The 144,179-nt window shown below is 39.3% G+C and overlaps 1 protein-coding gene across 4 annotated transcripts; it reads left to right on the top strand.

Moving 5' to 3' along the window:
* Positions 1–36,601: 36,601 nt before the first annotated feature.
* LOC114561771 (regulator of G-protein signaling 21) lies at positions 36,602–136,885 on the top strand. Of its 4 annotated transcripts, none has more exons than XM_028587874.1 (8): positions 36,602–36,954; positions 121,663–121,730; positions 121,875–122,061; positions 130,193–130,313; positions 131,520–131,586; positions 131,833–131,894; positions 135,712–135,878; positions 136,134–136,885. In XM_028587874.1, the coding sequence occupies exons 3-8, from the start codon at positions 121,954–121,956 to the stop codon at positions 136,329–136,331; spliced, it is 723 nt and encodes a 240-aa protein (XP_028443675.1). In that variant the 5' UTR covers positions 36,602–36,954; positions 121,663–121,730; positions 121,875–121,953; the 3' UTR covers positions 136,332–136,885. The 4 variants fall into 4 exon arrangements, with proteins under 4 accessions (XP_028443675.1, XP_028443674.1, XP_028443673.1 ...); XM_028587873.1 differs by lacking the exon at positions 36,602–36,954 and adding an exon at positions 121,403–121,558; XM_028587872.1 differs by lacking the exon at positions 36,602–36,954 and having other exon boundaries at positions 121,403–121,730.
* Positions 136,886–144,179: the final 7,294 nt, after the last annotated feature.

Raw genomic sequence — 144,179 nt, 5'->3', positions numbered from 1 at the left:
CCCACTTAAGTGGAAGTACTAAAGTATTCAACATAATACTTAAGTATTGCAAGTAGTTTATTTTAAAATGTACTACTCAAGTACTAAAAGTACAAGTATTGTGTTATGTAGTTATTATAGAAAGCAGTCAAAAGTTTGAATATCATATTGTTGAGTTGAACTTTTTACTTGGTATTAAGGCAGTCACAAGTTGTACATTGCTGGATATGAAGGACGTTTCTGAAATAAACCCTAAAAGGTACATTAATGTCACAGCTGTTATAACTACTATTATCTGATATAACAGTGGGTTATTAATCACGTATTAACAAATACTGAAATAAAATGTGCGATGTAGTGGAAAGTTAGCAAGCTAGCAAAATACAGATATACCAGCAGCTTCACATCACAGGGTCAAACAGTTAAGATTCAGTACTCATTGCAGACTGAAACAACTCCGGAATAGCTTCATCTGCTGCAATAACAGCTAAATAGAAAGAGTACAAACTTACATCCTCTCTGACTTCTGAACAGGCAATCTCCGTAATGAAAAGAAACAATTTCTTACGTAACTTATGTAATTATCGTACGTAACTAACTGTAACCTACACAGTCTCCGTAGCGTGAGGAAGTCACAACAGTAACCAGTAACAATGCAGCACATAAAAAAATTAGTAAAAGTATTAAACTCATCAAAAATATGTACTCAAGTAAAAGTGGAGTACAGATACAGCCTTTTAGTAGGCTATTAAGTACAGTAGTGAAGTAGTTCTACTTCGTTACTATACAGCTCTGTTAACTACAAATTCAGAGTTTCCCGCAGTATAGATTAACTTTCAATTTAGTTAATCAGCTCCCAAAATGACATTTTATTTCTTTTTCTTGCAGAGGTAATTAGCGCAATGAGGCCACACAACTGTGCTTGGGCAGACAACTGCTGCAATGAAATGTTTTGATGGCTGAATTGTAAGCGCTGGACTGGCAAGCAAGCAGAGGAATTTTAAGAAAAGCAAAGACAGACCGAAAGAGAAGGAGGAGGGGGTGTTGAGAGAAATAATCATTGGGAGAGAAATGTGCTATCCACAGGGGCTCCTGCTAATTGCCTCGCTCACGAGTTTGGGGGACGTGTTAGTCGGCTACTGGATCTGGATCCAGCTCTGCCGCCTCAGGGGTGTTGGCATCTCAGCTCACCAGACGACAGCTCAGTTTGACATGGATTTTTTTTTTTTCCCCCTTCCTCCCAGCTATTGCAGCTTGCATTCTCTAGAGGTTTCCCCCCATCAAAAGTGGCCTAGCTGTGATGGATTGGCATCCTGTGAGTGTCAAACTGCTTTATGGCTCTTTAATGAGGCGATCAGGCAGAGGGAGCCTCCACCGCCACTGCCACTATTGGTGCCTAAATAAGAAATCAAAACAGGTAAAGTTTCATTATGGCTGCTGCTGTTAGCCATTGCCTTCAGTGGACAAACTATTTCAAACTAAAAACACACATATTCAGTGAGAGTGAAAACTAAAGTATTGGAATATTTCAGTTTGCCTCAGGTCATATATTTTTCCATTCATCCACTATGTAAGGGATCTGTGAGACTACATTTCCTTCACTGATGTAATGGAGTTTCTGGAATCAAATAAAGGCCCACACTGTAGGTTCATATGTATTGCATAAATTAAAGATAAGGCGATGGCATGCACATGCAGAAAACAGATGTCTTCCCGGCTTCAATATCACATTATCTTTGGAATTACATCATTAGTGAAACACCACAGAACTGCCAGATAGCTTCATTAAATTATGATTTTACATCTCACAACAATCTGTTGGTTTAATATAGTTTGCATTGACAGAGCACCAACCCACACATACTGTACATACATACCGTACGTGCAAAAACACACACACCTACACTTTCTCAAAAACATACATGTCTGCGCACAGCCAGACTACTCATAAAACTACCACCCACCCACACACACACACAAAACAGGAGCAATGTGAACCCTGTTGTCAAAGCAATACTCCAATTATGCATAAAAAAGAAGATACAGAAGCAAGCAATTATTCAAACTGTGCCAGCTGCCACAACAGTAACATGGCAGTGCATATGCTCTATTCAATCAATCAAGAAAGTGCCACATGTTTGGCTCGGCACAGAGCTGTAGTCTGGTGAAATGAATCTACCCTTACAAAATTAATCAAAATTAAAATGAACTTGAAAGCAAAAAAATAGGTCTCTGTAATTTAAACAAGAAATCCCACTAGAATGTATTGAGTGTATTCATGATTTTCAAAGCTGTACTGTGAGGGTTATTCGTTGCCACCAAGTTGGCTGCGAAAACAATCTACCATCATATAAACTTAAACTGAGCTGCATGAACTCTGAAATGCTCATTGTTGTTTTTGGACACATACTGCACACCGTATTACATTCCTCCTGCAAAACAACTAGTAACAATACATGATAAGGGCCATTACGAGTATAGGATGAATTCAACACTATATGGTATTGACATGAAACCTTCTGTGGATTCCTTTAACCCTAATGTATCACAACAGATTCAGCATCTCCCTCTGAGGCGAATCATTCGGATGGTTTTGCTCTCTTGTTTGAATCGTATAATTGCACCTCTGAGAATTCTCTTTAACTGTACAATGCTTCAAGTAAGGGATAATGTAGAGCGAGGCGGTTGTTATAGCGAATACAACCCCGACAGGGTGATCAGGTCTTGAATCAGCCTGAGTTGTATTTGCTATAACAACCGCCTCGCTCTACATTATCCCGCTTATTACATGGCTACTTACCAAATAAATCAATAATTTGACTAATAACTTGACAAAATATTGATTTAAATGGGAGTTTATTGATTTAAATACGATTGTATTGCTTCCACTAGAGAAAATAGTTTGTTCCGTCGCTACTGTTGGAATCCTGCGTCCATAGCAACGTAAAAACTCTGTAATGCAATCCTTCGTCTATTAGCTACTCAACACCACCTTACGGTCTGTGGTAGTAGCTGTATATTTTATGGGGTGCTGTCGTGGTGGACAAATGACCCAGCTGCTGTTTTAATCACTGCAGGAATTGACACAACATTAGCTGAAGCGTTGTAGTGAGCTAGCGGGCTATCGGCTGTTCTAATTTACATTAAACTGAACATTTCTGTTGACGGTGAAGTGAGACACGGTGAATGGCTTCTTTGGGAATATTTAAGTGGACGTTTATGTCCTCATTCATCTCATTTCCTTTTTGCAGAGCCGCTGCATGTTGACACACCTGTAAGTTAACGTTAAACAAGTTGCAATGTAAGCTAACTAATTAGCGTTGTTGTCCCTACGGCTGTTACTGCGTAGCTAGCGATCATAGACGGTATAGAAAGATACTAGTGATAGACGCTCATCAGATCTGCTGTCATTGCTTGAATTGGAGGACAGAAGTTGCTCCACGTTTCCCCACTTTTTGCCACAGCTGATAGGCTAAATTATCCGGACTTCTTTCAGCGGATTGATTGATAGCTGTCCTCCAGAGTGAACAGAACTGCGTCCATGGCAACGCTCTGCTTTTGCATGGCAACGGTGTGTTATCCTTGCGGTCTGTTATTTCTTGATAACAGACCGCATTCTACATTAGAATTCAACCAAGCCATGTAATAACAACTAGTAACAACACATGGTGAGGTAAGCTACAGTTAAAGTCAGTGAAGTTGTTTTGGTTGAGGGCGAACAAGTTAACTTCCACTTCTACAGGGAAACATCTTTACATGCTCGGAATTATCTATTATCTGTGCGCCCATGGGCGTGCTGTCTTACAGGGAGGTGTGTTCAGATGCATTCTTGGTGTATTGCTATCTTGAGGCAGCGGAAAGTGATCGCGCCCTTGATCAACAAAAACCTGGTCTAAAGTCAATAGCGCGTACATATTTTAGGCTTGTGCACAGCGCACGCACACTAAACTTGTTACACACACACAGGTTACGCGCAGTAGCACACAAACAAACAAAAACAAAAAAATTTAAATACAAATATTACAATGTGAAATAGCTTTGGTGGCATAGTGCTTGTGCCATTATGATCGGCCCGTGCCCTTTCACTTCACGCTCAAGCAGATCAGTTTCTTCTCCTGAAAATATCTCCAACCTGCTCAGCAAATCCGCCATCATAATAGCAACGCGCCAAGGTACGAACGCATTGAACGAACGAAAAGGGAATGGGAGATGACAGTCTGATTGGTTTATTGCATGTTACACCCAAAACACACCTATAATTAATTAAGACACTAAGTACATTCCTTTTGAACCATGCGCCTGGCGCACAGACCCTTTTTTCTGCCGTTAAACTAGAAAAAGTGGATTCGTACATGCCCTAAACGCACCTGCGCCAGGCGCTTAGATCGCGCTTAGATCGTTAAAATAGGACCCCAGATCTTAATGTGACTGGTAACTATAGCTGTATGTGCTGTATACTTGAAATACTCAAATTACCTCAACATTGTATTTACAGTAAGGCACCCTTTGGAGTTTTCTTGTAAACGATCAAAGTTACTGTTTACATTCAGCATGAATTACTAAAACATGTTGTGTGTATCCTTGAGATCTATGCATGTGTTTTCTATCCTCATTTGCAAAGAAAGAATAATTTAAATCCAGCCTTGTTGTCATCCATGTTTACTAGCTTGCAGCTTTGTTTCTCCCTGCCTTTTGGCGATGCATTTCTGCGTTTCTTGGACGTTAGCTCCAACTGTTGATCACTGGAATATCCCCACCAACCTCACCTTAGGACTTACAGATTTACCTAATGGTAGATGATGATTATTATTGAAAATGTATTGATCCTATGACTTGGAATCTTTGAAAATGTAATACTGAATATTGTGACTTGGAGGATTGTGTGTTGTGTCTTGGTTTCATCTAGTAATGCTTATGCATTTCAATACAGCAATATGTGGGAACCCCTTCCATATAAATCAGTGAAAGATGATCATTTTCATTGTATTTAGTATGTCCAGCAAAGGATTTTGCAGCGGGCTCTGAACAATACAATAAATTAAAAAACTACAAGTTCATAACCACCATGAGTTCTAGACGATATAAGATGTTAGAATTAGATCTAGTTTCTAGTCCACTTTATTTATCCAATATGGAGCAATTAAAACAGCATATACCATAAATAAATAGTTTGGGTCATTTCCATAAAGACTTTCAAAATGAAACGGATTGTCTTAATGTCACCAGCCAAGGACAGATTTTGTTTTGTCTTGCATCTCCATTGCTCCACAGAGGCTGAACATACAGAGTTTTCTGATTTTAAATATTTGGTGCTCCTCTTCGAAAGAAATATGTGTCCCAAGAATTGCTTCAAACAGAACCAATTTCATGCTGCTTTAACACTCAGAAAATCATTTTAATTCAGGAACGCAAAGCTGATCCCAGACTGCTTCAGTCAAATGAGGGCCATTATGAGTTTAGGATTAATTCAACACTATATGGTATTGACATGAAACCTTCTGTGGATTCCTTTAACCCAAACGTATCACAACAGATTCAGCATCTCCCTCTGAGGCGAATCATTCGGATGGTTTTGCTCTCATGTTTGAATCGTATAATTGCACCTCTGAGAATTCTCTTTAACTGTACGATGCTTCACTAATATTAGTATAGATATACCTTAACATTAAATAGTAACTTGACAGGGGAAAAGCAAGGCTTCATTAAATCATGACTACGGCCCTTGTCTCACATTTTTTGAAGTATTTTGTACATTGTGTAAGGGGGACAGGGGAAGCAATTATCTATGCTATGGCTTTATCCTTGTTGTTCATTTGGGAAAATGCATGGCCAAGTCTATAACACCAGTGACTGACAGCTGGGATGTGTTGTCAAGCAAACCCTTTTAATGTCTCAGTGAAGGGGATCATAGCTGCTCCCGGTGACTTATAAGGAGATCAGTGAGATCACTGCCTGGTCTAAGACTGCTTAAATCGCTGCCCACATCTCCATGCTCTGCTCTATCATGGCTGTTTCCTCAGTTTGAAAAGTAGCCAAGCCAATCTGAGTAAAGTAGGTAGAACGTACGGTTAAGAAGAACCTCTTACTGTGCCAGGGCTAGTATAAAAGCAAAAGAACAATTGACATAAGACACAAGCGTGGATGAGATTAACACAGCACACATACTGTACTTTGTCGTAAGACTACTTAGAGAAATAACCTATTCCTTCCACAGAAAGAAAAAACTGACCTGACAGGTCGAACATTCGTAAGGCCAGAATAACGCCCCCTTCCTGAACAATCTGACTCTGTGTGTAAGCCGTGTTCGAGTGATGAAGTAAAAGAAATAGCAATTCTGTTTTTATTACATTTGTCTGAGAATGAGTTATTTTTTTCTTTCCTTACCAAGTCACTCACTTAGTTTCCCATACCTTAACCATACCATTAGCTATAACTTACAACATATGGTGATCATGTGGGAAAAATGTATGCAAGTAAAACACTGAATTTAAGCATTTAAAGATGCTGTCATACAAAGTAATCAAACGTTTTGCAGAATCCACTATCAACATTCTGCCTGGCAATAAGACTGTATAATATTTCTCATGTATACGGTCCCAGCACACAAGTGTCAATGCAAACATTTAAAATAGTTTTCTGCAATCACTTCTCCCATTTAAACTAAGGTTTGGGCCACTTTCAGTCGAACACTGCTTAACTTGCAAAGCAAACCCATAACCTCTTTGCTTCGCAGCCATAGTGACTCTGACACTTACTCTGTCAGAGAATAGCCTTCCCTAAAAGCACAGCAAGTGGTGATTATGTAAGGTGGAAAGTTGGTTTGAAATGAATCATATGCCTCAGCCTGGTCCTATGGAACAAATTTAATCTCCCCAAAAGTGCAAGCACTGTCTGTCTAGCACGGCACCTATGCACTTAAAGTCATCTGAAGCATTTTGATTGCTCTTTGTCCATTCTTTAGATTCTAATCCCTCTGCATGGCCACCAGAGACTGATTGTCGAAGGCTGTGGGCAGCGTTAAAAAGGTCTCCAGGACAATGATTTATATCAACACAGTGCATTTGTAAAAGGCTAAGCTGAATTAACAAAACTCTCAATAGTGTCCCCAATAGGTCAAAATAAAGTGGTACACCATGTCTCCAACACATTGAATTTTTATCGGTTCACTTTACTCTATATTAGGCTTTAGGACTCATTATTGAGTCTTAAAGTCTTATTGATTGATTATCGGAAAGAAGACCAAAAAATAAAAAATAAATGGCAAAAGAATTCTTAGCACGAGGTCCACTCACTGACATATTTTTTTCTGGTGCTTTCAGTCACATCTTGTGGACTTCATCAGCAGACGGAGTTTGCTCAGTTGTTATGGAGATGATATTATATGATTATGTATGGCCACATTTTATTACATTATCCGCTGATAAGGGCTACAAAATGTGACTGAAAGCTCCAGAAAGCTCAGAGATTTTCAGCGGTGGACTTTGAGCAACACTTCAAACTCATAATACTTGATATTATTTGAAAGCCCTCAATGCTTTTGTTTGTTGTTTTGCTGATTTGATAGATTTATTGTCAATTGAAATTCAAAGGCAAGGCAAGGCAGCTTTATTTGATTAGCAACAAGGCAATTCAATGTGCTTCACATAACAACAACTAAACCCTAGCTCCAAATCTGTTGTTGATCACTAGTTGGTATAGAGTGGGCACAGCAATTGATCAAGAAACCTGCTGCTTCTTTCATTTTCAGAATCAGAGATTATTTACATAAGAATGATCTCATCAAATAATAATGAATGTTAATTTTCTGAACTAAATTTGGACTCTATTGAAATTGTTCATTTAGTACACTATTCACATTGCTAATGAGCGGTTTGGACTAATAATTTTCTAACATTATGTCTGATATAAAGCAATTATGGCTTCACTGCAATACTTTATGCCAGTGCAACTCTATATATTGCACAATGGTTTTGCAGTGCTCTGTTATTACAGAGATGAGCCCTCCAACTTAGCGTATTTCCATCCAAATGTCAGCTTTGATTAATCACCTCAGTGAGAGCCCTCCACCATCTCATGCATCTGCCAAGACCCAGCCCCACCACACAGCACACCAGCAGACTCTCAAATAGGGCCACGTCCACCGGCACATTCAGGTTTGAGAAATGACAGTACGGGCTACATTACAGTGAGAGGATATTGGAAGAATGTCACCAGAGTTTCATCAAATTAAATCATTTCTGCAAAGATATAAAAGGATCTGGAAGTCTCAATTGAATTAGTAAAAGTCATGGTATTTCCTCAAATTGATTGACATTTCCGTCGTATGTCGTGTCCCAATAAATGTTTATCGTTTTTCAAATCAAATTACAAATTGAAAATCTAAATAATCACAAGTTATTTTTCTCACTGCTCTGGTAAAAGTGCTTTGATTGAGGACGTCTTGACAGTTGAAAAGCTGAATCAATTTCATACCATATTTCACAGACCCAATATTAATAGAAATAAAGTGATAAACAATATAAGTGAGGAGTGAAGATCCTTAATCTGTCAAGCTTGTCTTTCAAAAATAATTTGTTTCTAAATGACCTTCCTTAATATGATTGCGTTTTATTACTGATGACTGATAGGGAAACAAACATTATTATCTCCTCATTAAACAGCAATTTGGCTGGTTTATGAAATATTATCTAATTGTGATGAATATAAAGTTATTAATAAACTTTGCAGAAAGTTTGGTGGGGGGAAACAAAGTTCTGATCTGGGGAGTGTACATTCTCAACTTTATGAAATACAATCTGTACTTCTGGGAAAACTTTCAAAGCTTTTTTGTTTTGTTTTTGGAAGTTGTGTATATTAGTATGATGTGTGATAGTTCAACCTGGATGCTGGTCTGATGGATGAAGCAATTGATTTTGTGAGTAGCATGAATAATACAGCCCGTTCAAATGAAGCATTCATTCAAAAAGCTCAGAAAAGTTAAGGGCTGTAATTTGTAACCATTCCATATATTCTTTGCTGTATTCACTACACTGACGGCTGCTGTATAAGAACGTGGCTGGCCCCACACAGGACTTTCAAGCCAGAGAGCTGAGTTCGCTTCCGGCTCATATTTTATGGACTTAATTTAAGTGTAATGTCTGGCAGCTTACTGTGCTTTGTACCCAGCTCAAAGTCACCTGTTTTTGGGTAACTGAACAAACAACTACCGCTGATACAACGGAGGTCTGCAGCCGGCGTCACAAAGCTCTGTAGCAGCTTAAACAACTAGAGACTGCCGCTCGGCATCATGAAGCTCGTAGCTAGCCGGCATCACGTGACTACCCGGCGTCGCGTGACCAGTCGGCAGTCTCCTAATTTCGTAGGATATCATACGTTTTGGTGTGCATACATTTTCGTACGATATCATACTGACCCGTTAATGCGAATGTGTTGAATGTTGTCAAATCTGATAATAAACAAAAAATGTATCAGTTCTAACAAGCTGTAATTATCCTTTAAAGAAGAGAACTCTGGAAACAACTGTTTGCATGTCCATCATCTAATGATCATCACTGTAACCTGGAAAAATAACACATAAGCTTAAAGCTTTACAACTTGACTTTTCAACTTCACCATTTTCTGCATTTGACTGCATCCATTCGCTGTATGTGGAGTTTCTGAATTTCACTTTGTGTTGTATCTGAACAATCCCTTTACACCCCTGCCTTTGTCCCGATTTCAACTCTGAGCCTCAAATCAGAACAACAGAAAACACATCAGTGTTCATTTTTGCAATTTGATTAAATCTCCAGCCTTTTAAGGCAGAGATTGGCCTCAAGTGAGGATCTGCAATTACTATGGGCATGAGTGTCTGTACACTTAGGGGGTTGTTTAAGGTAAATAACTGCACTCAACTGCAGGTTTGTAAAATAGCAATACATTTTATCTAAAACCGTTTGAGTCTAAATGAGATTCTGTCGTTTCTGAATGAAATCATGTACTCTCATCCACAGAAAAATCTCTGTGGAGGCGTCTGTTTTTTCCCTGGTCATTTGCCACAGATGCACTGGTAATGTTAAAGAATATAAATACAGTGTGGTGAACATGGCTACATGGAATGAAGACGGTCTTATACATTCACAGGTAATTGTAGAGCTAATTATTGTCAACTCTAACGGATGGTGCAATAGAGTAGAAGCTGATTAAGAAAATCCCCTGGCAAAGTTCCTGGATTGTTCATTTTGTTGAAATTACTGAATAACTCAGCCACCCAAGTTTTGATGATGTTCATTCACTTTCATGTTCATTCGCTTTGCAATAATAACCCGTGAATGATAAAGCCATTAAAATAGATGGAGTACACAAAATTGAAACACTAATGAAACTGTGTGGTAAACATCAGTACGGCGGAAACACTCAGAGTATAAATGCTTAAGTGCTGAATACTTTAGATCTACCTTAGTCCACATATATATATATATATATATATATATATATATATATATATATATATATATATATATATATATATATATATAGGAGCAGAGAATTAATCGGCTGTCTTTTTCTGCATTAACAAAAAACAATTCTTCCTTTAGCTTTATCGCTTATGATGAAAGACCATTGAACATGTGGTCCCTTTGAGTTAGCGGTCCATTTATTTCTCTGGTATATGGCCACCTTATATACTCTAGTATATAGCACTGAATATGGAAATATTTCACAGATATTTGAGCTGAGGTGTGTGTGTGTGTGTGTGTGTGTGTGTGTGTGTGTGTGTGTGTGTGTGTGTGTGTGTGTGTGTGTGTGTGTGTGCGTGTGCTGACATAGAGACCACCACAGTAACAATGAACAACAGCAGAACACATGAACTGGAACTACCGAGAATTATTTGTACATTTAGTGTTCCGTCATGAATGTCAAGAGTGTAATGTGAACACTTCATGAAGTGTTCACAAGTCAAGTCAAAGGGAAATTTAGTATTTGTCCATTATTTCAATCACTTGAAAACTTTCTTTAAGTATGACCACTAGAAAAATCTGAGCATTATTCATTCAACACTGAAAATGTATGTATTGTCTTCTTCCATAAAATGCTATCTTTCCCTTACTTTAACCACGTAGCTTTGGTTGCCTTATCTTAAACCTGCATTAATTGATTTCTTTAACCACTTGGGGCTGAACAACAAGTTAAAGTTGTTATGACAAACTTCACACATTTTGCAGATTACAGTATGTACAACTTTACCATTAATTTGAAATCATGTTTCTGCCCATGTGGCAGATTTAAGTCCACTATTCATTCTCCTTTTAGCTGTTTTTGTCCCCACCAAGTCCTGAGGGAAATATCTGGCTCTTTACAGTGGCTGCTAAATGCTCCATGTAGGGTGCTTGGCGCATAGTGTGCAGTGAGTTTATCAGAGCTTTTTCTCTGAAAACAGCTGCCTTTTGCCTCAGGGTGCAAACACTGATGAAAGTGCTGAAAGAAACTAAAATGCTTCGTACAGTTAAGGGGATCTGCAGAGGGTGATAATACTATGTTGGATCATCACTACGAGCAGCCCCTTTTACATCACACATAGTCATTTCATTATTACATTTTTTTACTACTAATAACTAACCAATTCTCATATTAGTTGTGTACTTGATTTTTATTCACTTGCTAAACTGTAGACATACAGGGCCATGGTGACACTGACAACACAGCTCTACATGGGGGCATCAGCACACAATTAATCAGTCAGATTTAAAAAAAATCCAGCTTTCAGAAAGCTTACCTTGAATGGAAAACAAAGGTACATTTCTGTTGTATTGCAGAGCAACTTCCTGGCTTAAATTTGACCTACATTTGCCTACATACCTGGTTTTGTGTGCATAGTATTTTAAAATTCAGTGGATGATTTGAAATGTAAAAAACATTTTGGAAATATTCTCCTTTGTTTTCACTTATAACAGTTATATAACTAGATTAAAACTTAATTATTAATATTTAAAAACACTTTTTGTTTCCAATGCCATACACTTGCAGCCCATGCATGCCCTGTGTAGTGGTCCCACTGCAGCCCTACATCTCTGCAATTAATCTGGTGATTAAAGTGTTATTGTGACACATAGGAACGATAGCAAAAAAGGACCCAGGCTATAAAACAACAGAACTTTCCTTTTCAATAAGCACTTGCTCAGGTGAACCTTTCAAACAGCTCCACAGAGCACTGGAAGTTACTTTTTAATTACTGCAAAACAATACACCCCCATGCCGCCTTTTTGCTTATCACTTCTTTGGGCTCTCTGATGTTGAAAATGTCTTCAAGAATTAATGGACTGTGGTGGTACAGAGCTTTAAAATGATCCATTAATGGAAACCAAAGATGTTTTGTCTCCTTTGTCAAACGTGACACTTCTAGCTGCAACATAATAATTCTTACAAAAAAGAAAAAACAATAAAAAAGAACACAACAAACTTCAGATTTCTCCTCTCTGACATGGTGAATATGAATGATTTTTTTGAATGTTCTGTTCTTGAATATTAAAGCATGCCTTTCAGAACATACTGAGCATTGTATGCAGATAAAAGAGGGGCATCGCTCTTCCAAATAAGAATACTGCTTCCATCAACTTGCTCTTGCACTAAAAGAACATCTGTTGATGCTGTGTGACTGTGCATTCATGTCACAGTCCTCTCTGCGCTAAAAGTCCCAAAATACATCAGAGACTCTCAGAGGCCCATATCAATCAAGCCCACCAAAGTGGCCAAATGTTTGACACATCCCCATCCAGTCCTGCTTTTCTAACTGTGTTTCAGCTGAGCGGCATGTAAATGTTTAAAGCCCTCACATCTTAAATATCTGCAGCACTTTACAATCTGAGGATGTTGTTAATCTTCTCAATTAGCTTCTAATTAAGACTCCTCTGAAGTGGCTGAGGCAGAACGGAGAAGTAGGTCAACCAAAAAGCATCACAGCCTGGTTAGACTCAGTGGATGCACCAATTAAAACATGTAGGTTAAGGAACCATTTCATTCTGAAAGACAACCTTATGGGTTGTGACAGTGTACTCGAATCATACCAAATGAAAAGCAGTGTTTGGTGTTTTTAGCCCCCAACGTTGTCTTCCAGGCACTAGGATTAGGCAATTAGGGTTAAGGTTAGGGTTAGGTGCATGCACACTATTGCACCAGTAGGCTATATACAGTCTGCTATGTTTTGCTTTTACATTGAGTCCTTTTGGTACAGTATATTGTGTTTTGCTATAGTGTAACTTTGCAGTTATTAGGTGCATACTCTAATAATCCTTTGCTACTTTGTAGTTGTATTTCCAGGGTTTCCCCCAGAAAAATTGTTAGGCCCAGTGACAAGTGTCTTTTTTGATGAGTGCCCGTCTGAGGCCAATCCCAGGCTGATTAGCAGCGTTAATGTAGAGCCCAATAGTTTCAGTGATAACAAATTGTCGACGGAAATTGGGAAATTAAGAATTTAAAAAAGCTATAACACAAACTCCATAGGGCCCTACATTAAGTCATTGCTAAAAGCAAACTTTTGAAAATATGACCACGCTTAAGTTTCCAACTGAATACCGAATACACTGGGGGAAACCCGGATTTCTGTATAGTTTCTTCTTGTTCCAAAGTTAATATTTCAGATAATTTAGTTTTTATTTGGTATTTGATAATAATTATAACAGAAGCTGCAGAGGAATTTCAGTGAGAGGCCACCACTTAGTGTAAAATGGATAGTGACATAGTGCTGGTAGTCAGCAACAATACACAATACAGTATGTGTGTTGTTGGAAAAGTCCCATGTATTAACATAATATTCCTGCAAGAAAACGAGTGTTGAGTTCCTCTCCATTATTTGTGAAGTCTTTAAATGTATTCTAATTATCCTTCATATTCAGCATTAATCAATTGTCAATGGAAATTAATGTTTTCTGTATTTTGTCTTACAAAGTCATAACATTTTAATATGTATTGATACAATAACAACATCAAAAATATTCTGGATCTGAAAAATACATGTCTAAGTTCTTTGGTTTTACAGTGCAAACACAGACCCAATAATGCAGCTTCAATCTTCTCAAATCTCAAGGAGAACACACACTATACAAATCTCTTGTCTCTCATTCTACGGGTTGACATATTTTCTCTTGTGCATTTTGACAGCTAAAAAAAAGAGAACATTTGAATGCTCTATGAAGCAGAAGTGCAGCCAGAATTCACAGTTACAAGCATTGTCTCTTTAAAAAACTAATAATTGTAATGGCGACATATGTACTGTCAGTGGCAGCCTGTGTATTGAGAACGAAAAAGCATCAATAATCATGTTTTCTATTTCTGTGTTGTGTGTTTGTGTGTCCTTTTTGTTTGTGATGACTCTCTTCTCAGAAGAAACCCCAGAGAGAGGGACCAGAGCTGTGGCATCTGCTATTGCACATTTTAGATCATACAATGTGACAGGGCAAACATCTCGCTGCAGCCTGCACACCAATATGCACAGCCTCGGATAACAGCCTAAGATAACAACAGAAGTGAAATGCCAAAAATGTAACAGAGAGATACATTGGAGGTCACGGTAAAGTATTGCCCTTTTTTTTTCAGAGTGGATTGCATATATCATGCTATGATATGTGTTCTGACTCTCATAAATCATTCGCTACAACATTATTCCCCTTGGAGACTGGCAGTGGGTGATTCTCTTTCACTAACACACACACACACACACAAACACACACACACACACACACACACACATACACACCGATCACAGCTGAAAGCTGAACTGAAATGCCAACACATTCTCACTTCCATTGCGTCGAAAAGCGGCACTTGGTCAGGTGCCTTTTGGTATTTATGATTGACGCAAAAAGTCTCCTTTAGCGTCACATTTAGACGCACTTGGTCGGGACTCTTGGCGCCACTTTTTGGCGTCACTGCTCAAGACTTGTGTCTAGCCCTTTGGCGTCATATTTAGATACGCTTGGCGGAGAATCTTGGTGTCACTCTTTGACGCTCTGGGTCGGAACTATTTCGTATCACTTTTTGTGTCACAAACACACCCCAACCAACCTCCCTACGCGGATTTTCGGTCTTTCATACTACTCGCTAACGTTGTCGATCTTAATACTACGTCATTTTACAGCGCCACGGTCAAGCTGCTACTATGCCAGGTTCGCTAAACGACACTGGTCACAACTGAAGCCACATGTGCAAAACTCTAACTACAGTCTGCACTACCTGCAGTCACCTGAGCTAAACAGTTCACATCACCTGCAAAACTCATTCCAAGCAACACAACTCTTCACACGTCTCGAAACAGGCTCGGTGCAGCCAAACACTATGCACAAGCCTCACTGAGATAACACACACTGTCACTCATAACACACTGAGAGTAAAAACACTAGCATCAAACACCAATACCGAAAATAACAACTTTTCATCTTTACAGTTTGTATAATTTAAGTGACTTTACACTAATCCATATTTTCTATAAGAAAAGAGTGAAATTATTTTCTTTCCTTTTTTATTTCATACACGTTTTGAGGTAAACAAGAATGAATGAAAATCCTTTGCTTACAGTAAATAGATATACAGTATATATATTATGATTTTGTCTGTACCAATTACTGGAAATTTTACAAACTAAAGGTACGAAATAGTCCAGAAGTTTTATATGTTTTTTTAATCAACAAATTGGATGTCTTCTCTTGCCATGAACCTACATCATCTCTAAATACAAATGACTGGGGTGTTCCCATTGCTTACACCTCCATTACTTTGTGAAAAACAGTAGGTGCGTAGTTTTACTATAGTAAAGGAAGTGTTTTTCACATTCTCACAACTATGTATGTAACCTCAGACATCTTACCTGGACATATTGGTATCTTTGCTCTTTTACCTGTTCAACGTTTCTCTCAAACGGTACAATGCATAACTGTTTCATTCTTATTAGGTGTTTCATTATTTCCAAAAAAGACTTTATGAGATTTCACCATATACTGTATATACAGTATGTGTTCACTAAAATGTCTAAAACCAGAAACCATTGCACCAGGTGGAAATCCGTAATGTTTTGAATGTGTGGTTAACAGTTTTGACAGCAGTGTGTTAGCGTTTGAACAAAGTACTGTAAATCCACAGTGTTGTGTAAGTTGTGATTAAAAACATGGGATACGTCTGTAGAGTTTTGAAAACTGTGTTCGAGCAATGAAAAACTAACTACAGTTTGGTCCCCAAGAACTGCTGCTGTGCAGACTGTAGTTAGAGTTTTGCACTGTTACTCCAGTTGTGCCCACTGTCGTCTAGCAATTGAAAAAAAAACTGTAAAACTAATAATGTTTCTGTGTGCTGTGAAAAAGAGCCCCGTGCCACATCCTCAGTCTAGATGACTTGTCGCAGCTATAAGACTGTGGGTTTAACTGAGAGTCTGAGGGTGTCATACCTGGTGGTGTCTTTACCTGCGTGTGTGGAGGTAAAACAGAGTGGTAGAGTTTGAGAATGATAGCAACTGGGTTTGTGCTGGTGTAGATGGATTCAGTGTACTGTATGTGACCAGCTTAAAAACCCAGATTTGCAATAAGATTTTTTCCATGTTTGGATTTTCCGTCTTGGCATAGTTTTGGTTATTCGTTATAACATTTCACTCACCAGTTCATGTCTGAGATCTGGGGATGAAGCAACATTAGATGATCATAGATATTGCAAACAAATCTCCATATTTACTCAATATATTGAGGGGAAGAAATGCAGGAAGACATTACTGTAAAAGTCTGCCACCTGTGTGTCCAGTCTAATTTCCCAGTTAAACTTAGACCGAATGTTCTTACTGTAGTTGTGCCCTCACATAATGTTTGTATGAATTTAGGCAGTGGCCAAAACTACAAAAAAGTGTCAATATAGGCTATCTCAAGTACAACTTTTAACATAATTAAGCTTAGCGTTAGTTCATGCAGGACACAGAAGTCATGCGCCCGCTGATTGAATTATCATTCCTATCAGACACAAACCAATCACAGCCATTCTCACATCAAGGTGGTCCTTTTGAATGTGACTCCCTCCTCACTGATCCCTGCTATACTAACGCTGCTTCACTCACAGCTGCTGTTGGTGAAACCGGCCTGGCCTCAGTACCGGTTACCTGCGTTGTGTCAACGTGTGAAGCAGACAACTGGAGACTCAGGCTTTGGCACAGGACATTTATTGCTGTTGAGTGTTTTAGAGAGGAGAAACACAGCGTTGGTAATATGCCCTCAACACACACCGCTCTCGGCCAGTTCGCCAGGTCATCGTCTGACAAATAATTTCGTTTCTCAATAAAATAAAATCCCAACATATGAAACAATGAATGCAAAAATACAACATGAGAATATAAAAATACTTTGTAATATATAGCCTATATAAAACTGCTCTCAGATGTCTCACACTCACACTTTAACTGCAACCTCACAGCATTACAAAATATACATTTTAAATCACCATAAACCCTGTGCAAATAACATACCTGTTGAGTGTTTTAGAGAGGAGAAACACAACGTTGGTAATATGCCCTCAACACACACCTAACAACATAAAGAGAACATACATATACTTATATGAGCGCAGTGCAGGACACAAAATGGAGAATGCCAACGCAGATACATGTGAAAACATAGCATGTAAGCTAGCTCACTAAAACACTCCGAACTGAATAATAAACAAAAATACACGGAAGAGAAGGAAGGAGTCTAACTGCTAAAAACCTATACTAACCACAATCAGTCTGTCTAATCACTTTAATACACATTAAACATTGTATTTTATATATCCATCTCGCGCTACACAAAGTACCTACCGCTCTCGGCCAGATCCAACATCGTCTGACAAGAGCCGGGAAAACAAACAGTACGTTCACAAAACGACCAGCAGGGGGCGCATTACCCATGCAACATACACAATCCCTTCATAGAATAAGCAGCAAATAAACAAAAATGAATGCACAGTAAAATGAGGGATATTTGGTGGAATACAAACACTTTTCCATACCTGCTACATTGGCAGCGTTTTGCCTCCACCACCCCAGCCTCCACCGTCCTAGTTCAGGGACCAAGCATGACTCAAATTTTGTTAACACTTTACTTGAAGGTATCTACATAATATGAGTGACATGACACTGTCATAACACATGAACCCTAAGCCTAACTCTAACCTAATCAAATCAATTCAATTTTATTTATAGTATCAAATCATAAAAAGAGTTATCTCAAGACACTTTATGACATTTATGACTTGTTTATAATGTTTATGACACGTTCATGACAGTGTCATGTCACTCTTATGTAGATACCTTCAAGTAAAGTGTAACCCAAAGTTTAAAATGGTATTCAATGTCTTTCTTTAGGCTTACTCTTTTTTTTCTGCGTGGTGCTCCCTGTTTCAGCTTAGCATGCTGTTGGCTGGCCCAGGGAGCATTATCAAGAGCAGAGCCATCAACGCCAAGCATAAATGTATTTCCGTTTGTAGCAATAAATGGTTAAATCTTTGACGAGAGTGTTCCTGACTAAAATAAGCACAAGTGGTCCACCAATGTTTCATAAGTTTCCTTGTCTTGTGAGACCAATCATTTCAGCTTTTTTCCCTTTCCTTTTAAAGCAACTGGCTGAAACCCACTAGATGTGGCAAATGAGATGAGGCCACCACCTTTCATTCATTTTCTACAATGAGAGCATTGCCGGCAGCAAGGGGCAGGCAATAACTCTAGAAGAATTAGTGAACTTTTGATCCAGAGGTGGTGGACAGTTGCTCTGTGGCAACCAATCACTTCTGACATGTGCTGTGTTTTTTTTTTTTCTTCTTCTTTATCAACAAATGATAATAATCATGTTGTTTCTTTCCATTCTCTTCTCTACTGTACCTTGTTGAGCAGAATGCATTATTTTATAGGCCCGATGAACACCCCAACAGGACTCTTTATTACAACCTAAATTAGAAAAATATGCAAATAATATAACAAAAAACTTGTAGTTAATTATGTTGATCATATTAATATGTTTTCAAAAACGGGTTCATAAAATCTTCAAAAAGCTTTTTTATGCTCCAGAGATGGCCCATTAAAACATGTATTACTCAATTAAAACAAACCTAAAACCAAGACTTTGATCTGGAAATTAGAGCGATACCATGATAGACAGATATAAGCAGAAATGTTCTGTTGCATTTTGTTTTATAAGCTAATAACTTTACACCACTTCAAGGCTGCAATCAGCAGCCGAATATTCCAATCAACTGTATGTATCATATTACATTTTTTTGTAAAATAACAAAAAAACTAAAAGATTGAAAAAAATAAACACTGCACAGCAGTGGTAGAAAAATGTCAAACTGCCATTGTAAATGTAAATGAATCAGTGTGTCTGGCCTTGAATTGAACTAGGGCCACCAATTTTAATAATTTCCAAAAACACAGACGTTAGATTGTTTCCCTTTCTTATGTATCGTCGAGCTCCAGGAAAAGGAAATGATCCGGCCGTTGTTTCCAGCAGGAAAAATATCCTCCCAGCTGAGCAGAGAACGGGTCAGAGCCCTGCGAGAGGGATTGCATCTAAATTGCTCCAATCTTGGCATTAGATTACAGCGGAGGCCCCCCCACCGCTTCCCAGCTGCATGTCTCCACATCTCCACACAATCACAGGTGCAGTAATGACAGGGCCACAGGTTTGCGCTTCATTATTTAGTCTTTTAAAATGTTGCCCTTTGGTATACCTTTTACCAGAAAAGTCGCCCCCCAAAACAGCAGCAGGGCCCTCCAGAGCCTCTTAATCAGCCGTGGGTGTTGTTGAGGTTAATCTGTATTGTTCATAGCGATGTGAGAAGAGGGGTGGGTCTCTCCTGATGCCCTCCATGTGCTGATAGCCGCTTCCTAACAGGCAACAAACATCCCATGGCACGTCTTGTGTACGTAGCCCTGCAGTGGGACTCCGTTGTTGTGCTTGTGTCATGGACGCAGAGATAACCTCCCTCCAACATGGAGTTTAATTGCTTGCCCTGTGTTGGCAGGATCAGAAGAAAGGAGGAGGAGGAGGATGAGGAGGAGGAGGAGGAGGAGGAGGAGGAAAGAGCTGTGCAATCTCACTCATGAGGCTAACTCCATCTGAAAGCCCGGCGATATGCACCAAATAGCTAAATATGTTCTAGCATTATTTTTGAGAGAAAATAATAGTAAATGATCTCTGTATGAACATGTGGAAGCTGATGGAGGATGTAAGGTTTAACGGTTCCTCCTCTGGTTGTACCAATTTTCCTGCCAGTGCTGTTCACTAAAACTTTTTAACAGCTTTTGAAGCTACACATGATTTGACATGATTTTTTAAATTTGTATTCCCTCCCACAGCAAGAAGAGGAGTCACCTTGTTTCAGAGAATGGGTCATGCGGTAAATCATGTGGATGGTGCTGATCCCTTACCACCTGCCCTAGTTGGAATCCCATTTTTATTATTTATATGTAATAATATATATCATATAATTATTCTAACCCTTTTGGAGTATCAGACACATATGGGAACTGTTATAACATGAGGGGCCAAGAGTGAGCACAACCACAGGGAAACTTTAATTTCTGCAATTAACAGGGTATTTAACCTTTACTGGTTTAGAGGTTTAACTAAATACCCAGTCCAGTTTAATCAGTCAAACATTTACATGTACAAAGTTGTGTCAAATGTGTCACATTAACTCTTCATTTCATCTACAAGTGGAAATTAGCAATTGTTGCTTTAACCTGGCCCAAGACATATTCTCTTGTTTAACAAGTTTATTGTTTATTTGTGCATTGTCCCTGTTTCAAATAAATCAAAATTTCATCAATAAGAAAAACATCATCAATACTCATTGCAGGAAGCACAAATAATAAATCCAAATCACACAATTATTATTATTATTATTAGTAGTAGTATTATTAGTAGTATTAGTATTCATTTTCTTGTTGCTGCAACAACCGTAAAATGCCTAATTTATTGTGTGCTTCATAGTCTATATCCACGACGTTCCACTTTCGGGATTCCTCCGTTGCCGACAGAAATTCTGCTGGATTTCACTCATTTAGGCTGGATGTCCGTTACCTTCCGCTTTCTTCGTGTTGACATTTTAAACTCTGTTCGATTTCTGAGGACTATGGTTAACTGCTCCTCAGATCTCTGCAAGGTAAATCCAGACAGCTAGCTAGACTATCTGTCCAATCTGAGCTTTGTTTTGCATGACTAAAACTACTTCTGAACGTACACGTTATACCAAAACAAGTTCCTTCCCGAGGCTATTTTATAGAGGCACCCTTGCCCCGTACGGCGTTTAGCACCGCCCAAGACGATTGTGATTGGTTTAAAGAAATGCCAATAAACCAGAGCACATTTTTCTCTCATAGGATGAGTCACCACTCTGTATAGAAGAAAAGATCACAAAAATGTATAGGAAAGTACTATAGTTTACCATTGTTTTTGTATACATTATTGTTATGAGATTCAGCTTTAATCAGCTTTATCACTGTAATTGGAATGAAACTGGAGAATACACACAGCATTCACATTTAATCAAACGTAATTATGTTTTTTTTTTAAAGAATAATCATCCAAACCAAAAATGAACTTACATGCATTTGTAAAGCATGTTTGCCTGTGCAAGTTCACTTTGAGCTCATTTGTTGAATGTCATTAGCTTACTATGTTCACCTCCCCATGCAAATAGAGTGCATTAATCATAGGCTGTATTTTGCATAAAGGAACAACCAAGTGCACACTGCCTTTAATAAGCAACATATAATATGGTGTGTTGGAGGATCTCACTGAAACTATTTAAGCCTCTTTTAATCACTGATTAAATTGATAGAGTGTCAGACATTTACAGTGGGCAACAAGGACTCCCTGTAGAAGAGTTTCCTGGAGATCAAAGCAACAAAGGTGCTGTATTCTGACTAATGTGTTCGGCTGTTTGATACTTTCTACATGCCCATTAATGTAAAGCTTGATGAATCTGAGCGTATACCATTATTAACATAATTATCTCATTGAAGATGGTAATTATACCTGTTTCAATATAGTCATTCCCATTATGATATAATGACTAATTAAAGCCATTACTTGTTAAATGAACAGCATGCATCCTATGGGACTTCTTCAAGGATAGATAGCAGGAAAGTGGATTTCCCTTCTAGTCTCTGTAGTTGCAATTAACATGTTGTCTTTGATAACATTACTACATCTGGTCTTCTTACTCCTCTTTTGCATAGAGTCTAACACCGTTTGATACAGTATGTTACCTGAGCATATGCCCAACATATTTGTTTAGCATCCAATGCTATAAGACATGGATGCCTCAAACTCAGAGAAAACCACACGTTACAGAAATGTTCTGTATTTGATGTGAAGGTTTAGCAGTTTCAGGTGGTAAAAAATAGATATTGTTTCATTATTTAGACAGAGTTGGGACTGTTTTAAATGTGAAAGGACATGTTAAGGCCCTATGAAGTTATTCATAATTTCCACCTTTATGATGTTAAAATGTCGAAGTCTAAAGACATTTCAGTGAAGGCTAAAGCCAAGGTGAGTATAATCTTGAGTCGTTATGAACCAGGTTTAATAGCTGCTATTGGCACTGCACAGCTATATTGCTGTCCCTGGTTGTCCTAGAGGATCTGATTGTCTGAAGCTTATAGTTATGAAGATTTTCATGAAATCAAATGCCATTTTTTTTATATTCATGGAGAGTATTTTTTTCTGCATTAGCCATTCAACATATGTAGATTCAGTAATTACTTCTCTATATAGCTATATAAATATTTAGTGCCATTCCCACTGGTTTTAAATTGCCTACCTACACAAGAGTCCTTAATAGGCTGATATCAATGAAATAAAATTACGAAACAGTTCACCCAAATTACAACAAACATTTGTCTAAAAACATGTTCTACTTCTGTTTATTATATATATATATATATATATATATATATATATATATATATATATATATATATATATATATATATATATATATAGGCAAGAGCCTACATTAGTTTATTGAATAGAAATTAGTCGTTCTTTCAACCACTTGATCAACCATAAAAAATGTAGTCGCTTCTCACTCTCGCCAGTATTATTTCAAAAGTAGTTTGTTGACTGACAAACCCTCCTCAGTGGATGAAAGGTCTGTGAGACTGACTTGATCCATCTCTCTTACCTTGAACTGTAAATGAAAACGGAGACAGTGCAGGTTGTTTGATGTAACTGCACTCTACTAGGGTGGTGAGGTAAACAAACACTCTTCCCAAGGCTTGTGAATGACTTAGCCAAACAGCAGACCAGAACTCAGTGTTGCCTGAAAGCATTCACCCATTAAAAAACTTGCTTTATTTCTATTTAGTCCATTTCCACTTTGGAAAATGACATGCTCTGAAGTGATTTAAACACAAGTGGGTAGAAGTAGTGGCTTTTACTGAGTTACTGCTTACCACCTGAATGGTCCAGAGGAGCTGTGGTAAATGAAAAAAAATAAAATCTCATCTCCTAAACGCTCTACAGAAACTCAATAAATCTCAAAAACTTGCTAATCTGGTTTGCCATCCCAGTGCTTCAATGTGCAAATATGGTGCTGTCCAATTGAAACTGCCATTATGACAGTCTCTGAAGTAGACAGGATTAGTTAACAACCATGCAGAGACAAATTTGGCTGAATGGCTCGCTCGATCCCCATTCAATAGAAAAAAAGAACTCTATTAACAGTCAATGGGAGTCGTCATTGGAATTGCTGTCTTCTGGTTTGCACAGATTGGCTGAGGTAATACCTAAACAGCATTGCTGTTTCCGGCAGGATGCATCTCACAACAACTGTGTTCAACAGATAATTAAAAGTCCAATACTCCAGCACCTGCATCATTACCTTTGCAATTGTGTAATCCTTGATTTAGTTCTTGTGAAAACTGATGGGTAAAATCATGTTTCTTTATTTCAAAGGGCAAAGTGATTTAATCCGAGAATTTACAATGAAACACATTAAGTACGTGTTTACTGTTTTTACTGTATTATGATTAGTATGTTTATAGTTTGAGCAGTTAGAACGTGCACGTAAAAGTCCTCTTTGTTTTTGTGCATTAAAAGCGTGTGTCTCTGTATGTAGTGGATGAGGTGGGGCATTTAATGCAGAATGGAAATGTAACATGGTTGCAAAACAATGAGGTCTTGCTGAATTGTGTAGCGAAATATATTCCGGCATATACCGTATCTTCTCCCCATTGATCGTCTTCTCAGCACCAATGGGTAGACTTGTTAGTTTTGTTGTTTGGCATGATTTTCTATTCCTACCTTCCCTGTATATCTAAGCTCTCCTTTTCTTTCTGTTTGACTTAGCAGACCCATCCTTAAGGATGTGGGGTATTGATCTGTTGTCTGATCTTTCATGGAGTGCACTCCATTCCCGACTGATAGACTCCTGTTGTATTCCCAAGAACCAAACCAACTAACTGAAAGCAAACAGGAAGGTGTTTGAGAAAATGCTCCAAACTGCAGAGGTCGGTAATAGTTAGATTAACTCCCCTTCTTACCTACACTAATTACTTACCTCCGCACCAGATTTTTTTCTCAGCCCAGTCCACCATGCGTCAATGTTTTTTAGTTTTTAGTTTTACGATTGTGCTTCCACTTTTTTGGGCCCTAAGCAAATAGCTCCAGCGAGGCTTCTGGAGGATCAATTGTACATAAATTGTTTCGGACAGGTGACATGAGAAGTTACCACAATTGTCACTGCATGACATACAGTAGATCCCACACAGTTATAGTTAGAGAGAGTGTGGGCTTTTTGAATTGTCAAAATGGAGAATGTTAAGAGCACTTGACTACTTTGCTTTGACGTACTGGTGTAATAAAGGATCCAGTGCAGTGATTATTACCTCGTCAGCAAATGCTTCTTATAGATTTCTAATACAAGAAGTGCAATTTTTCAGGGTTTGATGATTCATGTAATTTGTGTTAACTGCTGTCCTGCCCCTTGTTCTATGCTCAACCAGTTCTCAATACGTTGAGGGGGCGTAACCCTGTTGAAATGATAAGCACCCATCATCTGAGCACCACTTGCTTTTTAATGGCTTTTATCGCTCACAGTCAGTAACAAATTAAATATTTTTGATTGAAATATACAGACGAATCAAAAGTCCAGTTGTTTCCTAAATGTAGATGCCAACATTTAAAAATAATCACAATTTGATGTTGCTTTGCATATTGGCCAATACCTTCATATACAACCCAGTCTCACGGCAGTTCGTGAAATGGTCACGTTATTTAATCTATTCATTCGTGTACACGGACACTTTTATCTCGTTTTTATCTTTTTTTTTGTGGTGTTCAGCACGTTTGTTAAACTAATGTATTACAATTCATCCTGAAGGCGACATGAATGTGTTTACCAAATGTCATACAACTCAATCCAATAGGTTGAGACATTTCACTCGAAGCCACACATGTCAATTAGCGTAGTGGTGCTAGAGGAAAAGTCAGGCGATCACAAAACCAATCTGGGGACAATGAATTTTAGTACAAAAGTGTTGATGTTGAGATATTTCACTGGAGAAAAACGGTTACAGTTAGGACATGATCCTGTGAAATTCTTTTTACTACCCTACCAACTAATACTGACTGACGAAATCATTTGATTGTGAAGATATGCTTGTCCTACCCTTTATGCAACCCAAAGTACACAGGGACGGGATTTTCTTTTAGAATGAGGACTCTGATGAGAAAGATCAATGACTGCCCCTCATTAACTACTGTCCATTAGGCGGAGCATTCATTAAAGTATGTTTGATGTCATTTTAAAAGACATTTCTATATGGATTTGGCTGTTAGTCAAAGGGCTAGTTTCCGAACATGTTAAATTGCTATGGCACTGGTGCTAACAGTTCTTGGACTAAAATTAAATCCCATTTTCTACTTAAAAACAACAGACTTTCTTTGTGCAGTGCTGTTCTTGCACATTGAACTTGAAACTAATTTTAGAAGCAGTCATTGTGGGACATTCAGGTCCTTCTGTAGAGAGAAGTCTCAGCACTAAGTAAGGAGGAATGCATGGATTGGTTGATAGCTTTATAAGCCTCCTTAAAATGCCTTGCTTGTCCTTCTCGGCTGCCTCTGCAATTTTAAATGTTTAATGGCTCAGCGCTATTCTTATTAATGTTGGCTATTTTCCCATCTGAGTGGACTTGGATCCATCCATGCACCACGGTTCATATTCTCTTTCATGCTTGCTTTTTTTCTTATAACTGGTGCCACAGCATTGACCAGCATTATATCTTAAAATTCAAACCTCTGTTGTAGAACAGTGCACCATTTCTTCACGTTTGCTTTAAGCTGTATTACATTTTGCATCTTAATGGATCATAATGTTTTGTGAGTATTGTGTATCACTTATTATATTTTGTGGGGTGGGTGTCTGTTGCAAAAAGGCAGAGTTCTTTACAGTAATGTGATGAGTGTTTCAGCTGCCTTAAAAAGCCTCTCCAGAACTTCACAGTATGAGAAGAAAATTGCAACCAATGTGTTATCAGTCTCCTGTTATGACACCTGTTTTACATAATTAGCTGTTGGTACCTCATTAATGGGTATGTAGAGAGGCTAGTCGCTTAGCACCTAAATGCATGAGGCTCCTACAATCAAGGTCAGTTCAGAAATGAGTTTAATCTGTTACTGCCTGAGACATGACAGATACTAGGACGTCAGGTAATTGCTTCTTTGGAAAAACGGAAGTGTTCTGTGAAGTTAGTCATCCGCAAGGATGAATATTATAAATTGCACAGAGGAACAAATTAACTGGGTTGATATATTATATCTCAGAGCGCTGCACTGTGTTTTGGCTCATGTTTAGTGTATCTGATGTGAGTCCATTACAGCTTCGATGATCAGTCAGGTTGATAGTTCAGAAAAAAACTCAGGATACACTGATGACGTTCCAAAGTGACAACTGTTGGTAAAAACGTCAACTCTGAACACTGGTCTATGTAATGAACAACTATAAAGAGAGGCTTTTTTTTATAGTTTTGCATTTGTATGTTCCATAGCCAGAAAATAAAAACAATGTGAACTTTGGTACAGCTGTTTTACCCAAAGTTGAGCATACAAGGATTCAGAGGCCAGTAAAAATGTAGATGCAGGCAGTGTTGTGCAGTTTTGGCAGTTCTGCACTACTCACTAGTTGTGTAAGTGATTACAACTACAGTTACAGTTACTAACTTAAAGGACCAGTGTGTACAATTTAGTGACATCTTGCTGTGAGGTTGCAGATTGCAACCAACTGAATACCGCTTCCCTTACCCCTTCCTTTCCAAGTTTAAAGTGCTCATATTATGCTTTTTGGCTTTTTCCCTTTCCTTTATTGTGTTATATATCTAGTCCAAACTCCACCCAAAGGAACTTACCATGTCCAACAGAAAACACTGTTCACAAACTGCTCCAAACAGCTCTATTGTAGTCCAGCCTTTACTTCCATGACAAATGTGCGCCATTTTGGAACACATGGTTTAATGCTCGCCTAGCTGCTAGCATAGCATGCCCTCATACTCTGCAACTGACTAGCAAGCAGCCTAGTTACTGCGCATGTGTGACTCCCAACAAAGATGGAACAGAAGTGAGATGCCACACAGGGTGAAAAGAGGAGCTGCAGCAACGTGCAGAACAACAAAAATATAGTGTTTTTTGAAAATGAAACCATGTAAACCTTTTCTGATATAACCTCTAAATACAATTGAAAATTGAACATAATATGAGCACTTTAAAAGAAACTACAGTGGCCTTATGGTATTGTGAAAACGTGAAAGGGCCCTCTCAAGAGACAGTGTTTGGTTTGTCCTTTCTGGGCCATTGTAGAAACATGGCAGCGTAACATTGCGGGCTCTGTGGAAGAAGAACCTCTCCCTGTGTAGATATTAAGCAAATTCTCACTCCCAGCACTTCAAAAAGTGATGCTTGGTCATGTGCCTTTGGAGTTTATTAATGACGCAAATAGTCTCCTTTGGCATCTCAGTCAGACGCAGTGGGGCTTTTAACTAATTCACGCTTCGTCTGGACTCTTGGCGGCACTTTTTCGTTGGGACCGAATTGGCATCTTTTAACAAATGTACGTTTCAGTAACACGCGGGACGAGAACAGGACATGAACCCTGGTCTCCTGGGTGAAAGTCCTGTATGTTTGAGCCATCCATTTTTTGGTCTGACATAGCGTCAGTATTTGACAAGTTGGGAATGAGAACGGGATGAGATATGAAGGGCTCATCATAAGCTAACAAAAACAAGATTTTTAGTTTCAGGTGATTATACACAAATGGAAACATAATTATGAATATTACATTCCATTTCTGCCAATAGATCCCCCTAAATCCTACACACTGGTCCTTTAGTTAAGCTACTCTATGTGACTCCCAACATTTTGTAAGGGTTGTTTTGTTCGCTGCCTTAACGGCAATTAGACCAGAGGGCCAAGATCAATTTCTTACCTTTTTGGTCAATAAAGAAACTGCCAGAGCTTGTTAGCTTGGTGAGGGAGCTCAGTGCGAGAACAGGCAGCTAGCCTCTACCAATAAAGGAGGAATATGTATTTAAATAAATCCAAAGTTATTCATTTTCATTTCTTTTCAGTTGTATTCTTCTAGAAAGCCACTGGTACATTGAAAGTCACCTAGGTTTTGCTCAGAGGTGGATGGGTGGTTTTCATCATGGTAGCGGTATGGTAAGAAATGCTAAATAGTTATATGTATGAATGTATGTGTTATTTGTTTCTGTATTAAATGCTTGTTTAATTTATATTATTGTTTTTATGTATGCACCTTCAACCAAGGCAAATTACTAGTAAGTGCTATTCATACAATAAATTTATTTCTGATTCGGATGGCTGTCCCAAAAAATGTAGTCCACTGGACTTGTTATTAAAGAGAACAAGCAACAACACTGTAACACACTAAAATCAACTATATGCATATTCAATTTAACTAATTTACTGCTTGTAATGTTTATACGTTGATAGTACTGCTAATCCCATCCTATTTTCAGACACATGAGGTTTCAGTGATTCTGTCCCATTTCTGCTTCTTATTTTTCACAATCACACTTAGTCAGAGGGGATGAAAAAGAAAAAAAGATCTCTAGTTTCTGGGACAGTTCCCTGTTATTCAACGCTTTTAGATATTCTGTTGGTCCTAGCACGTCTGTGTCTTTTATAGACTGTCTCTATGGGTTGATGCTGGGCTGCAGCACTTCCTGTCCTCTCTAAACGAACGCTGATGTTTATTGAAGATCTTTTTGGCTCCAGCCGAAAAGTCATTATAAAAACTTCCAACATAACTCAGCAATATGTTGAGGTCTGGTAAGCGAGGTCCAGATCGATAGAGGGGAATCAATTCATGTCACTGTCTGTATTAGCCAACGGTAAATGTAAAGCATCCTTTCAAACATAGGAGGGCATAAACACATATCAGGAGGACAAGAATCCCTGTGTAGTAGGGGTGCTCTTCTCTTTTTGATTGCTTAGAAGTCAAAGAAGACCTCTTCACACCTAGTGTGACACAGGCAAGCGCAGGTTGTGGCTTGGACATAGAGAATTATCAAAGCAGCAGCAGAGCACCACATGCACTGGATGCTTTAATCTACACAACTCTTCGGTCTGACCTGTACCCGACCTGACATCTTGTTGATTGAAGTAGGGGAGTTTGTCTGCAGTAGATGAGCATGAGTCAAAACTCTTCTCACACTTTATTTTGTTGCCTTTCATATTGGAAAATCGACCTTTATGTTTCCAGAACGCCCTTGGTTGTTACCTCTCTATCTTATTAGTCCAATGGTTTAAGATACTAAAACATTTGGTTATGGTTATGAAATTGCCAGGCTTTTGACTGAATATTGAAAGCTAAGACGTAACATTTTCAATATGTAACTTGGACTGCAACCTCTTCCTAAGCGTTTTGAGCTTCCTAAACATAACCATAAGAAAATAAAGTCACTTTAGTTGCCAGGATTAGATATTGTATAATAACAAATGTAATAAATTGTTAGTGAATATTTTGCAGATATGTTCTGCATCAATATTTTGCATAGTTTGCAGACTCATGCAAAACAAAGTTTTTCCTCATTATCTTGCTAAAAAAACAATCTGGGTGGTTTTATGTTTCCTACAAAACAGATTATTTGCTAATAATCAAAGTTATAATCAAAGGGATTTGTTTATTCGGAGATGTTACTTTGGCAACAACTGAATGTCAACAACTCCCACTGTCCAAGCAGAACCCTCTATAGACCCAATGTGACGGTCCTATCCACCGCCAGCATGTAATGTGGGGTAATGGGTTTGATTTTCACAAATAACTACAAACATATTATTTTTAGATATGTTTATTCTTTTCATAAATTATGTTCGTTTCATAAATTGTTGATTTGTACCTGTTTTTGGTTTCTCCACATGCTGCTGCTGCTGCTGCCCCATTTGCCAGAGGGGGAGCTGGAGTTTGAAACTGTCCTTTATACTCCACCACACCCAATAACAATGTTTCTTTCCAATAACTTCCGGGTAGAAAGCTCCTGCATTATATACATACAATTTTACGGCGTTGAGCAAACGAGGAGAAGGAACAGCCGGATATACTCATCTCATTCATCTAAAATACACGTTTAATGCTTTCATATCTCAACACTTTCACGGACATTAGGTTTAAAGACCTGTTGGGACAGAGAAGAAAATGACAGTACCAGCGGTGAGATCTTGCTGTTCGTAATACTGGATTTGGTTTATCAAAGACTAGCAAAGCAACACAGTAGTTACATAAAAAATAAGCACAGCAGCAGCGTCCAATAAGTCAGTTACAGTTACCAATGAAAATGACAACAGAAATAAACAAGAATGCCGTTTTCCCTTATCTCCACAATTCAAATCAACAGCCAATTGTCTACCCGGAAGTTTCTTTTTTGCGCGACATTACAGTGATTCAGTATATTTTTCTCTATTCTATTCTCTTGCTAGGTAGAATATAACTGTCAGTGATGACAACCAGAATGTATCTGACAGCAGTCTCATATGAATAGGTCGCAGGTTGAATGCACATGTAGTAGAAGGGCATCATAGAGGTGTCTCCCGCATTAAGTGTTTTCTTTACCCCTTCCAACATTCACCCACAACAGGCGTGTGGCCACGTAAACTAAATCAGATTAGCCAATGAGCACACAGCTCATCTACTGCTACAGTGATTAAACCCTTTGGGTCACTTGGTGTGATAATGTATGTAAACTTGGGTTTCATGAGAAACACCTTATTCTAAACTAGGGTTGGGTATCGTTTGGGTTTTTTCCGATACCGGTGCTAAAGCGATGCTTTGAAAATGGTGCCGGTGCCTAAACGGTGTCTGAACTGATACTTTTTAATCAATAAAAAAAGAAGGGTACTAAACAACAGTCAGCAACATTAAAGAACAGCTTGTTTATTGCTAAGGCCATATGGTCAAAATTAAAGATTTAATTATAATGTAATAACTATAACTTATAACAACTTATTTCACCAGTAAATTGCTGTTGAAAGACAAAAAACAACCACCAGATGGGAAAAGGGTATTTTACAATAACTTTGAATGCACCACGAGGCTACCTGTGTACACTTTACACTGTTTAACGTTAGCTGTCAGCATTTTAACCATGTATAATCCAGCTGCTAGCTAAAGGTAGGCTAACGTTACCTGCTGTCGAGTGTAGTCTAAAGTCAGGCACCGAAATGAGGAACTGAAATTTTCATTCTTATTCGGTCTCGTTACTAACGTTTACGTCGGCACCAGTGCCCTATTGGCACCGCGTTTCGGTACTCAACCCTATTCTAAACCTATCATTTTTTTTTTTACTGCTTTGAGTGTGCATTGTTTAAAACACGAAAAACATTTTCATATATTAACCAATCGATAATTATTTAGGAGCAGCAAATCACTTTTTTAGGTGAAAGTATTAGACAGGAAATAATCAGCCTCCCTTCCATTATTTATAATTTGCAGCATCATAAATTGGCAGGCCTTAAAAACCAAAACACCAACACCCTTGCTTGGGGATAAAAGCAGGAGTAACTAATGCATGAATACAAAAAACATTTAGAGAATACTATCCTCTAATGACTATATCTGTGTATAACGGGGAGCGTACCTTCATTTTTTTTCCCTTCCCGTTTGACATATAAAAGGAACACTGATTAATTGGTCTCTCTGATGCTACTTCTAATGAACAGCTAGCTCTGACCGTTGGGGGCAAATTAGCTTGATCCTCTTTTTGCAGAACAGAATTAATGAAATCCCCGTGGATTAAACTGAAGTGTGCCGTGTATCATGCTCATGTGCAGTTAGAATACCTTGCATTGGCAACAACTATTCCAATATTTGCCCGAAAAGAGGATGCAAAGGTTCAGTAGTTAGCCCGTGTAACACTCCAATTAATGAGATTATCAGGCACTAATGAAACTTCAGCGTATCATTACATCTTCAACATCGGACTATAAAAGTCTGAAAAAGGAACTTAGAGATTTGAGGGTCTTTGTGTGATAAGCTTGAAATTAAAGCATATATTTAGTATATTTACTGTGCCTATAATTACACCTTATGTCAAAGCACACAGATTTTAAAATAAACTGAGTTGATTGTCGTGGAAGTTTCCTTTGCAGCAGGGGGGTAGAGTTTTCAAAGTTTAGTAAAGTGAAACAAATAAGACAGTCGGAGACTAAAACCAAGTTGGGTTTTTGTATTTTATTAAAAACATATATATATATTTGCAAATATAGGAGCAACATGATTTCACAAAAGGCCGCAGCCCAGTGTGGAGTCAGTTTCTCAAATGAGTGAACAGAACACCAGGCTTTTATGCATCTTCAGATGTGACAGCACACACACACTTAGATTATTATGATGCTACAATTCTTACAGGCAATCTGATACACAGGCAGACATCTCGGAGCCATTTCGCCTCCTCCTCCCTGTACGACTTTCACCCCCAGTTACATCTTAACTGGCATGGGAAAACTAGAGATAGTTTTAGGGTGACCTTGTAGCCCCTATCTGTTCAGACAAACTCACGTGCTCACATTATGTTCCAGACTGGACACCTCAGCAGTTTAAGCAGAAACTGAGATAAACTGTCTTTCAATAATGTGAGAGAATTAAAATAGAAATAAAAATATAAAATATAAAAAAAATATAAAAATATAAGGCATTATGCTTAAATGTAATTTTTCCCATTACAGGATCAGCAATCTATAAATAATAATTTTAACCACTAGGCCTGAGAGCTCCCACCTTTATAAAATCAGATGGTGAGAGATTAATGCTTCAGGACTTCAAGAACAGTGTTTTCACACCATGAGTGCCAGAAACAGTGTGACTGCAACGCTTAGTTGCTGAGAGTAGAGCACAGCGTGTCCCCCAAGAGCAGTTCACTGTAGCAGCTCTGGTGTGTCAAACGCTGCAGGAGAGGAGATGTTATGCAGAGGACAGTAACATAGAGAAACAGGGTATCAAAACTTTCACTGTCAACGTATTACATGCGTTTTTTCCAAACAACATCAGCTGGTGGCAACCAACGCATTATTAGCATGTCATGTGGTTATGTTTTTTAAATGTATTTTAACAATCTGCAAAACAAAACATTGACATAATATGACCTTATAAAATCTTTAATGGCAAATGTCTTAGCAAAACGTCGCCTCTTTACACATCCAGCTCACACTAAGCAACATTAGTATTCATCCAGAGTTGTGTTTCTGGCCTCCTGGTAAATATAAGTCTTTATTTTAGCTCTGTTTTGGTCCCCACTAACTACTGAGCAAAATATCTGGCTATCAAGGTACAAAATGCTGTACTGTGTTCACCATCTAGCCGCTAACACAGTTTGGTGCTGGGCATGTAGTGTAGAGTGTAGTTTTTTTGCTAAAACCAGGTGCCCCTGGCGATTAGAAACAAGGTTGAGAGCGATGAGACTTTGTGCGGCACAAGAACACTTGCTGGACTGGAAAAGGTCTTGCCAATGGACATAAACCAGGCATCAATATGCAAAGCCAATACCTAAACATAATGTTCAGAAGACAGGGTTGCACCAGAAGCACAATTGATTGTTCAAACGATCATTAACCTATATTTAGAACATGGCTTGTTTTATATTCTGTATGATAATTTGTCTCATTGTAGTACTGTATGTAAAAACATTATTGGATTTGTAAGTTCACACCACACCATAGGTCAAAAACCTTAAATGTTAAAGATATAAATAAAAAAAAATAAAAAAAAGGCCACAAACACAATTCGGTCTCTTTTTTTTGCAACTGCACATGCTCCTTGTGAGAATATGAGCAGGGATGTGGGTTACATAATCTGTGTGGTTCAGTAGAGCCAGATAGGGTCAGCTGGAAAGAAATGATGCACCCAAGGCCACAGCCGTGGTGTCATGTCTGCAAGATTTGTTTTCACAAACTGAGAGGAAAGCTGTTTTCTAACAAACACACTTAAAAAAAGGAGGGAATCATATGCTTTTCCTAAAAGCTGCAGTCCAGAATTCGTGTGACATTTGAGCTGGATTTGCCACAGCAAAATTGTATTTTTGGCACTTTAATGCTTAATGAATTTACACATTAATAATAATAATAAATAATAATAATAATTTTTAATATTTAGCACCTTTCAAGAAACCCAAGGACACTGTAACTGTACTGAGGCTAAGCTAAAGGAGGTTGTAGGCTGTGGTGGACAGGTGGTGTTTCAGAATATTTTTTTATAAATTCCAGGAATGTATCTGCAGGGAGGGTGTTCCAGAGGGGATGGGGCTGCAACACATTGACAGCACAAACTAGCAGCATGTTGAATCTGTATAAATAGAAATATTCCAGTGCCCACAAGTCATTATAAAAAATAAACTGTGGAGTGTCTTCTTTGTAGTAGCTACTGCTGTGTGGGTAGAGGTGCGGAAGAGGTTCAGCCATGTTTCCTTCTGCTTTGTAAGAAGATGCTGGATTTGCCTCTTAAGTTTTGATGTATCTCTTTGTGTAGGCAGAGACAGGCAGAGTTTCCTTGCAGTGACCATAACCCACCACATACATTGAATTCAGATCCATGTTTTGTCATCCGAGAATTATTATTTTTATAAAAAATGTATTGTATAAACCAGGTTAATAATGCATATCATTATGCAACCACAGCATATTCAGAACAGTTTGGATATTGGTAAAAACAACTCTGAATAAGAATGACATGACAATGCAACTTTTGGTTTTGGCAGTGCCTGTTTTTCTGCACATAATATCACTAATATCATATAGAATATAAAAGCAAATCCAACCAGGTGGTAGTTGTAACAGTGTGTCAGCAAAAAGCAGCAACATTTTCAAAGTTTGCAACGACAGCAGCAGTGCTAGATAGCCTGGATGTTCAAAGTTCAAATGGACTGAAATTTCTGCACAGTGGTCAGTATAATGTTAATGTAAAGTCAACTTTATTGTCAATTCTGCAATATATGCCAGACATACACAGCAATTAAAAATACGTTTCTCTCCGACCCAAGGTGCAATAAAGACACGTACAACAATTATAAAAAAAACAAGTGATTCTACTGTATCATTTTTATTTTCAGATTTCTTTTTTGTGTTAAGGTGGGAAGATAGTCCATACCATGCAGAGGATTCCTGTAACCTTGCAGAACAGCAGCCACTACTTCATACATTACATCCTGCAGTGTACACTGCCATAATTGCATGCAACCACCTGTCTCACAGCTGTGCGTAACAGACTATTTGCAGTCTTGACAGCACTAGCAGGCTATTCTGTGACGTCCATCGTTTGCGGCCTACTGGGAATACTCAGGAGCACTCTGCTGGATCAGACCAACGGACTGCAGCAAGCAAATGCCTCTTACATGAACTTACATAGCTCGTTGATGATGACATGTTTCATTTTGATGGTGCGAGTAAATCTTGAAGATGCCTTTACACTTATATTCAAAAACTGGGCCTCAGGTACAGAACACTGGCTCCTACTATAAAGCTCTGGCACATTTACAGATCCCAACAGCGAAGTTGCACTTTTATTTGTGTCTAGTCTTGCATCCTCCTGGCGGTTACCAGAACACTTTTTTTATCCGTGGGGTTATGTGTCTTAATATACAGTATCTGAGAGGGTATATCTATGTGCTTTTGTCATATTCTCCCCAGTATAGGTTTTATAGTTTGAAGAAGTTGAAAGAGGGGGGACCTCAGTACTCTCTAGCTACAGTATATAATAGCTGGGTGCAGCATGTGACATTGCAGAGGGGAAATTCGCACTGAGGGTTGTCATATGGTGTGTGGATATGCCATCCATAAACCCTGAAGGTGTGAGAGTGATAAAACCCTGTTTTGTTGTTTTGCAAGGGAGAATTCTCCTATTAACTTTGGTTTGATTGCACATAAACATGGCATGCAGGCGGCAGATTACTTGTTTCCAGAAATCCCTGGCTGAGCGCTGCTGTATCTGCTGCCAAAGGAGGTAGGTTACATGGCTGGGAGCATCGTAGCCTCAGCCATGGATGGCAGCCTGCAAAGACCAGTGTCTGGTGCCAGGGTTACGGGTATGTAAAGGGAGTCAAATTAGCCCATTACACTCAGACACTGTTTGTCACCAGCCGAGTGAGATCTGCTGCTCGCACTCTCTCTATCTCTGTCTTTCCTCCATTTGGATCGGGCTCCTTCCCCAAACGCCTTTCAACCGCTTTCTCTTTATCACATTGATACACTCGCTTACCAAGAATATAAACTCACTGACTCACTCACACACATACACAAATAGTCAGCCTTCAATCCATCCCATGCTGTCCAGACAAATCAACACTTGGAGCCAGAGGCTTGCCATCCATCTGGTCAGCCAGTTCCAGCGGGTCACAGCGTGCAGAAAGAGAGAGAGTGCCTTATAATCCTCATCCTGCCTGAGAACTAGAGGGTTCGGATAGTTCCCCCCTCCCAGTCAAAGTCAAGGACGGTGAGTACAACTCTGCCACATGGCAGCCAAGGTGACCAAACTCTGTAATCTCTCTTCCTCTCATTCTGTTTTGCTCTTTCTCACTCATTCTCTCTTTCTGACACTCAACCACACACCTCTCGCCTTTTTCTCTCTTAGTCACTCGGGTACATTTCCTGTTGAGGTTTGATTGTACCAAATCCAGTGGGAAAGGCACACTTTGCAGACACAGCAGCTGATGTACTGTACTCCACAGTGATTAGTGTGAGGCCAGCTCCCTAACATTTTCAAGCCAGGGGCAGAGAAACCTGGGAAGTGTGTAGGCCTACCCTCAAATGTTGGAGGAGATTGCAAAGTACACTTTAGACTGCGCTTTTTCACATGTGCTGGAGTTGGTCTGGCTCTAACCAGAAGTTGTTACTGCTGCCACACTTTTATACTGGCCTAGTTTGGGCGCGAGCAGACAAATGAATCATAAACAAAGCTGTGTTGTCAAGATGATAGGGCTTTTATTGCAGAATGGAAAATTGTGTTACGCAGATTCTCTCTGCCTTCTGGCCTATGCACACTGACAAAGAATGCGGTTAAATAATACTCACATTGGCTTGCTCCCTTATAATTCTGTTAAAGAAAAAGTATACGGCAAAAATGTCAGCAATTTTAGCAATCACTTTTATCGCAACATTTACTTATTGTACTGCAGAGTTCCTTGGTTGACTGTTTTGTTAATCTGTATTTATTCAGGGAAGGTTGGCTGGAGACGCACACTCATTTTCACCCTGCTACAGTATAAAGCACTGGGAGCAGAACACTATAGCCATTGTTTTCAGTAGCTGGACAATGAGCAGCTCCACTGGAGCAGTGGGAGGTTAAATGCTTAGCTCAAGGGCACCTCATTTTGGGTTGTCATGGGACCACAGACAGCTACCGGTTCTCTTTCCTGATCAAATTTTTGAGGAGGTCTGGGGGTTTGAAGCACTGACCTTCCACTCGTAGGCTGCCTACTTGTCTAACCCGCAGGCTATATACACCACACACAAAGTGACCTGAGATGACCTCCGCGCCAGACTGAGCATGGACGGTTTGAGTTAGATACAGATTTAAATGTCATGTTCTGGCCAGATGTACAGCTACCTAAGCCCATACTAAGCCTATACATTTCTGTATGTATTTAATGTGGAAAACAAAATGTTTATGTTTAATTCTGCACCATCTTGATTAACCCTCCTGGTGTCCTCGGGTCAAATTCGACCCATTTTAAAAAAAGTTTCTATATCAGAAATTTGGGTTTCTTTCAACCAAATTGTCAAAAACAAAAAAATAACGTGGATGGTTCCCTACAACGCTCTTCACAAGTAAAATATATGCTTAGTTCACTACTTACATTGAATTTGGGTGTTTAATTCAAGTTTATAGCATTTGAAAGAATATTTGATAAAAGAACATTAAAAAAAGTGACAAAAATTTCGGAAAGAAATTTCAAAAAAGGTGCATTGTTCACGGAAAGACAACAAGGGTTAAGGCTGGGCAGTATGGCTGAAATCAATATCACCATATTGATATGAATGTTTTTCTATACTATAAATATCAGTAGGTAAATCAGTGCATGCTAACTATTATGTAAAATAGTCAAATTTATGTTAGCATTGAATTCTATTCCGATTTAATGTGTTTCATCGGAAACAAATATAGTTTTATTGAGAATTTATTAAATGATCATTTTGATTTGGTCTGATTTACATAACTTTTGTTTCCAGCCAACCAACTGGATATGCAATGTGCTGAATGTGGCATTTGTATAGGTAGTTGTAGATATATTTTTGTCAAACATTGGTTAAAATAGTGTATCTACATTGTAAACCTACAGGCATTGGATAAGGTAAAGACAAGGTGAATGGAAAATAGGTTGGAAAAGACAGCAAATGAAGTTATTTTTGGTTGTTTTGCTGCAGCAATGTAATGTTAGCCACGCAATCATGAATATCCCTCGAGGACATAGTAGTCAGTCAGGTGAAGTGGAAACGCATAGTGACAATTGCCATTTCGACGAGCAGAGCCGACGGTATATGACTAGTCATGAAATGGATGAGGTAGAAATGCCTCCACATGTATCGCAAAACGCTCGCAGAGAACAATTCAATTTCGAACACTGGAAAACTGCAACTTTGAATAAGTAAGCATGAAGGACAAAACAACATTCACCTAAAATACACTGAGGGCCGCCTGACGATTAAATAAAAATTCCACACCACAGGGCTTATATGCTTGACATTGCTTTTAAACGCCTACTCCATGGCCTTTGGCTCCGAAGCTGTTGCCTTTTCAGGTGGCTTTTGGTTCCACATAACTAGACCTACGGGTGCACTATGGACCCTACTCTGGCTTACTGTGGTGTGAAATTGCATACGCAACCTTGAAATGATTTCCACAATAGCAGATGGTCTTAGCAATGGAGAAAAATACGTTTTGCCCGCCTGTCTGTAGAAGGGAAGGTGACAATAAATGAAAGTTTGATTAGAAAACGACACCTGGGGGGTTATGAAAGGTGACAGGAGAGTGAGCCTCTGCAAACTCCAAAGTGGAGAAAAATACATTTCATCTTTGACTGATTATGATGGAGCACACCGATGAGAGCTTTATTAATTACGAAACCATAATCCTTTTCCCAACTGGGCTTTAAAAGTGGCAAATCGGTGTTAGCAGAGAGGCTACACGTTCACACCAAAACAAAAACTCATTAGAAGAGAAAATTAAAATATTTCATAAGAAACCACTTCTCTCAGATGTGTAGTACATAGAATAAGTAGGTCTCACAGATATATTAATAGGAAAGTAAGAGCACTGCTGTAAATAGTCAGGATACAACATGTACTACAATTCAGATAATGCACACAACCTCAAGGGCTTCAATATTTTCCACTGCAAATGCAAAGCTGATAACAATCAAGAAATTACAATACAAGCTAGTTTCTGACATGCTTATTATGCCACAAAGTGCACTTTAAATAATGTGCCTCTGGAATCAGCTAAGTACATAGAAAATATGCTGAATCATAAAATACAGTCTGAAGGGACTGGTACTTTAAAAACAGAGTGTTTGGTGACTGTGGCAATGATTTATGAGGCAAATTCAGAAGGAACCATTTTCTCATTAGAGAGGAGAACATTGAACCAACCCCCTCTCTTACAGCTTAGTGAACTAAATGCTCAATGATTGATGCTGATGCTGATGTGCTTACTGCACATTCAGAGTCCCAATCTAAATTGCAGATGTCAGCCATCGCTGCACTCTTTTATATTCAAACAACATGGTCAAAGAATGAATCACTTTTAGGGGGTCAATATATCCACATTACTTATACTTGTTGATTTAGTGTCGTTTGCTATTTAATCACTGCAACTATATAAGATCGATGGACTTTAAATGGACGAGCAGCAACTGTTGCTTCATTCTTCATTCATTCATTCACTCATTTACTTCTAAAGTGGCAGAATCAATATTATAAGTGCGATGGTAAACTGGTGCAGAGCTCTTTTAAGCATTGAGGTGGACGGTTATAGTCAAGTCAAGTTATATACATCATTTTGATTTATAATTATTTATCTAAGTACTGTATGAGGACTTTATGCACTACTTGATTTGTCTGTTCAATACCTACAGACGTTTACTTAAATACAACCAGTAGGCGATAAGAGGGAGGATGCCATCCCCCTTGTTGGCTAAATGTTTATCGTTCATCTGACTGAGGTTTGTGTGGTTAGAATCTATGGCCCCAACTATGGCTCTGAGACATCAGTAGCCTGTCTGTGCTGTGTATTGATAAATCCATGACGCTGTCCATGGTGCTTAAGTAGCATACTTATGTGTAATTGCAACTCTTTCTCTGAGTCCCACCCTTTTGTCAGTTTTGTCTTGGATCTATATTCTTCTAATACGCGCCTACACTACTGCAACTCACTCCTGACTGGTGTGCCTGCATGTCATACGACCTCTGGAGCTCATGAATGCCCGTCGCCCAGCTGGACTTTAACCTAGCCAAGTTCCCCCACACTATGCCACTCTACTGCACCCTGCACTGGCTCCCGGTGGCAGCTTAAATCCGATTCAAGACACTGGTACTTTTTTGTAAATGGCTCAGGCCCATCCTACATCCAGGAGAGGGTAAAACTATACACCCCAGTCTGTCCATCACACTCTGCTACTTTCAATCGGCTTGCTACTCTCTCTCCACGAAGGTGGCCCTGCTAAGCTCAACTATATCACCACTGTTTGCTGTCCTGGCTCCACAATGGTGGAACAAACTCCCCATTGACATAAGGACATCTAAGGTGCATCTCACTTCCTTAAATTGCATCCCTCCACTTGCTTTCCTTCCTCACGTCTTAATCCATCCCACCGAGAACGCACATGCAGACGCGTAACTATCGGTAAGCAGGGTAAGCGGTACTGTATACATTTTAACATCAATGTACGCTGTAACGTTTTTTCACTGTAAAGTCACTGAAGCGGCTGCTGCTCCATTTCCCCCGCGACTGATGCGCTCGCACACACACAAACACACACAATCACACACGGTGGATGCAGGAAAAAACGCAGATGAGACGACACGATGACCTAAATTGAGGACAGCTACGCTCGCTATTGTAAGTGCAATGATAAGTTAAAGTCCAATAAGTACTTCATCAAACAGTATGAATGTGTGTGTGTGGCCAGGATAGGAAATTAACTAACAATGTAATGATCAACAAGCCACTGACAGTGACAGATATGTTCATATTTGATTCATTCAATAAATTCTTATTTTTTGTCTTAAATCCACCAGCCATTTTCATATTATACCAACATTTGCAGAATCCTGAGCCTTTTTGGTAAGGTTCCTAGGAAATTATTATTAATAATTAGAGTAATTAATTCATAGTAATAATTATTATTCTCCCCAAAACAAGTTTCCTTTTTATTTTTAAAGAACTATACAAACTCAAACCTTCAGCACTCACTGGATTGGTTTGCAGCCGAGTGTGAAGCGGTTGGGATGAGGATCAGCTCCTCTAAATCTGAGGCCATGGTTCTCAGCAGGAAACCGATGGAGTGCCTACTCCAGGTAGGGAATGAGTCCTTACCCCAAGTGAAGGAGTTCAAGTACCTTGGGGTTTTGTTTGCGAGTGAGGGGACAATGGAGCGGGAGATTGGTCGGAGTCGGTGCAGCGGGTGCGGTATTACATTCAATTTAACGCACCGTTGTGACGAAAAGAGAGCTGAGCCAGAAGGCAAAGCTCTCGATCTACCGGTCAGTTTTCGTTCCTACCCTCACCTATGGTCATGAAGGCTGGGTCATGACCGAAAGAACGAGATCCAGGGTACAAGCGGCCGAAATGGGTTTCCTCAGGAGGGTGGCTGGCGTCTCCCTTAGAGATAGGGTGAGAAGCTCAGTCATCCGTGAGGAGCTCGGAGTAGAGCCGCTGCTCCTTCGCGTCGAAAGGAGCCAGTTGAGGTGGTTCGGGCATCTGGTATGGATGCCCCCTGGGCGCCTCCCTAGGGAGGTGTTCCAGGCACGTCCAGCTGGGAGGAGGCCTTGGGGAAGACCCAGGACTAGCTGGAGGGATTATATCTCCAACCTGGCCTGGGAACGCCTCGGGATCCCCCAGTCGGAGCTGGTTAATGTTGCTCGGTAAAGGGAAGTTTGGGATCCCCTGCTGGAGCTGCTCCCCCCGCGACCCGACACCGGATAAGCGGACGAAGATGGATGGAAGGATATACAAAAAAATATATAAATACAAAAGACATCGCAAATTTTATCGCAATTCTTTACAAAAGCTCCCGTGAAATCAGGCATTTTGGGCCGCAACAATCTCAAAAAAAGGCCGCTAAATCCTGGAAGGGCTGCCCTTGTTTTTTCATGTATTATGGTGCACATTCACCAGTGTTTTTTGTTGTTGTTGTGGTGCGCGTAGGCTACTTCGGATTATCTCAGTCATCTCATCTCTTATATGCTGTGTCTCTATGATCCTATCCTGTCCTATGAGATGAAGAAAATCATGGGAGGAGAGACGAAACAAGGATGTTTTTAGAGGGATGAGATGTCCCTTCCTCTGTAGCGCAACGTGAATTTGTCAGCTGTATTGGCGGAGTTAGCAACGTTCAGCTGCACAGCTTTGGGGAAGGCTGCTCTCGTGTATCCTCGCTCACAGCTCCTCGGATCTTTGATCCTCGGGGCAGGAATAAGAGCTTTGAGACGGCTTTCACGAAGGAGGGACAGCACAACTTCCCGTTCAAACGAGGAGCTATCAACTAACAGAAGTGAGATGCTCCTCTAGACAGCAGAAACTCTCACACTTCCACATGCTCTCTAATGCTCCTTCCAGTAAGCTCGGCTGTGTTAGTGTCTGTGTAAAGTATGTTTGGACAGGTCAGATCTAATGATCATTAGTGGAGGAAAAAAGGTTACGCTTGGGGAAAGAGCCTCCACAAAGTCCTATTAATAGCAGACCTGGGCTGGAGGCATGGAGCCCCCAGGGAGAAAAAACAAAGTCATAGATCAGCCTGAGGGGAAGTAATTAGGACAGATATTTAAACTGAATAATGCAGGCTTGCTGAAATATTGAAACCACCTAAAGTTTATTAATTAAGCGCTAATCTGGTGAATAGGCTTGTTTCATGTCTCCCTTATTCTGTGCCAGCTGAATTATTCAGGGACACGAAGGCATACAGGACAGATAACAATCTGCTGTACATGTCATCAGTACTCTCGTTAAGAGATGATTAAAGGCACGCTCCACCTCGGTACTTGTGTGTCAGCAGTCTGCTATTACAGTCGATATGGTTCTGTAATACCCACCGTAGTGAGCCAGTCACTACAGCAGCAGTCTAACAAGGTCACTTTGAATTCGCAGCAGTGCACAGTCAGTGAAGATTTGTTAGGAGAGTTTTAAAAAGGAATTCAATTGCATAGGTCAGCCAGACATGCATGCTTTAACATAAAAAAGAGATACACAGACATGTGATCACATATAACTCAGTGATTGCACCATACTGTACACACAAGGGGGGGGTCAAATAAACAGTTCTGCTGGACTAGTATTTGGTTAACTAATACCACACTTAAGTTACTGTTTTGATGCCTGACACAGTCAAGTCCAAGGTTACTGCTGAAACTTGCCCTAATCCGTTCTCTAGTTATTTTATTTCTTTTTTTTCTCTTATCTGTCTTCTCTCTTGCATGCTCGTTCTCCCACTTTCTCATTTCAGTCTCTCCTTCTTACCCTCACCCAGCTCTCTTTTCGTCTTTTGTTCATGCTGCCTGAGTTTCACAGATGGAGTGACTTGAGGCGATGGTGGTTATGCAAAACACAGTTCAAATGAATGCAGGGCTGCCACAATAAAAATGGTACAAAAGGCATGCACACAAATACGCATCTAACTCTTTTATGGCATGAAAGTCTTGTGGTGGAGGCACTAAAGTACATTTAGGATTTTGTTATGTTAAAAGCAGGAAGAAAATGTTTCATGCCTAGAATGAATGCATTGTTCAACAAAAGAGATTAAAAAAATGTACACGCAGAAACACATTTACAAAAGAAATCCAGTTTAGAGCCTATACTTGTTCTGCGCAGGTTAAACTGTCAGTGATGGAATTATTCTCCCTGCAAAATCCATCAGGTATAATAAGGACCATTGTATTACATAATTCCCACAAGTTTCACAGTTTTCTTTTTCACAATTAAACATTGTGCATGATCTTGTAACACGATATACAGTACTGTTGAGACTTTGTATTGCATGGAATCATCAATTTCTCATTTAATATGAGTCTGTCCTCATGTTTATCTTTCATTATCGTCATATTTTTTAGGTTCAGTGTGTGTAGGTCTATCACCTTTCACATTGTCATATTGTTTTCACATTCTCATTTGATACATTGTTATAATCCAGGGCTCCCTTGTAAAAGAGATTTGACTATCTCAATGGGACATCACCTGGTAAAATAAAGGATAAATAAATAAAATAAAATAAAATAATAAAAATATTAATTATAGTTGCCTTTAACTAAAGTCCTTCGTTCGCCTAATTCTAACCACATACAGGAGTCTGGATGCCAAACTCTGCTCTCGGCTTTCGAAGTCCTGCACTTTGTGCGGCCTCAATCCGTCTTGCCACTTCCCTCGATGCAAATTGTGTGTGGTAGACCCCTAGAGCAATTGCGTAACCTTTGAAATGCATTTTCCAAAGCAAATTTGTAGTATATAAACGTAATTTCTTGGAGACAAGGTTGCATTACCCTGGGTGTGTAAAGAATACAAGTATGAGTTCTTGAGAGAGCCATTCAAGCCTCACCCTAGAACCTAAGTGTACCTGGTCTGTCAATGCATAAAGTGGGCGAATGTGTCAGATTGTCTGTTTTTGAAAGTTACAAAACTGTTGAACTCAACCACCCCAATTCCAACGTTGGAGGGTGTGGGAGGAGGGGGGGTCATAGTCACCGTTAAGACAATCCAACAAGCACTTCATATGAGGCATACTGAGGACCTTAGGGCATAGTGAAGTTTGTTGAGTTTGCACACTGATTCCAATTCGTCCCATATTGCACTGCAAGTTAAAAGTCAACAACATAATACCATGTGGACTGATGCATTAAGAGTGATCATATCATTTGAGAAATTTCTGTCAGCACTTTCCTGACATGAGAATCATTTTCAACAGCAGCTAAGGCTAAAGGGGTCTGATTTGAATACTGCTTAGTCAGGAATTGCCATCTCTTTATTGTCAAGATTTTATGTTACGAGATGGGCTCGGTCTTGACGACTGTACATCGCTTGACATTATCCCTGAGGGGCAGGGTCAATCGATACAGCAGGACCTGTCCTTTAGAAAAATGCAGATATATTGAGAATCAATACTCCTGTGTCATCACCTCTCATTTCAATCAGGGTGGCTGAGATATGACACCGTGGCAGCTCTCCCAAGAATAACGCTGGAGTGAATCTCAATGGGTTTCATACTTTTTTGCTTGTAGCTTGTCTCCTCTCCTTACTCAACATACTGTAATCTACTTCCTGGGCTGTCCTCGACTTTTCTGTTCTCCTTTTTTCTGAATTTCAAAATCTAAGTCTTCCCAGTCTGAACCCAAGCCCATTTTTCCATCTGAGCCTAAATCCCAAAACATGTCTTCTTCTGGACCTGCTTCTCTGTCTAAACCTGGATAAGTTTTTTGCTTTGCAGACTATTCTTCCCAGCTTGAGCATTACCCTATTTCCAAATAGGAACTCTATTCCCTCAGCAGCATTTATAGCAAAATCTGTGAAATAATCATGAGTGCTTGTCTTTAATCTGGAGTTCTTGAACTTCCACAGCCCTTGGCCCCAGAGGAGTAAACTCTGACTTATAATCATTGATTGCTCCTTTTTTCACACCAAAAAGAAATAAAATGAATAACTTATCCACCAGAAATAGGACAGTTGCCTGCAGACTAGCCCTAATTTCAAATATAGCTGTGTGCTGTCAGAGCCGTCAGCACAGATATGAAAAGGACATGTGGTAAGGCTGTAATTCTTGAGCATCCTCAGACACGCCTCCTGCTTTTCCCTTTGACTGTAATTCCAGACCACTGGAGTCGGAGGACAGTTGGCAGGTAGGGCTCAGTTACCCAGACATCTCTATACTGAACAGAAACAGAATGAGCCTCATTCTTGCACGGCGTGAGTTCCAGACGTTCTCTTTCAGGTTCATTCAGCATTTAAACATGTTTTGCTTTAAGCTGGCCAGCCGTTGCCAAGGGTCAATACATTTCTTAGTCTCAGTCATGGTTTCCAGCTCAACTCATATGACGCTTCAGTGGACACATCTGTGAGCAACAGCAGAGTAAGGCTTGACACAAGCATCTGCTCTGTGTGTGTGTGTGTGTGTGTGTGTGTGTGTGTGTGTGTGTGTGTGTGTGTGTGTGTGTGTGTGTGTGTGTGTGTGTGTGTGGGTGTCATTGCCAAATTTCATTACCAAAGTTGTTTTATTTTTTATTTGGGATAAGTAAAAAATACAATTGTCAGTATCACTCATACATTTATGCTCAATGACCACACTGTCTCACACACACACACACACACACACACACACACACACACACACACACACACACACACACACACACACACACAAATACCTGGGCTCTGCCTTATCCACATCTGAGCTCACATGACACTGCAAACAACTAATGCAACAATTAGACTCCAGCGAAATAGGACCTGATGATACGAATTTTAAGGAAATGCAGATTGAAGATAGAGGTTAAGGTTCTTCTACAAAAAAAGCCGGAGGAAAATTGCAGTAATACTGTAGTATGCTTGAAAACACTCGCTGCTGCAAATGCGGCCCTTAATGAGCTTGATTGCATTTGTTGTTGATAACATCATATTGCCCTGGTAACCTGCTGCTGTTTCGCTCAAACGCACATCACAGTGTATCTTTCCTCCCATCCTATTTTCTGAGCGTGCATTATTGTATAATTCCCTGGGCTGTGTCCTCCGTATGAAATGGTGCCAAGTGTTTGCAATAAATGTGTCGACATAAACACAAGCATACCAAAATCTAAATCCCACAGCTAAAAGGTTGTCTTTTTTTCAGTGGGGCCGGCATAACAGCTGCTTGGGTGGGTTGGTATTATAAAACGTGGAACGAATTGGGTAGAAAGCAATGAAAGGCTTCCTGTTGCTAATGCAGTTATGTTCAAGGAAACTGGCTAGATGACTCAGTGCCAGCTGCCAATCACCGTTTCTCTGCGTCCCCTGTTGAGTGGCAATAAGCAACATGACTGACAGATGACTGGTCGAGATCAAACATCTAAAGTGGAATCCAACCAAATGACAGACGGGGTAGAGTGGGTGGACATCGAACACAGGCCCGCTGAAGGAAATAACACCATGTTCTGATGTTGACTTAAGGATGTTTCATGTGGCTTCTGATTGAACTGAACCAGGCCACAGGCACAAAGAAAGGACAAACATCAGATGATGCCATTTCATTTTCTCCAGTATTGAACAGCAAACACCATTAGTTCTGCAAACTGACCACAGAACAAGCAGACAACATCCATAACCCTGGATCTGTAATATGTTGTTTCCTCTTAAATAACACTAGCTTGAGCCTCTGGGAGCCTTGTAAAGGTGATTGTTATTTGGTATTTGACATACACGACAGTGGCCCCTCTCGGGGTCAGAGTATTGATTTATTTATTTTTTTTCCGGTTCTGACATCAGGTGCCAGTGAAATTTCTTTCTTCTCTCAGCTTTGTTGACACTCCCTCTCAATTTTGAAGATCCTGAGCCTGCGATGATATTTTCCGAATCGATCTGTTTGATCAGAGGCAGTCTGATGAAAGCGGACAATTTGTCACCGGCTCTATGGCTCTCCGGCCTGGGCTGTATATGTCATTAGTCTGATATGGAAAGTCATTTAGAGGCATTACCGAATTAACCAGGGCCGATTTCCAATGTTGATGACAGGCTTGTTTCTAGCATGAGACATGATTTATTCCACTTGCAATGGAATTAGTTAACCTTTCTGTTACTTAATATAATTGTACTGCTACTCATTATTCATATTTGTGTTTGCCGTGTTTGACTGTGCAAGAGAGTGGTCCAAAAGTCATTTGATTTTTGGCCACTTAGTCTTTGACCAAATGGGGAAATCATTTATCCTCATGGTGCTATGTTTCAACTTGGTTCATTATTTCATTTAATTAGAGCAAGAAAATTGACAAATATTTGGTTGAAGAGCAAGCAGATGACATTTTTGAGGCAACATTTTTTTTGTTGAATAATTAGACCTAAGCATCTGTTAGGCAATGACATTAGGAAAGCAAATAGAAAACAAGACTCCAAATTCTTCCCACTGTGCATTTCAGGAAGACAGTTAGAACACTTAAGTCTCAGCAATGTGCTATTTATACACACTCTTCTGTCATTTTCCTATAAGAATTATTTGAATTGCTGCTTATTTCTGCATACAAAATAAAGCATATATACAGTACGGACTATCAATGATGAGCTCAATACTCATTTGCTGTGAGTGACAAAGCCGAGACAAAACCTGACAGTGTGTCTCATCCTGTATTTTGTTATGAGGTTTGTTATTTTCTCCTTAAGGCTTCCCGAAAGCAAACATGATCCGATAACAGCCTAAAAGGATGGAGGCTGATGATGAAACTTTTACTGTCATCACACTCATTATTCGATAAAGACACTAAAACGTAAGAGAGAGCGGGAGACAGTTAGACATAGGAGAGGAAAGCCACAGACAGTAGAGAAAGACACAGATGGAGAGCCATGATGAATTTGGAAGAGGAATAAAAAGAGTGCTTATTCAGTTGAGAAAGATTTATGACCTATGCCGATGTGGTTGTGAACTCTTTAGTGCTTTGCCTCTCTAAAAATATTTCCCCATCGTGGTGCTCAGTAACTCTGCGATCCTGCAATCAACATCCTGTCTCCATGTAAATGTGCATAAATGGCTCCCAACACAATAAAATTTATGGTCCAGACAACACACCTCGCGATTTAGGTTCAAAATTGCACTCAAAGTATTGATTTACACATCAGCTTGGTTTCCAGGCATTAAATCCTGGATATTTATGCCTCTAACTCAGGAGATATAAAAATAATTACGGCAAGTGAATCTGTGCTACATCATTCCCGAAATGAAGGCACATGATATTGTAATACATTAATGAGACATATTATGTGGAGGATTGATTATTTGAGATGATTTCTAAGGTAAGGATAATATATGTCACTGTGTTTGTTGAAACCCACATTGATTCAGGAAATATGTTAACTACTTAAGTTAACATATGCTTATTTAAATGAGACTGTGATAAATGCTGCTACAGCTATGAGTACTACTGTTACTAATGCAATGCAATGGCCTACTATTACTAGAAGTGATTTTTCTGCTACTATGAATTACAATATGTACTGTCAGAGATAGTTCAACTGCTGCAGTACCATTACAGTTTAATCTTTATTGACACTGGAAAACAGGACTCCTTATCTCACAAGGGTGCAGAGTTGACATTAAAACAAACACACATGTAGAAGGTAAGATAACCAGTAATAAAAGAAAATAATCGTGAACATAAAAGTAACAAAAAGTAGAAATATCAGTTGTAAGTATTCGTTTCAAAAGTGTCAATGTGTTGGGTAGGCTACATGATTCTCCTATTGAGCTGTGTAAAACTACTCGGGGGAGTACTGAGCTTTAGCACCTTGTATACATTTTATGAGATGGAGCAGCATATCTGATATTAACCTTTCCAAACACAGTTACTGTTGGAACCTTTAGCAAAAGCTAGTCTGCTAGAGTGGTTAAATTAAATTTCAAATTGCTAGGTGAAAAATGGAATTGATTAAAATTGGTAATCTTTTAAAAATGACATAGATAAATAAACAGGCGGTTGACGTTAGGCGGAGAAGGTCCTCGACTAATTGTTACAGTGGGTTGGCTGTTTGATCCCCAGCTCCCCCTCTGTTATTGTGTCGCACAACACTGAACCCCAAATGGCTCTGGATGATTGCTCCAGTGCCTTGCATGGTTGCTACTATATGTAGCAAATTATGTTGTCATGTTGACATTTTGTAAGTTTGAAAACTCAAAAGACATAACTGAAATATTGTAAAAAAAATGAAACACTATAATGCATAAATTACCTTTATCAGTTATGCCAGGACATTTGGTGGCTCAGTCTGCCTTTTGTTTTGCTTCATCAAAAAGCTTGCTGTGCCATGAAAAGCGTATTTATATTTGTTTTCTGTTTACATTGAGAGTACCCTCATATAGCATTGCTTTTGGGGTCCTCAATCTGACTTCCAGAGTTTGTTTTTCCCACCAAGTGGGACACTCTTGGGACTTACTCTATACTCCCTACTGCTGTCAGTGTAAGCGCCCTCGAGCAATGTTGCTTTGTGAAGTTGAACCATGGCGGTGCACTGTACAGGAGGACTTTCTTATATGAGTAAGAGCTTACATAAATGTTAGTTCACCGACATTGGAAAAAAAGTTTTAAGTGTTGCAAAGTGTTGATTTTTTAGATAGATAGATAGATTCTACAAAGAGTAAATTATTGAAAAATTTAATTCCATTCACCTCCATCGTTGGGGTAGTCGCACAAGTTTCAAAGGGGGATTTCCTCACAACAGACCTCTGAATGACTGCTGTCATCCAGGATTTGTTTTTACAAAGTTACAAATTGGTTTGGTGTTCATGCAACTGTTTCCCCAAGTCGGGAAAACAACCCAGGACAATCCCAAGTTAAGGAAAACAGAACAATCAGAGTTGCAGAAGACAGAGTTGCATTTTTTTTTCTTCTTCTGGGGCCTGACATAATCCTGTTTTTGAGCTCTGCTGGCAGGTCCTTCGACCTCATGGCTTGGTTTCTGTTCTGATGTGCATTATCAGGCAGGTGTGTGTCTTTCCAAATTAAATCTAATCAACTGAATTTACCACAGGTGGACTTTAATCAAAGTGTAGAAACATTGCAATGGTGATCAAGAGAACTGGGAGGCACCTGAGCTAAATGTCAAGTGTCAACAATAACAAAGGGTCTGGATGTGATTCTTCAGTTTGTTCTTTTTAATACAATTGCAAAAATGTCTAATGTCTATGTCTGTTTTCACTTTGCCATTATGGGGTATTGAGCCAGTTGAGGTGGTTCGGGCATCTGGTACGGATGCCCCCTGGGCGCCTCCCAAGGGAGGTGTTCCAGGCACATCCTGCTGGGAGGAGGCCTCAGGGAAGACCCAGGACTAGGTGGAGGGATTATATCTCCAACCTGGCCTGGGAACGCCTCGGGATCCCCCAGTCGGAGCTGGTTAATGTGGCTCAGGAAAGGGAAGTTTGGGGTCCCCTGCTGGAGCTGCTGCCCCCGCGATCTGACCCTGGATAAGCAGACAAAGATGGATGGATGGATGGATGGATGGATCAATTGTGGGGTATTGAGTGTAGATTGAAGGGGGGAAACATAATTTAAATGATTTTAGCATAAGGCAGCAACACAAACAAGGTGAAGGCTTCCGAATATTTTCTGAATGTTTGTGAATTGGATAAAACGAATCGTTAATAAGCTAGCTTGAGTCAAAGTTGATTTACTTTTTTCATTGCAGGTTGACAGTGTTGTACTTCTGATGTGTTCTTTTTGGTGTTTTTAGGTGTCATGAGGAACCTAAGAGAACCGTCAGAGGCAGCAGAAAAGTTTTGTTTTCCACTTTGGCACTCCTTGAGCCAGTTCTGCATAAACATGATTTGAGAGCAAGTCGACTGCACTGGCCTCTGCAGTGTGAATGCAGGATAGATGCATGATGGGGGACTGCTACAATGGCCAGAACTGTGTGTTTATTGGTTTTAAAATGAAACAAGTGTATCAGACTGCAAATTAAATGGAAGCAAAGGAAACGGAATCATCGGCACATATAAAACTGGCCTGGAAAGATGTACCGTAAAAATAATGAATACTCTGAGGTGTACTGTGTGTATGCATAGCTCTGTGTGTGCATGTGTGTTTGCGTGTGTGTCCCTTGATAATGGCTCTGAAACTACCCAGTGCAACTCAGCACCTGTTTATCTTCAGATTTAAACAGCTACAGAAAGCAGTGAGTGGAGACAACAAGTTGCTCTCAGCTCTCATGCCAGGTATATCTTCTCTCTTCCCTTCTGGCACACTTCGCAGGCATCCACCTCCCATCATGTTCTGGCATTCAAAGCAAGATTTCTGCAGGTAGTGGTGCCAGACTCAGCTTCTCATTGGCTGGCCTTCGGAAGTACTAGCAAAGAAACCATGTTAAACTAACCGGCTCCAAAAGTCTCCACACGTTAATATATAAATTAGAGGAATGAAAGAGTGAATTATTGCTTGTGATAAATTGTATTTGACCCAAATGAATGCTTCCTGATCAGTTCCTGTACTTTTGATAGTGAATTTAGCACAGTCATGTCTATTTCAGCTAGAAGAGCATGGTATCAATGAATATTTCCCTTGAGTGTTTAGCTTGACACCTCTAAAACCTGTTGACTTCTTTTGCAGGTATTCAGGTTTCATCCTTTTCAGTTGGCATTTAGAGTGAGCCTTTTGTGTAGCCTAATGCCAGGCTTAGCTACTTTACTGGCTGGCCTTTGGAGATTCCAGAAACTAAACGCATTTATTGGCACTGTGGTATGACTCTCTCATAACATTATCTGAGTAAATCACATGAACTATGATATGAGATTTTACCTGTGCCAAGGAAAAAGGTAATTATGATTATTAAATACATTACCGTTGTGGTTGTAGGAAGAGGTGATTTGGAAGTCACATGGAAGGAGGAAAATATTTCATTTTTGTCAAGAAAGAACATCACAGAAATAGCTGCCAAGGGCAAACAAGAATAGAAAATGGCATAATAATAATGAATATGTATCCAACCCATGTGAATAAATGACTGGAAATGCAAAACAAATGCTTGAATGAAAAGAATGGACTTGGAAAAAAAGAACAAAAGCATATGTGAATTTCTGACTGCATTTCCTGTTTTGCTTCATGAGCTCCTCAGCAGGCAGTCAGTTTGGGACTGAAATATTTATTTGTTTCACATTTTGACAGGATGGCGATCATGTTATGCCACGAACAGGTTTCTTTACATATTAATTATATCTACCAGCTGGTGCAAGAGAGGATGGCTCCAGATAGCCCATGCAGACTCATTAATTTTTACCCACAAATCTTAGTTGCTGCAGCACAGCCTCGCATACTCATGAAAATGGAATATGGAATGTCTGTTAAGTACTGCACTCTTGCTCTTGCTTCTCTTAGTGTTATTACTGCAACTACAACAATACAATGATTTTACTGCTCTATGCTTCCCGAATAGGGAGCAGCAGATTGTTTCATCAAACAATAATACATTACATGAATACATCTAGCAGAGGTTTTGACTAAATTGAAATGAATGCTCTTAATGTTAACAAGTCAGATGTGAAAAGAACACTTTAGTTTGCAAAGAAAAAACACAAAGAAAAAAAGTCAACATTTCTGTAGTTGTGATGAACTTTAGACTGACAATGAACATTTTGAGTTATGGGCATGAGCCAACAGAATCCAACATCAGTGGCAGGCAGCTGGCAGTGACCATTCCTTGGACTCCATCATCTGAACTTCGACATCTGAATTTAAAATGCAACGATATTTGCAAATATCCTTATCAATATTACTTTTTGTAATACATTCCCATTTTCTATTATATAACGCTGCATGATGTAGATGTGATTATTTTCCAGCGGAACAGCGTGAACTACTTTTTCCAAGTATGTTTAATTAATAAAACTCTTTTCCTCTAGAGGGTAACTTGGCTGTTTTTCATCTGCTGCCACTGAAGAAACTGAGCTGGTGAAACAAACCGGCAAACACCACGTTTAAAAACAACATATGATTCAGAGAAAAAAAATTTTGGGGATCTTTTCAGGGTGTGAATTCACAGATTCACAGGACAGAAATTTAACATTCATCTTCCCCAAATTCTGATGTTAAGTATTTGTCTATATCTAAATTACATGTACTAGCCTATAGCCTACTTTAACAGAGGCTGACTTTGTCTGATGGTTAGGGACACCAGGACTGCATTATGTTTTCTCGGTGGGAAGGGAACAATAGAAGGCACTTCACATTGTATCTACCATATGGGCATCCAAGAGGGCACTTTGTTTGGCACTGTTTCTTTGAACATGGGGGCACATTCACTCATAAATTAACCTCAAATTTGCATTTTAACTGGAAAATACTGGCCCTATATGGTACAAATCAAGGTTTATTTTTTTTATTTTTTTATTTTTTTTATTTAAAGATACAGTGTGTAACTTGTTTAGTTGTTCATTATCAAAATCTGTGTTGCCCGTTCACAAACTTGTCCTTTTTCATGAATATTTACCACCACCATCAATTCCAAGTATTCCTTTTGGCTTGAAATTGTACATTTGCATTTGCATGAACTGGGGTAGACGCTCCATATTCATGAGTCATCTTGAAATACATTAGCCGGTAAGGAACATACAGGACATACTGCTCCGCCTTTCACGTTTTCGCTGTCAGTTATATATCTTTTTTGTGCATGTTATAGGTTTACAAAGTGAAAAAGCCCAAAGTCCACCCCAAAGGGACTTACCATCTTCTAGAGAAAACACTGTTCACAAACTGCTCCAAACAGCTCTATTGTAGTCCAGCCTTTACTTCAGAGACAAACGTGCGTCACTTTGTAACACACGTTTTAATGCTCACCTACCTGCTAGCGTGGCACGCCCTCATACTCTGCTTCTGACTGGCTAGCAGTCCTTACCTAGGTACTGCGCGTGTGCGACTCCCAACAAAGATGGAACAGAAGTGAGATGCCTCACTCTGTAGCTAAAACAGTGAGCTCAACACACAGGGTGAAAAGAGGAGCTGTAGCAATGTGCAGTACACGACAATCCACATGAGGGGTTTCAAAATGGCTGACAAGTAAACGCCCACTTTCGTCCTGATACAAGTTTTATATTCGATCGGAAAGTGTCGTTTTTTTTGGATGCATGTTGTGTACGAGACATGAGGCATATGTCGCGTACAGCTAGTAGTACTCTAGAGGGGGTCGTCTCCACCTTATGCACAACATGCTCTCTGCCCGATACAAAGGAAGCAGAAGCAGATTCACCTCCGTGCCCGAGACCATAGTAGGCTAACAGTTTACATCATGGCTGTCTCATCCATTTTCTTGTCAGTTGTTTTATCAGGATTGCAGATAGGCCTGAGTGATAGGTGGAGTATGAGCATTTTTGAATATATATTGAAGAGAGATTATCATGATTATAACGCCACATTACTGTGTACCTATTCTTAAGCTGAGCACGTCAGGCAAGATTTAAAGATTAGCCAATGTTTCCTCTGTCAATTTGAATATTTGCAGGAAAAACCCAGATCATCTTAATGATTTCTGGATGTTTGAGGAGCTTCACGTGTTCTCTCACCACCCACCACATGCTGCACTTGGCGTGACATTTTCCCTGGCCCTATCCATATTATAATGTCACAAGACAGATTTCCTAATATAAGCTAATACAAACATTAGGAAGACATTTTTGGCAGCATTAGGCTTTGATTGAATGCCATTTAAACCTCTGAGTGAGAGTGCTGAATCAGAGGGGTGGGACTTGGCAGTCTGGTGAAAGAGTAATTTCCTTTGAGGAAGTGCGTTTCATTTCTACTTCTTTAGCAAGGCACAGAGCAGCAGTGGTGCACAAACACTCTTGACTACACACACACACATACACAGACACACACACTTTAAAATGCATATTAACACACACATGCACACACAAACAAAGTGAGTGTTAATTGCTTTGTGTGGCCAAAAACGTTGCGTTCTCAATGCCAGCTAACTGGAATTGGCTCATCATTACGGCGTATTGGTAATAATCCAGACTTCCTTCCAGTTTACTAACATTGTTTGACAGAATGCTGGTAGTTTATTCCTATGTGGGAGGGATTCAGATGACAAGTGTGTGCTGTTATATTTTGGTTTATTGAACAGTTTCAAAACAGAGCCTGATGTTTCTGACTGCTTCACTCGGTGCCAGACAAATATCAAATACAAAGGAGAATACAAAAGAGCGTTGATAGATGAAAATATGCAAGAAGGCAGTTTAAAGGGAATAAAACAACAAATTATGCATTTACACGTAAGGTTTCAATGTTAATTGGAGACACAGAGGAGTTTCCTGTTGATATTTATGTCTTCACAGGTGTCTCCACACATCTTTCATTTTACACTCCTACCTCCTGCCATGGGGCTCTATCAAAACAATAGAATCAGAGTGAAATGTAATTAGCACATTTCTCCTATGCTTAAGGTTTTCTCTCTGTGCTATGACTCAGTCCTGCTTCTAATCTCCTGCAAAGCTGCTTTGGATCTTATGTATTGCAGCTGATCTTGAGCTGCTTTTGTTTGTTTTCAGAGAACTGCCAGAATGGCTTTGCCGCTTTATTTAAAGTCACATATTCTCTATCCTGTGCTTTGTATTGTGAATTATTTACTGGCAAAAGCATGGATACGGGTTTAGCACTGTTAAACAGCTCATCTATAAACATGGGACAAGAAAATATGATTCCATTTGACATGACAATGTTTCTCAACAACACAAAAGCAAGATATTCCACTGCAAATTTGCATGCAGTGCCTGTTGCACAAATATGAGTCCGGACAGGTTGACATTTTAAGCGGAATCTCAATGGATCTACAGGAAACTTCCGTAACCATTTGGACCGAAGTGAATGTGCATTTCTTCTATCTGTGTTGAGCTTAAGCTAATGACCCCAGACAGTCTGAAAATGAACATGATTTACAGTGTGCCTGTGGCAGTTTACACTCACAGCCAACTAAACTTAGTACCAAACTGGTCCCTCAGTAAGGTTTTGTGTAAAATAATTTTCTGGAAGGTTGAGCTGCATACAAACTTTGGGATTATACGTACAGTGCAGTCTGGAAGTAAACTAATTTAATCCTCTCTCAATTTCACTGTTGCGTGAGCTAAGCTGTGACAAAGTTAGCCCTACAAAGTATGTTTGTATTTCCCTTGTTTTAATCTGCCACATCATTTGTTGTATTTAACAGTATGGTGTTTTAGAGAGCAACCAGGGGAAAGCCCTGCCCATCACGAATGGAAACTGGCTGATAAATGTGATAATTGGTAAAGAGCTGGACTTTGGGGAAATTGGCTTTGTTCCCCTTTGGATCAATAATGCACACCCAAAATTGAAACTCACTCAGCCTGAACTGGATGATACGTTTGCAATCTAATGTCAGGTGGGTACAAGGTTGCATTCCAATGGCTCAAAAGCTATATAAAAGTGAAATTGAACATGACTTGTCTCCTGCTGCTGAGCTAATCCAACTCTTTGTATGCGTGGAAGGGCTTCATGATGATCACACAGAGCAGTAACCACAGGAAATCAAATCGCCACTTTATGTAGCAGGGCTATAAGTTTGGCGCCCAATTGGTGCCCATATCCTAATGTACACTGTAAAAAACTAATACTAACAACTTCACAGGTTCAAGTGCTACTTTGAAAGTAACTTGTTGTGGTTTCAGTTCGGACCGTCCTCACCCAGAAAACATTTAAGGAGGTTTATTGTGCAATTCCATTATGACGTTTTTTTTGTTAGGTAGCAACCTCTCGTTTGCTGTAGTAATTATTGCAAGAGCAAAAGAGGAAGTGAAGTGAGAAAGTTTAAAGGCCTCTTTACAGTCGCCATTCCCGACCTGTCGCGCGCCAATGTGACGTCAAAATGACGTAGATCTCGCTGGCGCGCCTGGATTTTAAGCATGGATTCCATTTTTTTCAGCGGCGCACGACAAAGTGGAAACAGGAAGCATGGACGAGTAGTTCGAGGCCAAGCGGATGCCAGGACTCTCTTTGATCCGACGAAGTAGGTCATCGAATCGTTGTGCAAACATTCTGAAGTATTCAAAGTGCTTCTCTTCGTCTCTTCGCCATTGTTTACCTTTTTCTTCTTCTTCTAGTCCGTAGAAATAGCAAAGTCGGTAGCCTTTCCTCAGATGCGCCACTTCTGTTCAGGAGAAGACTGCAATTAGTGTTGCTCCCATGACGTCACACTGGCGCGCGACAGTTCGGGAACGGCAAGTATACTGGACATCTAAGAGCGCTTAATTCAGTATAAAGAGGAGGTAGGTTAGGGTTAGGGTGGGTGATGGGTCAAACAAACACAGGACATTCACTCAGGAGACTGGGGTTTGTGTCCCATGTGAAAAGTCAACTGTCACTTTTAGAAATTAACCTTGGTCTGAGACGCAATGAGGTCACGTTACATCCTCAGTTTTACGTGACAAATTTTAAGCCAATCCCTGATATTTTACTAAGCCTAATTAAGGTATTTTGTTGCCTAAACTTTTATTTTACAACGTAAAAGTGTGCCTGTTACATTAAATAACAACAGTCACATGAATTTCCACCGCGGTCATGTTTTGCTCTCGCGATAATTACTACAAACACAAGATGGTTGCCGTTTAACAAGAAACGTAAGTATGCGTCGTTATGAGCTGCTTGGTCATATAACGGTATATAAAAGCCATATATGTAGTTTTGCGAGTCTTGACCATTAACCTATTCTGCCGTTTAGGTATGAGGACACGTTATTCAGTGTGTTTACTTAAACTATTAGGAAAAATGCTGAACTTAGATGATGGACAACTGGAAGTGTATTACTCATTTCTACTGGAGATAAAAATAAGTGGTTGTGATAATAAAAAAGGACAAAAAGGGAACTTCAAAAGAGCTGCATACAGAAAGATTTCATAGCTGAATGTGGTTAGTCCAAAAATCATTGTGGGTTGCCGCTTGTGAAATGGAGTAACACAAATTATCTCTGGTAAGAACCGCAGGTCACTGTGACATGGTAAATATCAGACTCTTTTCACTTTTAGTTTTCATTAGTGCACAAATTCAAAACATTATGGATCCAAAATGACATTTTGGTCAAACCTTTGTTTTTTGTTTTCCTGACGAGGCCAGGTAACTCTATTTGGATACAGATTTCAAACAATTAGAAGTGCTTTACATAAGGGAAATAAATGTTTCACCAATAATGAACATAAAAGAGGTAAATAAAATGGAAGAAAGGAATGAGTTTTCAACAATGAAATACTTGTTTAATCTTTAGGATTTTTGGGGTGCCCCATATTCTAAGGCTCAGTCCTTACCGCAGTGGCCCGGGTGGCTGCATGTTGCCCCCCCCACCCCTTTCCTGTCTTTAGCTATCCTATCAAATAAACAGCAAAAAAAAATCTTTAAGAATTCAGTCCTTATTGATTTGGTGCCACCTGTGGTTACTTGGTTGTTATGGCAAGTGCATGATAATAAAGGTCCCAGAGCTCTGTATGAAGTAACACGTGGGATAGCAAACGCACTGAATTAATAAATAATGATCCATCTTTGGGTTACTGCATGTAGACGTAAAAGAGATAGAAAGCACAGGGACAATTTGGAAGCAAACTAAAGTGGTAGGTGAAGAGTGCGAATGGTATAACAAGCTCTTACAAGTTACATACAACAAGACACTGCAGGCCTCGGGGCTATTTTCAACTCCAGTACAGACCCAGTCAATGCACTACAGTGAAGCCTGTCATGAGTTCTCTGTGTTGGCCTGTGTGTCTCACTGAGGGGCCTTTGTTGCATGTGCCATGAGGTAGCCTCAGTGCGGCAGTCTTGAAGAGAGCTCTGAGCTCCAGGCTCACTAGATTCCCTCCCTGTTCTGAAGGCCTGACAGTCCTATTAGGAGTGAATGAGGAGGAATTTGCCTTACCTTGGCAAAAGATCTCTCATAGCCCCTGACAGCTATGGCAGCTCGTCATGGCAGCTTGCTGATGAGAAGTCTGCAATCCACCCCTCCACCACCTCCGCCACCGCCTCCACTGCCATCACCAGCCCTCCGCTCCTCCTCTTCAGTCCTTCATGTGGAGCACTCCCAGAATGTCTTTTTTTTTTTTTTTATTATAAGAACAACAAAATGGAAATATAGAATACAAGTACCTCTTTCTTGCGAGAGGAACGAGAGAACTGGATCCACCAAGGCAAAGCAAAGAGCAGCTTGAGTGACAGGAAGAAGTTGGAAAGCACACAAGGCAATTTAGAAATTTATATTCAATCTCCCCCCTTGTGGAAACCCAAACTACACTCCTGACTTCTCATTTTTCTGGCTGACACGCCATGTAGGATTGATCAATATATTCGTGTCACCTCCAGCCGAGAGGAGAGGCGAGATGGAACGACAGGTAACTCCATGCACAACAATCAGTGAAGCTTGCAGACAGTTATAGTTTACTAGTTTTATTTTCAAGTGTTGCACTTTACTAGATTGAAAGGCTTTGTAAATAAGTCTCAGCCTCATACGGTGCAGTGTATATTTAGAAACTCAAGGGAAGTTAATACAGTCATCAATGCCGAGCCCACAGGAAGACATTGTAATAACATTTCCCTGAGGCTGTTTCCATCAATATTAAGAACAAAAACACCCCATGTTGCTTTTAGCATACAGGACACTTCCATGACAGCGTCTTGTTGCTGACTACACCCCCCCACCCCCACCCCCACCAAGCAACAACATGTTTGCCGCCAATGACGCATGTGCAGCTGAATCCAAGAAGTTACACTTTCAAGATCACAGATCCAATGAATCACCAGCAAGTAGAGTTCGCAGAGTATCGGTGGTGACCATCTGGCAGTGATGAGCGAGTGCCCCCTTTCCCCTCCTCAGCCTGTCGACTGGGACCAGTGGAGGCAGGAATCAGTCAGATGAAACTGATGCGGACATCAGGTGGAGGATCCACTTACAGCTCGTCTCGCCTGAGCTCCCTTTGACTGCTGGTGCACTCCGATACGCTGTCCTGCCTCTGTAAGACAGTTCTATTTCTCCAACCTCCTAAAGTTGTTCAGCAGTGACTAAACACTCCCATATGACCTTATCAATTGTTTTATTATTTCAGCCATGGATGGCGTGGTGGTAGAACAGGTGGCAGAAACACATCTTCATCTTGGAGATTCAGTGAGAAATCACGCCCGCCCCATGGGGGTTTGGTATCGTGGTGATTATGCAAAACCGTTAGACATCTCAGACTCAAAAGAAAGTGAACAAGGGAGGCTTTGATCATGCTGCTGAGGTTACCTTGATGTCAAGGTGATTCTTTATATCCATATTCTTCTTTTACCACCTTTACTGAATGAGTTATCACAGTGTGCTGAGATGACAAAAACATACAGTAGTAGGGGTGTCGTGAGATTGATTTTAAATCGAAAATCGAAATGAAGAGCAAGATCGGCGATTCCCCCAGTATTTTTTTCTCTTTCTACCCCCGCCTACTTGCTCACGTCTGAAGAAAATAAGACAAGATAGATGGGCAATCATAGCACAATAATACCAGTTAATCACAGCCCATAAAGGTGGCACAAAGCGGGTGGGAAAAAAATAATGCCTGAGCAACGGAAAAAATCACAAGTCACAAAGCTCTCTCTCTCTCTCACTCACTCACTCACTCACTCACTCCCTCACTCTCTCTCTCTTTCTCTCTCACTCTCCCCAATAGAAAGAGACAGGATGAGTGGGGAAAACTGGTAATTGTAGCCTATATGTGACTGTGTGTGCGTGTTTGTGTGTGTCACTCTTTCTGTCCGTCCGTCATCTCTCTCTCCTGATTGCATGTCTCGCTGTGAGAAGTCAAAACTGCCAAAATCACTGTAAATCTGGCTGATTATTTAAATGTGTTTATTTTGGTAAAATGTCCGGCTGCACTGTGGTCTTCATGTATGTGATTACCTGCCTGGCTTGACACATACGCTCGCGTATCGTGTAAAAAATAGAGGAGACGCTGAAACTATCGCTGCAGCGTGGGGGCATGCGTGGATGCTTCGCTACCTGATGTGGCCGGACAGATTGGATAACATGGGCGGCGAAATGAAAATAGCTGCGCTACGCTGCTACATTTACGCCTACAGTGTGTTCCCGGTGTCAGGCCGCTGGAAATCTGTCCAAAACGGAGGGGGACCAGGCGTATCTGCCAGAGCAAATGAAATATGAGCTTGCAGATTTGTGTTGTTTCCAGGCAACTACATTTTACTAGTAAGTCACAAATTTAAAGTAGTTATCTTGAAGACTTTTAGATTTGACAAAATATATGATGAAGCAGGGATGTTGCAATATCACAATCTTTATTTCATGAAGAAGACCTGAGTTAGTTCTGCAATGCACCTGGCTTCCAGAGTGCACACGATACATGATAATTTAAACAGTGCAGATTGGTTAATCACACAATCTTTACCAACACTTCCTCCCAAAGTTGTCCCCTCTCAATAGTAGTGATGACATTCCTTCTTTTTTGTTCACATTTGACCAGTCAAGTCATGTCGGGTTCATTTGTAAAGCCCAATAACACAAATAGAGTAACAATGGGCTACACAGGCCAAGAAAATATATGCAAAGGAAAATGGAAGAAATTTCCAGAGAGGAAATTTAAAGACAGACCTTCCCCACATGTTCAGGTAAGCAAAATAAGCCATAGTGTGATTACAAAAAATTGAAAGTTGAATTCATAAATAAAGTCTAACAATACGTTTATCATTAGTACAAACAAAATGTGTGAAAGTATTCCAGATACTGTAAGTGCAATTTCAATTATTAACAGCCAAACAATTCAAAACCCAGCATATTGCACACACGACCACACATTTGTTACATGAAATACATAAATGCACATGCAAAGACACACGGTTTTCTTGTGCAAACTACAATATTTCAACTTTTATGCACATCCACGACCTTCTGTCACACACTTACACACACCTCGCTAAACATGCATGCCCACCCAAATTCACGTATGCACACACAGCCATCTACACACAACAAAGACTGCAAGACCAGTACAACTTGCTGCAAATGCAAATGTTAACTGCCATTCATGGGCAGTATGACTAGATCACCATCAATCTGTGAAGTAGTGCTCCTCCAGGAGAAAACAGGCAAGCAAACATGAGGCTTTTTGTATGTTTCCCCACATTTTAATACAAAACAAATATCTCACAGGAAACGTTGCACATGACCACTTTGCTTTAATTTATAATATACAGGTCAATTTTGAAATTTATAATTAAAATCAAAAAGATAAACTAAATATCTGGGAAATGCATACTTGATAAAAAGAGATTATCAAACTACACCTAATATGATCATGGCAGATATATAGTATTTATGTCAGTTTTGTCATGAATAATATAAATGCACTTAATGAGTTGTGTATGGACATGCTGAGCAATTAGATTCCACTGCAGCATGATTTAGATTTTAATGTAATTACACTGCAATAGAATCTCAGGGTTATTCCTATTAGCTGTGTCTGTATCTCTTATACATCCACATTACTGCACACTATGAATCGCCAATCTGACTAATAAATCATTAATCGAAACAGAAATTTGAATTTAGATATATATTTCAACCGATGAGAGGTGGTATTATTATCCATCCCAAATGGTTTCATGTATCTGGGGTTATGTACCCTTGATCAGTGGACAGCTGTCATAACTGGAAATGTAACCTGCAACCATTTGACCATTGACTGAAATGGAAACCCTCTTTTCTGCCAGGTAAAGTTAACATCTGTGTCCGGTCTCAGTGACAGACAGCACGTGAAGATAAATTAATCAGACGTTCATGTCCATTCCTTTCATCTGCAGTAATTGATGCCTGCTGCAAATAAGTGAAAGGTTAGGGGAAACCCACTGCTGTTAAAAAGTCAGCATCAAATATTAATGAAGAGGAGCCTGGGATGATTCAGCCTGTGTATTATTAATGATGACATTGGTAGAGTCCAACTGAGTGAAGGACACGGTCTGTGGACAGAGCCAAGCGTAGAAGCCTCAGGCTAAATTACTGACATTTTAGGAATTCATATATTCCTTTAATTTGGCATGGGAAAGTCCAATTAGTGTTTGCACATGTTTTCTGACAATATGTATATATAAAGAAGAGAATGAATCCATGAGTTTGTGCTGATAAAGCCTGGAGCTGATCCACAGAACATGAATTCAAGGAAACAGGTGGCAGCAAGAGAATCTGGGGGGATTTAATGTTGTATTTTCTGGTTTATTTTGTTTTTTAGAACTAATACCACCAATATTAGACTAAACTCATGTGATTATGAAAACAATGTGCAGCTCAGAAAGAACTGCTATTATCTGGGTAACATCAAATATCACAGATTACAGGAATATAAATGAAGCTTTAAGGATTTATCAATGCAGACCATGTCTCCCCAACTCTGTCAAGACTAGTTTGTTTGTTCAAACTTTCAAAACTTTTTACATTTATGACTGTTTACTTCATGATCAACTTCTTGCGGTTGTGCAAATACTAGCTGTCCTCTCTAAATAGCAATGCCAGGAGTTGGGTGTTGTTATAACCCCACAAAGCCAAGACTTTTTACCACGACCATGATCTTCCCCGACCTACTGTATCCAGACCTTAGCCGTAAGGGTGAAAAGTCAGGGTTATTTGCAAGGCACCGAAAAGTCCACATTACAACAGAATGCTGGTATTGGACAGTTAAAACCCAATATTATGTTCATTAAATATGTAAATATGTAATGATGTTTTTTAATTTAAATGTTTACATAGTAATTGTCCCTAAATGTGACTCATCCATGTGGTTGTGTAAGTTAATGGATTGTTGTTTGCCTAGTCTATATCTTCGACGCTCCACTTCCGGGATTGCTCTGTTGCCGGTGGAAATTCTGCCGGATTTCGCTCTTTTCAGCTGGATGTCCGGTACCGTTAGCTTTGTTTTGTAATTTTATACACCGGTGGATTTATAAGGAAGATTGTTAACTGCTCTTTAAATCTCTTTAGGGTAAATCGAGACAGCTAGCTTGACTATCTGTCCAATCTGAACATACACATGTTCCACCAAAATAAATTCCTTCCCGAGGCTATTTTGCAGCAGCACCGTGGCTCTGCACGGTGCTTAGCGCCACCCATGAAGATTGTTATTGGTTTAAAGAAATGCCAATAAACCACAGCATGTTTTTCTCCCATCGCAGAATGCTGAGGTGGACCCTCCTCCGCAGCGCTGTGGAGGAAGGTCTGGCAAAGCGAGACTATCTCTAACCTAGCTACACTGTTATTGTTGTAACTGAACTACTAAAGTGCACGTTATTCTTCTGGTGATTTTGGCAGTTGACAAACTTCAGGAGCATTAACATCTGGCCTGGAGTAGAGTAGGCCCTGATTGCAAGCAGCCTAGTAAAAGCAAGAAGGATGTGTTCCTATTAATGATGACTAATGGAGACAAATATGTGGTTTTATTTAATGGTATGATTTGAAATTATATTTAATTCCATCAAATTTTCATCCCGATGAGACACTTGAAATGGGGCCATTATTTCTTGGTCTGAGCCTGCGTGAACTTCGGTGTCCAGCATAAAAGTGGGTCCTAGGCGACGATGATCCACAACCCAAACCTCAAGGGGATTCTTACATTGGCGTAGAAGCAGTAGAAGTAGATTGTGTGAATGTGAAACAAAAAAATCACTTCTACTGTGATCATGTGTAAAAAAAAAAAAAATTATGGGTCTAATGGGAAATAAAAACTTTTTGACAATGAAAGTATTGAGGTCTACTGATAGATTGTGTAAGTGATATACTAAATATGAAGTTAGTAAATAGATATTTATATATGGAAACTCTGCATTTGGATAAGTACACAGAAGGACACAAATATTGGCTACTATTTCCATCTAAACCATCCTAATCTATCTGCTCACTGTTAATGTAATTAATTTTACAACTCAATGACAGATCTATTGAGGTATGTCTGTTTTAAACCATTCCAATGACATGCCTAACAACTATTTGGAATTCCTCACAGATCTAAGGATACAACACCAATTTAGGTTTATCTCTTTGTCAATTTTTCCTAGCCAAAAACTTAAATAAGCAAATGCCTCTAAAGCCAAAATTCTTACATTATACACCCCCTGCTTTATAATCCAAGGTATGTGCTGTGTTCAACAAATTAAAAATAATTAAATACACCTGTATAATTGGCATATATTGAAGACTTTGTATATAATACACCTGCTATCTCAGACCAGGAAGTTTAGGACGTTCTGCTTTTTAGACATGCTAGGTGCAATGGCAATGGTTGGTCCACCACTGTGGTACAGACTGAAATAGCTCAACAACTATTGGATGGTTTGCCATAAGATTTTACATTCATGCCCCCCTCAGGATAAAGCCTAATGATGTTGGTGATCCCCTTGATTTTGCTCTAGGTCAAATTTTGACCAGCAGGTCAAAGTTTTCATTTATCCTGTTAAATATCTCCACATCTACTGGATGGATTGGCACACAATTTGGTAAAGACTTTCATAGTCCATAGAGGATAATGTATTCAGACAAGTATTTGAGGGATTTTTATGAAATCTCCATGTCCCTCTCTGGATGTATTGTAGTAGTTCTGGCAATCCCTTTACTTTTCACCTGGCATCCTTCCATCGTCCAATATTTTGGCTTATGACCAACTATCTAATGGCATCATCAGCTGTTTTAACAGCACTTTCTGTTTTGCGCTAATTATCAAATGTTTACATGCTAATATGCTAAACTAAGATGGTGAACATGGGTAACATTAGACCTGCAAGGCATTATGACACAAGTATGGCTGTGGATATTTAAATTTACCGGAAAATACCATACTATTATGTTGGTCAAGTATGACTCTAGAGTAAAAGCTACCCCAAAGATTACACTTCAGTGTTTTATGTATTTATTGGAGTAGGCATGCTCTGCTTCTACTAACTCTAATGATGTTTGCACTCCTATTCATTCTGGCGGCCTGCCACAATTCAGCTGACTTTCATTCATCAAAGGGCCGTCTGCACAGGCTGCACAAACTGAGCAATAAGTCCTTTTTGTGACCCAAATACTATTATTATTATAACACCAGGTACCCTTCCCACATTTTATTATACTACAACTGACTGGCAATGTTTCTTTGAGATGATTTTATTATGAGGAGGAATTGCTGTGTTGCTGTGTAACAGAAGAGCATGTAGGCTCCTGAAAACACACCGCTAGATTCTTGAAAAATGATCTTATAAAAAGTCTAGTCTATTCGGTTGTGTGCATGTTTTACATCAACAAAATCTGAACATGTAAAGGTGGAATGTATTGATTTCCATCCTGTTTGCTAATGATGATGATAAAAAATTTTTTAATATGAAGTGACGATGTATTAGGGTAAAAGCTATTTGTCATCCCCTTTGACTTCTATCTCTGATCAATGTTTTCAATTTGTGCGTCAATAAAAGCGAACAAGCTTAATGCGAGGGCTCAACAAGATCTAACAGGGGTCACATTAAAAATGCAAAGCGTGGTAGATATCTCAAGTGCACTGACTGGAAGTTGTCCAAATATAATATTGTACCCCTGCAGCAATTATAGGGATCGCTGGAAGGGTGGCGAGTGCGAGGAAATGAACTCAGGATCAATCTCAGCACTTATCAGGATATAAGTGAGTCGGTTGAGGTTCAAGGAGACTTTAGGAATCTGTTTGGCACCTGACGCAGTGCAGCTCTGGCTGGGAGAGGACAACTGGCAATCTCACTCGACTTGTCAGCCCATTTAATTATGCTGTGTCTTTACTTATATGTACCTCAAATGTAAATTTTGAACTTACAGCACTTCATCAACAAACGTTCACAGATTCATCATTCCTCACTGATTTCCCTTTTTTGTAAAGTCTCTAAGAGCCATTTTAATCATCTTTCTCTTATGTATTTTGTAGCAGAGACAAGTACTGTATTCAGGTACTATGATACAATCTGTTTTCAAAGTCAACGGGTGATGAATATCTTCCATTTAATTCTACTGGCACTCTAAGCAGCTCATATTCCCAGCACTGGTATCTGCCTTGCATTATAAATGACAGAAGTCCTGCTTTGATCAGTTGCATTAGACAATAAACATTTAATATTTAATTCGAAAAGATAAATGCATTGATTGGCATCAATGCAATCATTTTCAGTCTACTGAGATCACATTTCCTTGACATTTTTAATCATAATCCCTATTATACACCTGAGGGCATCCACAGTTGTTAAGAATCTCTTAACACACCTCTCCATCTAAATCAATGTGGTACATTGTGATGTAAATTACCGTTTGGGCTTTAGGTTTCTAGCTGAGTGATTGAGAGTTCAGACAGTCTGAATTATGTGCCAGGCCTTTCTAATGGTAGCTCATAATTTCACAGATCAATGAGCATTATCTATAGCGGTAAAAAAAAAAAAAGTTGAATTTGTAATGGGGCCAAACTCAATATTCCACTCCCATTGTTCAGCAAGGACACAGCCTTTTGAATCCCACTTTGCTGCCAAGCACCCCCTTTGAAATATAGGATATCTTAGTGTGTTGTATCTGAAACCACTTGTCTGATATTCCATCTGAATTGAGATTTTGCTTCGTCTCATTTCTGAGACACTCAGTGTGCAGATAACCAAGGTTGAATTACCAACCAGGCAAAGCAGGCAACTGCCCTGAGGGCCCAGACACACAGAGCCCCAAAGGGAGGTTCATTGTGAGTCGATTGGTTTGTGTTAATCTGACTAAGTATAACTTTGTTTGCGAATATACACTACAGCAGAATACAGAGGCCAGGACACAGCGAGAAGGAGGAGGCTGGGGTTAAAGGAATGGTTTGACATTTTGTTAAAACGGCACTTACTCGCTTGACAGCACTCTCCTATCTGTCTGTTAAATATGGAGCTAGAGCCAGGAGATAATTAGCCTCCCTTAGCATAATGCCTTAAAGTAGGGGGAAACAGCTAAACCTAGCTCTGTCCAAAGGTCAAATATTGTGTCTACCAACACTTCTTAAAGTCACAGATTAACACATTGTATTGTGTTTGTTTGTTGTGTACACAAACACAAATGGGAATATGACGGTTTGTGATTTTAAGGGGAGTTGCATGCTTGAACCAGTGTTTTAGTCAAAACCACCTAAACAGAGACCAATTCATCAACAAGACCAGAATGTATCGAGACCGAGAGAAGACCAAGACTTTGAGGGGTTAAGACCAAGAGCAGACCAGTGCCAGACAGCCAGAGCTTCTTCTCTAGCAACATTATTAAAAAAGATGGAGCAAGGAATACGTGATCAGCGATCAGAGTGGTTGGAAATAAACTCCCAATTAAAACGATAAATTGATTACCCAAACTGAATGAAAACATCCATCACAGTTCACAGACGGGCTTCCTGGTCCAACTAGCCATAGTTGTATGAATGCATTGTTTTGCTGTGCAATGAGAGATTATTACCAGTACCAGGTACACTTACATTCAGTTGTACCTCTAAATAAAGTGAATTATATAACTGGCCTAAACTATTGGCATGTTCATCACCTGTCTGATTGTTTGACCGCTTCTGTTTTTGTTCTAGCAAATCTCTGTTATTCCCAAATCTCAGCACTTTCCTGAATGCAGTGTTATTATTACCAATAGAAATGTTTGCCAAAACTATGAAAATAAAACTGAAGTTGTGATAAACCTGAACCACCCTTTAACTGGGGCCCAGCCTCTCACGGCCCCTTTAAGACGTTAATCCGGCCATGCAACTCACATCACTTACAAGGCACAGTCCTGGATCCCCAATTGGTCATGAGTTATTCAAGTGAAAATACATCTTTATAATGTTCCAGCTTGTGATACAACTGCACATGTATTGCTGAAGAGACTCTGGTGTTCTAGTGTAGAACTTGCAAGTAAAGTCAACATGGCCAGTGATTGATTATGTCGCAAACCCGCAATTTATAATGTTAGAGCTCAGCAAGATGGACATGAGTTACCTCTCATACAACTCATACAATCTGTGAACTCAGCATAAAATTTTAACTAGCTGCAAAGATGGCAAAATACATCCCCGAAAAATAAATACGGAGTGTCTATTTGCACCCCAGGTACGAATAGCCTCGGCCACACAGCTGAGCTATTTACACCCTGTGACGTAACAACAAAAAAACGTTGCTCGCGTGCACCGAAATCATGGCGGACGTTCATCTTCCATGATCGCAGAAACTGGCATATTAGGGAAGTTTTGTCTCTAAAGTTTATAACAATTGAATTTCTAGCGGAAAATGGATACTACAGTTGCGCTTTCTGTCTTCAGTGAAAGCATACAACCGTTAGTTTGTTAGTTAGTACCTATTTTTTTGTATACAGTATGGTTACCTAGCAACCGAGGATTGAAGAAACCAAGCATAGACAGTATATAATGGACCAGTAGACCCCGTTGCTCTGGACGGAGACCAGTGAAGGCTATTAGAAGCACTTTTCCGGTGATCGCTAGCTTTACTGCGCAGCCTCCAACTGACAGAGACAACATAAATGTGACGTGAGCAACGTGTCTGAAAGTTGTGTGTAGGTATATGTAAGGAGATAACATAAGCACAGGCTAACATGCTAGTTAACATTAGTAATTAAACCTAAACAGCTAATTTAAGTCGAAACTGCCTGCGAGCTTCTCCTGTACTATACGGTAATTCCTCTACTGTGCGACAATAAGTCACTTGGTTATGACACAATCGTTAGCTTATTTTTACAAAAGCGTCTGCTACGGAGCCATAACGTGAGGTACAAGGTAATGGAGCCTTTTATACATTGTCGTGTTTCTTTAGAAATAAACAATGGACAAATAGAGTCTTTAAACGCTTCAGATGTAAAGTTATTCGCAGTCAAGTGACGTAAAAAAAAAAAATGGAGGTGAAGGCAAAGAGGTGATCGCTTCGTAGCAACAAAATGGCGCCATCGGAGGTTCGCGTCCTGAAGCAAAGCTTACCCCCTTGAAACGAAGTGGTAAACAGTTGTTCAGCTTCCTGATAGAACTGCTTGGTGAGTGGTTAGTACGCTTACCTTTGTTATGGGAGTTTTGGAGTTCGATTCCCCTGGGTGGTGATCTTATTTTTTTACATTTGGATTGGATAATTTGCATGCAATTGCGCAAGTCAGGACCCGCAGGGTGGTAGGGGAAGACTCATGAATATGCCTGCTCTGGTTGGGTTGGTTAGGTTTAGGCAAGAGGAGTGGGATTGGTTATGGTTAGGGTAAGAATGTCAGGGCGATAATATTCCAAAAAGGTGTAATACATGAGTAGTATGGATAACTGTGTGTAAATATATGCCAAGGTACTGTAAATGCACAGAGGTGCAAATAGCATACTTTGATATTTGTACAAGACGAGGTATTAATAGAACACATTGCTGTGTGCACCGGCGGGGTACTAATAGCATTCATTTCTAATTGCACCAGGGTACAAATAGCATACACTGCTAATTGTACCAGGGGTGCAAATAGCATACACTTCTAATTGCACCAGGGTACAAATAGCATACTGCTAATTGTACCAGGGGTGCAAATAGCATACACTGCTAATTGTACCAGGGGTGCAAATAGCCTGACCCAAATAAATATTAAAAGAAGCTTTCTCTTCCTAAGAGTTTAAAGAGCATGAAATTCAAACACAGGTAATGGAAGTCCAACTGTATAATTATACTCTTGTCTCATACAGAGATGCAAAGGTGCATTCATTCCTCTCTTTGCTTCGGGCCATTTCTGATCCAACATAAGAGAGGGTTCTGCAGTGTGAATGCATTTTGCAGCTGGTGAGTGCATCCTTAGATATACGCCCAATTGACATGAAAGGTTAAGCTATTATGGCACAGGGCAGATAAATAGAGTCCTGCTGGGTAGAGAGAAAGAGAAAACACCACTTTTTCTTCAAGAAATGTTTACTGGACCTGCAGGGCAAGCATGCATAATCGGGGTGTAATTCAATTAATATGTTGCCTCAAAATATCCGGAGTAAAAAACAATTTATCTGTACTACGAGATGTTTCATATTAAATGATGCAGCTCATTGAGCTGAAATCTGGAACGACGTAACTAAGATAAGGTGAAAACATTCATTGATTTGAGTCGTTGCTGGTAATTCAGATTTATAGACATTCAAGGACTAATAGTGGGCTGTGAAAGAGCATCCATCACCAGTGGCATGTGGCATTGATGGCCTGAGAATGTGAGGCAGTTTTATGGACGCATTATGAGCAGGCTGTCTGAGCAATTTTAAAGCTGCATCACTCAGGGTGTCAAACAAAACGCGTCTACATGTATTCACTTAGAGTATATCCATACTAAACCTGACCATACCAGTAATAATCTGTAAACACACATTATCCAATAACACCCAAGGCTCTGACCATTTGATCTACAATCACCCTGTGAATACTGTGGTAAATACCATAAGCCTCTCCTCTTATCTTTCCTTCACATTCGGCCCTCCCCCAAAATGGTCCTTGTTAGCTAGAAGCCCCAAAGATGTCAGTGCAGAGAGACCAGATGCATCAAAGTGCCAAGTATTGTGGTGGATGTCTGCGAGACCCCGTTGGCTTAAAATTCCAACCCTGCGCTCACGCCTACGACGCATGAAAAAACAGCTACAGTAATTGCAGAGGGGCTATTGTTTTTCTTAGCAGCAGAGATAATTGTGTTTACAAATGGTTGGTGGAAATTTGAATCTTAAGAGGCACTGGTTCAGATTGGAGGGAAATGACAACTGCAAAATTGGGCATTTGTTTAAGGGAGAACTGCCTTTTACCCCACACACAATGTGTTGAAGTTAGCTTTTATAAAACTCCAACTGCCACTTATTTGCACGATATAAAAAGGCTTAATTCAACGATGTGTGACATTATCACAGATGTATCTGTGCCTCTAACCATTCAAACATAAACATCCTTTTCTCTTATGCTTAAAACAGACATCTTACAAAGTCTGTTTCAGACCAAATTTCAAAAACATCTGTTGGTTTGTTTATTGCTCAAAAACAAATTAGTGAGACGAGAAAGCAGAGGCGAAAGTATCAGTTCAATTTAAAAACCTACAAAAAAAAAATCACAGTATTTTGAAACATATGGCAACGCTTTTATTCAAGGAAATGATGTCTGTTAAAATTCATCAACACAGCCTTAGAGGACAGGTCAAATGGGGAGTTAACGCTTACTTTATGTTCTTGTAAGGAGTAAGATAAGTTTTACCTTGCCATGATGAGCATGAAAAGTTGGTCCCAAGAACTTTTTAAACAACAAACTTTAAATACAAAGATCGTACTTAATTTTAACATCATCTTTGAAACAGAAATAAAACACACACAAGCTTACATGCACATCTTCTCTACACACACAGTTAAAATATATATGGTGGCCAATGTTATGAGAACCTTAAAACACAGTAATAAAAAAGCATCCTCTTCATCACCAAGATAATTTACAGTGTGTCAGTGTGGATGGGTATAATGCCCATAACTAATATATGTGCTTACTTTAACGGCAAAACAATAGACACAATAGAGTCTGACTTAGAGATAGTCAGGTGTATGTTGCCCAGGCCATTGTGATGCTTTTGGCATCACTAGCAGCCGGGGAGATGGGGAGATATACTGATCCTTCATAATTTAAGGAGTTGGGCTGTGTCAGATATTTAGAAAGCTTATTCCCTTCTGAGTTGCCCTGCAATTTAATGCAGGGGCCCAGTCAAGCAAAACCGATGAATTTTGTCATCTTCTGAGAGGCAAGAGAGTTGACCGATCTGAAGTCTTGAGCTAATGTATGAGATAGTCAGAAAATAGAAGGAAAAAAATCAATTTACTTCCTTTTAGAGTGGATTAAATCCAGAAGACATGTCTGTAGAGCACCGTCTGCAGAAGTGAATTTAGTTATTCAAATACTTGAGTCAGCACAGTTTATAATGTTGTTAACACATTTCTAGACCGTAAATTATAAGTTGCTTTTTGATAATAATGATATTGAAGATTTTCATTCAAATAAATCAAGTCATTATCTATTGCTGAATGAAGTAACACAATGGAGATTGAGAATATTGCATTTGCAGTAATACGAACTGGGTGTCTGTGGCAACAGATCACAAGTGGCGCACAGTTAGTGACGCATTTTCCATCACCCAGTAGTACTTGGTCTGCCAGAGAGTATAGGTGGAGCTGACACAACAGACACGCTCTGAGTGACTGATGTCACACAGGCAACACTGTTTGGATACTTTGGGAAGTAAAATCCCAAAACACACCTGCAATTACACTTATCGCCAAAGGTGCTGCCAAAGAGAAGGAATCGGAGATCTTAAGTACCTCATCTCTGAGACCTTGAATTTTGATAAAACAAGATTTTTTAATGTATGAAACAATTAAAAGTTATTTTGTCAAGGGAGGGGCAAGTATATAGTAGCATGAATCAGTGCCACAGCATTTCTGCGATAGCTACATTATTATTGTGAGGTAACACAACAATAATGTAACATTTACAAAAGCCTGCTTATTTTTTTTTAAACTGTAGGAAAAATACATAAAAAAATCTAAATTGCAAATATGAACATGTAAAGTAAACATTATTTGGAGGCAAGATGCTTACAGAAACATACTGGTGGTATGTTAATTTATAGATATTTGTTAGGAAGTTACAACTACGGCAGGCTGTGTTGTATATGCTCACCTCCTCAAAGATACACACGTTTCAGACAAGTTTCTGATGCCGGTGGAAACTGTTGACAATAGGGACAACATCGACAAAGACACTGTAATGTTATCCTTTTCAGTAAGATACTGCACATCTAACAAAGCCATTTCCACTGAAAACTTTTTTGCCCCCTGTGAGCGCTTCTATCTGTCACAGTAAATGAATGCATGTAAACACTGCGATTGCTCGGAAATAGTCTACTATTCAGTAATGAGACAAGGCAAACCTTCCCAAAACTGCCAAAGCCACTGCTCCAATCTGTGTAGCAATGTATTACAATACTGCCAGATCATTAAATTGTCTTCTTCAACAAATGTTGGATTGGCTGAATAATGTTAAGTTAAGTCAATTCCCTACTTTTTTTATCCGTTGCACAGTAAATATTTTGTCTTGAAAAACAATGGTTCAAACTTTCAAATTCTAACATTGCTTCACCACTGAAGGTCAGATTGGCTCTTTCACTGCAGTTGATTGAACCAAAGTATTGAGTTGGCTGCCAGATGATCAGATAAGACTTGTTAAAGTAACTGACCGATATTCATGTGGTGCCTTAGCTTTGCTTTGGGCTGTGTAAATGTTCTTTTAACAGCACGTTAACACTGCATACATTAAAACTGTCTGAAGAAATGTTCTCAGAGCAAGTGGGAGCGTGCGTAAGAGAGAGAGAGGTTATTACACAAATGATCATAGATTCATGAATTTGTAATATAGAAATTTGAAACTCAATCAGCGATCAAAATGAGTTTCATAAGGGGAAGGGGATCCGTGCTCCTAAACGAATTATCACATTTTGCTATTGAGATGAATTAAATGTGATCTACATATGAACTAAAATCATTAATTTTATATTGATTTTTTCTATTTTGTATGATAAACACACAGAACAAGGGGGAAAATATTCAACGAATGGGAATCTACGAAATAAATTGAGGCTCAGGAAGTACAAAGCATCACATTAAAGAACACGCCGACTTATTGGGAATTTAGCTTATTCACCGTAACCCTCAGAGTAAGTCAAGTCGATACATACCCTTCTCATCTCCATGCGTGCTGTAACGCACTGAGACAGCTCTTGTTAAAGTCTTTAATGACATCCACTTAAACACAGATAGTGGCAAAATTTCAGTCTTAGTATTACTTGATCTCAGTGCTGCATTTGATACGGTAGACCATGACATATTGCTTGACCGATTGGAAAACTGGGTTGGTCTTTCTGGCTCAGTACTAAAGTGGTTTGAATCCTATTTAAAGAATAGGGACTACTTTGTGTCTATAGGTAATTATACATCTGAGCATACAAATATGACATGCGGAGTTCCCCAAGGCTCAGTTCTGGGGCCTCTTCTGTTCAACATCTACCTGCTTCCACTGTCTCAGATTATGGAAAACAACAAAATAAATTACCATAGTTATGCGGATGACACACAAATTTACATAACCTTATCACCAGGGAACTATAGCCCAATACAACAATTAAATATGTGCATTGAACAGATTAATGATTGGATGTGCCAGAACTTTCTTAAATTAAATGAAGAAAAAACGGAGGTGGTTGTTTTTGGAGCAAAAGAGGAACGATTGAAAGTCAGCGCTCAGCTTCAAACGACAATGTTAAAAACAACAGACAAAGCAAGAAATCTTGGTGTAGTCATGGACTCAGACCTAAATTTTAAAAGCCACATTAACATAATTAAAAAATCAGCCTATTATCACCTTAAAAATATATCAAGGGTTAAAGGGCTTATGTCTCAGCAGGATCTGGAAAAACTTGTCCATGCTATTCAGTAGACTTGACTACTGTAACGGTGTCTTTACAGGTCTCCCTAAAAAATCAATCAGACAGCTGCAGCTGATTCAAAACGCTGCTGCTCGAGTCCTCACTAAAACCAAGAAAGTGGATCACATCACTCCAGTACTGAAGTCTCTACACTGGCTTCCAGTGCCTCAAAGAATTGATTTCAAAATACTTTTACTGGTTTATAAATCACTAAACGGTTTAGGGCCAAAATACATTTCTGATCTGTTACTACATTATGACCCACCCAGACCTCTCAGGTCGTCTGGGACAGGTCTACTTGTTGTCCCCAGAGTCAGACCTAAACAGGGGGAAGCAGCGTTCAGTTTTTATGCTCCACATATCTGGAACAAACTCCCAGAAACCTGTAGGTCCGCTGCAACTCTCAGTTCTTTTAAATCTAAGCTAAAGACCTATCTTTTTGATGTTGCTTTTCTTTAAATAATCTATTTTATTAACTTTAATTTCTTATACTGAACTGTAACTTTTATTCTTATACTGCACTATCAATTTTATTCTTGTCTTTTAATGTTTTTAATTTGTTTATTATTGTTTTTTAATTGTTTTCTAACTGCTCTTTAATGTTTTATGTAAAGCACTTTGAATTGCCCTTTTGCTGAAATGTGCTATATAAATAAAGCTGCCTTGTAACGCTGTCTGACGGTTCCAGCATTAGCTTAGCCTAGCACAGATCCTGCAGGTAACTGGTTCCAACTAGCCTACTGCTCCGAATTGTGACAAAAGTGACAAAATAACGCCAACATGTTCCTATTTACATGTTGTGATTTGTAGAGTCACAGCGTGTACAAAAAACAACGTAACATGAGACACAGCCGTCTTCTAACAGTAAACAAACCGGGAACTATATTCTCAGACAGGCTTGCTGCGAGCAGATCACTCCGCCCAAGTACTATATTCTTCTGCCTGAGAATATAGTTCCCGGTTTGTTTACAGTTAGAAGACGGCTGTGTCTCATGTTACGTTGTTTTTTGTACACGCTGTGACTCTGTAAATCACAACATGTAAATAGGAACATGTTGGCGTTATTTTGTCACTTATTCGGAGCAGTAGGATTACTGGAACCATTCACCTGCATGTTCTGTGCTGGCCTGATGCTGCTGGAGCCGTAAGACAGCGTTACAGCACGCACGGAGATGAGAATTGATTGACTTGTCTAACTCTGGGGGTTAGAGAATAAGCTAAATTCCCAATAAGTCGGCGTGTTCCTTTAAGTATGTTTCAATACAGTGGTGATTTTAGACCCTTTTCAGGGGGGGTTAACCCTGACCCTAACCCCTAACCCTTTTGCGAAAGGCAGATAACCGCAGGTTGCCATTTATCTTATAATGGATAGTTATGTTTTGTTATTTAAATGATTGAGGAAATAAACGTGTCCATGAATCTATTGACAGACTTCCCGCTGACAGCGGGGTCTATGAGCATCACTGGCTGGCCGGCGAACGAGCGATCCCGGCCGCCACCAGCTGGCTGTCATGTCAGATTGGAGCTTCTCAAGTCCGTCGACATCGGAGCAAATGTGCAATTTGTCATCAATTTTCGTAAAACTGCCCATATTCAAACTCTACACAGTTCATTTCTTGCATAAAAAGTCTCAAAAGTGAATTTAGAAATTAAATAGCAGACAAAATAGTTGTTGGCTACAGCTACTATGGCAAACTACCGATCTAGATTCTAGAATCTATTGCCTTTCCTTGGGTTCCCGGATGTTAACACAGAATTTTAGATTACATTTTGCAGCTGAATTTGGCATATTGAATTTGAGGAAGTTGAAAATATATAGTATTTTGCATCTGAATTTGGTATATTGAAATTTTTTTATGTTGAATTTTGGATTCTGAATATATGATCTGAAAAATTTGATGACGAGTAAAATTTAGAGGCAAACAATTCACATACATGATTTCAATGCATAAATATTCAGTGCTAGAAATGCAATGGTTTTTTAATTTAAAAATCCAATGAAACATATTTACTTCCATAGCATTAGTGCCAGTTCTATTGAAGTTACCTAATTACCTCCTTCTACAGTGTACAACAAGCAATATAATATGGTTTCTATACTGTGATAGCTAAAAATGGCTATCATAGCTACCGAAAGCAGCTGTTAACAGAGCTGACATGGGAATGTTCAATGTTTGACCTACATGATTACTCATAGAGCTGCAGCACATCGTTATTTTGTCACATGTAGAATAGTGACCACCTATGATCACTTAGTTAACTGTATGCTAAAACATCTAGAGAAGGCAACTAAATGTAATGCTAGGCACTGAAACCTTTGTTGGGTCATTCACCCATTCTCACTGATCTGAACATCTTCACATTTGCCTCATTTGTAGAACTTTTTTGATATTCTATCAGATGACTAAAAATGCTTATAGGCAAAACACTGATGACAATAATTTTGTGAAAGACTTATATAGCTATTCTATAATGTGTAGAAAGACCAAATGGAAAAAAACTCGATGGAAAAATCTCAACAAAAAAAAATTCATTGTAGCACATTAAATATCAGTTTTAAAGTTAATTAGGGACATGTCATGCATTTGTTATCTGCTCTTTACTGGACCACAATGGTACCTAAAGTGTCTAGAGCCACCTGGTCATGTTAAGAGAAAAGTATTCTTTATAGAGAGGATTTGACATAAAGTTGAAGTACAATGCAGAAATAACTATGATTAAGCACTAAATACAGTCCTTTCTGTTACAGGTATACACATTTTAACTTCAACAAGTAATGTAATTTGAAGGTTGTCTCTGAAACATTTGTGAAATGATCTAAATCAATTTACATTATGACAAAGTAAAGTGTCTGCAAGCATAGCCTACTACTGCAGTCCAGCATTTTGCCATTGACATTTTGCTCCTACAGCTTCTACATCTTGACAAAAAATTCGAGATGATATGCTCTGCGCTATTGAGAGAGTGTACCAATGTGTGAAAACAATGCCCTTTTAAAAGGAAAGAATTTTCCAAGTCAGTGAGTAGTGCTGCACATTGACCAGAAGAGGAAGAAGAGGTTGATGGATTATTTCATTTAATCTGGCTGCCATACCTCCACACTATACCAATTGTCCTCCCCTCTCCTTTAGCCCACAGTCTTTTACACTTTAGCATGGCTTTCATCGTTACTGTAAAACACACTGACACCTTCAATCCCTCTTTATATAGGTGGCAAACAATTTCCATCTCCACAGCTTTGTTCTCCCTAATAGGCAATAGAATTGCACTAAACTCCTCAAGCTTCTCCATCTCCATTCTACTGTGAAGACTCCATCCATTAGCCTTGCACCTCATTGCTCCCAGCACCTGACCCAAAAACCAAGGGAAAAGCAGTGAGGGCCTCGAAGCATCCATCGCCATTCATTCAGTGCACAGAGCTGTGGCATGCTGGCACCAGTTATTGGCTTTTAGGCAATGTGCCTGCACTGCTTTGTGTTATTGATGAGATTTAAATTATACCGAGGGACAATGTTTTATGCTTTAGTGCGTTAGAAGTCAGTTGGCTGTGAGCAATGCCGAACCACTTCACAGAGACCACACATCACATTATTCAACATAAGTTTGAGTATTGAGCAAGTCTAACTAAGCTTTGATTTCCCATCAATTTTTTAGCCAGTGGGTCAGGTAGCAGGACTTAGCATATACTCTCACTTATAGAGTTCAGCAGATTTAGAAAGCTTATGTTATCCCACCTTTGAAGAGGATGTAGGTTATGTAGGTTACACTACAATGATGTGAGAATAGAGTTCTCTTTCTTCCCAAGTGTGCCAGGTGATTACCAGCCAGGAGTGTAATGCAATGACGATGATATGAAAGCATTCATATTGATGCATTCAAACAATGACAACACAGAAACGGGATAGTTTGCTCTGTAAAAATGATTTTTAATATTGTCTAAGAATAAATGGCAGCAAATGGCTCAAAAGAACAATCCTGTTACTTATTTTCAGATGACTGAAATGGCTCTTTTCATGTAGGCTGCAGCTGAGAGGCTGCAGACTAAATACACAGAGGGAACGAAATAGGACGTGGGGGGGGATTCAAACATTATTTTATGTGTTGGCGAAATTTACTCTGTTCCTGTTCAATTATTAACTATGAATGTTGTCACGTCTGCCCCGCTCTTATTGTATTTTCTGCTTGTTTCCCTGGACTTCCTGTTTTATTTTGTAATCCCTTGTTTGTCTTCATTCACTTCACTTGTCTTCCTGCCTTTGTTTGTTTCCCGCCTTTTTTGATTACCTGTCCCCGCCCTAATGTGTTTCACCTGTTTATTTTCAGCTTCCCCAGTCCCCATGCATAAATACTCACCATTACCACTTCCCTGTGCCAGATTGTTGTTGAACCTTTTGTGTCACACTCTCCAGCGTTATTCCCATTGTTTGGTTGTTCCGGTGTTATCTGACTTTTTGTTTGTATTTGGACCACGTCTACTGCCTGCCGATTTTGTACCTTTGCCTGGATTGTTCTCTGAACATTAAACCACCTACCTTTACTCCCTGCTCTGAGTTGTGCATTTGAGTCTGCCATTGTACCCTGACAAATGTTGTATTGAATGCGACCATGCAATGGCAGTGGATGGAGCAACTCATTCTTGTTTTGTAATGCAAAACAATAATGGAATTTGCTGTAACTACAACAGTCAATAAATGAGGTATTGCACATTGCTGAGTTGATGTGGCTTTATATACAGGTAATACCGTTGGGATATGTACGAGGAATATGCTAAGGTTCAGTTGGAATGTAACTTGGGTAATGTACTTCAGATGATAGTCAGTGTAAACAGTCATTGGTAGTGTTTGACAGTGTTCAGTTGTCTTAAGGCTCTGGGGTAAAAACTGTTTTTGAGTTTGTTTGTCAGTGATTTGATTGACCTGAAGCGTCTACCAGAGGGCAGCGGGTCAAACAGATAGTGTCCAGTGTGTGATGGATCTTTCAATATGTTGGCTGCCCTTCTGACACAGAGAACACTGAATAGGTCTTGCAAAGATGCCCGTGAGCAGCCGATGATCCTCTGTGGAAAATTGATGACCTGCTGAAGGGCTTTCCTTTTCTGTCTGCTGCTGAGCAGGTGGCCTACCATGCAGTGATACAGCACACTCTCGGTGGAGCAGTGGTAAAAGGACCCCAGCAGCTTCTCCTGCAGGTTAGCTTTCCTGAGGATCCTCAGGAAAAGTCTGAAGTGTTGTGTTCTGGAGATTGGAAGGGAGAGAGTGTGGTCTGGTATGCCTGTTGGTAGGTCAATTGGTCAAACACCTAACATATAGGAAAAGCAATAACTTCAAGTTAGTGGCTAAGGCTGGGGCTTATTGTCAAATAGGCCTCTCTGTGAGATGGTGGAGGACTCATCCTTGTCATTGAGGCCTACCCCATAATAATGCAGACCTAACTTTATAGACCATCAAACCAATGGAGCAGCTGATGAAGATGACAAGCCAAATATGGGTCAATGCTACACAACAAAAGGCTCTACCAAAGTTTAAAATTGCTTTTGGTAGCAGTCACAAAACCATCTACAACAATTGCTTGTTATGTAAAGATCAAGCCTTTCACACAGCAGGTCAAAAATTGCTATAAGTGGGAAACTCACAAATAAGTTTGGGGACCCAAGAAATGCTTACGTGAACTCCAATATATGTTTTGATTGAATTAAATTAATTGTTTCGCCTTCTATTCTATATCCATGTATATGACACTAACAGATGATGGTGAATAAAAGATATAAATAAATATATGCAGACTGCTGACAGTCTGTATACTGTACATTTCCTCTGAAAGGTTTACCAACTAGGATGTAATCATCATCAAGGTAGAAGAGGTACTGCCGCCTGGTGAAGTGGATTGACTTGCTCACAAAACGCAATACAGTAAAGTGTTTCCGTTCTCTGCTTAAGATGGAGACTTCACATTGTCCAGTGCCCCGGTGAGTTTGGCACTTCATTCTCCAGAGGTTAACATCACTGGAGAAGAGCCGTATTAGATGTCAGCTTACCAGGAGTGCAATCTGGTTTGGTATTTAAAAGATAATGGTGAGGCAAAAACCAATTAGCTTTGTGCTCTGTGGCTGCAGAGTGCTCACAGCTGTTGTCAGTGCAATTACAGGTTCACTACTGCTGCCAGGTACAAGCCTATATCTTGACATCAGCCAAGCTAATTTAGCTACAAAGCTAATTATGGAGATGATCATTGCTGAGGAGTGGGTGACATTAACTGCAAGAGCAAAATTGTGTTTTGGTTATTTACATTTTTACAAGTAATGATATCTTCAACAATTCACTGAACAGAACCTAAATTCAAACTGGATCTAATATTTCAAATAAAAACAGCAATTGTGAAGACATCTAAATGTACCTCTTCTCCCCATTACTTCACAATTGAGGGCAGTGTACTTTTTGATCTCATATTTATGTTAGTATCTGCCATAAATAACTACAAAGTATGTTCATCAGTTTAAATTTACCTACACACGTGTGCAGATTGGACAAGGTACTGTAGAGAATAATGTAACGTAATAAGAGACATGGAGTAGTATATACAGATACAGTTGCATATTATGTTTTCATCATAAGCTTCACACTTTGTACTGCTACACACAACATTTTGTACATTTTGAGACTCTGTGATGCTTAAGACTTTTTAGCCATGCTTACTTTGGAGCTTGGTTGTATAGATGGCAACATTGGCCTGTCAGTTGGTCTGTATGTTTCTCCACCATTTTGGTACAAACTAGAATATATCATCAACCATTAGATGGATTGGCATGTCATTTGGTAGAGACATTCATGTCCACCTCAAGATGAATTCTGATGACAGAAAAAAAAACATTTATGCAATACATTTCTGATATCATTCCACCTGGTGAAGACAGTTGTTGCCACTTGCTGATGTAAGAGTTTGTAGATTTTATTTAAGTTTTATCTTTTCAGTGGGAAATAGACATATGTCCATTACCAACCTCCAAATTTAACTCAGGCAAAACACAAAATGTGGTGATTTTGAATGAGAATTGACTGACTTTTCATTACATTCTTGGTTAGACTGACTTCAAAGAAAAGACAGATTGAAAGACCACACTTAAGGAACACCTTATTCATCCATTCAGCTTCGATTGGATTTAGACATGTGTATCCAGGCCACACAGTGGTGTTTAAGACTGACAAGCACTACGACAGAAGTAAGGCTGTGAAACCAACTTTCAGACCTGACAGACAGAACGCAAAGAGATCTTGCTACTGTATGATATTCTGCCGGACAGTCCATCATTAACCACTAAACAGCTTAATTAAATAAGTAAAAATAAGATCTCTAGAATTTGAACTGCTCTTAACAGTGCTTTTTTTTCTGGCCTAATTATAAGAGGAAGTAAGGGTATTGCCAGGTCATTACAAAGGATAAAATGGTAGCTGAGTGACAGCTGAGCTCACATATCTTGCCACAGCTTTAATATATTCTGTTTTGTGTGTGGAATAAAAAGTTAAGATTTGTATTTCTTTTTACCAATCTCACTGCAATTACAAGACACATTGCTTTCTTAAAATAAGGTGTCTCTTTTCTCTGACATTTTTACATGTTTTTCCATTTCCACTGTGCTGTTTCCTTCTGCTTTTGTAGCTCATCCACCTCCACACACAAATGCACATACAATTATACACAGGTACACAAAATATTTAGGATTGTCATTGTCATTTTTATGTTTTTTAAATAGACACTGAAACGTGATGGATATTGTAATTTGCATTATATATAACCTGACACCTCCTCATTAATCTTCACACACAGCAAACCCCCTTTGCTTTTTTTGCTGTCAAACTAAACTTTCTATGAGTTATAGTCGGTGTATTTTTTGCGTATCTTTCCACATATTTACATGTATGTTTCTAATCCTCCTTTGCAGATGTACACACACCCGCATATGCCAGGATCAGCTGGCTATTGGCAGTTGCAGAACTGCCCATAATGATTTCACCTGTCAAGTGTGATCCTGCTGCGAGAAGCTGCATACAGCAGAGTGCAATGGCCACCGGGAGTTTTAAGTCAGCTCTGACAAATGGCCAAGGCTGGCACTGGATCAGCAGACTTGGGGGCTGTCTGACTTATCACTCCAACAGCAGACACTATTACAGCCACTGGGTTTGTCTGCAGGCTCCTGTTCTCTCTCAGTCTTCTCACTCGCTCATGCTGTATTCCTACTCTGTCAGCCTGTTTCTCTTTCTCCTTGCAGCCTGCTGAACTGAGACCCACAGAGGACACACTTCTTCGGGGTTCGTTTATTTTAGTAATATTGACAGTTTCTTGCAATTTGGACAGAAGGCCAAAACAAACAAACAATAAAGCAAAATAATCCAAATCATACGGCAGTGGGCTTAGGACACTGACATAGAAAACAAAATAAAACAATATAAATATACCTTCACAATAAACTCCGGCTGATTCTTAAATGTACAGTTTGACTTAGGAAACACTTACATTTCACAGAATACAGACTGAAAAACGGGCTTCACAAGGAAGCGCACAACTTCATACACTTGTCACTCTGTCTTGCTAACACAGATATATATACCTTTTGTACATGTTTTTAACCAGTTATGCAATATTTACCTATTGATTTCACACGATTTACTCCGGCATTCTCCACTGTGCTGCTTCCCTGATTAGCCCGAAAGAAAAAGAGAGCGACCAAGAGGCACCGTGCAACCACTTGGCGTGTGACACCGCCACCTAGTGGCAGCAGACTAACAAACATCTGCACATTTCTTTCACGTTTAGAACACAAAATACATACTGAAACAAACAAAGAAATAAATGCGATGGGGGGTGTTACAACAAATTGACCACCCCGCTAAATCCTTATCACTTGTAATTCTAAACAACATCAAAGATGCTTTATTGGCACAGCTCTTCAAAAATTAACAATACTGCCAAAAGATGTCAACTTTCAATAAATGTACCCAGGGGAGGATGACTGAACATGCTTGTTATTTCTTTTCCCTGTTACACCCTGCTTCACATTCATGCATTTTCACACATTTACATTTGCAGTCGCTCAAGTATAACCAGAGTCGTTTTTCTGCAACCCAAACTCAACCTGACAAGACAAAATCCTACCAGAAAATGATATCCGATTTGGTTTCGTTTTCTAATAAAGACTTCAGGCTTGGGTCAAACTCAGCACATTCTTTGACTGACTACACTTTATGGCTGTGCACTGGAAGTCATTTCATTTTGCGGGATGAATGTTTTATGTTTGACAGTACTTTATGTATCTTTGAATTAGCAGTCATGGTTGCAAGCTGCTTTCACTTTATTATTTGACATTTTGGGAAAACACATTAGCCATCTTTCATTTGATGAGAAGATCAGTATTATCACTTTTCTTTTTTTTCTTATCTTTTTTTTAAATCATAATCACTTGCTTGGCAGCCAACAAGCTAAAACAGCTAAAGCGTGTGAACACAAAGAAAGCAGCAGGACCTGACCAAGGACCAAGCAAGTCCGGTGCTTAGTGCCGCCCAAGACGATTGTGATTGGTTTAAAGAAATGCCAATAAACCAGAGCACATCTTTCTCCCATCCCGCAGCGCTGTGGAGGAAGGTCTGGCAAAGCAAGACTAATGTCCCCGATAGGTTTATGGTACTATACTATCAGAGAATAAAACTTACACGGCTGAAACAGCCCAATCTGTACGGGTTAATTATGATCGCATCATTAATTTAATTTAGATGCACTACAGGCTAACATGTCCTCATCTAATTTCTCACCAATCAGATGGATTCATATGTATTCTAGCAGTAGGTTTGGGTTTGGCGGTAGCCTTTAGAATGCTGTGTCGGCTAGCCAGACCCTCTGCAGCGCAGTGGAGGTAGGCCCATATGATTTCATGTGACAATTAAAATTGATTGATTGATTGATTGATTGATTTCACTCTTACGTCTGTTCTGTAAATACGAAGCTACCACCAGCAACCATTTAGTATTGTTTAACTGGATGGCGAAATTCCCCTGAAACTAACAGTCCTTATTTTCCCAGCATATCTTGAAATTTTATTACATTTTTTACTGGAAATTTATTTGCTTATATATTTGGCAAGAGTTAGTACTAATACACATTAAATGAATGACATATTATGTTGTAGCCCAGAATAGCTCATGTGCTCACTGTGCTTCAGGTAATGTCACACACTGAGGGTCTATGCCAGCAGGGATTTCTTCCTCTTCTGTTGAATTTTGAATATTATTTGAAAGCTTCCTCCGAATAGTTGAAATATGATCTGCATGTGAGTATGTCTCTAACTTTAATAACTCAGAATTTGAAAGTCCATGACGTTCTGTTCATTTCGGTGCCAGAGCAAATCTGTTTTTCTGTCGTGCATTTGTGTCATTGTGCATCACCAAAACAAAGATACACAAAAGTATTTAAATTCCTGCTTATAGGAGACAGGTTTGACATTTAACACAAGATTATTTGGACAAACTTAAAACAACCTAGCTAAAATGAGCTATCCATTGTTGTGAAACAATGCATCATACACAAGTTCATTTAGTTCCAGTGGCAGCAGAGAGAAAATGCAACATGCTCTCAATCTCACCTCTGTGCAAAAAGCCTTTTTTTCTGCTCTGCAAAACATGTTTGCACCCCTCTGTATTTCTGCCTATTCTCAGTCTGTTTCTCTGTCCTTCTCTTGCTCTTTCTCTCCCTCTTTATCATTCTTGGGCTGTATCACTCTGTTGCTGATGTGAATTTTTCATCACAATACTTGTCTGGCTTTTCTTATGTACACACTGCAAAGAGATTGCAGGCCTCTTTGCATGATGGTTATTCAGGGAATGCCAGATGCTTTTTCATTGTTATGCATACCAGGTTGTATAAAGCATGTTGGAAGCGAAAGAATGACATAAATCCTTCAGTGGGGGAAAGAGACTGAAAAACGTATTGTACTGTGTAGAAAATATTACATTGGTAGAATAATACTGTAGTAAGTAAATATGTTCCATAATCCGAACTTTACTATAATAAAGTGACTTGTGACAAAAGACCATCAAATGCACATAAAAGGCATCTTGTAATTCAGGATCTTTGATTGATGGGCGGTTTGGAAATGTATTCGCAAACTCAGATGTCAGCAAGGTTGGTAGAGAAGTGCTTCTATCTTACGTGCAAAATGAAGGACTTTGACCTGCATTCTTTGTCCAAAATGTGTTTAGGTTTAATCAACACTTTGATTAAGGTTAATGACCGTGGTTTGAGTAAAACACTGTAAAAGTAAGCTTTTTTAAATAATTATCCAAAACCAACCAAATTAAACAAAATTCTTACATAAGGCCAGTATCTCGTGAGAGTATTTAGGATTTATTTTGTCATCTAGTGGCCAAAAATCAAATCATGCAGCTTTTAGACAGCTTTAAGTTATAAATTGTAACTCAGTCAATTATTCTTCCCACATAAATTGTCAGTATATTCAGATGCTGAAAACTTTGGTTACAGATGAACAATTAGCAGTTTCTTTGTTTCTCCACTGATCTAAACTGAAAATAAAGCCCTGTTTATTACTAACATTTACATACACTAGTGCAGTGCCCTTTGAAAATGTGCCTGTTTGGAACAGACGATTGCTCGGCCTGTGGTATTGCTGCTTGTAGAATTCTTCAAAACCAAATTGTACCCCAAAATTACTTACAGAAGGACCCCAAACCATTTAATATGCAACTCCACTGTATAGCCTACTACTGACTTACAGTGTAGGCTACGTCTACATCAGAGGAAGACATTGTACTATCTTCTGCCAGCTCACAGCAATTTAATACAATAGCAGCTGGTTGTGCTTTGCTGAAACGTCCTTAAATTCGGGAATTGTCGTTTGTTTATTCAAAGTCAAAGACAATCCAAAGTAGTGCAACTTTGCAAATGTTTGTGGGTCTGAGGTGTATGTCACATTTTAGCTGTCAAAGCTCCGCTGCTCTCTGTCTCTGGTCCTAAGTGTGGGAGGAGGAGTGGCCAGCTGCTAGAGCAGCAAAATCCAATGTGTGCTTAATTTACCTATATATTTAACAATATATTTCGCATTTCTAATCCAAACAACGTCAAACTCTGCACTGAACTTACTCGTGCCCGTAGCAAGACATTCCATTGGACTGACGGTTCGAGAGATATGCGCATAACACACAGACAAACAGACAGACAGACAAACGTTCCTGCAATTTATAGATAGATTAAAGGTACAATCAGTATACATTCGAGGGCAATGGCCACCTGGAGGTACAATGTAAAAAACAACATACATAAGGAGTTGCCATACACCTACATGTTCAGTAAGTCTGCAGTGTTTAAAGACAAGACTGATTTTCATCATCAACATATCTGCAGTTCATCTATTCTCTGAATTTGGTTCTTCCTTTAGAGGGTCATATAGAGGAAAGGGCTTGGGCCTATTCCACAAACACATGGATTAACATATTCATAATAAATCTTTCCTATGAGCTATTTGTAGTGTTAACCCACCTGAACCACATGTGGCAGGAAACACAAAAAGGCCATAATCAGGTCAGACACCTACGACCCTCTTGATGTGAGGCAACTGAGCCACCACGCCGCCCATCAATAAGTCATAACCTCATTAATTTTGAGTCATTCTAATCATTACCATAAACAAATGAGTCCATTGCCAAGAGAATTAGCAGCCTCTCCCAGCTTCTACATTTTGTGTGCTAGCAGGTCAGAACTGGCAGGAAATCTTCTGGCTTGCCTATAATGCACACTAATTGCTTCAGGGTAGGACAAATACAAGCAGAGGACAGTTTCCATCCAACACACATGGAGTTTCTGGCAAGAGTATTCATAGAAAGGTGGATAGAAAAGTAATCTCCACCATTGTTTTTCCTTCAGTTAAACCAAAGAGTAAACAATTATTAGTATTAATGCCAGACAGTGGGAAGGTAACACAGCTGTTGAACATCAATCAAAGATAAGGCATTAAAGGATAGTGCTCGTTGTGGTAAAGAAGCAAATACAATATTTGTCAGTGATAAAGTATAAGTATAGCGTTAGTGTTTTAGTATTTTTTATTAGACTATTAATAATTTTAAAAGCCCCAAAAAACAATTCCATTATAACATGCTATTTGCTAGATTGATATAAATATTTAATAACAGGAGATAGCAATCACATCATTCTTTGCTTTTTGCTAAAAAACCTGACTTCCTTTGTCCCCCAGCCCCCCCCCCCCGCAAACCTAGACCGTTGTCTTTTACAGAGGATTAATTAGGATTTGTTGCACAATTAAACAAAATAATTACTCTATATTTCATATTAAGGAGTCATTCTTTATTCACCCAAGTCAATATTTGGTAGCGTCACCTTTGACAGCAATAATAACCATGAGTCTGTAGTAGCTTTGCACATCTGGACAATTTTTCCCCCATTCTTCTCCTGTCCTCTGTAAAACTGGATTCACTCCAACGAATGTCTGAGACTGTCTGCTGTCGATAACGCATCTAAAAGCCTCTATAAGGACGTGGAAAGATTAAAACCAAATGGCTGTGACCATTGTGGTCATCGTGAGTGAGACAACAAAGTCTGAGGTCAAAGTAGAAGAGATGAGAAGCCAGTCAGTGCAAGATCAGCTCTGATACAAGTTGCACCTGTAGAGCTGAAGGCTGTCACGATCAAAGCAGCACAGAGAAAGGAGAGCGTGAAGCATCATCAGGTCAGCGCACAAAAGTGTGGCAGTAGTCACACAAAGAATTTCAAGCTGGAATAAACGATACGGAGAAAGAAAAGAAACAGCATGAGCCAGTGGTTTGTAATGCAGATTCTACTAGGTTTGTCAGTCGGCGAACAAAAGTGAACATTCAAATTGCCCCACTTTATAGGCAAAAAAGAGAATGAAAAACAATGACACCCTCTGTGTATGTAAAAAACAACAACATATTGACACATTTAGAGCTACACTAAATGGATATAATATAGACCCTCTGATCTACAGCTAAACCCATTGTTGTGTGAATGATTTATAGAATGCTGTTAAGTGCTTAAGTGCTAAAGGAATGACCCAATCTCCTCATGGCACCTTGGTTACTTTAGATTAGGACCCTGTTCATCAGACTGAGCAGTCTCTCTGCCTGGAGGATGGTGTGGGCAATGTGGAGTGAACATCAAGCACCAAGCATAGCAACGCTCTGCCAAACAAACAAGTCTCAACATATGCTTTCTTTATATAGAGATTACATTAAGGCACAAAACAACTCCACCCCGTATGATAACGATGATGTGCAAACTTCTTAAATTCAAGCAGATTCTGGTGGCGGTAACAGTGGTGGTATCTGTTTTTATTTCCTTCTGCGTCATCTGTCTCAAACATCTCATCCTTTCTTCTTTGTGTCGAGCCTTTTGTTTCCACCTGAGCCACAGGAAAACGTTGCTACAGGCAGCTGTGCTAGCTGTCAAAAAACAGCAGCAAGAGCAGCAACAACAATGTATCACATACTTTAGATTGGCACAAAAGTTGTTACTGCATGACATTGCTGACATTGGCATCTGAATTGAAATTCCCCATCCAACCAAGCCATACTCTTGATACCCATACTCAAACTATTTCCTACAAGAACTTTTTTTTTATTTTGAAAGTATTTCAAAGTAATAATAATGATGAAATCATATATTTGTTACAAAAGCTATTAGATGTTTTAGCTTAGCATCAGTTCATCAGTTGTACTGTTACACAGTAACAACAAAAATGAACAAACATTTGTAAAGATTTGTAAGATCTGTATTTTCTAACTTCTTATCTTCTATTGTTTTTCTCACTCTTTCTATCTTTTAGTCACATGTGTGATATCATAATTAAACATTAAACAGGGAAGTAAGTAAGTTGTTGATATTTGAACTCAACTGCCAACAAATACAACCACCCCCCCTTCAGAAGTTCTGCGCCCCAGATTCATGGACAGATAACTACTGTACAAACAAAAGTACAAAAGTACAGACAAAATAATTTGATCGAACCATTTCTAACACCAGAGGCCTGTACTACGAAGCAAGATCAACATGGCCTGGATCTCTTTCAGTTACCCGGCTTCACCTAACCTAACAACCGCGGTTCCGCATAACCTGTGTCACCATGGTGGTTAACAACTAGTTCAGTCAACCCAGGGTTTCCCAATCCAGTAGCGCGCACGTTCACATAAAAGAGGCGATGTTTGCACAGCACGACCAATCGCAAACATCTACCAGAGCTGCATGTTATATACAAGAAGAGCAAATTATAATTCTACATAAATATGAAGAACACAGATGCGGTTTTACAGGGAAAACACAATACAGTCGCTGCTTCCTAAAACAGGAAGGAAAGCTGGCAAAAAAAAGCCAACGCTGTAGATGCGTAAATCACAACACTTATCAATATCACTTCCTCATCAGTCAGGACCAAGATCTGACCATAATTACACTTGTGCTTTCCATAAACTATCGTTGATTTAGCCTCTTATTTCAGTTGCAACCCTGGCAGTGGGAAGCGATCTTGAGAGAAAATAAAATATATAAAAACATAATTCAAACCGATGTGTGCATTGGCGACACACGGCTCAAGAAGCCGGCAAATAGCCGATATGTAATTCCCTCCCATTAATATTAAATATATATATATATATATATATATATATATATATATATATATATATTTCATAAAAATACCCATCAGGGAATGATAACGGGGTTGTCGTTCTCTAAATGTTTTAACTTTTATGAGCGCACACCTCTCTCCCCCTCTCTCCCCTCTCTCTCTCTCTCTGCGCACCGAGCTCCACCTGATCATCTAAGAACGGTGATGCCGTTATCAATCGAGTATTGATTGGTCAGTGCTTTTACACCGGTTGATCTCTGATCTCCAACTTAACCTGCTCCTGACCAGGTTAGGCGTTCAGCATGAGTTACCATGGCGATTGAACCCGGTAACAACTAATCCACCGTCGTGGTACAGAAAATCCTGGGTTGAACCTTAAATTAGCTCGTTAACGCCATATCCTGCTTTGTAGTACAGGCCTCAGGCAACAGTTCCTCTATGACAGCAGCAACACTGTAAACCAGTGACATTGTGCTACAGTGCAACTTAGTGGTTAAAACAAAGAAAAGTTTTTACTTTTTAAGGTACAAAGCCTACATTTCTAAACTAATTCCCAGTAAAAGTTAGATTTTTTTCACAAACACCCAGTTTTTTATTGTGGTGTCTGTTTTGGTATTTGCTCTGTTTTTGTTATGGGTTGGGCATTTTGGTTCTGTGTGGTCTTATTTTGGTAATCAGTTTTTTTCTGTTTTGTTTTATTGCCCTAATTTCCCAGCCTTGTGTCACCTGTGTTGTGTTTCCTCATTAGCCTGTGTATTTAGTCTTTGTGTTTCCCCTTGTCCTTTGTCAGATCATTGAGTCTTGTAGCCAGTTTTGTATTCCCGTGTGTTTTGTCTCCAGTTTGTATTTCAGTTTTGATTGTCTTCCCGGATCGTGTTTAGTTTCTGTTTTTCTTGGACTCAGTTTATTATCTTATTTGTTATCCTCAGTTTCCGCCTCTGCATTTTGGGTCTGCATTTTCTCCAGCCATCCCTAACAGTTTTCCTCATGTTGAAATGCAATTAGATGAGTTGTATTTAATGTGTGTGCTTGTTCGATCTGCTAAATGATTTACATGAAAACCCCAAATTTATAACTGCTTCGGAAACACTTTGACAATCTAAGACATAATTGTTTCAAAGTGTTTTGGATTAACTTCCATCTGCAGACTCCACCCAACGTACAGACTTATTTATCAAAGGTAATCAATTATTTGGCACATTACTGAGCTGTTAAGACAATCTATATTTACTCAGAATGGATCTGGCTTTTTCACTTTCCTTTTTTGTGTTATATATCATTTTTGTGCACGTTAAAAGGTTTAAAAAGTGAAAAAGCCCAAAGTCCACCGCAAAGGGACTTACCATCTTCCAGAGAAAACACTGTTCACCAACTGCTCCAAACAGCTCTATTGTAGTCAAGCCTTTACTTCCGTGACAAACATGCATCACTTTGTAACACATGTTATAATGCTCACCTAGCTGCTAGCATGGCACTCCCTCATACTCTGCTTCTGATGGAACAGACGTGTGATGCCTCACTCGGTAGTTAAAACAGAGAGCTCAACACACAGGGTGAAAAGAGGAGCTGCAGCAATGTGCAGTAGAACTTTATAGTATTATTACATTAAATTATTATTATTATTAAATTATTCAATTATAGTATTGTTTGAAAATTAAACCACATACACCAATTTTGGTACAACCTTTAAATACAATTATGAACCTGAAAATGAGCATAATATGAGCACTTTAAAGAATTGTTTCTTGAAACACATCACACCTCATTCCTTTATATTCAGTCAGTATGAAGTGACAGTTTAACTGTAAGGATCCTTTTGTTTCCACTTTAAAAACCATTCATGTTAGGTTTACATTAAATTAATATGAAAATGTGTCTTGCATTTAGGTAACGTTTGTATTCATGAAAAAATATACATTCTATTGACCTCAAGGTAAATATGTTGACAGTTTGATATAGGAGGAAAATATGTTTTGTCATGTTACATACACTGCTCATGAAATTTCACCGTGGGGCAAAAGGAGGTTATATCGTTAAAGAAATGTTCTCTGATGTCATTCTTTTTCTTGAATTGAAACATCTTGATATTTTTTAATAGCAATTCATTCATAACATAAAATATCCATAGATAGTAGTAAAAAAAACTTAAAAAAAGAAGTCCAAGCAGAACATTAATTGAATTAAAAACGTGTTTTGCATAAAATGTTTTATTTGTCTAATGGGATCTATTTTGCCTTTTGAGATACTACTGCACTACTTTGTCAGCACAAATAAGCACATTGTTGAGAGTAAGCGTCATTGAGCATGCTCCTCTGGGGCTTTTATGTTCAGCATCAGCACAACGTGATTTATTCTCATATTTACTCACATTCCAGATTTTCAACCTGCATCAGGAGTTTACCATTTTTAAAACTTTTAACAAATGCAGGTGCATCTGCCTCACTGATAATGAACACGGGGGCCCACATTCAGTGGAGGCGTTCGAAGACGATAATAGGCCTACACACCGTATGTACACAGACTACTAAATCCGGATGCCAATGTAGTCATTATGGTCATTATTATTATTCACATTAATTTGAGCAACAAGTATACCAACAAGTGTAATGTGTGGTCAACACATCAGGCTTCTTTGCACCAGTCATAGTCATGCATATGTGCAAAAAAAGATTTTAGAATGTAACTGTATTTATATAGCGCTTTTCTAGTCTTAACAACTACTTAAAGCACTTGCACAGAGTACCGGAACCATTCACACACATTCCTTCACTGTGGCCAAGGCTGCTGTACAAGGTGCCACCTGGTCATCAGATGAACATTCACACACAATAACACTCCAATGGCACAATTTTGGGGTTCAGTGTCTTGCCCAAGGGAACTTTGACATAGAAATGCAGGGCCAGGGATTGAACCACCAACCTTCTAATTGGTAGGCGACCACTCTACCACCTGAGCCACAGCCACCCCAGGAATGATGTGATGTACAATAACAGCACTGGCAATTTACTTTTTGAGATGCTGTGGTGGTGAAGGTCTGTCAGGGATGGAACAGCCGTCATCATCAGTGTGAGCCCGACAGGCAGGGGAGAGGTTTGTCCATCCTCGAAACTCAGATCTACTTTTTAATGAACACAGGGCGGTGCAGAGATTTATCTCGGGGTCTACTTTAATACTTCATAATGTAGAATGTTGTTTTTTTATTTTCTTTATTTAAAGTCAAAATTAAACTACAATAATGGCATGGCAACATACTACATAATGGGGTGAGACAGCAGTAAAGAATAAGGAATTAGAAATTTAAAATGTGTATTATTACACTACTACTAATCACACAAGACTGTGTTCTTGAAATTACATTTATATACTGCTAATTTTCAACAGCAAAAAGCATTTTGAGGGAAAGGTAATGCAGCCCAGATTACTTTAATTATTTTACTTTAAAATTACTTTAACCTTTAATGTTTTTAACAAATTCATCTGTCAATTTCCAAAATGTTGATACAAAAAGTTAATCAGTAAAATGTTCACGACGTTTTCTTTTATTTCACCTACAATATCTTTCACATAATATCCAGGAGACAAGTTTGAGTACAGTATATGTCAAGTTATTTCTTTATACTAAAAGATTAAAGTTAAGATAAAAAGACTGTTCCCACAACTAATCGAGACAAGATTCTTTTGTGTCTTTTACTTTGTTACCTTAAATGTCAAAGTACTTGTAGGAGCGTTTTTCAGAACAGTTGTCTGTTAATGTTAATAGCTAATGGATTTTTAAAATAAATCTGAAATACCATCCTCAGATCCACTGTTGCTTCTGTCCGCTCACTGGTTCAAATTGTGTGAACACACCGCTGCAGCCTAAGCTTTCAGTCTTACAGCTTTATCACAAAATTGCTCCTGCAAATGTTTTTTGTTTCCCCCAACATTTCTAAATGAGCATTAGCAAACCTCAACAGTTCCTACTGGTGTATTTACTTTGTATACGTTTTTTCACTGTAAATGTTAATTAAATCTATAGTGCATAGTTTCTGTCGCCCCCATGAGGAATTTTAAGTAATGTCAACAAAACTGTCAGCGCGTCCACATGATATAAGCCTTCCGTGATCGCGCACCACCCCCACCCCTCCTCCACCCAGTTGCTAGTGGCCAAGAAGGACATGGAGGATTAAAAAAACATGATGGACTCTTCAGAAGAGGTCATTATCTTCACTCTAGCTTCTGCACAGGAAAGTCACCGGACGACACAATCTTCTGAACATAGCGATACTGAGAAATACAGAGAGAGTTTATAGAGCTTAGATAGTCTTAATTAGCTTTCTATCAACTCATCTGGCAATGGCTTGATTGTAACGGACGTTCATTAATATCAAAAAGTTACACACTAAAGTAGGGATGTTCCAATACCAGTATCGGTATCGGCTCTGATACTGCCTAAAACGCTGGTATCGGTATCTGGAAGTACTGGAGTTCATGCACCGATCCGATACCACGTAATAAAGCCCTAAAGAAAATCTACGTTAAAGTAGTTTATTTATGTTCTTTTTCTGTTATAACTAACTGTCAAACTGGATAATAAAAGAAAGTTCTGTGGCATTTATTGTTTGTGTTTGTGCATGTTTCACAAAGAGTTTAACCTGAGCCAGACAGACAAGAAAGATATAAATAATATCACATCCATACAGGGATAGTAGTATACAGTTGTTAAAACATAATAAAATATATGACACACTGGTATCGGATCGGTACTCGGTATCGGCCGATACGCAAGTTCAGGTATCAGAATCGGTATCGGGAAGCAAAAAAAGGTATTGGGCCATCTCTACACTAAAGCTTTAACATCTGATCTGAATATCACCAATTTACTCTTAAATTGTTCTTCATCTTGCTTAATAATTTGTCATTTGATTGCCCTGACTGGCTCATGCAATAGGACTGTGAATACAAGATAGGCACATAACTATCAGATGATGAGGTATTATATTTTAACAGATTGATGATGTAGCATAAAGAAGGTCACATTTTCTGGGAATATAACAAATTTTCACAGATAGTTTATAGAAAACATAAATTGCTGTCCTCTACATTTGTCCTCTGCAGTTTCTTTTTGTGCCTCTCAGCCCGGTGAATTTCCCATTCACTCTCCCTGCCCGGGCCTATTTTTCATCTTCATTTCACAGATGTAGCATCAAAAGTAGTTTTTCGGTGTCCATTAAGCTTTTAATGCTGAGGAAACAACCCATTGGCTCACAGCAATGTCCCCTTCACTGTGCATTACCTGTGACCCTTCTCTGCTGGACAGCTCTCCCGCTGTGATTTTCTGAGTTGAAAGGTGCAGACTTAACAGGCTCTTCATAGAGGCCAAAAAAATGGGTGTCGCTGAATTTGACATCTCGGTCGAGATAAAAGAGAACTACTTCCCTACCAGTGTGCAGGATTTGATCTACAAAATAACTACAGATCTGTAGTGGCTTTGAGAGCAACCAGAGAGATGCATTTCTGTTATAAAGAAAAGTTTAAACCAACATATTTTAACCCAGAGATTTCCGTTAAATATTAATGATTCTCAAACATAGTGATAGTTCCATGTGTGCTGTGAAAAAGCTCAACACTAATCCGTATTCAGGAAACATTGTTTTTGGCATTAAAAAGCAAAACATATTTCATCAGCCTTGTTAGCAGAGAGCAAAGCATTAAAAGGTGTTTTAAGAATGAAATGTGTGATAATATGAGCCTTTCAGACAGAGGTGACAAATCCAGTTTCTACTGGAAAACAAACCAAATGTTGCAGTGGGGTGAACACACAGATCCTCAAGTGCAAGCGTAATTACGCTAAATAATGTGCAATCATGCCAAGCTCCTCTCTCCCTCTGTCTCTCCCCCCTCCCCAATCCCTCCCCCTTAAAACCATCCTAAATTAGTTTTGTATGAATGTGTAATTATTTTTGCTGCACAGAGAGAGAAAAAAAACAAACAATTGGCATCCTGCAATTTGCTTTCTCGTTTGAAGGCAGCGCACGTCTGAAAGCGGGGTCTGTGTGTCGGCAGCCAGCATTGTCGCCAAACATTCCAAATATGCTGGCACTTGGTTGTGTTCCTTCTCGCCGTCGCTGACATCTGTAAGTCTCCAGTGCTTCACTGAACAAAGACCATTTGCAGAGGGAAAGATAACAAAATGGGCCTTTTGCTTCATATAAAGTGATTGTGTTCTGCTATGCAGCAATCAATTTAAAATAATTACAGTCTTCAATGAGCTGAGGTGGTTGTTGTGGTTATTTGATATTGTGGCTCTTGATTAGAACAGCTCTCTTGACTTTAGGAGAACCTGGGCCATGTTCAGCCCCGACAACGGAACTTACAACTGATTGTCTGATCTACAATGGACTTAGAAACAAAGTCACTAAGCAGATAAGACAAGCAAAAGCAACATTTTATCTGAATATAATTAAACAAGCAAAGGGTAATTCTAAACAACTTTGGCAAACTATAAACAAACTAACTGGAAAGATGCAATCTAAGAGTGGAATAATAGAGCTGAAAATACATGACGAAAATCACAAGGATGGTCTAACAGTTTCAAACTATTTTAATAATTATTTTATTGACTCAGTGAATTAAATTATCCAACATGTTTCTGGATTGCTTCATCCTTGTTCATTACCTCAGCCTTCCACTTATAATCATGAGTCTCTGTGTTTTAAACACATTGATTATTCTAAAACGGATAAAATAATACAATCCTTATTGAACTCAAAAGCTAAAGATTTCTGGGGACTTGATAACTCTCTCATTAAAAAACAGGGAGATTTTAACACCAGCTATTACATATATTGTGAATAAATCCATTGATGAGAGTATCTTCCCCAGTGTTTTTAAAACAGCAGTTATAACACCAATTCATAAATCAGGAAGCAAAAATGAAATAAGCAACTACAGGCCTATTAGTATATTGCCTGTAGTATCTAAAATTCTTGAGAAAGCCATGATAGAGCAGCTAACCGATCACTTAGATTGTAATGATTTGTTGCACTCCATGCAGTTCGGTTTTAGACGCAACCATTCCACCGACGCAGCCTGCTGCTATCTGATAGAAAGTATCAAGGCCAACTTGGACAGAGGGGGCACGGTGGGTGCCGTGTTTCTGGACTTGCAAAAAGCCTTTGACACGGTAAACCACGGTGTCCTCCTGTCTAAGCTCTCTAAGTATAATTTGTCAATGGAGACATTGCATTGGATACAATCATATCTTTCAGATCGGGTGCAATGTGTGAGGGTAAAAAATACATTGTCCTCTCTGAAGCCCTGCACAACTGGGGTCCCGCAAGGACTGGGACCCTTGTTGTTCAGTATTTACATCAATGATCTGCCGGCTGTGTGCAAGGGCGTAGAGATCATCATGTACGCGGATGATGCCGTCATCTACGTACATGGGAGGGATATGGAGCAAGTAGCTACTAAATTGTCCTCAGCCATGGACAAAATAAGTAATTGGCTTAAATCTTCTTGCTTAACACTAAACATCGAAAAACTGTTGGAATGTATTTCGCTAAGTCCAATAAAGTTAAAGATATGCCTAACATCTATTTTAATGGACACAAAATTAACATTGTCACAGAGATAAAATATCTAGGTGTCCATTTGGACCAAACTCTAAGTTTTAAAAAACATATTAAAAGAATGTGCAACTCTATTAATATAATATCTCTGTTTTTAGACACATTAGGAATAATTTGACAATTAAAGCATCTTTCATGTATTTCAATGCCATGATCTCACCACACATCACCTACTGTTTGTCCTGTTGGTCTCAGGCCAACGAGACTACACTCAAATCCCTCAGATCGGTCTATAATCAAGCGTTAAAAGTGCTTGATAGAAAAGCCCTTCGCTATCATCATTGTAATCTTCTCAGTAAATATAAAATATTAAGTTTTGATTCCCTAATTAGATATACAAACTTAAGAACCGTCTTTAAAATTGTTAATAATATTGCTCCACCCTCAATGGAAAAATTTGTAGAACTTTATTCTGAACATACAAAAAGAACATCACGCTCCACTGCTCACAGAAATTGTGCTCTCCTGAAAAGATCCTCTGCCTTTGCACAGACAGCCTTTTCATTTAAAACCATTAAACAATGGAATCAACTCCCAGGCAGTCTAAAGTTGTCTGTAGATTTGAATAATTTCTCTCAAAACTTATAGAAATACATCCTTGATAACCAGCTATGTGAGCATCAGCATACTTAAAAGTTTACAAATGTAATATTGAGGTAAATGTTTTTGACTATGTTGTATATATTTTAGGCTGTGATGGTTTTTTGATTAGTTTTTTTATTTAAACATCTGATTAGTGTAATCTTGCATGTATTTCTTATTACTATTGACAGTTATTTGTAATATGTTTTAATATTGTGTGCACCTGCCCGGGGACTGCAGATGGAAACTAGCATTAGCTAACTCTGGTACAAAACATCTTTTTGTAAGATTAATGTATTTTGTACATTGTCCCTGACAAATAAACTAATTCAATAAATAAATAAAAACACGTTTAAAAAAAAATAATCTGAAACAGGGTATGTTGAACACACTGTTGCCTCTTTATTACCATGAGTTTAGAGACACGTTTCTGCTGATTGGGTATCACCTGTGACGCTGCCAATAAATGATAAAAAACATAACTCAAAGCCCGTTGCACACCGTTTAGAGGAAACATGTCATTCAACAAGGAAACCGTAGCAAAAAGGTGCACCCCATTTTGCGATTGAACGTGCCCCTTGAAGTGTGTACTGTAAGTGTGCATCGCTATGTGAGAGGGTAAATGTGCATTTTAACCGAGGAATGTGTCACATCTATATTTTACTATTGCTTTGACGGGGTCAGCCCTATGTTCCCCCAGCCCTATGGTCCCACAGCCCAATGGTCCCACATTTCTAAGAATTTTTTTTTCCACTGAAAATTAGGCCCTATGTTCCCACAGCCATATGTTCCCACAGGCCTACATTTCTAAGATTTTTCTTAAAATTAGGCCCTATGTTCCCACAACCCTATGTTCCCACATTTCTATCACATTTACAAAATTAGGTCTTGTGTTTCAACATTTCCCTTCAATTTAAGCCCTAATCCTCCACAACATTTTTAGTGTTAGGTGTTAGGGTTAGGGGGATAAAATCTGATACAAATTTATGTAAAAAGAAATGGGGGAACATAGGGCCTAATTTTGGAAAATAAATCTTAGAAATGTGGGAACTGTGGGAACATAGAGCCTAATTTTCAGTGAAAAAAAAAAATTCTTAGAAATCATCCGACCAACATCAGTTCATCAGGCAATTTTCGATAAAATGCACATCAAGGGCTCCCTGATGAGATATGGGCACATGTCAGGAGAAAATCTCTAACAGCAGTGGCTTATCCAGACAGGATCTGTCAGGGCCTCCTGAAAAGATATGACAAGGGAAAATGGAGCGCAGAACCGCTGTGCATCAAATATAATCAAATGAAATCCTGTCGCCTAAAGTGCATATCCTCATCAATCTCATAATGTAGACAATATAATAAAGTCAGTGATAACAAAACTCCCCTGTGGGATCTGTCCTGCCATTTGTGGAGAATACAAAAGACATGCTCAAATAGGACATAGCTTTTGATTTGATCTTTTGATCGTTGATTTTTAGAAAGAAACATTTTCGGTTTATTGTTTCTGGGAAGTGACCTTGCCGTGTAATACATTTAATATACTTGTAACAGGACAAGTATGGTCCAGACACTGAACTCATGACACACAGGGTGTGGTTAATTATAGAACCGGGAATCGTCAATGATTTTTCACAAGGTCCCGCATCATATTTATTACCGATTTTATTTTTGATTCAATATCAATTAGGTTAGGAACATTTCAGTTACAATACCAATGTAGCTCGGATATGAAAGAGATTCTACAATTGTACACGGTTCCCTCTAACCTGCTGCATTCTTAAAAGTATTGATGTTTAAATCAAGAACTGACCCCAGAGCAGTTACATTAATCTACTTTTCATGTAACATGAAGTGCAGCTCTACAGACTCTACAGCCAGTGAGTATTGAGTGACATTCATTCATTCAGATTGATTCAGCATTACTTAGTTGGTACCAATGGATTCTTTAGGTTTTCTAGCTTAATATTATACAGACAAAGATCGATTCTTTGGATTTTATGATTTGATTTTGGATCATTCAAATGAAAGTCTTTAAAGCCCTAGCTAATGACTTAAGAAAGGTGTTATACATACAAACTTGACTTGACTTGCATTAGAACTCATCCTCAAAATATTAGAAGAATGTGGACTAAACGTATAACTGTAAAATGAGAGTTTGTGACCAAGTCGGGTCACAAAACCAAGCAAACTTTCTAATTTCACAGCTAAACACTAAAATATATTTCTCAACATTTGAGGCAAGGCAGTGCAGTAACAGAATGTCCATTCGTATTTGATCAGCGCTGCCTACTTTCACAGACAGATGCTTTAATTTAATATAAATCGCTATTTTCTTATTAAAGTTACAAGTGTAGCTTTCACCATTGGACAGTTAAACAGGAATAGTGTGGGTAAGTAAGGTCAGTTTTAACACTGTTGGTATTTAGTGTTTTTAAGATGTTGTAATTTTTCATTTCTTTTGTATTGTTGTGATTTGTGCTGTGTTTTTTGTGTCTTTAAATGCCGGATCGTCTGCCTTCCCTGGGTATTAAAAAGAAATCTTGACCTTGCAAAGGGAAATACTTTACTAAGAAACCAGACTGATTCAGACAGAGGTAATGTCTTGCTGCTACTAATATTTTTTAAGAAACTAAGAATTCTCAGTGATAACATTTTGTATGCCTCCTTGCCCCACAGACCAACAATCTGCATAAAAACACAAAAACAGGATTATTGGATGGATTAGCTCTTCTTTAAAAAACAAATGCCATCACATGATGAATGAAAAAAAATGACATTTAACACATTCAACACGTTTTTGATTAATATATCCCTTAATGATATATTATGAATCTGTATTAATATGTATTATTACTCATGCAAGGCAGTGTATATACACATACACACATACATACACACACACACACACACACACACACACACACACACACACACACACACACACACACACAGCCTAATGCTGCTCACATGCACAGGCCATCTGGCAATCCTGGCAAATGTCAAAAGGTTTGCTTTGGGCCATGGTTTGCAGAAAATCTCTTGTCAAATTGAGGAATAAGCAAATATTTGTGAAAGAATATGAGAGCTGCAGGGCACGGCTATTTCACTAGCTACAACATCATTAAATGTTCAGGTTCAATGAAACCAATTTATAGTGGCGAGGGAGTAATCAATGACTCACTGATGGCTATTAATGCTTACAACAGGACCACTTTTCCAGCCAGGTATGTATACATAAAGGACTCATATGATCACAAAACAGAGCTGCTGCTCCACATCTTTTTACCTTTTTTACTTTTCTTTGTAGTGACTTTCATACAAATGCACTTGTGTAAAGTGCAGCCACCTCCAAACTGTTGATACCACTGTGTACTGCTCCACTTTACTGAGGGTCACTGGATCAATTTCCTACATGTACTTAAGTACTGTCTATTTAATTTTCTCATCATGTTTTCAGCTGTTAAAATTGCGTTGTCTAACCTAAATTAAAAACCTAGTTTTCCTTTGTATTGATTGATCCACGCCTTCTCATGAACAGGCTCGTAAGAGATCGAACAAAAAGTTACGCACAACAATTTGCATGATATCCTACAAAATCACGTGACGACTGGCCGCAATTAAGGCCATAAGTTTAGCGGTCTTTACAGTTAAATTTAGCAGACAAAAGGTGACTGTGAGCAGAAGTATTATTAGCAACCAGTAGTCATACACAGTGAAAAGAAAACACCTATTACATAGTACAACAATGTTAGGCAGGTCTCAATCTGTGAAAATAATCCCGTATTTGAATACCTCAGGAAAAACGCCATCTGACAAGTGTTGTAAGTGTTGTAGGTACAGAGCACCCAGTAGGTCCGGATTTGTTGCGGAACGGCTGCGGCCATGACAGCTGAAGTCACGAGAACTCACGAGATTTCGCGAATTCACGTAGAATAGAACCAAAAATCCAACAACAGTTATTTTTCCATCCAGAGGAGTAGAGGGGAACAGACTCTGTGCTGTGTTTTCAAAGTGTAATGCAGGGAAATATGATCCGCCGTGAGCACGGTGTATTTTATTTTGAAAATGAACCGGATGTTTTATTTTGTTTCTGTGCTCGACTTCCTGTCCCGCACGATCTGAATTGTGCTGAACTCTCCGGCGTTCGGCAAAAATAGAAGCTCTGCGTATCAGCTCCGGAGGGCTGCGGACCGCCGGAGCTGGGACGCAGTCGGAACGCAGCCGTTCCGCAGTCAGTGGAAATACACACACTGACTTTAATGGAAACCTAATGACTCTGCCGCCGTTCCGGAACCGTTCCGCAAACCGGTGGTAATTGGGGGTTAGGTGCCGGTCGTTTCAGAGGCTGTTGCAGTTGAGTTCAGCTGACAGAAGGTGACTGTGAGCCAGGTACAGAGCACTGTGAGGTTACGGTCCTTTCAGCGGATAGGATTGTAGTTTGGATTTAAACTCCGGTCCCCTTAGGCAGGTCTCAAGGGACACAAACGTGCGTTTCCTGGGTGAAAGCCGTGTGTTTTTCCCAGGACACAAACTCCACTCCCCAGCTCGAAAGCCTTGTGTTTTATGACCCACCCATCCACTCCGACCACCTTCCTACGCGGACCAGAGCACCCTTATAGTCAATGTGGTGCATACAGCAATACAATCGTGGAATTACAGTGCATTACTTTTCATAGATATATATAAAGTATATACGAATGGTTAATGAGAACAGCCTGGATTGATTTATGCTCTCTACTGCACTTTTATTTATTTCATTAATTTCAGGGTTTGTTTAATGCGGCACTATCATTGCGCTGAAACTGCAACTGAACTATTTTTTTCCCCGTTATCTATTATTAATTTGTGTTTATATTATTTTCATATACAGTATATTGCAATGTATTTTTCTTTCTGACATGTTAAAGGGTTTGTTCATGCCTTGAAACACTTTGAGTTGGAATCTTGCTATCCAAATGAATTTGACTTCTGCTAGAATGTGACAAGCGTTTTTAGAATCTCTTGTGAGACGTCTACAGCTCGAAAAGGATAATCATAGTTTTTCATTGTGAGCTTCAGCGGTTCTTCAATCTGACAATAGAAAACCATGTTACAGTGGAACACTGTTTTGAGTTGTCGTGCTTCACAGGGATTCCTGTCAGCAAAAATGAAGGTATTGAACGGATGAGTGACAGACGTCATACGACCACGAATTATATGTTTCAGGCCAAACACCCCGAAAAAAACCATCATAAGATACATTAAACATAACCTGCACCAATTGTCTACAACAGCATACATGACTAAATGCAACGCAGAAAGTGTTACTTTTATGAACATGAAAGTATGAAAACCATTGGGGCTCTGTGAATACCACTTATTCTTTAATACACTAAGGAGCTATAGAAGTTTCTTGGAAAAGAAAATATTTCATTAATATGCAAAGTAATGCAGCAAGGCACTCCAACATCTTAATGTGCATGTTCTCTATAGGAGGCCTGAGTGTATGAAGTCTCTATTGTTCTTGGTTTCATATGTTTACAAGAATATCTACATACTGTAGACAAACACATGTGGTGATGACAGTATGAAATTATACCATTTACTGTACAGTGGCGGAGGGACACAATAATGAAGAAAAATATTTACGGAATGAAACAATGGATGTGGTTATGCTCCCTGGGGCCGATAAGAGTAATAGGATATATAAAAAACAGCGCTTTTCATGCTTTAGAATTTACAGTAGTAATTATGTAGCTTTTTACAAATTTGCTTTTTTAAACAGACACAAAGCTTCTGTGCCTCTGTTAGTCATTCGAAAACTTGCCAACTGTAGCTTGTCATGCTGATAAAACATATTAAAGACTTTTCAGTCATGGTTTCCCACCAACAGTGTGGAAATATCAATGAATGTAGCGCTGAGATGTACGGTTTGATGTTGTTAAACAAGCACAGACAGGCAGGACTTATCAGAAGAAAGTAATTATTCTCTCTTCATTTTCACTTTCTAAATGTGGAAACCGCAGCGATAAGTTGCCAAACGCTTCCTCCTGAGGGATCCTGCTGAGACGTTATGACGATTTGCAGCAGAGTGTTGACATGGCTGGAAATTGATTAGGAATTCATACTTTCATACATTCAGCAACTGTGAAAGTCGGCGCTCATCTTACTTGAAGTTTGAAGAAGGGGAGAAATAGAGAAAAAGAGGCCGTGTAAGAAAGAATATCTCTTCTGCCCTCCCCGGTGTGCGAGACAAATTGATTATATTATTGCTGGCTGTTGGCAGTCACTATAATATAATGCTATAAAACAAAATACAGCCAAAGGAGCAGCAGGGAGTTTATGCATCATAGGAAGATAGTTGATGGTTATCATTTTGCGAAGAAAATATACAATGAGTTACCATTGAGTCCGCGCTAGCACCCCCACTACCACATAAATGACAGCAGAGGTGGCAGTTTTGTAAAAAATCGTAATAATACAGCGTTGCTTTCTGTAGTTGCATAATGGAGACAAACGACAGAAGCGCTCAGGGGACAGAAAAACTTGAGAATGGGAAGAATGTAAATGGAAGAGGACTACAGTTGTACAGAAAGCTATGGAGCCCTGGAAGTGACATGGACGATTCTTTTTTTAAGACGCACGCACGCTTTATAACTCGCACTCCCTCTTTACTAAAGCGCACGCACGCTATAAATAAGTCGAACGCACGCTTTAATTAAGCCTGAAGTGTGCATGCGACTTAAAAAAAATAATCGTACATGTCACTTCCAGGCCTCCGTAGAAAGATTTTCAAAAGTGTTAACACAATAACTTCCAATTAGTGTGATTCCAAGATAGAAATAACCCAATAACATATTAGCGCTTACCATTTTAATGAGTAAAAGATACCTCTTAACTTATTCACTTTTTCCAGAACACATTTATTGCTGTCATCATTGTGGGTTGTTGAAATGTTTATTGCAATTTATTTTTTTCAATTAATTGTTAAACTGTGTGACAGTGGAGCTGAACTTGTAATATCCAAAGTGGTATTCCTTTTAAAACATACTGCAGCACTTTATCAAATCACCAAGTCACAGCAAATTAAAGAGAGCTAAACCTGCATTAACTGATTTAAAAAAATGGATACATATACATTTTATTTTAGACAATAAGAGCAGTTAATATAAAATAATCTCCTTAAAAACATACCATACCATAGGTTTTTATGCTAATATGTTAAGACTAAAAAACATTGTTAGGTGTGTTTTTTAGTGGACAACCAGACACAGACTTATATTAAATGTCGTCTGGGTAATAAAAACAGCATTCAAGCAAATCAGAAATGTATAAGCAGTTTATAGAAATAAGTTATTCCAGTTGCACAGAGAAAGAAAAATATAGGAGCATTTTAGATGGACACAAAGGTAATAGTACAAAATGTGCAGTACCAAACAAAAGGGTATCCAAACATATTTTTCTAAATTAACATGCCTAATTAAACATCTTTTGTAGATTTGGAGAGACATTAACATTGCGTTCCTGAGAGCTTTTCCACTGGAATAATGAAACAGGTTGAAATGTTAGGAGGGGTAATCAGTAACCTGGCTCTCCTCCCACCACAACCCACTCTGCAGTCATACAGTGACTATATCACACCCTATTAACCAGAATGACCCAGAACCCAGGTGGTGGGGTACTTATTCATCTCGCTGCTTCTTATGCAGCGCGGTGTAAACTCGGCAAAAAACTGTTGTTAAAACACTTCCCCGGGACATCATTTACCATAGGCTGGTGAGCGTGAATAAAGGCCAGCACGTTTAGAATCCATTTCGCTGCTCGGAAGCCACCGCGAAAAAGCAACCGTAGGTCCATGGTAATTGCTACAACAACCTATGAACCTCTTTAATTTCCATACACCCTGGGGCGACCTCTGGCTCACCCAGTAAGAGCTTGCGCCCCATGTAGGCTGAGACCTTTGCAGAGGCCCTGGTTCAAATCTGACCTGCGGCCCTTTGCTGTGTGTTGTTCCACATATCTTTGCTGTCTAGGGGGGTGGGGCTTTTTTTGTTTTTGTTTTTGTCAAGTAGGCCAACCTGTGTCCCCTCTTTTGACGAGGGCTGCCTGCTGTGCGAACATCGGCCCCTGGGAGTAAGCCGGACTCAGGCACAATGTGGGAGGTGTCATGGATGAAATATGATTTGAATGCTCACGCTGGAATGGGAAATATCACATTAGAGGCTTAAAGCACGTGTCTCCATGCCCTAAAGATGCAGGGGTTCATTACGCACCAGCTTTGATGTATCTGAGAGAATTTCAATGTTTATCGTCGTGGTCTCTCCCGTTGCCGTGACGCGGGCATTAATATCGCACAGCCCCGCTGTTGTTTTTCCCCCTCTACACTCAGCATGCAGAGTAGATAACCGTGGCCTCATTTGTCAGCCTCGGCTGCTTTCAGGGTCAACAGCGTGCAAATTGTGTCAGTGTGTTTGGGGGGGATTTAGTCCAATTCGAAAGACCGGGAGAATCAATGTTTTTTGTTTGTTTTTGTTTTTCCGAGCCGAGACGCAGCTTCGACAATAGACCTGTGGCTAAGTGAGCGGTGTCATTAAAGGCGACAAAGATTAGTATTATGGGTATCACCTCGTGTATTTTGCGGAGTGTGATAGGTCCAGTCACTGCAGCTTAAGGGGGGGCTTACGCTCTCAACGCGCCATCGGTACTCCATCAGAGTTAGAAGACAAGCACGGAGGTGACACAATAGCCTTTTAAAATGCTTTAAAAGCATGTCTCTCCAGCATACTGATCAGCCCCAGAACAAAAAGCAGTATTCATGCATTTGGTCACATCCTGAGTCAGGAACTATGCTGCCATACCTCTCCTACAGCCAATTAAAAATACATCTTACTTCTTGGCTCTCAGACACATTGCACATTCAAAAACATGGTAAGATCTGATTGTATAGCACCTTTTTACAGCCGGTTTTAAAATGCAAGGGTTTCTGGATGCATTATGATCAGTAGAGGATTCGCCACGGCCAGAACGCTTCCAGCATCTTAAGAGGTAGCAGTGCTCGAGCCATTGCTGACTCTGCCATCAATGTGCTTTGGTCAGCATTACCATTACAAACGTGACTATTTGGCTTCCCACAGCTCAGCTTTTTCCCCCCCACACCAATCTCACTGCCACTTAGAAAGCTATCTTCCATGCTTCACACTATCTCTGAACCCATATTTTGATGCATATATCTATACGCTATGTATCACTCATGCATGCTTGTGGGAACATTTCTTGAGTACAACAGTCTCTGCTTAAATGCTATGTCAGGACAAACATCAGACTGTTAACTACTTGATATTTGACCAAAGATCTTTTGACTTGCTGGAAGGTGGTTAGTGTTACCTTTGGTCATAGCCAGGCTATCCCCCTGAACCAGTCTTTATGCTAAGGTAAGCCTACGTCTTGGGGCAGTAGCTTCATATTTAGTGTACAGATATGAGGGTGGTATTGATAATATACTCCCAAACAAAGTTTGACAAAAGATTCTTAAAGGGCTTTTGACAATGTATGAAGATTTAATTGAATACTAATTTAATTGAGTGTCACCACTCTAGATCAGGGCTAACTCAGCTTTTAGGTACCATGCCAATTATTTAATTACATATAAAACATGAATAAAAGTGCTGACAGCTCAATATATTCTTTTTCGATAACTGACAAATGCTGCTACAGTAATTGGCATTCGACTCAATGTGACCTTCGTGTGTAGCAGTGTTTGTAAATACGATTACTGTAGGATACCTCAGGGTTTATTATTTTCCATAAGGTGTTCACATTATGTTTCTGCCTCCTGCAGCTTGTTAGGTGATTTCCTGCACAGAAATGAATGCCTGCTTATCCATTAAATGACTGTAAGAACATGTTTTGGAACGTTTGGGATGTTTTCATTAATGGAGACAGCAGGGCGAGCGGGCGTTGGTAAGCCTACAGCCAGGGAGTTCGGCAATGCCTTTCCTATCGGGGGGTGATCTAGCCACTGTGACCAGATTACATGGGGGGGAACCCGAGAGGCTGCCTTTATAATTACTTTGCTGATTAGAAAAATAAGAGCCTCTAACAAGCTCTGTCAATCAAGCGTGCACTGTTTTCCACAACGATTAGGTAGAGAAAAATGCTGAGCCTTTTCTGTGTTATTATACAGCCTGCAGTTCTCGTCAAGTAGCTGAACGTTTTTTTTCCAATTTATCAGTTTCATAAACAATGGAAATACATAAACGCTGCGTATTCATAAACATTTCTGCTTCAGTGACTCCTTCGCCCAACACACATGTTGAGGAGAGTACATGTTATTGTGTTTGCCTGCGTGTGTGAATGTAATCGTGCATGCATGGGTATTTGCATGTGTTTTTAGCCGTGTGTCCAACACAGGCTAAAACAAATTCAACAGAAAGTGTTTGTTTATTTGTGTTTTCCCCCCATTGTGGTTCGCTCTCACACTAATCCTTCACTGAGGACTTATTCTGGTCTGTTGTTTAGGCGGGTGAGACTCTAACTTGATATAGCAAAGCTTGGCAGGAAGGAAGGAAGCCTCTTGCTCCAGCTCTGCTGGCATGCCATTGATGCATGCCATTAGGCACCATGTGTCACATTCTTCAACTAACACATGCAGCTTTTTTAGAAAAGGCACCAAACAATGCAGTGCAAATAAGGGCCAACCTGCAGGATGGCATTCTGGGAAGATAATAAGGACAACCAGTTGTTCAGCCTGCGAGCAGCTGAGCTGTATCTGCAATTCACAGAGGGTAAAGTTTGGTGGAGAACTTGTGCAAGTTGTTCTGTACAGCATCCACCCAGCCATCAATTCACCGCCAGCAGCAAGCAGCTAATTTGTCAAACTAGGAATTAAACCAGTATTTACCACAATAGCAAGAAGAAAGCAGGATGACTCATTGCATTCTATCTTTAACCAAACTGGGTATTATGTGTATTTAACATAGACAATTACTGGCTTCCTTTCATTCCTCCTACTCCATTTTTTCTTACATTAAAAGACCCTTCAATTAAAATATCAAATCAGCACCAAAGCACACATGCAAAAACACACATGTACATACACACTCACTTCTCCTTCTGGTGTGCACACTTTGGATAGAAATAGCATCATGAGGATGCGCTACCCTTTGTAAAAGAGGGTCGGTCTTTGGCAGCACAAGTGACAAAAAGAAAAAAAAAATTCTACCACCTTCAAATGTTGTGGGTAAACATTAGAGACAACCTGGCGCTTATAAAAAAATATATTAATATTGTTTTGTGGATGGCTATAACACCCTGGCAAATAAACAAATCAAAGTAGACAAAACAAGTGGCTGTGATGAAATTGGGCTGCAACGACACGTAATTTAGCCCAAGTGGAGCACCAAGAGATGTGGAAGAGACGGCTCACCCCTACGTTTTCATCCTCTGAGACAGCTGCTGCTACTGCAATGCTTACTCTGGGCAGTGTGGGGAGAAAGATAAAAAAAAAGAAGTAATAGCTGCACTAGAGAAAGAGAGACTCTTGGTCCTGACTTATTCATGGGCAGGCTTCAAGTACTGTATGAAAGAACCAGCTGAAGCCATTCGATGTGGACAAATACGGTTTTCCCTTTGTGTGTGCAAGGCAAACTAATCATCATTGTCATGGTTACCTGAGTAGGCCCATGAGGAAAGCTTACATCCGTTCATTTAAGGTGGACTTTACATGTCACGTCTGGTTGTTTTATGTGCATAGAGCAAAGAGAGAGACCCCTAAAGGAAAATGATTTGTCAGGATTTGGGTGCAAGCTGTCATAAAAGGTTACTGGCACGCACTCACTCGGGCTGGCTTCTGATGTGAATGTACTTTGGGGAATACAAAACCGTAACGCTAATAAGTTTACCCACTAAAGCCACAACGAAGCCACAGAGAAGACATTGCTTCCTTTTGTAACAGGATATTGTGGCTAGCCATACCGAAGCATAAGGAGGGATTATTCATAAGTGTTAAACAATTTGATATTGATAAAAAAGAGTTATGTTTTATGTTGGAGCAAAATTGTTAAAGTTTTCACCTGGACATGCCTACTGGTGTACAATGATGTAACCATTTGAGGTCCAGGTAGTAAAAATTTACTTTCTACAAAAAAACACAAAAGTATTTAAAAGGAAATTATAATATAAAAAAACTGTAAATACGTTTCAGTTTATAAGTAAATAAATGCATTCTGAGCTGGGAAATTAGCACATTGGAGTGAGCGTTTTAATACTTCACAGTATTTTTAAAGCACCTAGACGTGCTTTATAATAATAAAAAAAGACATGGAAATCAGTGTTGGAGCTAAACTGGAACACATTGAGGATTCTGGTATATGTTTTTCATTTTTATCAATCAAAAAAAAGAAATAGTTAAACATATTAGCTCAGTTTAAAGTGGGTTTCACTAAGATCCTATGTTCTCACATATACACCCAATGATGTAGTGTTTCCTGCTGCAAGAAGACACAGTTCACAGGTCCTCCTGTTCACAAAATTGACAACAGAAAACAATGGGGAGAAGGATTCAAAATAGCAATCGGCTCCATTTATTGTACATAATTCTCTTTGTTAATGCAGGGCATTAAAGTTCCAATTAAACTGTACAAAACAGTTTGCAATATGTGGACATATACATTTATCTATTTTTAATGAGCCAGTCTGGAATTTTAATCCAGTTAGCAGTTCTGAGCTCTTCATTTGTCTTGCATGACATCCATTAAATGGACTGTAAATGGACTGTTTTTATATAGTACTCAAAGCACTTTTCCATAGTACAGGAACTATTCACCATTCACACTGCTGCCGAGACTGCCGTCCAAGGTGCTACCTGCTCATCAGATAAACACTCACACACGTTTAACACTCCGATGGTGCAGCATCTGGGGCAACTCGGGGGTTCAGTGTCTTGCCTGTCTTGCCCAAGGACACTTTGACATGGGACTGCAGGGCCAGGGATCGAACTGCCAACCCTCCGATTGGCAGGTGTCTGCTTTACCACCTGAGCCACTTTGTGGAAATTTTTCTTTCCTTATCTTTGTTTTTTTTGTAAATGCTTGATTTATTTTGGTGTCTAAAGGACTAAAAAACAGATATCACCAGGGAGCCTGGATTTAGTCTTGTATAATGGGCCATTGGTGAAAACTCAACAATTCCTTACACCTACTCAATACTTGCAGGGGAATTGAAGCCGTGTAAGAAACTCTCTGAGCTTCGAGGCAGGATAAATAAATCATTAGTAGAACTGACATCAGAAAACAAGTAACAATTCATTAATGCCCACATGTTCTTTAAACAATACGTTGCTGTAGTAATATAGTATGTTCTATTGATAGATGTTTTGGCCTTAACTTCAAATTAATTACTCAAATTTTATAAAGATGAAGATGGGAAGTATTGATTTTTTTGTCTGCTTTTGACTCAATTATGAAATAAAGCAGGAAATGAGAGATGACGTTACCTTAGTCTATATCCACGACGTTCCACTTCCAGGATTGCTCCGTTGCACTATTTAATGTTCACTAGTGTTGGCCAGATGATCGTTACCTTCCGCTTTCTTTGTGTTGGAATTTTAAAATTTTAAAGATTTCTGAGGACTGTGGTGAACTGCTCCTCAGATCTCTGCAGGGTAAATCCAGACAGCTAGCTAGACTATCTGTCCATTCTGAGTTTTCTGTTGCATGACTTAAACTACTTTTGAACGTACACACGTTCCACCAAAATAAGTTCCTTCCCGAGGCTATTTTGCAGAGGCACGGGGCTCTGCCCGGTGTTTAGCACCGCCCAAGACGATTGTGATTGGTTTAGAGAAATGCCAATAAACCTGAGCACGTTTTTCTCCCATCCCGGAATGCTGTGTGGAGTAGCCAGACCCTCCTCCGCGGGCGCTGTGGAGGAAAGTCTGGCAAGGCGAGACCAACGTTACCGTAAATCAACTTGTGTCCCCGGCAGGGTTATGGCACTATCAGAAAATAAAGCTTACACGGCCAATTCTGATCGCATCATTGATCCATTTAGATGCACTACAGGCTAAAATGTCCTCATCTAATTTCTCACCAATCAGATGGATTTGTATGTATTCTAGCAGTATGCTCGTGTTTGTCGGTAGCCTAGAATAATAGCCTTGACTCTTGTCTCTTCTCCCTGTTCAGTTGTTACTGAACAAATTTTCTATTCACACACCAACGTCTTATCAGGGGGAAGTCGTAGGATTGCAGGGTGGTACAAAAGTTTTAATGATGAAAGTGCCAGCAGCAAATTGCGACATGATTCACTGGAGTCTGCCAGAGGCTTTTTGACAGAGGAGACAACCATCAGAAGAAGAAAAAAAGAGGGGATAGACTGAGTGGGCATCGTAATTTATGCCTTTTAAGGATTTCAGTTTTTAGAGTCATTGAAAATTCAAAACCTTGACTTTTTAAATGTACAACTCCTCCGTAAGGGTTTCTCTTTTTTATGCTGCCGTAATATTCATGTGCCTGGTAATTAAATTAGTTTACCTAATGCAGAGTCAGACTTTCTTCTCGCAGACATCCATCAAACTCATGCAGATGATGAGTAAGACAAATGGACACGCTTACATTAACTATAGACACCTTCAACTAATATTTACATGTGGCACTGTTAGATTAACAGTTCCTTAATTGCACTATTCCACAGCTCATAAAGACTCTTGGTATCCATTAACGTGAGGTAATTAGTCGTAATTTGCATCGTTAAAGACAAAACAATGCATAATTGTTTATGAATACTCAATCAGAGGATAATTACCTAGTCTTGATCTGCATCTTCAGGCTGGAGAGATGCAGAAAAATGCAAAAGAGGGTTGGGGAGTCTTTGTTCTTGGCCTTAAGAACAACTTCCTCTTCCTCCCCTGCTCCCCCACGAACACACTTCAGTTCTAACAAACCCTGAAATTTGGCTATCTAATTGCTGCTGGCCCATTTTTCCTTTTCCCTTCTTCTTGTGTGGGAAAAATGGAAAGTGCACAACAAAGTCAATGCGTTTGTCTTGTTTTGTAGCCTGTAACACTTTGTCTGCAGAATGGCATTCCTCTTTGTTGGGTATAGAAAGTGAAGATCATTAGCTGCTGAGAAGACCTAATGAGGGGAGCACTGAGAGGACTATTGCATCGTGTGCGAACATTCCAACAGTGAGTGAATGTTTTGAGTATCATTGCATGTTCACATGTTGCTGCCTATGAAAACTAGACATGTAGTGGTGTTTTTTTTTTGTTGTTTTATTGCATTGTATGTATATGTGTCTCCATCTATAAGAAGACAGCGCTTTTTTAAAAGTTTGCCCATCTATCTATTACTTATTTATCGGCATCAAGCCGTTTAATAATGACTCTTGCAAGAAAGTTAGTTTACTACTTAGCCAGTCAAAACAGCTGTACAATGTCTTCTGTGCTTCTGTGGAAGGAAAGAATAATAAGGATGTGAGTCTTATAAGCCACTAAATATCCAATGAAGAATTAAAACACAACTGAATATTCATTCCTTCATACTCATGTTGAAATCCAAACCCCACTGAATGTAGTGCACTGAAATAGTTTAGTTTGTGTTTGAATTCCAAAATTGAATTTTAATTTCAAAAACATATAATTTTTAAGTGTCCAACATGATGTCATTATATCACGCTGATTTGTAACTGATTTCTCTTGTTTTATTGAGCAGTTTTCTTCTTCTAGATCAGTGGAACAGTGTGACACCATCGGCAGGAATATTGTGGCACACACATGTGCACGTGCATGCATGCACAAGACAAACAAAAGGGCGACAAAGAGAAAGAGAAAAGCAGCTTCTTCTATTATTTTTTTTTTTCTTCTTCAATAGTTTTGAGACAATTTTTCAAGTGAAATCACTAACTGCACATTTTGAACAGAAAACTGAGGGGGTCGGGTAGAAAGTGTTTTTGGATCTTTACGCAAACAAGAGGCTGAAAGTTGGCATATCTTTGCCTCCTCATTTTTTTTTGTCAGTCTCTTGGGATCTCCAAACCTATTGGAGGTGCAGTGCTAAATTCCTGGATTACTCTTCCAATTATCAGGCTCAGAAGCTGCTTTGTCTTTCCCAAACTAACCAGTTCTGTGAGTTTTGCCAGACATCTGCTGGACGAAATTTATGCCCCATTCTCTTGTCTCTGAAATCCCATAGTACTGAATTCCCTGCTATCTACTGTATTTTCCCAAAACTTTACGGGCATGTGTTTTTAGTTTGTTAGGATTTTATTTAGATTTGTATGTTTTTGAACATTCATGTCAATATTTTACAGACTCTCTATCTTTAAATTCGACCAAATAAAGGCTTACTTATTTTTTGTTTTATATGGATGTGAGTTTATTTGACATTATGAGAAGAATGGCATTAAATTACCCACAAATACAAAAATGTCAAGGATAAGAGAATAAAGTCAAATACTTATTTTTTATTTTCTTGGACAAAGGTGAGTCTGGAAATGAGACGCTATAATTGTATACCGCCTAGTTGCATCGTACCCATTCACTCATCTTCTTAAACTAGACAAAAACACTCCTTACCCATAAAAGCTGCATGCCGTGCAGCTGCTAATTTGGAGTTACGGCACCTTTTTCATACCAATTCAAGCGCTGCCCACATAGTAGAGGATCATTGCATATGCATAAATACCAACAAAGAGATTACCCTACTCCCTCACCCACACACACACACACACACACACACACAAACTATCACCATACACACATTTATAGATCAGACTCGCTTTGATAGCTGTTTTACCACTCTGCATGAAGAATGTAAATTAAAGAATTAACACACATGCACGCACAGAAACAGGCACACAAATACACCTACGTACATAGGCCTGTCTGCCAACCACCTACACTCCATCACTCACATCACACACACCTCTTCTCCCCAAAGACCAACGCACACACACATTATCCCCCCACCCAGATGGTCGGTCCAAGCTACAGATCTGTGAAACACTGAGGTCACAGAGCATCATTCCAAGGGATTCTGACTTCCCAGCTGAGTGTTTAACATGCGCAAGAACGACCCACAGCCACTGCATATGATGCTACGTGCCAGAGAGAGGGAGAGAGAGAGACAAAGAGAAAGACAGACAAAAAGAAAGAAAGGAAGCCAGAGAGACAGAGAGAGAGAGAGAGCAGACACAGAGACACAGCGCCCCACAGTGGAGCTGTATTGTACAGTCTACAAAACGCCATAGGAAACATTAAAAAAGGAGATGTAAAAGCTTCAACACAAGAGTTTTATTTATGTCAACTACAATCCAGGTTTTTACTCCTACTCCTCACAGCAGCAGCTATAGTTCAGTTAGACACGTGTGGGCCTCTGAGATGCACTTTCAGAGTCTGCGGCATCAAGATTTCCCCCCCTAAAGTATAATTTAAATTAGATTTTTTTTTTTACATCAGTGTGGTTGCTTCCTGTTTTTGTTATTGTCTTGATTTTTTTATGTCAAATCAAATAGTGTTTGTATGGGGGGTGGTACATTTGCAATTCAGCTGTGAATAGGGCATGCCCTGCAAGCTTTCTGTCAAACGTAATGTAATTAGGGAATAAGGTCGACACAGCCAAACAGGGGTGAGGAAGGCTAATCAACTGTCTGAGTCACTCTCCAACTGTAATCACAGGCAGAGCAAGAGAGAGACACATGGAGATTACATTGATTAACATTTAAAATCCCAGACCAAATATGTTCAAAGAGAAGTTAATTAAAATTGAATTGATCATTTTATTTAAATTTTGCATTAATTTCCCCTGTCTCTGCAACCATGCTCTCCTCGAACTCAAACTTTACCAAAAGTGTATAATTGGCAAATAATTATACATGGCCAAAAGTATGTGGACAGCCCTAACTGTAAGGCTAAACTGTTGGCAAAAAGTTGTGGGCACATTATTTTTTAAATTATTATTGTATGCTCTAACATAAAGGTTTGGTTACACTTTACTTGACGGTATCTACATAAAAATGACATGACACTGACATGAACGTGTCACAAACATTATAAACAAGTCATAAACATTTATGACATAACGCTTCTGTCATTAAGTGTCATTGGGTTTTTGTCATGACAAGTTAGGGTTAGGTTACGGTTAGGGTTAGGTTAGGGTTCATGTGTCATAACAGTGTCATGTCATTCTTATGTAGATACCTTCAAGTAAATTGTTACCAAATGCTTTTCTAAATTGAAACAAAGAGGCCCAGCCCAAACCAAATATGTGTGGCCTTTTGTCTAAGCAATAACGCACACATAAAACAATTCTGGCCACATTCCACAGTTCTTACAGTCACTCCAGATTTTAAATGCATGTCAGTAAATTATCAACAGCGATGACCATATAATTATGAATTGTTATTTAGCTCCATAAAGTGTAAAAGTGTGTATTTAGTCCCACAGACAGGTCAGACACAAGGCAGACCAATGTGTGGAGAATAGTCAATCATCTACTAAGTATGCATGAGCTGCAGTGGCATTATTCAAATAAGAATGGACCACGGTGGAAATTCATTGCGCTAAACTGTTTCTGGGAGTCTCTGTTGCCAGTTCAAATATTTGTAAATGGTTCTTTTGTAATCATTTAGTTAGTAGAGCGTTTATATACTGGACTATTTTGTTGGGGTTGAAGGAATGTGGGGTCACTGGTGTCATGAGATGGCTTGTAATGTGATAAGTAGTTTGTATCTTTCTGATTATGTACAGACATTGTTAGAAAATACATTTACAAGACTTACTTTTGCTCTTTGGACAGAAAGTCCCAATGTACAGTATGTGTTCTTAATGTACTCACACAAGTGAAAGTCACCATACAGTACAGCACTGCACTTGATAATGACAAAGTAGCCTGCTGCATTCACATTGTACCTAAATAAATATAAAAATCAAACTGCTTTTATGAGATAGCTTTTTAACGGCTTGTTGTGAACCAAGGTTGTCATTACGCTGTGTATGGCCCTCCCATGGCCTTCTTCAACCAAATTATTGGAATCTTACAATAATGGTTTATGTAAATGAAAATTTGTATGATCAAGGCCTCATAAGCAAAGGTGGGTTATTTAGGATAGACCTTGATGCATACTTTCTAAACAGATGTTCTCCCGATTCACAACAACAACAACTGCTCTATCATATTCCCATTGTACACTGTGTGTCTCATAAGTGTCTTTTAGCAACTCACACACACAGGAGTGGAAGGCATCCGAACAACTGAAATATCTACACAGCCAAAAACATAAAGTCCTTGTCTTTAGAACATTTTAATGTAGCTGAAATCGTTGTGAATACATTTCACATAGCTGCCCTCATTCATTCACTTAACCCAAGGTAGGGTGCTTTAGCTTGAATTAGGCTGAGAATATTTCATCAGTTGCTCTTAAGTGTTGACTGCCCTTATATGTAATTTGCATTAATGCCTGGACTTTAAAGCTGCATTAATTGATAGCCACTTGGAGACAGTGGAACAAGCTGTAAATACAACATGATGATCATGTTACCAAGCAATTGCCTATTTTACACATTCAGCAGACACAGACCAACATTAGCATTCATTTGGAGTCGTGTTTCTAGCAACCTGCTGTCCAATATTCACATGCCTTCTTTGTTCTGTTTTGGTCTCCAAAAACTCATGGGGGAAATGTCTGATTTTTTCGACTTCAGTTTTTTTTGGCTGAAAACAGCTGCCTGGAAATGAGAAAACAAATTAGCATCACCTGGCTGCAACGTAAACTGTGGCTGTGTATAGTGAGGAAATGGTTTATTAGCCTGAAACTGAATTGGACTCTGGTATTTGTATTTCCGATAAGCCAAGTCTGTTATTAGTTTGGCTCCATTTTTGGACTTATAAAATAGCCGCTTACCACAGGCTAAAAGGACGATGTATTCAAACTGTCAAAATGTAAAATGTGTCCATGTAACCCATGGTTAGGTATGTTTTACCAGTGCGAGTAGCAGGAAGCAGGAAGTACTGTTGCTATGGTTACCTGCAGTTTAATTTACTTTGATTTAGAACGGTCAAAAAATTGCAACTATATTTTAAGGTGTCCTGTTATATGATTCCATTGGACACTTACATTACTACTGTAATTATTAGTAATATGATCAAGATGTATCTATACTAAAATGGACAAAACATTATGCAGTTAGCATGCAGTTAATGATGTCTGATATGTAATTTTGCATCATGTTTCCCAAATAAAAATAACAAAATATAATAATTTTTTATGTGCGCAATTTACTGTAGAGTAGGTTAACCTTATGATTTGACTCATTATAACATTAATCAGTTCCGCCAGCTTGAGATGTCATACACTGGAGATAACATACACTACAGCCTGTCTGTGTATGCCGAGTCAGACAATAACATAGTTCTTACATGTAAAATTTCCACTTCATCTCACTGTTACCTGGGCTTTTATCGGCTACCACTCTCGAGCTGAATCTGTGATCTCCGCACACTAAAGGACTTGCTCAGTACCCTGCAGATGTCTGGTCATAAATATGAATCATGTTTGATGGTATCAGGGAAGCTCAGATGTGTGAGTAGCTCAGTCTGGAAATTGTATTTCTAAACCCCTCACGCTCCACGTCTCCATGTTTAAAAATCATTAAACACATAAGTCTGATTCTGCCACAAATTAACACAAAGTTGAAAAGATTGAGGAAAATGCCAAGATAACCTACATGTTATTGTGTTGAGAAGACAAAAAAAAAGAAGCTGTTTTCCGTCATCGTTAAGTGATAGGACGGCAGATAGGCTGCAGCTGAGTTGGTGATGAATATCACTCCCGGCGCGTCTGACAGGTTTTTTGTGGCGAACATCATACTCTCAGCATTTCCAGTGGGGTCATTACAGATGCAAATCCCAGTAGCAGCGGTATTTTATGACACCTGTTCTTGTTTTCCAGGCCGGCCCTGGCAAGTGTCCCGTCGAGGACTTGCAAATCAAGACGGAAAACGAGAGATAGGCGGACAGGTAGGCCCGCTCAGCTGTCAGCGTTGTCCCTCGTCTCCCCCCCCTTTCCTCCCGATCACAGCACTGCCATTTGTGCTCCCATCAGTCATTTTCATAGCCCAATCCCTCTCCCCTTCTTTACGTCTTTCTCTTTCTCTATGTTAGATGAGGACATTACGCCCCACCTCCGCCTGATACTTGAGCATCGGCTTCTTTCTGCCACCGGTTGTCTCCGGGGAGCTTGATGCTCATGGGGGTTCTGTGTGAACTGGGTCAAAGAGCCTCCTCATTCCTGTACAGATGTCTGGGTTCATACAAAGGAAACAGGTCCCAAACACATGACCATTATGAGGTGAGTAGTGTAACCATGAAATTCTAAAAGAAAATCCTGCACTGGGTTTGTGGTAGAAATTGGATGTAAAAAATAAGCATTGTTATCTGCCTGAATGACGATGTAAGGGTTGCAACAGTAAAGAAGGTCCAATATCCCATAGTTGACAGATTTATATTATATCTGCACACAATTCTGCACCACACAGTGGCAACATTAAGCGTCAATTTGCAAATAGTGTGTCCATTATGTAGCAAAGCAAAAAGAAAAGGTGTCGAGTTTGGAGCTTTGAGTGTTTCATGTCTGACTTTCATGCATGATGCACATGCCATCAAAGACCTGCATTCATTTTTGCTCTTTTAATGATTTTATTTGGTGTTTTAGTTGCCTAACCCTTGCAATATGTCAATCATAGTTAGTTTCCTATAACCACAATGATTTCCTTACTTTAACCATTGTGGTGTAATGCTGTATGGAGAGGAATCCGCTGACACTGTCTCTTGATTATAAAAGTTTATTTACATCAAAGAATTCAGCATCAATTTACAAGCTCTGAAGAGCTCAGAGAGGACCTCACCCAGATTCTCAAAAATGGTCACTCTTGCGTTCTTTGTGTGAACAACGCATATCTATGCTTAATAAATTGGTTGGGATCAATAATTGACCAATGGCTACAAGCCAACTGGCCTTCTTTTCAACAAAGACATCTCTATTTCGGGGGCCCCACTGATAACACATTCCAGATGTTTCCTGTGGCCCTTTTCCTATAGAAGTGTGATAGCGTTCATTTGAATCATCATACATATAGATAGTTCAGATATAGCTTCAGATATAAGTTATAGAGACTGGTCAGATACTTCACCATACTATGTACACATAGCTTTGTTGGCATTTGATGGAGAACAAAATACACTGTCATTAAGCATAATCAGGGTTTTGCAGAATCGTCCAATATCAATGTTATTGTCATGCAAACCTCTTTAAAATCTCCAACGACACCATATTGTTTTACTGTCATCTCATGTTGTTTTCTGTATAATGGCCGCCAGCTGTAACTAAAACATCCAGCCAATTAGGTCATCACAAAGTTTTCAACAATCATGCCTTAGTTTCTACTTCTCCTGTCAAATCAAACTACCTTTCTCTCCATAATGTATAGCCCATTGCTTTACACTTGAGATTGATCCCTCACTTTCCCGTTTCAACAGGAAACAGATCCCATTAAATCCAAACTAAACAGTACGGTATTCAGTCCCAAGTGAATTGAATGGCAAGTATGTTGCGACAGCTCTACCTACCCTCTCTGGCAGACCAACTACTGCTGGAGCTAATGTGTTGCTAATGCAACCTTCAAGTTACCATTGAATTACTGTTGCGTGAATTAAATCTATTTTACTCTTTTTACCTTAAAGCTTTATTGTGTAACTTTTTGATATTAAAGGTCCCATGACTTGGTGCTCGTTGGATGCTTTTATATAGGCCTCAGTGGTCCCCTAATACTGTATCTGAAGTCTCTTTCCCGAAATTCAGCCTTGGTGCAGAACTACAGCCACTAGAGCCAGTCCCACAATGAGCTTTCCTTAGGATGTGCCATTTCTGTGTCTGTAGCTATTGAGGAGGAGAGAGGGGGGGCAAGGTGGAGGGTGGGGGTGTGGCCTTGACCAACTGCCACTTTTCTCGTTTGAAAGCCATGATGTCTCTTTTTCTCATGGGTGGGCCAAATTCTCTGGGCGGGCAAAGCAGAGAAAGGGGAGGTAACCTTTCATTTTCTCAAAGGCAGAGCAGGATACCCAGGGCTCGGTTTACACCTATCACCATTTCTAGCCACTGGGGGACCATAGGCAGGCTGGGGGAACTCATAATAATGTTAAAAAACCTCCAAATGAATGTCTGTTACATTCAAGCCATTGCCAAATGAGTTGCTACAAAGCTAGTTAAGACTATTATGTCAGAAGATTGTGTCGTCCGGTGACTTTCCCGCACAGAAGCTCTAATGAAAATAATTACCTCTTCTGAAGAGTCCATCATGTTTTTTTAATCCTCTGTGTCCTCCTTGGCTACAGGCAACTGCGTGGAGGAGGGGTGGGGGCGTGTGCACGATCACGTAAGGCTTGTATCATGTGGACACGCCGACAGTGTTGTTGTAATTACTTAGAATTCCTCATGGGGCGCGACAGAAACTACGCACTATAACTCTAGTGGTCTCATCATGTGTACATTGCTTAGATTAAAGATGCAGTAGGTAAGTCTTATAAAAGTAACTTTCTGTCATATTTGCTGAAACTGACCCTATGATCTAGTAGTACTACATTAATTATGTAATATAAAAAAAATCCAGCTCCTCTGGCACCACCTACAGCCTGTAGTGCGATTGGCAAAATTCCACCGCTCCCGGTTGATTTTCTCCAATCAGGGCCACAGGGGGTGTCTGTCTGCATGTCAATCACTGCTTAGACACGCACACGCATATATAGCGTTCTCCCCTCCCACTTCCCCCGCGCACGAGGTGCAGAAAAGTTTCCCAAAACTCCGGTGATGAAATGGCTTTTCAGAGGTGGCGTGAGCTCCGGGATTTTAAAGATCTGAAGAACGATGCAGATGTAGCCACATTTCTTCTCGACAGGTAACATAATTTCCATGAATGATTTATCTTTCACTTGGTTATTAGTAGTCAAAAGTCCACAAAGCTACGTTGGTGAGGATAATAATAACGTTTGCACAGTGGTCGGATATGATGCTGAAATGGCTAACGCTAGCCTGCTAGTTAGCATCGTTTTACTGTTGGTGAGTAATGTTAACATTGTGTTGGTGTTTAGTTGTTGAAAATATTGTCTGACATGCCGGCAGTTCTGTCAAACTCCCTTGTGTGGGAGGGGCTTAGGAGACGGTTTGGGTTTCAGCAGAGAGGGGGGAGGGACTGAGAAGTTGTCAATGTTCAAATTTGTTGGCAAAGTCCTGGATCTTCACAATCTTACCTACAGCAGCTTTAATTCCTGTCGTTTTTTCCTATGGGTGTAAAACAATGTAAACAATGTTAACTAAATTTAACAGTGACCTTGCCACCTCATTGTCAAATATGCACACTTCTATGAGACTTGCACACAGCCAAAGTGATACATGAATACAGTATATTCAAGAGCAAAAATCCAAATCCAAGCCAAACAAAAGGGCCTACAGCAGTGTTAGTCACAGCCATGCCTTCCTGTCTCCTACTACTTTGCGTTGTAAACTAATGATTTTACTTAAAGCTCTTGTTTTTTTTAAATTGGCATAAGGCATGATGGTTGTTTGCTTCAGAAAGCACAGCCTTCCAACCACAAGAAGCAACAAATTAGGCTTTTTACAGCCAAAACGTAAAACTCTGCAGAGGGAGTTTCAGGTTAAAAAGTAAAGAGTGAAACCTGGCATTTCTGTAAACCCTGCCTGTGCTGCTGAGCATGCATGGGCTTGTACCTGTTGGGTTTGTCAAGTACGGGAAAAGAAGCCTGAGCAACTAAGGATCAGTGTGTTTTGTTGTGAACATATCCAACAACTTTGCGTCTTTTTTTGGCAACAGAAAACACATGTTGTAAGTATGAGCTCCAAATTGGTTTTAAGCTTAGAAAATTTCGACAAACTGGTTGTCTGGCACTGAGGATTTGAGACTGTTGAAGATTTTTAATGTTGTACTTCCCCTCTGGTCTGCCTTGTTCTTCGGTAATGACAAACTTTCTGTGATCTTTCCCGGGCAAAAAGCATGTTGCTAAAATAAAACTAGAATGTGTTTTGCTTATGGTGTGAGCAAGTGTTTCTGACGGGGGTTCCTGTGATCTCTGCAGTTTTTATTGGAAGTTTCTCGCTCTGTGTTTCTCTGTGCTTCTCTATGCCTCCGGCTCTCTTTCCCTTTTTTCCTTTCCTTCCAAAGAAAACATGAAAAAGGTCAAAAGATGAGGGAGAATTATTTGAGCGGAATGTGCTCTGCGCTCTATATGATGCAATCCAAAAAATATGTGGCTGCATTAGGATATAGCCTTTCCTCTGATGCCTTGTCCCTTACTTCTGAGGGGCTTTTTTGATAGCACATCTCTTCAAAGTAAAGCTGTCGGGACTTTGGGGCATTTTTAAACAACTCCATTGGAACTACTTTCAAGCAATTAGTTTTTTTATCAAGAGATTCTGTGATTTAGCACAGCAGTTTTCAGGCAAGTGAGCTTAATCTGTTCTAAACAAAGAAAATATGTTGCCGATCCTTTTCTCAGTGGGAAAAAGAGTACGTCAGAGTTTGTGCTCCTAAAGGCAGTTTTTTCTTCTTCTTTTTTTTACATATTCATGTAAAACAAGAATTCTACTAATTTTCCCAGAATATGCCAATGTGTGCTGTCCTAGTCATCCATAGCAACTGTTTCTGCTCCTCATGAACAGGCTCCAATGGTACCATTGTTCTGCTATAGGCAGAGGCGTGGGAAATTATTTTCGGCAGGGGGTGCTGAGGTGCTGGGGTGCTGGGCGGGGGAGCCACGATCCACAACACTATGTTACACAGGCTCAGTATTCTGCAGACCACTCACTCACCCGTCCACTCCATGAAGTACAGCTGAGCTGACGGTGTTCAAGCTATATCCCATGTGGACGTTATCTAACATTAAGTGTTTCTGCTTCAGTGAGGCTATTGTAAGGAAAAAGCTTAACGTGGTTTAATGTACCTAAACAACAATCAATGATTACCAAATTTCTCTCTCATGTTGCTCCATGAAAACTGCTAACCACTGAAAACTGTCAAAAATGTGGTGTTCACTGATCGTTGTTTAGGTACACTAAACCACGTTAAGCTTTTTCACCTTAGGACTTATAAAGCCCATGAGAACTGTGAAGAGTCAACCCACAGCCGCTCCGCTGCCCTGCTGAAAATGTGAATCAGAAACGCTTAATGTCAGATAACGTCCATAATTACTGGACTTTGGGTTCGAGTTTTTGACAGTTTTCAGTGGTTATGAGGAGCAATATGAGAGAGAAGTTTGGTGATCACTGATTGTTGTTTAGATACATTTAACCACATTAAGCTTTTTCACGTTAAGCGTTTTAGAATGTCCCCTCTTGAGTTCGGCTGATAAACTCTGCCATGAGACCCTGAATATCAGATTATCCCAAATGTCTTTGTGGACGTGAAGCAATGCCATGTGTGAAAGTCTACTCTGAGTGATAGTGCTACGGAGCCAGGTTTTCAGGCGGTGAAGAGCTAAAAAAGACCTTTCAGAGGAAGCAGTAGACACTGGTAAACAGAGGCACAAGTGGATCAGCTGTTCCACCTCGGTGAAGAGCCCACTTGTTTGTAGAGCTGATACAAAGCGAGCAAGTTCTTTGACTGAGTGGAATGCTTGTTGTTTTAAAACTACTAAAAGTATCCCTCTCTTCATCCCACGCACCCCTAACATGACATATAAAAATGTCGTGGAACAGAAACAACAACCAGAGATATTTATAAGCTATCATTTTATTGTCACCAGGGGGTGCACCCCCAGCACCCCCACTTCCCACGCCTATGGCTATTGGTAATGGCCACAGTGGCCACATTTAGCAAACAAATTAGCCATGTGGCCCATATACATTTGCAAACATGTAATTTAATTCACAGAAAACACACATGCACACACACACACACACACGCACCACAAGACAGTGTCTAGTCAATTGTCATATTAGTTATTGCTCTTGTAAGGACATATCAAACCACCACATTGCACAAACATCCTCACTGAATGAGCAAGAATTAGGCAAAAAGTGAATAGGATTCTGTTCACTAGAATCTGATGGAAAAATAACTGTCACTGTATCTCTGTAAACTGTACAAAAGATATTTTTGTGCCATTAAGAAGCAAGTGTATCTTCTCCGCCCCTCTCCACACACACACACACACACACACACACACACACACACAGCTCTAGTCAGTTCTTCGGTTGGACAGCTGTCACAGCAGAAGGAACTGTGTGACACTCAGTCAGCAGCATTCATTTGATGAGGAAGGCTGCTGGACTGTGGTGCCTGGAGCAGTCTTGTTCCAAGTACCGGTGCTGATGCAAGGTCAGCCTGGTGCTGCTGGCTCACTGACATACCAAAAATATAACACATTTCAATGCCAATATCAAGAAGCGTTTTGGTTCTGTCTTATTATACACACGACTAGTCTCGCATTGCCAAACCTTTCTCCACAGCACTGTGTCAGCGCTGGAGTAAGGTCTGGCAACACTGTACATAAATTAGGATAGAGAAAAAACGCTTTGGCTTGTTTGCATTTCTTTAAACCAATCAAAATCATCTTGGGAAGGCGATAGTCTCAGGAAGGAACTTGTTTTTTGCAGAACATTTGCACCTAAGGAGGTGAGCTCTGGAATGGCTTATTCCACGCAAAACAAAACGCCACACAAAATGTAAATAATATATATATATATATATATATATATATATATATATATATATATATATATATGAAGTTGACTGTTCTCACAATAAAGTAACGATAGCTATTTAAATTAGCTGGATACTTGGTTAAACATATTTTTGCTCTTACCAGTGTATCGCCGTGTGTATTTCGTCCACAGCAATCACCACCAATCCGTTCTGAAACATTGGCAGGATGGCTCTGCATCTATCGTTGCCAACAAATGTTTTCTAGTGATCCATATACGATGGAGAATTGGAATTTTGTCTGTGTCTTTATCTTGCCCTGCGTAAGATAAAGCTACCGCCCTTGACTGCAGGGTTTTCACCTGGTCCTCCATTATCACGTGTGTAACACAATCAAAACCATAAAAACCATGTCATTGTCATGCAATGTCTCTGTGTTTAACGCTAGTCTCGCTAGCTCTGTTGTAGACTTTCAAGTTCATGTGACTACTATTACACCATGTATTTATCATTACATAGAATAAGACAAAAATACACATTCTTACCGTGTGATTAGCATACGATTCATCCACACAGTATGTATGTTTTTGTGGAGTTGCCACAAATCTGAGATACAAATGGCATACCTCTCTAAAAGCTGCTGTAGCATGCAGAATGTCTGCTTAAAATGCATGTTTATATATGTCATACACATAGTCTTGAAAGTAGTTGTTATCCCATCCACACATCAGATTATGTGAATAGCTCTTGCACATCCACTCGGGCCTGTGAGTCTGTCATTGCTAGTTCCTTATTTATTTGCTCCACTTTTCAGCATGTTCACTTGCTGTAACTCCTTGTTCTGACTTATTATTATCTGTTCCTCTTCTTGTGCTGCAACGACCCAGTTTCCCTACATGGATCATTACATTTTCATCTAATTTAAGGTTACCGAACAAGTAAACTAGTGACAAGGAGATACTGATAGTTTGGCTGTTGACTGACAAGCTGAAAATCTAAACTAATTGTAGACAAGCTGTAACTAAACTTACAGAAATAGGATGTTCAGTAGAGGTTAGTGAACCCAATCCCCACAGTGGTTTCAGTGATTACCACCGAATATTAAGATAATTTAATACACAGCTTTGTTGAATACTCGATTCTGATCAATGTCAATTACGTCTCTTTTTTTCTGGATAGCAGACCTTAGCTAACACGGCTATTGTTGGCTTAGCCACCATAGCCAGTCCAACTTTAGAGCAAACTAAACCTACTTATTACAGTATTTTTGGCATGTTTCATAGTAGAACACGATCACACATTACATCATATAAATATGCCATATTATTTTTTCACCATCAGTAAGCTACGTTGAATGAGTAAACGGTTTGTGGTAAGAGCACAGTCTATATGGGCATAAGCCGCTACGTTCATTTCACGATCTCAGCCCTACTGGCAAAGATTCTTTGATAATGTCAACAACTTGAGGAAATCGGAGAGGCAGCTGACTCCATGCAAAGTGTAATACAGAGATTTTTACTGGTGGAATGCTTGTCATTTATCCCCAAACTCATCTGGCGAATATCTCCTGTGCGGTTAACCTAAAGAGGCCATTCATCGTGATGCCGGCTAGTTAGCTTCCCTTTCACCCCTTTATATTTTTATTTTATTATTTTTTATTGCAAGATTGTCCTAGTGGAGTCCGGTGACATTTCCATATATATATATATATATATATATATATATATATATATATTATTGACACTGTGTTTACTTTCTTCACTGAGACAGAAAATGAAAAGACTCCGTCAATCAAAGCTCATCTTTGGGAAGAAAGGGGATACAGGACAAGATGAAGAGACTGAGACAAAAAGAAAGAGAGAAGGTGATGAAGATGAGACAGGAAGAGCAGGTACTGCCCACTGTACCCAGGATAGGATCAGCATTGTGTCCCCGTACTGTTCAACACAAAAACTTACCACAGAGATATATATGTTCTTTGGTAATTACAGTGGAATCTATAGGCTGAATTTACACAAACATCTAGCATAAATAAAGGGATATGATATAGTATTATTGTACAAATATATTGTTGTATAACACACATTTTGGTTATGTTTACGTAAGCTGTATGAGACAAATTTCTATAATTCAAATCCAAAATGATGCAAACACAAAGATGCTATAAATAAGGTGTATATAATTTGACTACAGGATTTTTAATACAATTTGGCAGCTGAGACAAGTGAGGAGTCACAGAGAAAGGGATGGACAGTGAATAAAGAGGAGCATTATTAGATTTCAATAGTGTCTGTAGTGTGAATAGGACCTTTATTAAACATTGTCACCATTCATTTGATCATGCTAGCCTCCTCTGTATTTCAAGATTGTAGTGTGGATCATTCATTGCAACATCTTAGTATTACTGCTTGACAGATTATTTATAACCCACTAACATGGTTTTAAAACTATTTTTATCTAATTTTTCAAACATCTTAAATGGCACTTATCAATTCTTTTCAGGGGGGAAAGGGAGGCATGCTCCCTAGCATGCCCCGTTTTTGGATCTTGGCATCTCTAATACCCTGCGTACGACCACTTTACGACCATGATGTGCTGATTGAAACACAGTAAAAAAACAGTATTATAGCTGTATGTGTAATTACAGAAAGTAACCATTTACTCATGTGCTAATTATGCGGTATTTAACGTTCACTTTTGGTTTTATGCCACATTCTACTTCTATTTGCATTTCAATGCAAATAATCGCTCTTTTTACACCACTTAACTTATTTTTAGTTGTAAACACAATTATCACAAGCTTAAGTTGATGTGAACACTGAGCACTAGCATGTCCTCCTGCCTGATAGAAGTCTGTCTGTCTTCTTTTAGTTCCGCTTTGGTCTCCATCAACTACAGTATTTAGACAAATAGGCTCTTTAGCTGCTTAATGTTCTACTATGTTCATCAGATAGTTACTAACTTGTCGCAGTTGTCAAAGTAGAAAGATGAATTAGCGTTACTTTAAGTAATCTAAATCTGAATACATCCTACTATCTTAAGAAAATAACTTTTCAATTGCTATTTTTGTGATCTATTTTCATGAAACTGTGGTCAGGAGGGAACCTACTTCCAGTGGGCAACACTGACTCTCCGATACCTGGTAGTCAATTAAGAGCATATATGTGAGTTGGCATTTTTTTGATCTTCTAGAATTAGAAAGTGAGGTGGCTGCCCATATTTTTAATGAATTTATTACGATTGATTTATGTCAGTTAATTAAAAAATGACCTTTGACTGAAACTTTAACAGATTTTACATTCAACGTCAATTACTGTAATGTGATACAAAAATACAAATTTGGATTTTAAAAATTACTTTTACATTATCACCTGACAGATTGTACATTTAATGACATTTTTGCTCTGCAGGGCTCCTGTTGATGATGTTGGGGCATGGGGGGAGTCACTCGACCATCTTCTGAAGTGTAAAAGTAAGCTCACTTATGGATTTTATTCCTCTCACTCTTTTGTCAAAAATGCTGCTCTCTCAATTCTCTGTCCACTTTTTTTCACCCTCGCAATTCTCCGCTGCTCGGCCCAGCATGTCATCTTGAATTGCCCTGGGGCTTCCTTAGGAGGATCGAGGAAATATTCTTCCTTCAAGTTCATCAAATCCATTTGGAGATATATTTAAGGATGATGACACTGGAAGAGATAAGCGGTCTAATCTGAGCTGCCATGGTAGATGGCGTGATTCCTGCCAGCACTTCATTTATAAAGGCGGCACTCACTGATGGCTTTCACCTGACCATATTCCCGGCCTTTATTTGAAAATAACTAAAGTGGCAGATGGGTTCCTTTTCTCTTCTTTCTGCTGTCTTTCCTCTCTCATTACTTTACCGAAATGAATTCAGCTGATCTGTAATATTTCAGCCCGTCTCCTGCGTGAAGATTAACTGTCCTGCAGAAGATACATTTCCCAGTTGCTTCCATTTCCCTTTGAAGGAATGCAGTGACACCTATGACAAATCTGTAAACAGTAGCAAAGAATAAATAGCTGCGCATGTGGCAGGTTGAAATTTGATGTCATTCATATACCTTTACATCTCTTGTGATTTTAGAGGGTCGACTCTGTTATGATTGAAAGCTCAAGATATGGGCTGAGGGTGATTTGTAGACGGAAACAAGCAGCCCCTGGACATATTTTGCTATTACTGTCAAAGCACCAGCTGTGATTTATGCAAAGCAATTTGTGCAAATAACTCCGGTGCTCCCAGTTAGTTGTTTGTTTGGGTTCCCAGAAGACGCGCTAGTATTTACACCAGCGTTTAAAATCACAGCTCCATGAATACGTCCGTAACAAGAGGTAATGGGTGCGAGGAGAAGATAACAACAAATATAGGTGTGTGCAATTATATGGTGCTGAAGCAGTGCACATTGGGATGCAGGGTTTGGTTTCAAAGGTTTTGAAGGTTGTAAGCGCCCACCACAATACCCGAGACTTCTCTGAGCTAACAAGGACTATGTTGAGGTAGAGAGTGAAAGATAACAGAATGGCTTAACCTTTAGCTACGGCTCATTGCTAAAGGTGCTGATATTGTCCTAAAATACCCAGATTTCATAAAAAGAGCAGGTCACATTGACTTTCACCTGATTTTAAATCTCTGTGCGTCCATGTGTTATGTTTCCTCCTGCGACCCTAATCTTTTTTCTTTTTTTATTATTCTTTAATCGTCACATACGCACAGTATGATGTAGTCAAATTATATTGTGCATTTTAACCCATTCTTAGTATTAGGATTTTATTTAATTTGTAGCTCAATTATGATGCCAAAATTTACTTAAATAAAATATATAACTAACACAAGGCCTGTGCAATCTCCTAACAACCAAGTGGACGGTCTATTTTTTTTTTATTGTCCTAAAGTACATTGTTGTCTTGTTATGTACTGCCATGTATGCTACAAACTGAATGATTGATATTTAATGTAGAGCTGTGTTTGAAGCCATTCCCTCATTCACTCAATCACTATTCCCTATATAGTGTTTATTAAATACCGAACTATATAGGGAAAACCTATAAACCAAACAGGATTTCGGAGACTACACTGAAAAAACATTGTTGCGTGTCCGTTATTTGTGTTAGAACTGCGAAGAATTCGAACACCACTACAAAATGGCAAACACACTTTATAGTGCACTATTTCCGTGATAGGGAACGGTTTCGAACACAGCTTATGTGTTTGTATGTAGCACCTTTTGCCCAAGCCAAATTTCCTTCGGAACAATAAAGTTTATCTTATCATAGTTACCTAAAACAGACTTGATGCAAAATGAATAATCTGTTCACCAGATCATCATTATGGTTCGCCAATTCACAGAGAGCTCTTTTAGATCACGTATCATTTTTGTTGACATATTTCACCACACCAACTTCAATTCAGTAGTTTAAAAATTCTCTGACAGCTGCCTTAGGCTCCTAATGTAGGTCTCTTTCCAGTACTATCTTCTGTTGCACTAAAATATTCTCTGCTCGACCCCCTTTCATTTTCATGTTCTAACTTCATGTCAAAGTATTTGCTCTTTATGTCTGTGACTGGAACGGTACAGCACTGCTCTACTTTAATTGTTTTGGTTCATGTAATACCACAGCACAGCTCAACTTGTCTGCTGAGTTCAAAGCAGTCTTAAATCTTCAAACTCTTTGGTATCATTTTTGTGAATGAAACTTTCCCACAAATGGAGCGGAACAGGTAGTCTTATATAGCAATTGTAGGGGGGTCGGTTATTCAAATGATCAAATCTCCCCAACACTTCCTCAGAAACAGCTGCCATTGATCAGGCTGAAATGAGCAATTTACAACAACTTTAAGAGAGTTTAAAGAATCTGACTCAAATGGAAGAAACACTTACAGACGTTTTATGATAAGAATACTAACATTTTCTTCAACGGCCATTGTCTGATAGCACGAGACAATAGCTTGAGCTGACAAGATTAAAAAATATCATCTTTTGGGACATTAGGGGCTCTGTATCTTCACATTTGCAACAATTATCATAATTGTACAGAGCTCTGGTTAAAGGTGAGCTATTATGCTTTACCGTATTTTCTAACATATCTATAATGTTATAATGTCTGTGGTTTAATGTTAAACATGGCCAAAGCTTCAAATAATGAGGTAAACGTATTTCAGAGAAATCACCGTGAGCTAAAACTTCAGATTTCCCACTGTCCTGAATGCTCTGGTTTCAGCAGTTTTTTCTTCTCCGGCCTTCTCTGATCTGAAAAATAAATAAATTAAGCTACTGGGGTGTTAATATTGTCGCATGTAGCTCCATGCTAACAGCAGTGAAATATGTAATCTTGGCTCTCAATGTTGTTAATTTCTCTCCAATTTAGGGTCACGTTACTGTTGAAACACGTTCCGAAGCCTGTGAAAGTTCTGTGAAATGAACATGGCCCCTTAACTCAAAATCTGTGGCAGTTTCACAGAATCGAAAAGAAATCGGTGAACGGAAGAATTCCGTGAAATGAACATGGCCCTTTAAGTTAAGGAAAAGGTTGTGGGCTTACGTTTCCATGACACACGGGACAACAACGGGACAGTTGGGATTAGGAAAAGAAGAACGGGACGGTTGGGTTTAGGAAAACAATACATTTTTGGGTTTAGGAAAACAGTAATGGGATGCGGGACAACAACGGGATGGTTGGATTTAGGAAAAGAAGAACGGGACGGTTACGGTTGGGTTTAGGAAACATGACACGCGGGACACGTTCCCCGGTCTCCTTGGTGAAAGTCCTGTGTTTGACCCATCCGCCACCCCAACTAACCTCCCTACGCGGATTTTCGGGCTTTCATACTACTCGCTACCGTAGTCGCTCCTAATGCTACGTAATCTTCTCATTGACTTTACATGACATTTTACTTAAAAAGACAGGCGCTCCAAACAGGTGCAGCAAAAATAAAGTCTTTTTTGAATATTAAAGCATGTACACATGTACAAACATAAAATACAAGCATGAACCTGAAAATGCTATGTAATAGATCACCATTAATATAGGCTATTATGTATTTGTGGAGTAGATTTGGTTACACACAAAACCTGATTGGAAAACCATTCTCTTTCCCTTTACTGTTTTCATAAGCCTATATATATATTTATTTTTGCTGGCTAGACACCCTGTAATTAAGGTTCAAAAAAGGTGGGTGACTAGCCATGTTCTTAAATCCCTTGTAATTCAACTTCAGTTGGATGTTTGAAATGAATTTGTCCTGGTTTTAAAGTGTTTCTGCTCCCTCTGTGCAGCAGGCCAGCTGGTGTTTGAGGACTTCTTGAGGACAGAATACAGTGAGGAGAACCTTTTATTTTGGCTGGCCTGTGAGGACTACAGGAAAATGACCAGCAAGACAAAGATGACGGTTGCTGCCAAAAGGATCTACGCAGAGTTTGTCCAAGTTGATGCGCCTAGACAGGTATGGCTTTTGTAGCGTGAGTAAGTGAGGCATGAATGTAGTCAGACCTGTCACACACAGCACTGTCATGCGTCCACAGTTTTCATTCACTTTTACTATCCAACACAGTGATTGTAGGCCACCTTTATATTCTTTGTTGCTCAGCCCTGCTCTGTTTTTCTTTTACTATTTGAACCTGCAGTTAACTTTCTGAATAATCTCATATCCCCAAACAGAGAGAACTCATGAGTGAAATAAAAGTTGCTGTTTTCACAGATAAACATCGACTGCGTGACGAGAGAAGAGATCAGTGAAAACATCTCACAGCCGGAGCCAAATTGCTTCGACAGAGCGCAGAGACAAATATACGGTCTGATGGAAAACGACTGTTATCCACGATTTCTGAAGTCAGAAATATACCAAGCTCTCCTGGAACAGGAGGAAAGCCATGAAAACAACGTGAGGAAAAAATGAATGAGTGATTCTGCACTTTGAAAGGAGCTAAAGAGCTGTCGGCATGAGGACTGACAGGATCTAAAAGCAAAACATAATCTAAATAATGTAATAAGCAGCTTTTGAAGTAAATTTTTGTTTGGATTGTTTTGTATAGCACGGAAAAGGCCTGTAAGTCAGAAAAAAAAGCTCACATTAAGTTCTGAAAGGTTGGCATTTGTTTGGAAAAGCAGGCCTCAAGATTCAAATGTTCATCATTTATGTACACAAATTAGTCATTTGTACCATTAAATTAATTGTAATCAAGAAATGCTTATTTACTTCCTGAAGAGTTGAATTTCAAAAGCTCTATGTCCTGTCAACAAAAATCGCCAACTGCCCAATGCAACTCAACCCCAATGACATCATCAGTTAAAACAATTTGGTTATATACATTTCTGAATAATCCATTACCAGCACAGTTTTTTTATTTGTGATCTACCACCCTTGTAATTTTGTTTTTGTTGGATACACATCTCATGAAAGTACAGTAAGAGCAACTTTGAAGCGCTGCATACTCCCTGCTCTTTAGTAAGTTATTAGTGAGAATAAATATTGAGTTTTGAATTAAAACTCCACTGTGTTGTTTTTGTTGGACATTTCCTGCAGCTGTTGTGGCTGATTATGATGATTATGGACAAACAAAGAGTGCAGGGTACGCACATCCAAGAAATTTCCACAGGTGTTGGATTAAAAAGCAAACTCAAGCCAGAAAAAACACAGTTAGCACCCAGCTAATTTTCATTGCTAATTAGTGCAACATCTCGATCTAACAGAGATCTTTAGGCATTGTCAAATCCCCACCACAAAGCAGAGCAAACAATTGACGCTCTGGGTCAGGACGTACATTTAACTTACATGCGGCACAAGAACAGGACAGTTAGGGCTAGGAAAAGATCGTGGGTGGGGTTACAAAAAGCACATTTTAGTGGCATGCGAGACAAGAACGGGGACACAAATCCGATCTTTCTTACTACTCGCTGTTGGTTTTAATACTATGTCATCTTACAGCGCCGCGGTCGAGCTACTGTCCTGCCCGGTGCGTTTCATACAGACGCTAAAGGGTGATTTTGAGAGCCACTGACCAAGCATCAGTATTTTACGAGTTCGGAGTGAGAACGAGTAGTGTGATCTGTTTGATTGTGGGTCAATCAAACCTGACCAATTAGAGCTAAGCTAAAACCACAACCACTCGGGACAAAGCATGCCTCCATAGAAAGGCAAAAAATCAGAGATCAAATATCAAGATGAATATATTATATGTTATAAAAAGTCACTAAATCCAAGGGATCAAACATTCTGTCAAATGTATAGCATGAATCACATAAATCATCCAGAAAAAACACTTATCATAGAAACTACTATATAGAAAAATAAGACATTTTATATATATATATATATATATATATATATATATATATATATATATATATATATATATATACGTATATAATAAATTATGGCCAATTTCTAGGATCTACTTGCTTTTGTTGCTTTAGTCCTTTTAGGGAAGTAATACAATAATGTCTTCTATTTTTATATGTTGGCAAACACTGTGTGTGTGTGTGTGTGTGTGTGTGTGTGTGTGTGTGTGTGTGTGTGTGTGTGTGTGTGTGTGTGTTCTAATTTATGAGCATGAAAATGTCCATGCAACATTTGGAAAAATGGGGAAAACATTCCCCAGAGTTAGGACGTGTTTCTCAATTCCTATTCTTTTAGAGTTAAAATTAGTTCAAGTCACTGCCATAAGCAAGATTTTAGGAATTCCTACAGCGCAACTCCAACCCCATGAGAAATTCTGATTATGTCATGGTTTTTCAGTTTAATAATTGATTTAACTAATTCATTTTTTTATTATATTTTCTGTATGTTCAATCACTCATCACCTTTCTTAAAACTGTCAACTTTAAAGATAGGCCTATGTATTCTATTCTAAAACCCATCATGTGTCAGATGTGTTATTTTGAAATAAAATAAAAAGAGACCTGATCTCATTGGTCTTAGTGGTATCTACAGCCCTGAATGGGGTTTGGGATCAGATATGGGCTAAGGTTAAGTTAAGTTAAAGGAACACGCCGCCGACTTATTGGGAATTTATCTTATTCACCGTAACCCCCAGAGTTAGACAAGTCGATACATACCCTTCTCATCTCCGTGCGTGCTGTAAAGCTGTCTGACGGCTCCAGCGGCATCAGGCCAGCACAGAACATGCAGGTGAATGGTTCCAGTAATCCTACTGCTCCAAATAAGTGACAAAATAACGCCAACATGTTTCTATTTACATGTTGTGATTTATAGAGTCACAGCGTGTACAAAAAACAACGTAACATGAGACACAGCCATCTTCTAACTGTAAACAAACAGGGAACTATATTCTCAGGCGGAAGAATATAGTACTTGGGCGGAGTGACATGCTCGCAGCAAGCCTGTCAAGCACTTTGAATTCCCTGTTGCTGAAATGTGCTATACAAATAAAGCTGCCTTGCCTTGCCTCTGCCCGGTGCGTCCCGTACAGACGCTGTACAGATTGATTTTTGCGTCGGTATCCGACGCTGAGAGCCATTGACCAAACGTCAGTATTTTACGAGTTGGGAGTGAGATCGGGTTGGTAAAAAGGTTTGTCACCTGCACAGGCATCTTTGGCACAATCCTGTTCGCAGACTACAGTTCCACCTTAAGCACCATCATAAGGGAAGTGACACACAAACTGACAAACTGTCTGAGCTGAATAATTTTGATCTCCTCAAAGGGGGAAAGAGAAAACAATGATGACAACTAGAATAGATTAACTAGTAAAGGACTGAGAGTATAATGTAGTAATATCATGTAAATAGAATATTAATTAAAGAAGTTTACAGTATAATCTGGATTTATAATCTGGATTGCAATCCGCATCAAATATTATGATATGGTAATCACAGGTAAGCATTTTATCTTATTTACAAATAAACAGAAGATAAGACTCCAGGAGTTTTCACAAAAAGTCTAAAAATAAGATCTTTAAAATTCCCAGCAGGGAGTCCTAGCTTCTCAGTAAATTAGGTTTAGTTCCATGGACAAGTATATTATGATGTTTCTTAAGATTGTCATTGTCACAACATTGGAAAGTCTGATATCCATTATTTTTTTTTTTTGCTCAAAAAGTGCAAACATCCAGTGGGAATAAAGTAAACTGAGGTTATTGAGCAGCATCTCTGTCTCTGGCATAACGTTGAGATTGAGATCAACCACAAACATCATCCCTACATCATGCCCCACTCATTCCTTCATTAACTTTCCCCAGTATACATGGCCTAACCCTGGTGATACTAATAACATTAACGATGGCTCCAGTCTATGCATGTGTGCCAGGAAGTCATGACAGTGTGAGAGAGACAAAATGCCCAATACCAGTATCACTACCCGATGTGAGTCGAGTGCCGATGTGAGTCGCACATGCTCAGATTTAAACGGTTTACGGCATAACGTGTCATACTGAAATTTGTGAAATCTGTAAAATAATAAACTTTTCTCTTTACATACAATAACAGAAGATGGAAATCATTTCAAAAACGTTTTAGCTATCTATGATTGTTTGATTGCTAATGTTAGCTCAAAACGCTGGTAGCATCTTGTAGGCTACTTGTCACAAAGTGACAAATGCGCAACTCACATCTGCACTCATCGCAAAGTGACGAATGCGCGACTCACATCGGCACTCGACTCACATTGGGTAGTGACACCAGAACACCAATTTCTTTTTTCTATTATGGCCACACCAAGACCTGCCCTTCAATAGCAGCTTGATTGGTTGGGGTTAGGCATTGACCTCGAGTGGTTAAGGTTAGGCTATCCGATTAGTCAGGGGATAGAACCTGTACAAATCGGGTTACGTTACCTTGCGTAAGCATGGACGCCTGACCAACAGTAGTGTGCTAATGTTATTGCTAAAAAAAAAATATCGCTACCAGGACCCTGACACTGAAGCAGCTAAATGGAATTCAGCCGTCATTGGTTTAACATCTACACCTGTGTATTTGTCTGTTTTTTTCCTATCTCCTGTGGACTACTTTGCCTATCCTGAATGCCCTGTTGTTAACAAAGCTTGCCATTAACACCATGGTATGAAAATTTACTTTTACTCCATACCTGCCTTGCCTGACAGACTTTGGAGTCCACATCTTACTCCGCCTAGTCTTCACATTTTTAACCTGTATTGACCACTGTTGTGTTTTATCATTTAAAATTCACCTAATTGAACATATATGTTTCAAGGAAAACATAATCATGCTGCCACTGCTTGAGAGAGTAAATTACTTTTACACTCAAATGTTGAAACAAGTAAGCATAAATGGAAAGGCTGTGGCTCAGGTGGTAGAGCGGTCTCCTACTGATCGGAAGGTTGGTGGTTTGATCCCAATGTAGAAGCGTCCTTGGGCAAGACACTGCACCCTGTGCCATCGGAGTGTAAATGTGTGTGAGTGTTTATCTGATGAGAAGGTGGCAGGCTTGGCCACCAGTGTATGAATGTATGTGAACGGAGAATGGTTCCTGTACTATGTAAAAGTGCTTTGAGTAGTCGTTAAGACTAGAAAAGCGCTATATATATATATATATATATTTACAGTCCATAATGTGCACAAGTCCGACAGTGTCAAGGAATACTTAATGCTGAAATATTAGGATGAGATTAAGAATGTAAGAACAACTTAAAAGTAAAAAAACACATATGATCAAGTGTTCTTTAATGTCATTGGTTTAGCTGCTAAACCCTCTTCTAATCACTGCACTACAACCTGCTATGAAAAGTAAGAGCCTGAATTGATCTTATTTCCAAACATTTCTAAGATAAAACTTCAGGAGTTTTCACAAACAGTCTAAAAAGAAGATCTTTAAAATCCCTAGCAAGAAGTCATATAAGTAAATTAGGTTTAGTTCCATGGACAAGTATGATATGATGTTTTTTAAGATTGTCATTGTCACAACATTGGAAAGACTGATTTGGCTCCCAAAGTGCAAACATCCGGTGGGAATACAGTAAACTGAGATTATCAAGCAGCATGTCTGGCATAACGTTGAGATCGAGATCAACCACAAACATCATCCCTACATTCTCTAACCTTAGCGATTCACTAACTTCCTGTTGTTCAGCATTTCAGCAATGTTGAGTATTTGAAGACCAATGCTTTGTGCGTGTTATTGTGACTTAGGCTAAGCCAAATTATCTGCTTTGGAGACCCACAGAATCATATGGTAATAGGGTAATATGGGAATTGAGACTTTTCATCATGTTTTCTGTGCCAGTAAATTTGGGAAAAAACACATACATATGTTGCTTTTTTTCAGGGGAGATGGAACAATGTTAACATGTTTCCTGCAATAAAAATTCTTTGTACAGCCACCTTTTTTCTCTACTGGCAACATTATCTTACTGTGCAATTTGAACAATTATGTTGTAAATAGCAAAAATTTAACAAACGTGAGGTGGAATGAATTCCTGTTGTTTCTGAGTTTTAATAATAGAAACGTGAGGTTATTATCGTTTGCCACATTTCGTCTGCGTGCATGTCCTCGTGTATTGTGAGCAGGTTTGAGGGTGCATGTTTCTGGCATGTGTAGACACTCTGTGCAAGTGACTCTGCAGAGAACTAACAGCCAATCTGATTGGAGGTCCAGCATTATCTGATAGGATTTCTGGCCCTGCTGCAACTCAACATGAGCTTAATACTCAGGGATAGGACGGGTTCGGTGGGGAAGGTCAAAAAGCGGAGCGCCGAAGGAAAGAAAATAGGGAATCTGTAATTACGAAGGAAAAGAGTGCAGAGGCTGGATGGAAAGAAAGAACCGGGTAAGGGGACAACTAAAAGCGAAGAAAGAGTATTAGGAGTAGGGAGAAAAAGGAAAGGACGGAGTCGGTAATGAGGAAATGGAGGATTTGTATGGGTGAGGGAGGTGAGGGTAGGAGAGGCAGGAAGGAAAGGACAGAGAGGAAGAAGTAAAGAAGGAAATTAAGTCAGAGCGCAAACATTGAGGAAAAGGTTGGAAAGGACAGGGGGTAAAAGGGAGGCAGGGAGTGATGAAGGAAGACGCGCAGCAGGACGAGGGGATGGGGAAGGATGGATGGATGGACACGGGGGGAGTGAGGGAGGGCTCGGAGGCAGTGAAGCCCCAGCAGGTCAACAAAATGTGAGCAGCAGAGGCTGAGATAATGCCCCAGGACTTTGGGCTCAGGGAAGTGCGGGTGGCAGAGTTCACAGTGTGTGGGAGATAAGGCAACCGAGTCTCTGCTGACTGCCACAAACTTCCCTAGTGGGGAGGAAAAAACTTTACACCATCTCAACACAGAACCTCCCAAAGATTAACTCCTCCTGTGGCAGACTTTAAGTGCTTTAATACAATACAATACCATACCATACCATACAACTTTTATTGTCAGCCAGGGCTGAAATTCTTTTTGCATCTCTGGGTAGCTCATATAAGAAAGAGGACACAGACATACAGTACAGGCCAAAAGTTTGGACACACCTTCTCATTCAATGTGTTTCCTTTTTATTTTCATGACTATTTACATTGTAGATTCTCACTAAAGGCATCAAAACTATGAATGAACACATGGAAGTATGTACTTAAAGGAGAATTCCGGCCAATTTTTACGTTACTCTTGATCGCTATAGCTACGCGAGTACTTTCGATAGAAAAAACCCGACCCAAATCAGTGCAGGTAACACGGAGAAGCTGCAACTACGTACTACAAGCGTCCCCTGAGCTAAAACGGCAGTGATCACTAATTAACCCTGACAAGGCACACCTGTGAAGTGAAAACCATTTCAGGTGACTACCTCATAAAGCTCATTGAGAGAACACCAAGGGTTTGCAGAGTTATCAAAAAAGCAAAGAGTGGCTACTTTGAAGAATCTAAAATATAAGACATGTTTTCAGTTATTTCACACTTTTTTGTTAAGTACATAATTCCACGTGTTCATTCATAGTTTTGATGCCTTCAGTGAGAATCTACAATGTAAATAGTCATGAAAATAAAGAAACACATTGAATGAGAAGGTGTGTCCAATCTTTTGGCCTGTACTGTACATACATAAGATGAATAACACCAAAGGACATACATGAAACATTATCACAAATGACATAAACACACAAGTAAGGAAACAAAGCATACATTTTTAACAACAGAAAATAACATGAACATACACACAGACAAGGTCTTGGAGACTTGTAACCCTGAATACATATTGCACTGTATTTATGTAGCTGGTTTAACAATAGGACAGATTGATGTATGAAAGAATTTTTACAGGTCCCATGACATGCTGCTTTTTGGATGCTTTTATATAGACCTTATTGGTCCCCTAATACTGTATCTGAAGTCTCTTTCCCGAAATTCAGCCTTGGTGCAGAATTACAGCCACTAGAGCCAGTCCCACAATGAGCTTTCCTTAGGGCGTGCCATTTCTGTGTCTGTAGCCAACTGCCACTTTACTTGTTTGAAAGCCATGATGACTCTCTCTCATGGGTGGGCCAAATTCTCTGGGCAGGCAAAGCAGAGAAAGGGGAGGTAACCTTGCTCCTTATGACCTCATAAGGAGAAGATTCCAGATCGGCCCATCTGAGCTTTCATTTTCTCAAAGGCAGAGCAGGATACCCAGGGCTCGGTTTACACCTATCACCATTTCTAGCCACTGGGGGACCATAGGCAGGCTGGGGGGAACTCATATTAATGTTATAAAACCTCATAAAGTGAAATTTTAATGCCATGGGACCTTTAAGTCTGTTGCGACTGAAAGAATGAACTCTAAAGCGTCTCTGTGGGAGTGATGAAAACAGTGTTTTATTTTT

This window comes from Perca flavescens, chromosome 9 (assembly GCF_004354835.1).
Source record: "Perca flavescens isolate YP-PL-M2 chromosome 9, PFLA_1.0, whole genome shotgun sequence".
NCBI classification, from domain to species: Eukaryota; Metazoa; Chordata; class Actinopteri; order Perciformes; family Percidae; genus Perca; species Perca flavescens.
This window is presented reverse-complemented; position numbering and strand designations above follow the sequence as displayed.

Coding starts and splice junctions, on each gene's coding strand:
- LOC114561771 (XM_028587874.1), top strand. CDS start 121,954: ATGCTCATGGGGGTTCTGTGTGAACTGGGTCAAAGAGCCTCCTCATTC. Junction 131,895..135,711: donor CCATCTTCTGAAGTGTAAAA/GTAAGCTCACTT, acceptor CCCTCTGTGCAG/CAGGCCAGCTGGTGTTTGAG. Junction 135,879..136,133: donor AAGTTGATGCGCCTAGACAG/GTATGGCTTTTG, acceptor CTGTTTTCACAG/ATAAACATCGACTGCGTGAC.